The 144,179-nt window shown below is 44.5% G+C and overlaps 2 protein-coding genes across 6 annotated transcripts in view; one reads left to right on the top strand and one right to left on the bottom strand.

Annotated features, from left to right (window-relative positions):
* The window catches only part of GALK2 (galactokinase 2), a 314,350-nt gene extending 292,515 nt beyond the window's left edge, over nt 1–21,835 (bottom strand). The window contains exon 1 of the mRNA XM_077473446.1: nt 21,601–21,835. Coding sequence (XP_077329572.1) covers nt 21,601–21,650 — 50 coding nt within the window. The 5' untranslated portion in view covers nt 21,651–21,835. The remainder of the gene's footprint in view (nt 1–21,600) is intronic.
* A 17,436-nt stretch (nt 21,836–39,271) lies between these two features.
* COPS2 (COP9 signalosome subunit 2) lies at nt 39,272–110,281 on the top strand. Of its 5 annotated transcripts, none has more exons than XM_077472051.1 (14): nt 39,272–39,434; nt 59,075–59,188; nt 62,872–62,949; nt 63,075–63,212; nt 68,348–68,413; nt 74,517–74,606; nt 77,320–77,397; nt 79,388–79,562; nt 93,635–93,813; nt 93,893–93,945; nt 96,276–96,373; nt 100,712–100,794; nt 105,422–105,480; nt 109,452–110,281. In XM_077472051.1, exons 1-14 carry the CDS (start codon nt 39,381–39,383, stop codon nt 109,594–109,596), a joined length of 1,410 nt encoding a protein of 469 aa, XP_077328177.1. In that variant the 5' UTR covers nt 39,272–39,380; the 3' UTR covers nt 109,597–110,281. The 5 variants fall into 5 exon arrangements, with proteins under 5 accessions (XP_077328177.1, XP_077328176.1, XP_077328178.1 ...); XM_077472050.1 differs by having other exon boundaries at nt 39,307–39,440; XM_077472052.1 differs by having other exon boundaries at nt 39,308–39,440; nt 63,075–63,200.
* Nucleotides 110,282–144,179: the final 33,898 nt, after the last annotated feature.

Consider the following 144,179-nt stretch of genomic DNA (forward strand, 5'->3'; position numbering starts at 1 on the left):
GCGTACAGGTACGTCAATTTAACATTGCCCTCGTGCCATCGCGTGCGTGCCGCCGGTCGGGACCCCCGTGAATCCAACCGCGGATCCCGCGGACTCGATCGCCACAGGGAAAACACGCGATCGTCTCACGGGGAGGGAGAATGGGGAGATGCCAATGTAAACAGCATCTCCCCGTTCTGCCTAGCAACAAGTGACACTGATCTCTGCTCCCTGTGATTGGAGCAGAGATCAGTGTTCTGTAAATCACAGTCACGCCCCTAGGACACACTTAACCTCTACACTGCCACCTCCTGGTTAACCCCTTCACTGCCAGTGTCATTTACACAAGAATCAGTGCATTTGTATAGTACCGATTGCTGTATAAATGACAAAGGACCCAAAAATGCGTCCGCCATGTCACAGTCACAAGAAAAAAAAAAAAAAAAAAAAATCGCTGATCACCGCCATTACTAGTAAAAAATAAATATTAATAAAAATACCATAAAACGATCCCCTATTTTGTAAACGCTATAACTTTTGCGCCAACAATACGTATCGGCCTAAACTGAGGGGAAATTTAATTTTTAATAGATTTTTTGGGGATATTCATTATAGCAAAAAGTAAAAAATAATGCGTTTTTTTTTTCTAAATTGTTGCTCTTTTTGTTTATGGCGCAAGAAACCGCAGAGGTGTTCAAATACCACCAAAAGAAAGCTCTATTTGTGGGAACAAAACAAAGGACATCAATTTTGTTTGGGAGTCACGTCGCACGACCGCGCAATTCTCAGTTAAACCATCGCAGTTCCGAATCACAAAAAGTGCTCTGGTCTTAAGCCAGCAAAATGGTCCGGGGCTTAAGTGGTTAATGACCAGGCCATTTTTTGCCCAACCACAAAACTGCTTCGCTTTAACTAAAAATTGCGTGGACTTGCGACACTGTAACCAAACAAAATGGATGTCCTTTTTTCCACCAACAAATAGTGCTTTCGTTTGGTGGTATTTGATCACCTCTGCAATTTTTATTATAAACAAATGGCGACAATTTTGAAAACAATTTTTTTTTACTTTTTGCTAGAATACATGTAAAAAAATACATAAAAAACAAAAAAAACTAAAAAAATATATATATATGTGTGTCTCTATCTCACAATAGGCGGCGTATATTGATTGGTTTTCGCAAAAGGGACTTTTATTATTCTTACTAGTAATGGCAGCGACCTCCGATTTTTTGCGACATTGCAGCGCACAAATCTGACCCCAAATTACACTTTTTGGGGACCAGTGACATTATTACATTGACCAATGCTATAAAAAAATGCACTGATCAATGTACAAATTACACTGTCAGGGAAGGGGTTAACATTAGGGGCAGTCAAGGGGTTAACTGTTCCCTATGTGGGTTCTAACTGTAGGGGGATGGGCTGCCTGGGACATGACAGAGATCACTGTTCCCGATCACTGGGAACAGCAGATCTCTGAGATGTCACCTGGCAGAATGGGCATTCGCCTTGTTTACAAAGGCAGATAGATCCCCATTCTGCCTCTGTACTAGGTGATCGTGGGTTGCCAGTGGACATCGAGTCCACCCAACCCTAGGCACACTCCCGCTCATGCCTGCAACTGTGCCTGCACGAGCCCATGTACAATGACGACGATTAGCGCAGGAGACCTGACCTGCGGCAGTACAACTGTGGCTGGCGGTCATTAACTGGTTAAAGAGGAACTGCAGTCTGCTCACATAATTTGTATTAAAAACATCTTTGCTATTCTGAAGCTTCCCTCCAACCATTTTGCATATTCTTTATATATACTGTGATTCTGTACTTGCCAAATATGCTGCAGAAATCTCTCTCCACTGAGTCTGGCTGCATCCATTTTAACTGTGGGCAGCTGAAGCTGCTGCCTGTTCACTTCCTGGATTTACAAAGAGGCACACCTCCAGCTCTGCAGCTCTCATTGGCCCTTTAATCCCCCCCTCCCTTCCTGGCAAACTCCCACGAGAGAGAAAGTTGTGTATGATGTCATAAGCCTAGGCTTTTTACCAGACAAGAAACAGGAAGTGGGCTGTATACGGTATTTACTGGCAGAAAAATAAATGTTTTACTATCCAAAGTTAAAAGAACAATGGCAGAAGATTTAATAGATGGAAAGGTGAAAAAAAATGACTGAAGTTCCGCTTTAATGTACACTTGCCCGTCATTTACCGTGGCTGCAGGAAAAACGCAAAACTCAGCAAAATTGTGTTTTTGCTGCGTTTTGCATTTACCTGCGGCTGGCAATCAAAACATTTCTTATCCTGAATGTGATTCTTCCGCATTCAGGAGAGAGAGAGAGAGAGAGGTTCAACCTCACCCAACCACAGCAGCTCCTAAACTCTGCTAAAAACCTGCACTCCCTCTCCATGCAGCCTCTGCTGACTGACATAGGGGAGCCAGATTCTCGTGACCAGACCAGAGTGGGCGGTAAATATATTTACATCTTTCTTACACAGGTTAGCAGTCAGCATAGATGTTGGAAGGGAGCATGTTTAAGTCTAGTTAGGTTTAGCTTTAAAGTGATTGTAAAGCTTTGTTTTTGTTTAATAACAAACATGTTATACTTGCCTCCTCTGTGCAAGGGTTTTGCACAGAGTGGCCCTGATCCTCCTTTTCTTGAGTCCCTCCATGGCGCTCCTGGCTCCTCCTCTTCTCAAGTGTCCCCACAGAGAGCAGTTTTCCATGGGATCACTTGCGGGGACGCGCTCCACAGTCCTGCTGCTGCGTCTATTGACACAGCAGGACTTGGCCCCACCCCGACTCCCGTGTCACTGGATTTGATTGACAGCAGCAGGAGGAGCCAATGGCTCCTGCTGCTATCAGTTAATCCAATGAGGACCTGAGACAATGATTAGAGCTGCTGGGCTTGGGGGGGGGGGGGGTGCAGCACCAAAAGGTTTTCACTTTAATGCATAGAATGCATTAAGGTGAAAAACCGCAAGGGTTCACAACCCCTTTACATTCTACTATAATGAGCTGCTCTAAATGCAATGTATTGGAAAGCACAAAATGCTTGTTACGCCTCCGTGGTGGAGCCTTAGAAGGAACTGTACAGCTTTATCTAAATGTGCTGACAAAACCCTAGGCAGCAGCTGTCTGTTTTTGCAGGATCTAGCTGCTCAACAATCACTGTAAAAAGATGCAAGTTCATTTTTGGGCCAACTTGCATCTTTCCGCCAATGTAAAGGGGAGGAGGAGCATGGGAGCCATCAACCTGTCATGTGGTAAAGCATTAGTGATTGGCTGGGAAAATTCATTCCAGCAAATTGATTCTTCCCCTTAGCAGGTTCAACCATCAGGCAGTGGGGAAGACTTAAAAGGAGAGGAAAAAAAAAAAAAAAAAAAAAGAAGGTGCTATTGTGAAATGTAAGAAAAAAAAAAAAAAAAAAAAAGGACAATATTTAAACAGATAAATTCTCCAAGCTGCAACTCTTCTGAAGGATATATACAGTGCAAATAATTTCTATAATATGAGTCGTGCTATCACAATATAATTAATTGGTGAAATTCATCAGGTGAAATTCAAAATAAAGTCAACATAAATAAATAGGAGTGTTGATTGTCAACGGCATCCACCACCATAGAGGTAAACAATGGAAAAAATCCTCATGTGATATCACCACCACCAAGTGCCAAAATTGCCTGCTTACCAGCTGCTGTTGACCTCGTATTACAGGAGGTCAACCATGCTTGTGGCTAAATACCTAGCCAGGGCCTTTGCACACCTGTGGATCCTCTCGGCTGCCTATATTGATCCTCTCGATAGCGGTGTCATACAAGCATACAAAAGACGGGGCTCCACATAGCATAAAACCATAAATGATTTATTAAAACTACCAAGATCACACTTGCATCAAGTACTGTCTTAAAATGCCCATAGAAAAAAAAAAAAATGTCAAAAAAAAAAACGCCGGCTGACACATAAACGGCACCTGTTGTTCCAGGTTTCCATGGTTGCGGAAACGTCGGAAACGTTGTCCAACCTACGCGTTTCACCATAAATTGACGTCTTCTGGGGGAAGACCTGCAAACATGTGAAGACTCCATGATCCAATTGTAGAGTCAGGTCAGGCGAATGTTCAATAGCAGCTCCCAAACTTGAGTTTAGGAGCTTTTGCCATTTTCTTGTCAAAGCTCCTAAACTCAATTCCATAAGGCTACTTTCACACTGAAGCTGTATTTAGGCGTTTTAGTGCTAAAAATAGCGCCTGCAAAGTGCCTGAAAACTGCCTCTCATGCCTCCCCAGTAGGGCTGCAACTAATGATTATTGTTTCGATTAATCGGTTAATAAACTTAAGAAAGAAAAAAAAAAAAAAGGGGGTCAAATTGACATTCATTTTCAACCACACTGATGGGAAAATTTGGAAATAGAAAACTTCTTGGTCAAAGGAATTTTCAGACAGCGTATGTGGTTTTTGTTCAGAAATGAAGTGAAAATTTCAAACAAAATTCTTTCATTTAGCGAATGTACAAAGATTTTTCGTCTGAATATTCTCACCTGAAAATTGATCCGTGATGCCAGCATAAGGCTCGGTACACACCTATACAGTTTTTGCTTTTGATCTGTTTCTGCAGTGCTTTTTGCTGTACGTTTTGATTTTTGTGCACGTGATTTTACTGCAATTTGCGTTTTTTGCATTTTTTTTTGGGCAGATAAAAAAAACAAAAACAAATTGCTGCAAAAACGAATTACATTCTTTTCTGCAGCTTCTCCGTTGAAGTATATTGAACCAAAAAAGCTCCATTTTGCGTTAAAAGTCCTTGACCCTTTCCAAATATGCAGCGGCTGAAAAAAGCACAGATATGAACATGTCCCATAGGAAACCATGTAAATGAACTGTAGTGCGTTTCTGCAAAAAGCACCAATAAACATATAGATGTGAACCAGGTCTAAGACGTTTAGTAACAACATAATGGGGTTAAAAAAAAATGAGCCCTTTATAGTACAAAAAAAGCAAATAATCACTACTGGAAGGGGTTCATTTTTTTAACTGAAGAACAGTGAAAGTGTTATATTTTTTTATAGTAGTGGTTATATTTTTGTACTATAAAGGGCTCATTTTAGTTTTTTTTAACCCCATTATGTTCCCGTCTGATTAATTGATTATGAAAATAGTAATCGATTAATTTCATAATCGATTAGTTGTTTCACCCCTACTCCCCAGTGCTTCCACATTGGAGCGGTGCGCTTGTGGGACAGGGAAAAAATTCCTGCAAGCAGCATCTTTGGGGCGGTGTGGGCTAGGGGGCAAACATCGCAATAGCCTTCTTTTGTAAAAAGAATTGATGGTGTACAAGGAAGACGTGTCTGCTGTCACCAAATGAACCTCAGATTTTCCTGATAGATCTAATCTACTGATTAACTGCAAAAAGTTCTTTGTAGCTTTTAGATAAGCTTGTGTTTGCAAGAAACTATCGAGATACTGTCTGTCAGAAACCATGAACCAGACCGAGACAGAAGTACAATTAAATCACACTTGTTTATTAATAAAAAATAAAAATGTAAATAGAGTAAGCGTAGTCAAAGCATAGCCAGAGTCCAGTAACCAGATCGAGTAATCAGTCAGTCCAGAGTTCAATAACCAGATCGAGTAATCAGCCAGTCCAGAGTTCAATAACCAGATCGGGTAATCAGCCAGGCCAGAAGTCAGGGATCCAAGTGGAGCAACAGCAAGCAGGGTAAGGAGCCAGAAGGGATGTCAGCAAGCCAGTCTTTAAACAGAACCGCAGGAGATGGTTTCTTGTTATGTGACCAAGGCAGAGATGAAGTGAGCTGGACATCTTTAAGTAGGCAGGTCAGACGAGCATGATCAGGAACAGCTGGGTGACGGTGGCGAGAGATGAGAGCTGGCAATTAGCCAACAGCTGAGCAGCCAGCCCAGAGAAGGGAGGGCTAAGCCAGCCCTGACACTGTCCCACTCTTGCTGTGACTGACCCTATACTGTTCGCGATGGGATGTGCTGGAGGATTAATAGGTCTTTGTGCACCTTAGGTAAGATATAAATGGTAGGAATTCTACAAAAACTTGGCACTAGGTATTTATTTTCTCTTTCTTATTCAATACCTTTTTATCATGACCTAAAGCCACCAATCATTGAAGATCCTTCTGGTAAGATAAAGTGGGGTCTGAGCTCAATTTCATATAAAATTTTCATTGCATAGCATATTCGCAAGTTGAGTGTCATAAAAACCTAAAGCTAAAAAACTAAGCTAAACCCTGTTAGGCATCTGTGGGGCATCCTCAAATGGAAGGTGGAGGAGCGCAGGGTCTCTAACATCCACCAGCTCCACAATGTCGTCATGGAGGAGTGGAAGAGGACTCCAGCAGCAACCTGTGAAGCTCTGGTGAACTCCATGCCCAAGAGGGTTAAGGCAGTGCTGGAAAATAATTGTGGCCCAGGGTTGACAAATTTGCTTGGAATCTAGGAGCCAGCTAAAAAAGTTAGGAGCCGGGTCCATGACGGCGATCTGGACCTGTCCCTGGCCTGACATGGAGACGAGTGAGGGGAAGATTGCCCCCAGCCCCCCACCTGTCTCCAAGTCATTGCCCATAGCTCTTAGAGGGACATTTTATTTTTTTATTTTTTTCAAATGACATTTTTTTTAAATTGCATTTTAGTGTAAATATGAGATGTGAGGTCTCTCTGACCCCCCGGATCTCATATATAAGAGGACCTGTCATGCTTTTTTCTGTTACAAGGGATTTTTACATTCCTTGTAATATGAATAAATAACACACATTATTTTATTTTATTTTTTTAAAGAACAGTGAAAAAAATAAAAATAAAAGTTAAAATAAGAAAAAAAAAAATTATTTTAAACGCGCCCTGTCCCGCCAAGCTTGCGTGCAGAAGCGAACGCATATATGAAAGCGATGTTCAAACCACGCATGTGAGGTATCGCTGAGATCGGTAGAGTGAGAGCAATAATTCTAGCCTTAGACCTCCTCTGTAACTCAAAACGTGCAACCTGTAGAATTTTTTAAACGTCGCCTATGGAGATTTTTAAGGGTAAAAGTTTGTCGCCATTCCATGAGCGGGCGCAATTTTGAAGTATGTCATGTTGGGTATCGATTTACTCGATGGAACATTATCTTTCACAATATAAAACAAATTGGGCTAACTTTACTGTTGTCTTATTTTTTTGTTATTAAATACATTTTCCCCAAAAAAGTGCTCTTATAAGTCCACTGTGCAAATACGGTGTGACAGACAGTATTGCAATGACCACCATTTTATTCTCTAGGGTGTTAGAATAAAATATATATATAATGTTTAGGGGTTCTGAGTAAAGGGAAGGAGATGGAGCGTCCCCTGCCTGCCAGCCTATTAGCATTGCTGGTTGTAATTCCAACGGCCACCACAAGAGGGCGCCAGATTCCATAAGGAACCATAGGATCGTAGAAGGCCTCAAAGCCGGGGGCTCAATTACCGGCCGCCGCCGGCGCGGCCCGACGCGATCATGCCGGGGGGGTCCGCGGTGACAGGATACCCCCAGCTGTGATGCCCCAGGCGCCAGGTCGCTAATTCTAGTCGCAAATGCGACCTGGCGCCCGGGTTTTGTCGAGCCCTGTTGTGGCCACACAAAATATTGACACTTTGGGCTCAATTTGGACATTTTCACTTAGGTGTGTACTCACTTTTGTTGTCAGCGGTTTAGACATTAATGGTGTGTTGAGTTATTTTGAGTAGACAGCAAATTTACAGTTATACAAGCTGTACACTCATTACTTTATGTTGTAACAAAGTGTCATTTCTTCAGTGTTGTCACACGAAAAGATATAAAATATTTACAAAAATGTGAGGGGTGTACTCACTTTGTGAGATACTGTAACTTCAAAATTAAATAACTCTCACAATAAACTTCCTAAAATGTGGCTACCCTGGGTGTCCAATCGTGGCTCTGACGCACTCCTCGTGGTCTCCTAATCTAGCTTCAAATCTCTTGAATAAGGGGCAGGCCCCTTGTCGAGTAACACAACACACTAATATTGCAAAAAAAAAAAAAAAAAAATCACACCCCCAAACGCTCCTGGCCAAAATTTTGTACATGAGTTTCTTTGGAGCCAAGAGAGGCCCATTCAAATGAATGGTGCCACTGAAAAAACACACAAAAAAGCTAAAAATAAACATGGTATACTTACCTGCTCTGTGCAGTGATTTTGCACAAAGCAGCCCAGATCCTACTCTTCTCAGGTCCCACTTTGGTCCTCCTGGCCCCTCTCTCCTGCCCCAACAGCAAACGGCTTGCTATGGGGGGCATCTGAGCCAAGCCGCTGCTCTGTGTTTCCATTCAGACACGGAGTCGCGGCTAGGCCCTGTCCCTTCTTTCTCATTGGCTCACTGACTCATTGACAGCAGCGGGAGTCAATGGTGCATAAAATGCATGAAGATACAAAAAAATCTTGTGCCTTTACAACCACTTTAAGTAAATTCCGGACATAAGGTTTACAAAGCTGCTGCTTCCAACATGACATTCATGGGGAATTCAGGTCCCTGAACACAAGCAAGTACATTCAGAGACCTGCACCCTCTCATTGGGGAAGGAGATGGTTGGGACAACACTGTGTTCTATACCTGCAATGAGGCGGCCACACACTGAAGGCCGGCAAACTGCATGTGGCCTGCCGGCTACTTGTTGGGTACCAAAGAGTTCATCAATGGATTGCCAGCCAGTGTTGCATAAAACAGACTGAGCAAAGTTCACCTTTTTCACACGTCAGAAAGACATGGAAAAATTATGTATCTACTGGCAGGACCAACAGGTAATAAAATTATGTTATGGAGGGATTTAGAAAACAAAATTTGCTCTGTACATACTACTGACAGACTGTAGTTTTTAATTTTGTTTATAATTTAAGACTAGATTCAGCGGGAGAAGATCCTCTACTTCGCCCAGAAGTCCTCTATTGCCACTAGGGTTCAGGAATCCTGCTATAAAATTTTGACCCGCTGGTATAGGGTGCCCACCTCTCTACACCGTTTTTTCCCGCAGGTCCCCAGTCTATGTTGGCGGTGCAATGTGGGGGAGGGGACGATGCTGCACATTTTCTGGGACTGCCCCAGAATTCAACCTTACTGGGCGGAGGTGACACGCACGATCGAACACCTGACTGGCGCTGCCCTGGAGGGAGACCCCGCGGCTTGTCTATTGCACCTCTCTAAGCGATCGATAAAGAAGTACAAAGCTTCTCTTACCATTCATCTCTTGAATGCCGCCAAGGCATGCATTCCCTTGTGTTGGAGATCGGAGATTCCGCCAACTAAATCCCTGTGGTATGCCAAGGTGAATGAAATCAGAAACATGGAAGATCTTACTGCCACTCTGCGTGGGGGGGAGGAGGCCTTCCGGGAGATATTGCGACCATGGCTACAATACATCTACACGGAAGCCTACCTCCGCGAGGTTGCTATACCTGATCAGTCTCTGTAGTGTACTCCGTCCTCTGATCAGGAGGTGCCACCACTCCACTCCACTTTCCTTTGCTTTGCTTCTCTGTTTTCTCTCCCATCCCTACCTTCCTGCTTCTTCACTCCCTTTGTTCCCCTTTCCATTACCTGACTCGCCCCCCCACCCTAGGCCGGCCCATCCAGATACTTTGAATATCCTATTTTTCATAACTTATCAGGTGCGCCACACGGCTGGGCCTAGCTGGTGGTGGGTCGGTTCTCCGTGACAGGTATCAGTGAGTCTACTACAGTTTAGCCCTGGTGACTCAACTGGCGGTAGGAGATTGCTAAGATAGCGGTCGGATGGTTCCCCCCGGGGCGGTGCACCGCTAGCCGTTCTTCGTAATCATAACCACTTATGCTTATTACTGGGTGCACAGCCTCGGGTTTTGAGATTTGATGTTTGCTATCTGCTGTCTGATATTTGATGATGCTGCTGTTACGCCACACTGAATCCGATTCCTGTCTCTGTTTCTTATCTTAACTACTGTCATTTTTTGTTATGGTATGTGAAATTGTTTCATTGTGGAAAATAATAAAGGAATTACAAAAAAAAAAAAAAGACTAGATTTACACCTCATCATGTGCTTTCCTTTCACATCTTTTACCAACAATCCTGCATTTTTATATGCCGTCATTAAAGTTTATGCCAAGCCAAAACCTTTTTTCTATTGCAATCTTTTCACTTTCGTTTTCAAGAAAAGTGGAAGAACGGGAATGTTTCCCCCGCAAGAGGAACAGCAACACATGCATACATCGATTGATATTATGAAACTGGAGTCTTGACATATTCCATGCCCAGACAGGTCTCTTAGGCATCCTGGTTAGAGTGTCCTATACTGAGGTTAGCCTAGTTTCAAGGTTCTACAGTAAAGTAAATGCGGTAAGAAGTAGTCATATTTAGGCCCTGTGCATTCAGGGATAAAGGTCCAGAATCTAAAAGACCTGGTTTCTGGACCTTTGTCCCTGAATGCAGCTATTACTTGGTTCATCTCTCAGATCCATCTAGATACAGCCTGCCATAGAGTTTGATAACGGGGCTGGATGCCTCCTATTGGCACTAAAATGCTGGGAGAGACACACTGCTCTTAAACAGCCCTGTGTGCAAGGGGCTTAAAAAGTTCTCCATCTAAATGTAACCTGTACATAAAACTGTATGCTTAAAAAGTCCCACTAGATGGCGCTCCTAATTCAAACTAATATGTTGATGTGCCCAAGTCAAGAGAGAATTAAGTACTGGAACTGCAGGCGCATCGGATCATATCCTCAAAAAAAAAAAAAAAACATTATTTATACATGTTAGCAGATCACACACAGTACAGACTCCTTTAGATTTCCCAAGTGTTCAACAAGAGCCTCCCTAAACAATCCATTCATTGTATAATGTCTCCTAGATTGTAAGCTACAACGAGGAGGGCCCTCTGATTCCTCCTGTTTTGTATTGTAGCTGTACTGTCTGCCCTCATGTTGTAAAGCGCAAACTGTTGGCACTATATAAATCCTATATAGGAATAATAATGTATAATCAAACAGGTCCGATTTTATTATTTATATATATATATATATATATATATATATATATATATATATGAAAAATCGAAAAAACATTTGTTTTCCTTTAAATAAAAAAAATAGTTCCGAGTCTGATGATATTTACCAGATTCAACCTCTAATAGTATATAAGTATATCTCTTCTGTCTGTTATTCTCAGCCCACGTACACACGGTCGGAGATTTTGCCAACCAAATCCGTCGGATTTTGCCTGTCGGATTTAGTCCTACGGATTGTGTCCGAAAATGTTGCATACACACGGTCGGGCCAAGTTGGCGAAAAATCCGATCTTTCAGAACATGATGACGTAATTTCGTTACGATGGGACTACGTTCAGGCTAGTAGCCAAGAGCTTTGATGTAGGAATTTGATCTGAGCATGCGTGGCACTTGGTCCGATGAAAATGCTCTACACATGATCGGATTAGGTCCGTCCGGCCCAGTTGGTCGGGAAATATTATCAACATGTTGGAAATTTGGATCGGACGGAGATTCGGACGGAATCAGTCCGATGCATACCACACACAGTCGGATTATCTGACGACGCGGTCCGATAAGACTCATTCCGACAGATTCTCCGACCGTGTGTACAAGGGCTCAGAGTGGACCAGTATCTCACAAAAGCCGCAGGTTCGCGGCTCTGGCACTGTGAGTGGCTGAAGCCACAATGACGTCACTCCCGTGCACGAGTTCTCTTTCCTGCAAGGAGCTCTGATTTTCTGGCAGTATCCACCGGACCTTCAGAGCGCATGCACCGCTGACGTCAGTGGCTGTATGCGAGGTGAATATCTCCTAAGCCAGTACAGGTTTAGGAGATATTCATTTTACCTACAGCTTTAATGCATTCTAAGGTAAAAAAAACCTTCTTTGCTGCAGCTGCCCCCAGAGACCCCCCCCCCCTTTTCTTAGCTGAGCCCATCCGATCCAGCGTTGTGCACAAGCCCAGCAGCTACAGTCGCTGTCCCTGTCCTCATTGGACAGATTGGGGGGGGCTGGGCTAAGCTTTTTTTTGGTGGGCCTGATCGGACCCAGAGATAAGCGGGTGTAAGGCTCCGTCCACCACTTCCTGCACAAGATGTGCTTTAATCATGTTGTTTCTTGGTGTCATTTGTTGCCCTGTACACACAACCTATAGTAGAGTAAATTTTCACATTCCTGTGTCGGGCATAAGGCCTGGCACTGCACAGGTTATCTGCTCAAAAAAAAAAAAAAAAATTCTCACTTTTTTCAGCAAGGTGGATTTGATTTAAATCACTAGTAAAAATGCTTTATTTAAATCATAATTTTTTTAAGAGCAACTGTCATCTCTGTCCAGCAGCGCCTCCTCCTCTGACCCGCTGTTGACCCACCAATAGTCCCATTCGCTTTAATGGGACGGCTGGTGATGTGGCAGTGACAAAACAAGGTGAGGAACATGGGGGCAGCAGGTGAGTGGATGCCGCTAACAGGCGCTGCCATGATGGATCTGAAATGACAGGTGCTCTTTAAATGTAAGGACTTATTCTTGCTGATAGAATCTTTAATATTTGCAAACAAAATGAAGGTTTACTATTTAGAATAATAAGGTGTCAGGTTAGTAAAACAGCAATATCATACCCGATTCAATCATACAGTTTGTAGTGTACATCGATTTGCAAAACAATGGGATAAAGGAATATTCCTGAACTTTGTTTTATGTCATAATTACTGTGAAATAGTGTGAATGCATCAATGCAGTGCATGTTATCTCAGCTTGCAGAGCTTCGATTCATTGAATGAGTTTACCAAAAATGTAAATATTGCAGAATATACAGCCTCATGCTACATAACAGCTTCATTTCATGCTGAATTAATAATTTAGTTTATGTATCTTAAATAGAAAACCATCTTTAGATAGATTTTTACTCCAAAAGCATTTTATTAAATTAATTTGATAATAATAAAAAAAATCTGATTAAAAAAAAGAAAAAGATATATATATATATATAATTTAATCATTGATTTTTATCCATCCTGTTTTTCAGCATAGCTCAGCATTCCACAACAATCCAAATTTTTTGTGTCTCTTTTTCTGTGTCTACACAGTGCACAGAGATCACTTCCCGATTCCTTCCTCCTGCACATGGCTTCTGAAATCTCGGAGTTTCCATGCATTCAGGAATTACTGTAGCTCGGCTGGCCAGGCTCTGAACACTAAGGCTGGATGCACACCTATGCATTTTTACTGCTTTTTGCATTTTGCACTATGGTCCATTTAACATGGTTTCCTATGGAACACGCTCTGTAGTGCAAATCTGCAAAATGAAAAAAAGCACTATAAATGCATAGGTGTGAATCCAGCATAAAATATAACTCCGTAAGTATACCTAAAAGGCAAAACCTTTTTTTTTTTTCTTAGTTTTTTTTCTGTGTTTTAGTGGCAAGGGATTGCCGTTTTTTCCAGTATAAAACAAAAGTGAAAAAAAACGTCAAAAGTTTGAGTTGTCACCAGAATAGGAATAGAGGGCCAATCTGCCAATGGTGACACCAGTCTTGGTAAGCCTGGTGACAACCCTTCAGGGACTCACATCCTGCTTTGGCTATAGGACAGAAAGCGAGGGGAAATCTTCCAAATGGGACAAAGATGGAAAAAAAAAAAAAAACCTGACAGATTATAACCCTCCCTTACTCTATGCAAAATTCAAATAGAAAAATGCTTTTTTATCTCTACTAAGGGCCAGATGTGTATTTGATAAGTTTTCAATGTGTTCTAGTGCATTTTTCCTCTAGTTCCCCCCCCCCCCCCCCCCCCATGTCATGCATTCCGGTGCGTTTTGATGCGTTTTGCTGTCTTCTATTACAGTTCTGTGCAGAAAAAAAAAATGCAACATGTTTTTATGTTTTTTTTTTTAAACGCACAGGATCTGGCTGCACTGGTGTGAACTATTCCATCAGAAAACCTATACTCTACTATCCATGCATTTTTGATAAAGAAAAACTAAAAAAAACAAACACACTGCACTGCATCTGGTATGGACTGGCCCTTAAGTATCCTACCACCAAGTAGAAAGACATAATGGGGTTAGTTTACTAAAGGCAAATCCACTCTGCACTGCAAGTGCACTGAAAGTGCTCTTGGAAGTGCAGTCGCTGTAGATCAGAGGGGAAGATCTGAAATGAGGGGGAAGCTCTGAGGATTTTATCATCCAATCATGTACAAGTAAAAATGCTGTTTTTTTATTTTCCTTGCACGTCCCCCTCAGATTTTACAGCGACCGCAAAGTGTATTTGCATTTAGTAAATAAACGCCTTAGTGTGGTGGGAAAGGGGGGGGGGACAATAACATGTACTTTGCACAAACTGGCATCCTTGTTTAGTTTGCTTAACGCCCCTTTCACACGGGAAGGATCCGTAATGATCCGCCCCGTGATGACCCGCTTGCTCAGCGCGGATCGCTCCGGTTATCCCCGCTGAGCCGTGTTCATCTGATCCGCTCTGCAGACGGATAGAAAAATAGGATTTTCCTCCGTCTGCAGAATCGGACCATAGCGGAGACGGACAATATCGGGTGTCAGCGCACGTTCATCCGCAGACACCCGCTATCCCATAGGGATGCATGTATGTCCGTGTTTCATCTGCAAACAGACGGATGAAATACAGACATACATTCCGCATGTGTGAAAGGGGCCTAAGGCCCCTTTCACACTTGTGCAACTTGTCCTGTGACTTGGGACTGCAAAGTCACATGACAAGTCGTACCCCATGATTTCCAATGACTATCATTCATATTTGTGCGACTTCAAGTCGCACCAACTTTAACCACTTCCCGACCAGCGCACGACGATGTACGTCGACAGAATGGCACGGGCAGGCATATTGGCGTACAGGTACGTCCAATATTCAATGCCGCCCTGCCATCGGGCGCGCGCCGACGGCGGCGCGCTGGTCGGGACCCCCGTGAGTCCGGTCGCGGGACCCGCGGACTCGATCGCCGCGGGCATCCCCGCGATCGTCTCACGGAGCAGCCGAATGAAGGAAATGCTGTGTAAACAACATTTCTCCATTCTGCCTAGCAACTAGTGACGCTGATCTCTGCTCCATGTGATTGGAGCAGAGATCAGTGTTCACTAAATGAAAGCCCAACCCCCCCACAGTTAGTAACACACCCCTAGGAACACTTAACGCCTACACTGCCACCCACTGGTTAACCCTTTCACTGCCAGTGTCATTTACACAGGAATCACTGCATTTATATAGCAGTGATTACTGTATAAATGACAATGGTCCCAAAAATGTGTCAAAAATGTCCGATGGGTCCCCCACAATGTCGCAGTCACAAAAAAAAAAATTGCTGTTTGCCGCCATTACTAGTAAAAAAAAAAAAAAAAAAATTATTAATAAAAATGCTATAAAACTATCCCTATTTTGTAAACGCTATAACTTTTGCGCAAACCAATCAATAATCGCTTATTGCGATTTTTTTTTACCAAAAATATGTAGAAGAATACGTATCGGCCTAAATTGAGGGAAAAAAAATGTTTCTCGCTCTATTTTTGGTTATAGCGCAAAAAATAAAAAACCGCAGGGGTGATCAAATACCACCAAAAGAAAGCTCTATTTGTGGGGAAAAAAGGACGTCAATTTTGTTTGGGAGCCACGTCGCACAACCGCGCAATTGTCAGTTAAAGTGACACAGTGCCGAATCGCAAAAAGGGGTCTGGTCTTTGACCAGCAAATTGGTCCGGTCTGCAAGTGGTTAAAGTAGTCCCTGTACTACTTTGGTCCGACTTTGATGAGAGTTGAAATCGCATAAAAATTGTGGTAAAATCGTGGCAAAAATTGCACATTGCGAACTTTATTCAGAAAAATGCTGGCCCTTTTTGCAGGTATAACTGTGTAAAACATAAAAAATAATTGCCTTTACTGTTGAACCTCTTCCTGCCACCACCTCCAGCCTTTAAGAGCTTTTAAATTCCAGGAGGCAGGCATTCGGGTCATGTGACCGCTGTGATTGGCTGCCACAGTGGTCACATGATCAAGAATGCTCCCGATTGCAAGTATGCACCGGGATCTTTCCAGTCCCCATCGGTGACTGTGCTGGGACCGTGTAGGGCGTGCACTCTTGGCACAGAAAAGTGTTTACATAGAGCCGCATACAGTATGTGGTCTTTAATGCCGAGAGGTGGCATATACAGTACTTCACAAAAGTGAGTACACCCCTCACATTTTTGTAAATATTTTATTATATCTTTTCATGTGACAACACTGAAGAAATGACACTTTGCTACAATGTAAAGTAGTGAGGGTACAGCTTGTATAACAGTGTAAATTTGCTGTCCCCTCAAAATAACTCAACACACAGCCATTAATGTCTAAACCGCTGGAATTAAAAGTACCCCCCCAAGTGAAAATGTCCAAACTGGGCCCAATTAACCATTTTCCCTCCCCGGTGTCATGTGACTCTTTAGTGTTAGAAGGTCTCAGGTGTGAATGGGGAGCAGGTGTGTTAAATTTGGTGTCATCGCTCTCACTCTCTCCTACTGGTCACTGGAAGTTCAACATGGCACCTCATGGCAAAGAAGTCTCTGCGGATCTGAAAAAAATAATTGTTTCTCTACATAAAGCTGACCTAGGCTATAAGAAGATTGCCAAGACCCTGAAACTGAGCTGCAGCACAGTGGCCAAGACCATAAAGCAGTTTAACACGACAGGTTCCACTCAGAACAGGCCTCGCCATGATCGACCAAAAAAGTTGAGTGTACGTGCTCAGCGTCATATCCAGAGATTGTCTTTGGGAAATAAACATATGAGTGCTGCCAGCATTGCTGCAGAGGTTGAAGGGGTGGGGGGGTCAGCCTGTCAGTGCTCAGACCATACGCCGCACACTGCATCAAACTGTTCTGCATGGCTGTCATCCCAGAAGGAAGCCTCTTCTAAAGATGATGCAGAAGAAAGCCTGCAAACAGTTTGCTGAAGACAAGCAGACTAAGGACATGGATTACTGGAACCATATCCTGTGGTCTGATGAGACCAAGATAAACTTATTCGGCTCAGATGGTGTCAAGTGTGTGTGGCGGCAACCAGGTGAGGAGTACAAAGACAAGTGTGTCTTGCCTACAGCCAAGCATGGTGATGGTAGTGTCATGGTCTGGGGCTACATGAGTGCTGCCGGAACTCGGGAGCTACAGTTCATTGAGGGAACCATGAATGCCAACATGTCCTATGACATACTGAAGCAGAGCATGATCCCCTCCCTTCAGAGACTGGGCCACAGGGCAGCATTCCAACATGATAACGACCCCAAAACACACCTCCAAGACGACCACTGCCTTGCTAAAGAAGCTGAGGATAAAGGTGATGGACTGACCAAACATGAGCATCTGTGGGGCATCCCCAAATGGAAGGTGGAGGAGCGCAAGGTCTCTAACATCCACCAGCTCTGTGATGTCATCATGAAGGAGTGGAAGAGGACTCCAGTGGCAACCTGTGAACCTCTGGTGAACTCCATGCCCAAGAGGGTTAAGGCAGAGCTGGAAAATAATGGTGGCCGCATAAAATATTGGCACTTTGGGCCCAATTTGGACATTTTCACTTAGGAGTGTACTCACTTTTGTTGTCAGTGGTTTCGACATTAATGGCTGTGTGTTGAGTTATTTTGCGCAGACAGCAAATTTACACTGTTATACAAGCTGTACACTCACTACTTTACATTGCAGAAAAGTGTAATTTCTTCAGTATTGTCACATGAAACGATATAATAAAATATTTACATAAATGTGAGGGGTGTACTCACTTTTGTGAAGTACTGTATATGCCACTTCTCAGCATTAAAGACCAAATACGTTATGTGCAAACCATCGGCAGGAAGAGATAAAAATCCAGTAAAACATTGGGGGTTTATTTACTAAAGGCAAATCCATTCTGCACTACAAGTGTTCTTGGAAGTGCAGTCACTGTAATTCTGAGGGGAAGATCTAAAATCAGGGGAAGCTCTGCTGATTTTATAATCCAATCATGTACAAGCAAAAACGCAGTTTTTTTTTTCCTTGCATGTCCCCCTTGGATCTACAGTGACACTTGGAGTGCAAAGTGGATTTGCCTTCAGTAAATCAACCCTAGTGTCTAGTGTGAACGTAGACTTAAAGCTGAACTTCACCCAAAATGAAGTCTCGCTTGTCTGCGTCCCCCCTTCACTACCACATTCGGCACTTTTTGGGGTGGAAGAGGTACCTAATTTTGACAGGTACCCGCTGCCACTTCCAGCTCAGGTTACCGTGGCGATCTGAGCCCGGAAGCTTCCCCCCTTCTGTAGCCGCAGTCTTCTGGGATACATCTCAGGTCCCAGAAGACTGTGGGACCATTTACAAGGCACAGCGAAGCAGTAGGAATCTGGCTGTGAAGCTACAAGGCTTCAATTCCTATTTCCCTTACTAGAGATGCCAGCGCCTGCAGACGATGGCAATTGAAGAGGATCCCTGTCCTTAAAATTAAAAAGCAAGCAGCTTGCTATGGAGGCATTTAGCATGGGGAGGAGCCACCGGGGGGATCGCTAGAAGAGGAGGATTAGGGCAGCTCTGTGCAAAACTACCTGTACAATCAATCACTTTAACCCTTGCACTGAGGCACAACTTCACTGCAAGGGATACTTTATTTGCCTAGAGTTTGGCTCTAATAGAGTGTCAGTGAGATCTCTAAGTTTGGACTTTGTTGCAGTCCGTTTCCCCAATACAGAGACATCTCAATGGGGTCATATACCGCAAATACAATTCTGACACAAGTTCTATCCATTCCTCATTGTGTCCAAAATGTAAAAAAATAAAAATAAAAAAAAAGGAGCACTCCAGGCTACAGAGATTCATCATAATCAACCAAGCTGAAGAAGACTCTTGTGTAACATCTCCTGGAACACAGGAGCGTCTAAAACTGATCACGTGACAGGGGCCCTCCCCTACTACTAGTCACGTGACAGGGGCCCTCCCCTACTACTAGTCACGTGACAGGGGCCCTCCCCTACTACTAGTCACGTGACAGGATCATCTACAAAGGAACACAAGAGTTTTCCCAGCATACTTACCAGCTAGCCTGAGAAAAATACCCAGTCTACAATTAGCATTAAAAGTAGTTTTTTTGCGGACAAATGCACTTACCCCCTCCAACTGCATGTCTAAACTTAGCCTACATATGGACAAGGCTGCCTGCAGGCATATCACATAAAAATAACATCCAGTGCTAGTTCACACCAGACGCAGTTCTGTGTGCTTTTTTTCTGCACAAAATGCATGCACAGTGTTTTCCATGAATTCAGCTTCTGGTTAGTTTCTGCACCGGAAACGGACTGCATGGTGTGAACTAGGGATGAGCTCAGGCGTGTTCACATGCTCCATGTGCAGAGCCCGCCAGGAGGTCAGCACAGCGCTGCGCTAATCACAGGCTGTGAGACATTGATCCGATCTCTGCAGCCGCACATCGGGGCAATGTCTCACTGTCTGTGATTAGCGCAGTGCCGACTTCCTGGCGGGCTCTGCTCGTGGTCCATGTGAACACACCTGAGCTCATGCTTAGTGTGAACTAGAGCCAGTGGAATACATGGAAAACACTGTGCATGCACTTTTAGGGCCAGTTCACACCATAGAAACGTAGTCCATATGCATTCCAGGTGCTTTTCTGAAAGCGCGTTTTTGATTTGTTCCAGTGCGTTTTTGATGCAGTCCAGTGCTTCCCCCCCCCCCTCTTTTTTCTTAACCTTAAAGGGCCAGTTCACACCATAGAAACACAGTCTGGATGTGCTCCAGATGCTTTTTTTGCATGGGCGTTTTTTATGCAGTCCAGTGCATTCTCCCCCCCCCCCCCTTTTCCTTAATCTTAAATAAGAACATGGGTGTTCCAATGTGTTTAGGTGCATTCCGGTGCGATCCTGTGAGTTTTTTATGCTTTTTACAGCGTTCCAGTACAGTCCAGTGCAGGAAAAATGCAGCATGTTCTACTTTTTTTTTTTTTCTGGAACTGCAAGCCCTGGTGTGAACATATAACCTACTTTCTATGCGTTTTTGATGCAGAAAAAAAAACACACTGGACTGCATGTGGTGTGAACTGGCCCTTAGTGCAGAAAAAAGCACAGGGAACTGCATCTGGGGTGAACTGGCCCTAAGGCTGGGTTCACACCGGAGCGATGTGGGAATGCCGCGAATCCGCGGCGTTTTCCCGCATCGCATGCCTCCCGCCGGCAGTTCACACTGCCCTATGCGGACTGCTGGGAGTGTCAGTGAAATGTTAATGACACCCCCAGATCAGTTCGCATATCGCAGTGCGATCTGCAAACTCGGACAGGAATCGGATCGCATGGTGTGAACACCCATGCGATTCGATTCTGCTGCGGACCAAAAAAAAGGGTCCCAAGCGAGTTTGCGGCGGGTGCGATGCAAATTCAGCCATACTATCTGTATGGCTGAACTCGCATCGCACAGAGATCAGATGTGATTTGCACTGCAGTGCGGTGCGAATCACATCCGGTTCTCGCTGCCGCAGCGGTGTGAACCCAACCTAAGTGGAAAAAAGAATTACTACAGCCAAACACTTAACCCCTTCCACCCATCCATACATGTTCCTAAACATGAAAACATTGATTATGCAGCCACAATAAACATTACTCATGGTTACCTCTACATTGATGACCTGTAAAGATAATTTAGGGTGCCGGAATTTGTTGACATTTCAGACACATGCAGTTTTATGGCCGACGCGTTTGGTATCTACTTACTCGGCACAGCTGAGGGTTATATATTGTGTGACCCACAATTAACCGTGGTGTATTTTTTACTGAAAATCTGCACTCAATAAACCGTTGTGCAAATACCATGTGACATAAAAAATTATTTTATTCTCCAGGCTGTCCGCTTTCAGAAAATATATAATGTTTGGAGGGATTTAAGTAATCTTCAGGCCTAAAATTTATTTTTAGCTGTGCAAAAATTGCAAGATTATCCCTGGCAGAAAAAGGGTTAAAGATTTGCTAAAAATTGGAGTGGCCAGTTTTATTTGTCCCCCTCATACTAGTGATATGACAGGGACCCCTGATACTAGTCATGTGACAGGGACCCCCCATAGTATGTCAGGGTCCCCCCCATACTGGTCATGTGACAGAGACCCCTAAATACTAGTCATATGACGGGGAGCCCCCATAGTGTGTCTGGGTCCCCCCATACTGGTCGTGTGACAGGGACCCATGATATTGGTCATGTGACAAAGGTCCCCTCATACTGGTCATGTGACAGGGACCCCTCATAGTGTCAGGGACCCCCCATACTGGTCATGTGATGTGACAGGGACCCCCCATACTGGTCATGTGATGTGACAGGGACCCCCCCCCCATACTGGTCATGTGACAAAGGTCCCCTCATCCTAGTCATGTGACAGGGACCCCCCCAAACTGGTCATGTGACAGGACTCGCATATTGTCACCAGCAGAGCCATCATATCATAGAGCCCAGCCCCAGACATCCCCCCAGGACTTAGAGTCATTGAAGAACTACAAGTCCCAGGCAGACAGTGGTGTAGTGTGCTGGCCCTCCCCCATACATACAATACACATAGTGCTCTCCATAGAAGGACAATGATGATGTGGACTGACCTGTCCTGTGCGGGGACCGGGATGGAGGGGGGAGGGTCGCTGTCCGCCATGTCTGCTCGGTGCTCTCCTCTTCCGGGTACATCCGCGGATATCCTGACAGAGGAGAGACGTGGAAGGAGAGAAGTGACCGAGCAGAGCACACACCTCCTGGGCTGAGATCTCCTGATCGGTGGTGTATGTCCTATACACACACAGCACGATCTTCTATGAGCGATCAGTGAGATGAGGACCAGGAGGAGTGTCCCTGTCACCCTGTGCAAGAAATGAGCCGACTTCTATTCCTCCACAGCTGACCATACACTATGGAATCTGATCGATGGTGGTCATACACGGGGGGATTTACTAAAACTGCTGAAATCAGAATCTAGCTGTGCATGGTAGCCAATCAGCTTCTAACTTCAGCTTGTTCAATTAAGCTTTGGCAGTAAAAGATGGAAGCTGATTGGTTCCTGTGCAGAGTTGCACCTGATTTTGTATTCTCCAGCTTTAATAAATAACCCCCAGAGTGTGATAAAACTGAACGATCCATGCATGATTGGACAAAATGACTGAATTAGCATGACAAGCATTGAGCAACAGATAATGTTTTTGAATGACCCAAATTGATCGATTTTGACAACAAAAAATCGATTGTACAGAGTAGACTGATGCATTTTTCAATTGTTAATTGCTTGAAATCAATCTATATGTAAGATCAATCGTCTTCCACCATGACACGTCTGCTTGGGTGAATGGAAACCATCAGTGTCTGGTGCTCATCAATCGGCCATGACATTTCTGTCTTGCTCATTTGATGTCCAATACATCAGTTTCATCAACAACGACATCGACCCTTCCGTCTTATTATTTATTGCAGGTATTTATTTATATAGCACGGTCAATTCCCACAGCACCTTACATATACAGTACATTCAAATAAGTCCCTGCCCTCAATCTAAGGTCCCTAACTCCCATTCATACATTACACCATTAGATGTGCCTTCAACCTCTGGAAGATTTACCCCCCTTATGACCAGCCCATTTTTTGCGATACGACACTGCATTACTGTAACTGAAAATTGCGACACTGTACCCAAGTAAAAGTTTATGTTCTTTTTTCCCACAAATAGAGCTTTCTTTTGGTAGTATTTTTTCATCTCTGCAGTTTTTATTTTTTCTGCTATAAACATAGTTGCATAGTAGGTGAGGATGACAAAAGACACAAGTCCATCAAGTCCAACTTATGTGTGTGATTATATGTCAGTATTACATTGTATATCTCTGTATGTGGTCGTTCAGGTGCTTATCTAATAGTTTTTTTAAACTGTCTAAACCCCCCCCCCCCCCCCGCTGAGACCACTGCCTGTGGAAGGGAATTCCACATCTTTGCCGCTCTTACAGTAAAGAACCCTCTACGTAGTTTAAGGTTAAACCTCTTTTCTTCTCATTTTAGTGAATGGCCACGAGTCTTGTTAAACTCCCTTCTGCAAAAAAGTTTTATCCCTATTGTGGGGTCACCAGTATGGTATTTGTATATTGAAATCATATCCCCTCTCAAGCGTCTCTTCTCCAGAGAAAATAAGTTCAGTGCTCACAACCTTTCCTCATATGTAATATCCTCCAGACCCTTTATTAGCTTTGTTGCCCTTCTTTGTACTTGCTCCATTTCCAGTACATCCTTCCTGAGGACTGGTGCCCAGAACTGGACAGCATACTCCAGGTGCGGCCGGACCAGAGTCTTGTAGGGCTGGAGAATTATTGTTTTATCTCTGGAGTTGATCCCCTTTTGAATGCATGCCAATATTTGACTGGCTTTGCTTGCAGAAGCTTGGCATTGCATGCCATTGATGAGCCTATCATCTACTAGGACCCCCAGGTCCATTTCCATCCTAGATTCCCCCAGAGGTTCTCTCCCCATGTATAGATTGCATTCATATTTTTGCCACCCAAATGCATTATTTACATTTTTCTACATCATCTGCCATGTAGTTGCCCACCTCATTTATTTGTTCAGATCTTTTTGCACGTTTTCCATATCCTGCGGAGAAGCTATTGCCCTGCTTAGCTTAGTATCATCCGCAAATACAGAGATTGAACTGTTTACCCCATCCTCCAGGCCGTTTATGAACAAATTAAATAGGATTGGTCCCAGCACAGAACCCTGGGGGACCTCACTACCCACCCCTGACCATTCCAAGTATACCCCATTTATCACCACCCTCTGAACTCGTCCTTGTAGCCAGTTTTCAATCCATGTACTCACCCTATGGTCCATGCCTGTTTATGGGGAACTGTGTCAAATGCTTTTGCACAATCCAGATACACCACGTCTACGGGCCTTCCTTTATCTAGATGGCAACTCACCTCCTCATAGAAGGTTAATAGATTGGTTTGGCAAGAACGATTCTTCATGAATCCATGCTGATTACTGCTAATGATACCGTTCTCATTACTAAAATCTTGTATATAGTCCCTTATCATCCCCTCCAAGAGTTTACATACTATTGATAATTATGTTATGATATTGTAATTCCCAGGGATGTATTTTGGGCCCTTTTTTAAATATTGGTGCTACAGAGGCTTTTCTCCAATCAGCTGGTACCATTCCAGTCAGTAGACTGTCAGTAAAAATTAGGAACAATGGTCTGGCAATTATTTGACTGAGTTCCTTAACCATTTGAGACCTGCGCTATAGCCGAATGACGGCTACAGCGCGGATCTCCTTTGCCGGGACTACGTCTATTGACGTAGTCCCGTGCACGAGCGGCCTGCGCGCCCCCTGAGGGGCGCGCGCGGCGCGCTCTGTGATCGGCGAGTCTACGAGACTCGCCTGATCACCGATCCGTGCAAGGGGTCAATCCCGACCCCTTATCACATGATCAGCTGTCAGCCAATGACAGCTGATCATGTGATATAACGGAGCCGGTAATCGGCTATTATTCCTCCTCGCGCTGACAGTGTGAGGAGAAAAAAAAAGGCGATCACCGGCGGCCGCGTTCGGGACATCAGTCCCGATCACAGCCAGCCCTGCCAGTGCCCACCTGCCCCCTGCCAGTTCCCACCTGCCCCCTGCTCTGCCACATTAATAAAAAATGTGTCCCCCCTGTCAGTGCCACCCAGCAGTGCCCATAGTGCCACCCAGCAGTGCCCACAGTGCCACCCAGCAGTGCCCACAGTGCCACCCAGCAGTGCCCACAATCTGCCTCAACAAAGGTGCTGCACCCCAGTGCCACATATCCGTGCCCAGCAGTGCCGTCCATCAGTGCCCAGCAGTGCCGCCCATCAGTGCCACCTATCAGAGCCACCTATCAGTGCCACTTATCAGTGCCCATCAGTCCCATCTATCAGTGGTACCTATCAGTGCCCCTTAGTGCCACACAAACACTGTAGCTGCCGACTTTTAATAAGCAGACTTACCCGTCCAGAGTGCCCGCGATGTCGTCCGCCCACGACAGATCCGTCCATCGCATCGGGTCCAGGCGCCGCCATTCTAAGTAAGGAAAACAGGCAGTGGAGCCTTATGGCTTCACTGCCTGTTTACTACTGCACGTGAGCGAGTTGTGCTGCGCTTTGTGGATGGCAGGCTGTGTTCTAGGACACACACAGTTCCCAGAACACACCGCGCCACCTTCCCCAGAAGACAACACGAGGTGGAGAAGACTGAAGATCACCGCGGTGTAGGAAGTGGCAGATTACGACGTTCTGCATAGCAACAGGCATTTCAGGTAAGTGAAAAAAAAAAAAAAATTCTATTTATTTATTTTTTTTTACATTTTTAGGAGCAATCTTATGCTATTTCTTTTTTTAAGGTGGCCTTCCACTTTAACCACCTCAATACAGTGCAGTTACACCCCCTTCCTGACCAGACCAATTTTCATCTTTCAGCGCAATTACTCAGTCATGCAACAATGTATCCATATGAAACTTGCGTCCTTTTTTCCACACAAATAGAGCTTTCTTTTAGTGGTATTTAATCACTAGTGAGTTTTTTATTTTTTGTGCTATAAATAAAATAAAACGTAAATTTTGTGAAAAAAATGCCTTTTTTCTTTATACATTTTGGCCAAAATTTATACTGCTACATATCTTTGGTAAAAATAACCCACATTAGTATATATTATTTGGTTTTTGTGAAAGTTATAGAGTCTACAAACTATGGTGCCAATCGCTGAAAATTTATCACATCTGATCAGGCCTTCAGTACATCAGGTGAGTCTCATTTCTTGAGACACTAACAAGTCAGGAAAGTACAAATACCCCCCAAATGACCCCTTTTTACAAAGTAGACATTCCAAGGTATTAAAGTGGTGTTGCCACCAAAAAAATAAAACTACTTAAAATTCGTAAAAAAAATCCCAAAAAAATAATTGGCAAAAAAAAAATTTTTTACTCACCTCTAAATACCGGTTGCTAGGGGGTCCCTCGTAGTCTGCCTTCTTCATTGCCCGGGCTGGTGACATCACTTCCCCTCGCGCCGCACATTCACCTGGGACCTGTCATGTGTCCCAGGTGACTGTACGGCATATCACGGCGCCCTGCGCCGCTCGCGCATGCGCAGTGGGTGCCCGGCTGTGAAGCCACAGCCGGGTGCCCACAGTATGCATGACGGCGCCGCGAGCGGAGCGGGGAGCGAGGGGGGGGGCTTCGTTCCCCCGCATCGCTGGACCCTGGGGCAGGTAAGTGTCCGATTATTAAAAGCCAGCAGCTGCAGTATTTGTAGCTGCTGACTTTTAATTTTTTTTTTTTTAGGGGGTACCCCACTTTAAGTAAGTAGCATGATGAGTTTTTTTAAGTTGTCATTTTTTCCCACAATTCTTTGCAAAATGAAGATTTTTATATTATTTTTCATATTATCAGGTTATTTCTCACACACAACAAATGCATACAACAAATTACACCCCAAAATACATTCTGCTACTCTTCCCGAGTACGGTGATACCACATGTGTGAGACTTTTACACAGCCTGGCCACATACAGAGCACCAACATTGATGTAGTACTTTCAGACGTTCTACGAGCAAAAATGACGCATCTCATTTCTCAACCACCTATTACACTTTTGAAGGCCCTGGAGTACCAGGACAATGGAATTTCCCATAAACTTACCCCATTTTGGAAAGCAAACACCCCAACGTATAATCTGTGAGGCATAATGAGTCTTTTGAATGGTTAATTTTTTTCCAGAAGTTTTTGGAATATGTGGAAAAAAATTAAAACGCATTTTTTTTACACAAAATTGTCAATTTATGAGATATTTCTAACACATAGCATGTATATAGCAAAAATTACACCCCAAAACACATTCTGCTACTCCTCCCGAGTATGGCGATACCACATGTATAGGACTTTTACACAGCCGGGCCACACAGAGAGGCCGAACATTGAAGTAGTACGTTCAGGCGTTCTAGGAGCATAAATGACACATCTCATTTCATTCTTACCTATCACACTTTTGAAGGTCCTGGACCACCAGGACAGTGAAATTACCCACAAAATGACCCCATTTTGGAAAGCAAATACCCCAACGTATATTCTATGAGACATGGGCTGCAAATAGGTACTGGGGTACTCTGATGGGCTGGAGATAGGTACTCTGGTACTCTGATGGCCTGGTGACAGGTACTTGGGTACTCTGATGGCCTGGTGACAGGTACTCGGGTACTCTGTTGGCCTGGTGACAGGTACTCGGGTACTCTGATGGACTGCTGACAGGTACTCGGGTACTCTGATGGACTGCTGACAGGTACTCGGGTACTCTGATGGCCTGGTGACAGGTACTCGGGTACTCTGATGGACTGCTGACAGGTACTCGGGTACTCTGATGGACTGCTGACAGGTACTCGGGTACTCTGATGGCCTGGTGACAGGTACTCGGGTACTCTGATGGCCTGGTGACAGGTACTCTGATGGCTTGGTGACTGGTATTTGGGTACTCTGAAGGGCAGTGACAGGTACTCATATGGACTGTGACAGGTACTTGGGTACTCAGATGAACTGTGACAGGTACTCAGATGAACTGTGACAGGTACTCGGGTACTCAGATGAACTGTGACAGGTACTCGGGTACTCAGATGAACTGTGATAGGTACTCGGGTACTCAGATGAACTGTGACAGGTACTCGGGTACTCAGATGAACTGTGACAGGTACTCAAATGAACTGTGACAGGTACTCGGGTACTCAGATGAACTGTGACAGGTACTCGGGTACTCAGATGAACTGTGACAGGTACTCGGGTACTCAGATGGACTGTGACAGGTACTCGGGTACTCAGATGGACTGTGACAGGTACTCGGGTACTCAGATGGACTGGGACAGGTACTCGGGTACTCAGATGGACTGGGACAGGTACTCGGGTACTCTGATGGGCTGTGACAGGTACTCGGGTACTCTGATGGGCTGTGACAACTACTCGGGTACTCTGATGGGCTGTGACAGGTACTCGGGTACTCTGATGGGCTGTGACAGGTACTTGGGTACTTTGATGGGCTGTGACAGGTACTCGGGTACACTGTTAAACCGTGACAGGTACTCGGGTACCCTGATGGACTGTGACAGGTACTCGGGTACCCTGATGGACTGTGACAGGTACTCGGGTACTCTGATGGACTGTGACAGGTGCTCTGATGTGCCGTGACAGGTACTCGGGTACCCTGATGTGCCGTGACAGGTACTCGGGTACCCTGATGTGCCGTGACAGGTACTCGGGTACTCTGATGGGCCGTGATAAGTACTCAGGTACTCTGATGGGCCGTGACAGGTACTCGGGTACTCTGATGGGCCGTGACAGGTACTCGAGTACTCTGATGGGCCGTGACGGGTACTCGGGTACTCTGATGTGCCGTGACAGGTACTCGGGTACTCTGATGTGCCGTGACAGGTACTCGGGTACTCTGATGGGCTGTGATAAGTACTCGGGTACTCTGATGTGCCGTGACAGGTACTCGGGTACTCTGATGTGCCATGACAGGTACTCGGGTACTCTGATGTGCCGTGACAGGTACTCGGGTACTCTGATGTGCCGTGACAGGTACTCGGGTACTCAGATGGACTGGGACAGGTACTCAGGTACTCTGATTGGCTGTGACAGGTACTCAAATACTCTGATGGACTGTGACAGGTACTCAAATACTCTGATGGACTGTGACAGCCGGCCAATGGCTGTTTACCAGCGTCGGTGACGAGCAGTGTTCCCGGGGAACACGCCACCACCGACGTGCACACGCACATGCACAGTGCACAGCCGGGGTGTGACCATCTGTGATCGGCCGTGACTTCATCACGGCCGATCACGTGGTAAACAGCCATAACCAATGGCTGTTCACCCCCTTCGGTGGCGAGCGGTGTCTCCGTGACACGCCGCCACCGAAGAAACAGGGATGCGCGCGCCCGATCGCGCGCATTCCCTGTTTAAACGGGAGGCCGTCATATGACGGCCTCCCGCCACAATAGGTGCGCCGCCTGGCCGGCGGTCAGCATCTAGTTAAATAATTTCTTGGGATTTTTTTTTTACTCTCCTCCGCTGTGTCTTTCGTGTTCTATCTTAGCCGCCCTGATTGCACCCTTATATTTCTTGTTGGATTCTTTGTAAAGTTGTAATGCTGATGATGATCCCTCAGCCTTGCATTTTTTGAAGGCCTTCTCCTTTGCTCTTATATGCATTCTTACATTGGAGTTAAGCCACCCAGGACTTTTATTAGCTCTTTTGAATTTATTTCTCATTGGGATGCACCGGCTAATAATCTTATTTAATATGCTCTTAAAGTGTACCCATTTTTCCGTGTTCTTTGTTCCTAAGATTTTATCCCATTTAGTATCTTCTAGCAAGGATCATATTTCGTTTAGGGAAGTTGTCGCTTTTGAAATTCAGTGTCTTTGTATTCCTCTTATGTTTCCTATTAGTGTGATTTATACTGAAACGAACTGACCCATGATCTCTGTTTCCTAAATTGCCCCGTATTTCCACATCCGTGATCAGGTCTGTATTTTTGGTAATCAGTAGGTCTAGTAACGCTTTGTTTCTAGTTAGTGCATTTACCATCTGACCCATGAAATTGTCCTGCAAGACATTTAGGAACTGTCGAGCCTTAGATGAATACGTGGTTCCTTCCACCCAGTCTATGTCTGGATATATAAAATCCCCCATTATGATGACACTTCCCATCCTTGCTGCTAATACAAATTGTGATAGGAAGTCCCGTCTCCAACTCCTCCCTCTGGTTAGGGGGCCTATAGCATACTCCCAGTATTACTTTCCCCTTAGTTTCCTCCCTTTGTATCTCTACCCATAAGGATTCCACCTCCTCCCTAGATCCCTTAGTCGTCTCTCACATTCACTTGTACATAATTTTTGATATACAGGCACACCCCTCCCACTTTTTTACCCTCTCTATCCCTGCGATATATGGAATACCCTTGAATGGTTGCCAGCCAATCATGAGAGCTGTTGAACCAAGTCTCTGAAATTCCTAAAAAATGTAAATCCTTCTCATACAACAGTAGCTCTAGTTCTCCCATCTTGTCCACCAAACTCCTGGCATTGGTTAACATGCCACGTAGTTTAGACCAGTCACATACTATCTCCTTATTGGGTGTTCTGAGGTTGCAAATAGGACTTGTTTCTGTACTTACCTCAGGTTCAGGTGCTTTAGTCAACCTACCACTATTGCCCCCAATACTACCCTCTAGAATTTGTTCCGAGCTGACTATCTCTACCTCTGGACCCTCCCCCCGTCACTTAGTTTAAAAGCCCCTCTAACCTTTCAACCATCTTCACTCTCAGCAGATCTGAATCCTCCTAATTTAGGTGCAGTCCGTCCCTTCTATAGAGCTGGTGACCGAATGAGAAATAGGCCAAGTTCTGCAGGAACCCAAAACCCTCCTTACTACACCAGCTCCTCAGCCACTTGTTTACTTCCCTAATCTCCCTCTGCCTTTGTGATATGACTTGAGGTACCGGTAGTATTTCTGAGAATACTACCTTGGAGGTCCTTTTCCTCAATTTACCTCCTAAGTCGTTTTTTTAGGACACTCCATCTTCCTCTGACTTTGTCATTGGTGCCAACTTGCATCATGACAGCTGGGTCTTTCCCAGCCCCTCCCAGCAATCTGTCTACCAGATCCGTGATGTGCCAAACCCGGGCGCCCGGATGACGACAAACAAAAAAGACAATATTTTTTACTTTCTGCTATAAAACATATCCAATAAAAAAAAATTGTATATTTATTGATTTGTGCAAAAGTTATAGCATCTGCAAACTATGGAATATTTTTATTCTATTTTCTTTTTTTACTATTAATGGCGGTGATCAGCGACTTATAGCAGGACTACGATTTTGCAGCGGACAAATCAGACACTGACTGACACTTTTTAGGAACCTGTGACACTAATACAGTGATTAGTGCTAAAAAATATGCACTCTCACTGTACTAATGACACTGGCTGGGAAGAGGTTAACAGTAGGGGCAATTAATGGGCTAACTGTGTGCCTAGCTAGTGTTTTACTACTGTGGGGGAGGTGCTTTTACTAAGGGAGGCAAAGATTCATGTCCCTGCTTTGCAGAAACACGGGATCCATGTCTTCCCTACTGACAGAACGCCGTTCTGCCTGTGTACTAAATGTGTGTGATCACAGCGGGAGTGGGTTGCTGGCACCACTCACCCCAGACTCAAAGTGCCAGATCACATACTAGGTACATGATCTGGCACAGAGCTGCCGCAATATATGTGCCGTGAGCGGTCGTGAAGCGGTTATCGGATAATTCCAGGTATGGATGTTTTTTATGTAGTTACATGGGTGCCATTCAGAGAACGCTTTACATTTTCTTAGTGATTGCAAAGCATTCTCTGATTGGATGAGGTTTGAAAGACATCACTACCCCACCACTTTGCATTCATTCAAAAAAGTAAAGCGTTCTCTGAAGGACACCCGCACCGAGCAGCCGACCTCTTGTGTTCAGTAAGTAGGGCTCAGGCCCGGATGCAAGTGGAGATGACTGGAGTAGTAGTGTCTACCTCACAGATTTTCAGGGACATCGGCCAGGCACTCTTGCTGCTTGTGTGTGCCCTCTGTGGTGCATGCTGTGATCACCATGTCCTTTAGACAGATCACAGATAGGGGTACAGGGCCAATGAAACTGGCTCTGTACCATGTAAACCACTTGTAAACAAAAGCTGCATGGTGCAAGCATTGAACTGTTTACTCTCACAGTAATTAGCCGTCAGAGGAAACAGAGTGTTTACTACAGCGTTTGACTGTGTAGTAAACACTCAGTATGTAAACATAAAACATCACAGTCACCAGAGCAGTGCAGTACTACAATAGTGACATTGTACTGCTGTGGCTAGTGACCATGTACAATGGCTGGCTGCTCTGATGACACTGTGCAGGAGATTTACAAAAATGGGTGCCCTCAGAATCTGGTGCAGCTGTGCCTAGTATCCAATCAACAACATGTCTAGGTTTTATTGTCAAAGCTTAATTGAACAAACTAAAGCCAGAATCTGATTGGTTACTATGCACAGCTGCACCAGATTCTGAGTGCTCCACTTTTAGTAAGGCTACTTTCACATTGTGGCGGTGCCAGCGTTAGCGGTAAATCGCTGCTCGTTTTAGCGGCACTTTACCGCTGTAAGTCCCTTTTCACAGTGGGTCGTTTTGCAGGCGCTATTGTGCTAAAAATAGCGCCTGAAAACTGACCTGAAACAGCCACTGCTGTGTCTCAAATGTGAAAGCCCTCGGGCTTTCACACTGGAGCCGTGCACTTGGAGGACGGGAAAAAAACTCCTGCAAGCAGCATCTTTGGAGCGGTGTATACACTGCTCCTGCCCATTGAAATCAATGGGGCAGCACAGCTATACCGCTGGCGGCAGTTTTAACCCTTTTTCGGCCACTAGCGCCGCTAAAATGACGGTAAGGCGGTGCTAAAAATAGCGCAGTTTTACCACCAACGCCGCTCCCGCCCCAGTGTGAAAGGGGCCTTATAGCAGTGCTTTGGTGCTACTTTTCGGGCAGTAGCAGGACGCTTTTAACCCCCAAGAAGGGGCTCTGCTTCCGAAGTACTTTTTAAGCATATAGGAAGCGGTGCCCATTCATTCCAATGGGCAGGTGCTGTGTGGAAGCAGCGTATACACCACTCCCAAACCGCCCCAAAGATACTGCTTGCAGTACTTTTTTTCCCATCCTGCAAGCGCACCACCCCAGTGTGAAAGCACTCAAGCTTTCATACTGGGGCTACTTGAGAGGCAGTCTTCAGGCGCTTTACAGGCACTATTTTTAGCGCTAAAATGCCTGAAAACTGCCTAAGTGTGAAAGGGGTCTAAATCTACCCCTTTGTGCCAGGGCAGCCAGCCATTGTCTCTGTTCAGTAGCCATAGCAGCAAAATGTCACCAGACAAGTGCAGCCAGTGACAGTGTTCTTGGTCACTACCACACCAGTGCAGTGTTGCCTGTGCCTTGACACCTGAACTCAATCTGGTTTGTTTATTGTCCATGTTGCTGCCTTAAACCAGGACCGGTCCTTTGCCTATTTGCTGACCATGTCTCTTCCTGCTGCCTGAACTGACTCATCTGCATTCTGCACATTCCACTGACTACATTCCTGGGAGAAGTTCCTGGGAGACACCAGTCCCAACCATCCCCTGTGGACAAGTGCACTCCTGCAACCACATGAACTCTGTGTTCACCCTTTGTTCAGACTCCTGGCAAATTAACATGGCATTCCTGGGAGCAGCCATGTACTATTGGGCTAGACTTGCTTGGCTTATAGGAATAGGGAATTCTATAGGTGATGCTAAAATAAAGTATATTACCTGACCACTCGTACAGAGGTGACTGTTATAGTACAGTTTTTGAGACAATTTGTTGATTTTTGTGGTACACAATGTCCAGCACATAATCAGCACAGACATTGAAAAAAAGTCTTCTACATATTCTGGAGGAGGAACAGAACCTGATTTGGGTTGTAATTATAAGTATGTCCATGCTGTGTGTGAAATATATCTTATTAACTTTACAACTTTGTGTAAAGAAAAATCATTTTCATTTTCTTTTCACTTTTTCCCCAAAAACTTGTGGCAAAAAATGAAGACATAAAAATACCTACCATGCCTCTTAAAAATGTAATGCGGTGTTTAATGTCAAAAATGTGGTCATCTTGTGGGTGGAGGAGTAGCAGAATTTTTTTGGGGGTGTCATTTGTGGTATACACATGCCACGTGAGAGAAATAACCTATTACAATGACAATTTTGTGGAAAAAAAATAAAAAAAAATAAAAAAATCTTAATTTTGCAAAGAATTGTGGGAAAAGATTACAACATCAAAAAGCTCACCATGCCTCTTACTAAATACCTTGGAATGTCTACTTTCCAAAAAGGGGTCATTTGGGGGGTATTTGTACTTTCCTGACTTGTTCGGGTCGCAAGAAGTGAGATAGTCCACCAGTACATCAGATGTGATCAATTTTGTGCGATTCGCACCACAGCTTGTAGACTCTCTAACTTTCTCAAAGACCAGATAATATCCACTAATTTGGGTTATTTTTACCAAAGACATGTAGCAGTATAAATAGTGGCCAAAATATATGATGAAAAATTAATAATTTGCATAATTTTGTCACAGAAACAAAGAAATATTCATTTTTTTTCTAAATTTTCGGTCTTTTTTCATTTATAGCGCAAAAAATAAAAACCCCAGAGGTGATCAAATACCACCAAAATAAAGCTCTATTTGTGGGAAAAAAAGGACAAAAAATTCATTTGGGTACAGTGTTGCATGACAGAGTAATTGTCATTCAAAGTGTGAGAGCACAGAAAGCTGAAAATTGGTCTGGGCAGGAATGGTGTTTAAGTGCCCAGTAAGCAAGTGGTTAAAAATACTTTTGGGTGTTTGCTTTCCAAAATGTGGTCATTTTGTTGATGTTTCTACTGTCCTGGTAGTCCAGGACCTATAAAAGGTCATAGATAGGTAGTTCGAAAATGAGATGTGTAATTTATGCCTCTTGCGAGCCTGAAGGTGCTCCTTGGATTTTGGGACCCCCAATGCATTCAGGCCATGTAAAAGCCTCACATATGTGGTATCGCCATACTTAGGAGGAATAGCAAAATGTGTTGTGCAATGTAGTCCTAAATATGCCCATTCTGTGTGTTAGAAATATCATATTAATTTACTAATTTGTGTGGAAAAAAATCATTTTCTTTCCGCATTTTCCAAAAACTTATGGCAGAAAAATGAAATCTTCAAAAGACTCACCGTGCCTTTTAAAAATATCATGGGGTGCGTTTACTCTACAAAATGTGGTAATTTTGTGGGTGTTTGTATTGTATTGTATTAGCACTCCATGGGCTCCAAACATGTAATAGGTAGTCAGAAAATTACATGCGTAATTTATGCCTCTTGAAAGCTTGAAGGTGCTCTTTGGCTTTGGGGCCCCATTATATGGCTAAGCTACAAAAACATCTCACACATGTGGTATCCCCATACTGCTAAATCTATTTTAGGGTATTATTCTAAGAACGCCCATACTGTGTGTGAAAAATATATTAATTAACAACCATATGTGGAAAAAAAAATACAATGTAATCTTTTTACTTAATTTTCCAAAAACTTGTGCAAAAAAAAATAATCCTCAAAAGACTCACCATGCCTCTAATTAAATATGTTGGGTCTACTGTGCAAAATGGGGTCATCTTCTGGGTGTTTTTTTCTGTCCTGGTACTTCAGAGCCCCAAGAAATGTGATTGGATGTCAGGAAATTAGATGCATTATTTATGACCCTTAAAAACCCAAAGGTGCTGCTTGGATTTTAGGCCCCTTTATCTGTCTGGGCAGTAAAAAAATATACATGTGGTATCTCCATATTCAACTGGAGTAGCAGAATGTGTAGTAGCATTGTAAGTCGGGCTGGGCACCCACTGCGCCTACGCGAGCGGCACCGCGTGCAGTGAGTGACCACGCAATCATCTGGGACCTGTCACGGGTCCCAGATGATTGACAGGAGGGGGCAGAGCTGAGCCCTTCCTGCGCCGAGGGGAAGTGATGTCACCAGCCCAGGCACTGAAGGAGGCAGACTACGAGGGACCCCCTAGCAACAGCCATTTAGAGTTTTTTCCAAATATTTATTTTTTATTTTATTAGGAATATTAATGATTTTTTTTGTGTGTGTGTGTGCAACCCCACTTTAAAAAGACAGCTCTGTGAAATAAAATTGTATCCACTTTCTTCATTTTCCAAAAAACTGACCACAGGGTTTGCTTGCTTAGCACTGTCACCATTCATATATTGTCAAATACAAGGTGTTCTATGAATGGTGGCAATGCTGAGTGAACGATTCCCTGTGGTCACTATACATTTAGAAGACAAAGTTGCTCAAGCATGGCCTGGAAGATCTCTGCTATAACCGTAGTAGTGCCAACTACTACAGAGATTCCAGCTTCCCTTGCAGCCCCTCAGGTACAAGGTGTATATATATATATATATACACACACACACATACATACATACATTGTGCCCAGCTGGATCAACACAAAATATAAAACTAACTATAAAATTTAAAAAATACAAATACAATAATACAAAAACAAATTATAATAATAAGAACATAAGTAACTCCACTTTTTTGAGAAAAGAAATTCCCCTCAGGGTGATCTATGTACATTGCATGGATTTTACCAAATTTTGTTGCAGATTCCTACCTTTTGTTATGCTGAAGAAATAGCTGTTATTTGCCTGTGTCCATGTTCAAAGTGAATCTAATGGGAGTGATTTTATAATTATTAATCAGCTACTGCACTTGTAGGATTCTAATAAGGAAAGTGTCAGGGTCTGCATTCCTTTACATGTGATATCCCTTTGGGAGTATCTCACCAAAGATTACATTTTTGTTGCAGGGGATGCCCAAAATCAGTCTTGTATCTTAGTATCTTAGTGTAGACTTCTGGGAAAATCAGAAAGCTGATTAGGAATTACATATCGCCTCCAGGTTGCCATATTGCACTTTACATAAAATTACAAAGCTGCAGATTGAAAAATGAAAGGTAATTTTTTTACATAACATTACATTACAAAATTACTTGCAATTGTACTGCATTTTCTTTATTTTTATTATTATTATTTTCCCCACAAAAGTGGCGTTACCCTCTAAATAAAGAAAAATAAAATATTTAATAAAAGTAGTAAATTAAAAGGAAAATAACCAAAATGATAAAATTTGTAAAATATAAATAATAAATAACAGTACTAAAAATAAATAAAAAATAGTAAAATAATCAATTAAAAAAATCAGAAATATCAGTAAAATAAAAAGAACAATAGTAAAATAATAAAATGAAAGGTAATATTTTAATAAGATTCAATTACAATATAACTTGTGTAGCAATTCTACTGTATGTGCTTTAGTATTATTATTTTTTATTTGGAATTTCTTTCCCACGAAAGTAGAGTCACCCTTTAAATAAAGAAAAAACTAAATAATAAATAAAAATTGTTAATTAAAAGTAAAATAACAGAAATGATAAATAAAAACAGCAAAATCCAAATAAATAACAGTACTAAAATAATAACAATAATAAATAAATACAAATAGTAAAATACAAATAAAAGAATTAAAATACAAAAATTTGTGAAAATAAAAATAACAGTAGTGAAAATAATAATAAAAAAAAATCAATAACAAGAAAGTAAAATTAAAATAATAATACAAATAAGAAATAACAGTAATAAAAATAATATATAAAAATAGTAATATTAACCGCTTCGCGCCCACCCTATAGCTGAAAGACAGCTACAGAGCGGACGCTAACTGCCGGGAGGCCGTCCCTGGACATCCTCCTGTTTACTTTCCCTCTGCACGGCGCTGTAGGCGCGCATCGGGGGAAGTTCTGTGCTGGCCGTGTCCCTTGGACACAGCCAGTCACAGATCGCTGTAAACAGCCAATCACAGCGGCCGTTTACAGCGTGATCGGCATGTCCAATGAGAGATGATCTCATATGTAAACATATGAGATCATCTCTCAGCGCCACTCTCCCTCCTCACACAGACAGCGTGAGAGAGATAAACGGCTGCAGCGGCCGTAAGTAAAAAAAAATTAAAAAGTGCCATCCGCCCCAGTGCCATCCTCCCTCAGTGCCATCCTCCCTCAGTGCCATCCTCCCCCAGTGCCATCCGCCCCAGTGCCATCCACCCCAGTGCCATCCTCACCAGTGCCACCTGCCCCCAGTGCCACCTGTTAGTGCTATCTGTCCCCTGTGCCACCTGTTGTCAGTGCCATTTGTCCCCAGTGCCATCTGTCATCAGTGCCACGTATAAGTGCCATCGGTCATCAGTGCCACGTGTCATCAGTGCACATAGTGCCATCTGTCATCAGTGCCACATATTAGTGCCATCTGTTATCAGTGCCACGTATCAGTGCCATTTGTCATCAGTGCCACCTGTCAGTGTCACGTGCCATCTGTTGTCAGTGTCACGTGTCATCAATGCCACCTATCAGTGCCATCTGTCATCAGTGTCACGCGTCATCGGTGCCACATATTAGTGCCATCTGTCATCAGTGCCACGTGTAATAGGTAGTCAACAAGTTAGATGTGTAATTTATGCTCCTAGAACACGTGATGGCGCTCCCTGCATGTTGGGCCTCTCTATGTGGCCAGGCTGTGAAAAAGTCCCACACATGTGGTATTGTAATACTCAGGAGAAGTAGCAGAATTTTTTGGGGGTGTCATTTGTCACAATGCCAATTTTGCGGAAAAAAAAAAATCTTAATTTTGCAAAGAATTGTAGGAAAAAATGACAACATCAAAAAGCTCACCATTCCTCTTACTAAATACCTTGGAATGTCCACTTTCCAAAAAGGGGTCATTTGGGGGGTATTTGTACTTTCCTGACTTGTTCGGGTCACAAGAAGCGAGATAGTCCACCAGTACATCAGATGTGATCAATTTTGTGCGAATTGCACCACAGCTTGTAGACTCTCTAACTTTCACAAAGACCAAATAATATCCACTAATTTGGGTTATTTTTACCAAAGATATGTAGCAGTATAAATTGTGGCCAAAATTTATGAAGAGAAATTAATAATTTGCAAAATTTTGTCACAGAAACAAAGAAATATGCGTTTTTTTTTTAAATGTCGGTCTTTTTTCATTTATAGTGCAAAAAATAAAAACCCCAGAGGTGATCAAATACCACCAAAAGAAAGCTCTATTTGTGGGAAAAAAGGACAAAAAAATTGTTTGGGTACAGTGTTACATGACTGAGTAATTGTCATTCAAAGTGTGAGAGCACCGAAAGCTGAAAATTGGTCTGGGCAGGAAGGGTGTTTAAGTGCCCAGTAAGCAAGTGGTTAATAAAATAAAATAAGAAAAATAGTAAATGAAAAATACAATAATACAAATAATGAATCAAAATAAAATGCAATATGAATGCTTCCCGGAGTTCAGTTTTAAAAGCAAAGGAAGGAATATTTGAGCATGTACACCATCCTCATGTTTTTCTCATGACAGGTTTATTTATAACTGTACAGCTTGCTAGTAAATTACACAAACATTTCATCTAATAACAATGATGGCCAGCACACAGCACTCCCACAGTTGCCCTGGGACTACACCTCCCAGAATGCCCTACTCCTCTTTGGTTGCTAGGTGTTGACACACATCATTCTTGCCAGAGTACTTCCGCCATCCTGTGGTGCTTTGGCGATTGTCTTCCCCCCGCAACATCCAGACAGACATCCGTTCCGGGGGAGGAATTAATGCGTCCGGCGCAAAGGATCCTGGGAGTCCACAGGCTCTAGTTCTCTGGCCAAGATGTCTGACATGGAGGATGACTTCATGTGCGACGATGAGGAAGATTATGACCTGGTAGGGGTAGGATGCGGGCTGTGTTGGGGGTTTTTGTTGGGCGGGGGGTGGATTTGCTGTGTACGTAGTTGTAGGGGAGGAAGGGGGACAGTGTTGGCGGGACACTGACCTGTCTCCTTCCTCCGGTTGGTTCCTCTCACACTGGTGATGACAGGAGAGACGGCGGGAGGCTGCCGCTGTCCGATCCCCTCCCCCCGGGGGGCAGCGCAGAGGGAGGAGGGAGCCCCCCTGATCTGCCCCCGAGGCCTTCCTGTCAGGAGAGCCAGCCCGGAGTTTGTTTACTTTGTGTGAGCTGTGCCCCTCCTCCACATGTCATACACTGGGCAGACCCCCTCTCCTCTCCCCCAGGAATGATGTGTATTGTACTCTGCTCCAGCCAGGTACCCTACAAGTATGGATGTCCCACACCTGTGGGATCTCTATGGAACCTGACAGTCAATGTAGTAGTTGGTGCTACTACAGTGATTACCACGATCTTCCCCTCTGCACACTGACCACAGGGGGCGCACTCTCACCACCATTCAGAGAACACCTTGTATGTTCTCTATGTATGCAAGGTGTTTTCTGATTGGATGAGGTGGAAAGGAAGGGGCGGTGTCATCACAATCTCCCTTTCATTCTTTTAATTGGGCCTTTATGCCTGGGCTGGGAGTGGGCTGGACATCCGGATCACATGACTGCTGTGATTGGCTTTTGTATGAACTGGAGCCCGTCCCACCAGTGCCCACTTACTGTGCTACTTCTCTTCGGGGAGGGAATCCCGGGGCGACCCCCCCCCCCCCCCCTGCAGGGAGGGAATCCCGGGGCGACCCCCCCCCCCCCCCTGCAGGGAGGGAATCCCGGGGCGACCTCCCCCCCCCCTGCAGGGAGGGAATCCTGGGGCGACCTCCCCCCCCCCCCCTGCAGGGAGGGAATCCTGGGGCGACCTCCCCCCCCCCCCCCTGCAGGGAGGGAATCCTGGGGCGACCTCCCCCCCCCCCCCTGCAGGGAGGGAATCCCGGGGCGACCTCCCCCCCCCCCCCCCTGCAGGGAGGGAATCCTGGGGCGACCCCCCCCCCCCTGCAGGGAGGGAATCCTGGGGCGACCCCCCCCCCCCTGCAGGGAGGGAATCCTGGGGCGACCCCCCCCCCCCCTGCAGGGAGGGAATCCTGGGGCGACCTCCCCCCCCCCCCTGCAGGGAGGGAATCCCGGGGCGACCTCCCCCCCCCTGCAGGGAGGGAATCCCGGGGCGACCTCCCCCCCCCTGCAGGGAGGGAATCCCGGGGCGACCTCCCCCCCCCCCCTGCAGGGAGGGAATCCCGGGGCGACCTCCCCCCCCCCCCCTGCAGGGAGGGAATCCCGGGGCGACCTCCCCCCCCCCCCCTGCAGGGAGGGAATCCCGGGGCGACCTCCCCCCCCCCCCCCTGCAGGGAGGGAATCCCGGGGCGACCTCCCCCCCCCCCCCCTGCAGGGAGGGAATCCCGGGGCGACACCCCCCCCTCTCTACAGGGAGGGAATCCCGGGGCGACACCCCCCCCTCTCTACAGGGAGGGAATCCCGGGGCGACACCCCCCCTCTCTACAGGGAGGGAATCCCGGGCCGCCACCCCCCCCTCTCTACAGGGAGGGAATCCCGGGCCGCCACCCCCCCCTCTCTACAGGGAGGGAATCCCGGGCCGCCACCCCCCCCTCTCTACAGGGAGGGAATCCCGGGCCGCCACCCCCCCCCCCCTCTCTACAGGGAGGGAATCCCGGGCCGCCACCCCCCCCCTCTCTACAGGGAGGGAATCCCGGGCCGCCACCCCCCCCCCTCTCTACAGGGAGGGAATCCCGGGCCGCCACCCCCCCCCCCTCTCTACAGGGAGGGAATCCCGGGCCGCCACCCCCCCTCTCTACAGGGAGGGAATCCCGGGCCGCCACCCCCCCCCCTTCTCTACAGGGAGGGAATCCCGGGCCGCCACCCCCCCCCTCTCTACAGGGAGGGAATCCCGGGCCGCCACCCCCCCCCTCTCTACAGGGAGGGAATCCCGGGCCGCCACCCCCCCCTCTCTACAGGGAGGGAATCCCGGGCCGCCACCCCCCCTCTCTACAGGGAGGGAATCCCGGGCCGCCACCCCCCCCTCTCTACAGGGAGGGAATCCCGGGCCGCCACCCCCCCTCTCTACAGGGAGGGAATCCCGGGCCGCCACCCCCCCTCTCTACAGGGAGGGAATCCCGGGCCGCCACCCCCCCTTCTCTACAGGGAGGGAATCTAGGGCCGCCACCCCCCCTTCTCTACAGGGAGGGAATCTAGGGCCGCCACCCCCCCTTCTCTACAGGGAGGGAATCCTGGGCCGCCACCCCCCCCCTTCTCTACAGGGAGGGAATCCTGGGCCGCCACCCCCCCCTTCTCTACAGGGAGGGAATCCTGGGCCGCCACCCCCCCCTTCTCTACAGGGAGGGAATCCTGGGCCGCCACCCCCCCCTGCAGGGAGGGAATCCCGGGCCGCCACCCCCCCCCTGCAGGGAGGGAATCCCGGGCCGCCACCCCCCCCCCTGCAGGGAGGGAATCCCGGGCCGCCACCCCCCCCCTGCAGGGAGGGAATCCCGGGTGACACCCCCCCCCCCCCCTGCAGGGAAGCAATCCCCGGACGAACCCCTCTAAAGGGACAGGTGCTGTAATCTCTCTCCGCTCTATACAAAATAAAAAAATTGAAGTTTTGCCTTTAGTTACATTTATATTAACCTAGGTGGATGCACAGATCCAATGTATCTGTCCCCCACTGGCTCTGCAGTGAGAACTGAACGATCAAACACCACTGATCGCTCATTACTCCCCTCCACTCTGAGCAGAGAGCTGCAACTGTCAGTCCAAGTCTGTCTTCTGTCCCCTCCAGTGCTCACTGGAGAGCTGGGGTGGGAACGGTTGGCTCAGGCTCTTGGCGGCATGCTGAGAGGTTGAGCCAGCTGCCAGTCCAGGCTTCTGGGTGGATCTCGACCTTTCCCCCGCTTGGAGTGGCTCTGTGATGTCAGCCAACAGAAGGCTTTAGTCCACTCTCCGCTGAAAAGGGATCACAGGAGTGCAGAAAGAACTGCGCTCCCGTGATCTATAAGAGAAATACAGCCAAAATAGCTTTGGCCATACTTCTTCTTTAAACCCAAAAGTAAGCATGTATTCTATTACAGCTTATCAATAATTGGATGTAATGGCTGCATTTGTTTTCTTGCCTTCCTGGCCAGGAAGGGAGAACAAGCTGTCCTGCGGTTGTAGCAGTTGTTGTGCTTGGTTGACACTTGTGTAACCTGCAGTCTTGTGGGTAGGCAGCCGATTCATTTCAATGAGCTGCATCTGCACAGGGAAAGAAGCTGCAGACTTTAAAAAAAAAAAATTCTCTTGATTTGTTTTTTTCAAATGGCACCACCATGTTGTGTAAGGAGCTGTGTATCTGCACACCATTCAGGGTGCCCATGCTGATCCGTGTCCACAGTCAGATGGGCTTACAATAGGCACTTGAGCATCAGAACTGGACCACAGAACAATGGAAGAAGGTGGCCTGGTCTGATAAATCACGTTTTCTTTTACATCATGTGGATGGCCTGGTGGGTGTGCGTCCCTTACCTGGGTACATTATGGGAAGAAGGCCAGCTGGTGGGGGGCAGTGTGATGCTTTGGGCAATCCTCTGCTGGGGAACCTTGGGTACCACCTAGCAGAACATTGCTGCTGACTAAGTACACCCCTTCATGGAAAAAGTATTCTTGGATGGCAGAGGTCTCTTTCAGCAGGATAATGAGCCTGCAACACTGCAGACATGGTTTTGAGGAATACAAATACAAGTTTGCGGTGTTGACTTGGCCTCTAAATTCTCCAGATCTCACTGCAGTTGAGCATCTGTGGAAAGTGCTGGAAAAAAAAAATCCCATCCATGGAGGCCTCACCTTGTAAGTTAGAGGATCTGCTACTGACAGCTTGGTACCAGATACCACAGCATACCTTCAGAGGTCTAGTGGAGTCAATGCCTCAGGGGGTCAGGGCTGTTTAGGCAGCAAATGGGAGACCTATTCGATATTGCCGGGAGTATGGCTTGAATGCCGCACTCCCACAGCTTTGCTCGGTAAATTCTGGTTTCTTGCTGCTGTGTATCTGATCCCTTAGGAGTTACATAGTTATTCTGTATAAATGGGCAGAGAAGGTGGTTTATAGCTCCTCCATGCATTCCATGGCGGGATGTATGACAACTGATGCTGGAACTCCTTCCTTGCTGTTTGTGGTGATGCAGAAAAGGAGAGAGGAAGGTGAAAGCGTAGGCTTCAGGAAGAGCACTCCTACGTTCCTCCATGGAGCTTTGTGTGCACCTATCACACACAGGGTGGATTATTAAAGGCAGACTGTGCACTTTGCAAGTGCAGTTGCTCCAGAGCTTGGTAAATGAGGGGATGCTCTGCCGAATTGCTCCAGAGCTTGGTAAATGAGGGGATGCTCTGCCAAATTCCTTCATCCAATCACATGCCCCTCTTTATCGTTTATTCACTTGGGTTGGTCGGGAGTAGCGGGGATCCTTTCCTCTTTATATTTACTAGCCCTCTGGATTGGTATTGGGATAAGCCTGTACCCCATGTTCAGGGACACAGGGATATGCTTTCACCTCTATTTTGAGCGGCGCCATAAGCAATCAAACATGTTAACTTTCCTGAGCCCACCCCTTTCATTAACCACTTCCTACCCAAGGTACATACCTGTACGTCCTTGGGTTTCACTGGTTATACCGGGATGATGCCTGTACCTACATTAAGGATGAGCTCCGGTGTGTTCGCACACCCTACATGCAGAGCCCGCCAGGAAGTCGGCTCTGCGCTAATCACAAGCAATGTGACATTGTCCCGATGCGCGGCTGCCGAGATCAGGAAATTTCTCACTGCCTGTGATTAGCGCAGCACAGTGCCGACTTCCCACGCCAGAGCTCATCCTTAAACTACAGGCATCATTCTGGCATCATTCTTTTCAGCTGGTGATTGTCTTTCAGGCAGAAGTGATCTGAGTGGCTAATTAGCCACTTGATCACTTCTGCGGGTGGCAGAAGGGGGTCCAAGCCCTCTCCGGGGCTCTCCGGACCCATCGCAAAGGCCATGAGTGATGGGCTGGCAGAGATGGTTGCCCTGCACAGAGAGAGGAAATTGCCTTGTTTTCCTCTCTCTGTAACCCTGGAAACAGGGAGCGGTGAGTAGTTTGTCACTTCCGGTTCCGCCCCTTTGTTTACCTGGCCGTCAGCAGCTTGGGGGCAGAGGAGATATTTGGGGTCTAATAGACCTCAAATCTCTCTATAAAGAGGACCTGTCATGGCCCATGCTGTCACAAGGGATGTTGTTCATCTCTTGTAATGGCAATAAAGTTAGTGTAAAAAATAAATAATGATAAAAAAAATAATTTAAGGCACCCCCTTTGCTTATGCACAAATGCGAACATATACATTACTCCCACACGCACATGTAAACAGTGATTGCACCACACATGAGGTATTGTCACGGACGTCAGATCGAGAGCAATAATTCTATCACCAGACCTCTTGTGTCACCTCTTGTGTCACTTTACACAGGTAACATGTAAAGGTTTTTAAAGCGTCCCCTATGGAGAGTTTTAAGCACCATAGTTTTCCGCCATTCCACGCAATTTTAAAGCGTGACATGTTGGCCATCTATTTACTTGGTGTAACATCTTTTTTCACATTATACAAAAATATTGGGCTAACTTTAATGTGTTTTTTTTTTTTTTTAATTAATGAAAGTGTTTTTTTCCCCCAAAAAAGTGTGTTAGATAAACTGCTGCGCAAATGCCATGTGACATAAAAAAAAATGTAAAAAAAAATTTTTTTTTTTAAAGCGCCCCGTCGCCCCATGCTCGCACGCAAAGGCAAACGCACACTTTGGCCCTGCACACGCGCAAACACACGAATGCCCCACACATATGAGGTATCACCATGAACATGAACTAGCACCAGACCTCCAGTGTAAATATAGAGTGATAACCTTTAAAGGCTTTTTAAATGTTGCCTATGGAGAGTAAAATATGTTGTTTGTTGTCGTTGCGCAGGTTTGGGCAAGTTTAAAGCGTGACATGTTTGTTATCCAAGTACAGCCGTGGCCAAAAGTTTTGAGAGTGACACCAATATTATTAATATTAATTTTCACAAAGTCTGCTGCTTCAGTGTTTTAGATCTTTTGTCAGATGTTACTGTAATAAAGTATAATTACAAGCATTTCATGGGTGTCAAAGGCTTTTCTTGACAATTGCATGAAGTTTATGGAAAGAATCAATATTTGCAGTGTTGACCCTTCTTTTTCAAGACCTCTGCAATTCACCCTGACATGCTGTAAATCAACTTCTAGGCCACATCCTGACTGAGAGCAGCCTATTCTTGCGTCATCAATGTTTGCCGTTGGTCAGAATTTGTGGGTGTTATTTGTTCACCTTGAGAATTGACCACAAGTTCTCAATGGGATTAAGTTCTGGGGAGTTTCCTGGCCATGGACCCAAAATATCCATGTTTTGTTCCCCAAGCCACTTAGTTATCACTTTTGTCTTATAGCGTGGTGCTCCATCATGAGGGGAAAGGCATTATTCCTCACCAAGCTGTTCTTGGATGGTTGGGAGAAGTCGCTCTCAGAGGATGTTTTTGTACCATTCTTTATTCATAGCTATGTTCAAAATTGTGAGTGAAGCCCGCTCCCTTGGCTGAGAAGTAATCCCACACATTGTCTCCGGATACTTTACTGTTGGCACAAGACTGATGGTAGCGCTCACCTTTTCTTCTCTGGACAAGGTTTTTTTCTGAATGGCCCAAACAATCGGAAAGCAGATTCATCGGAAAAAATTACTTGTCCTCAGTCCAATCCCTGTACCTTTTTGAAGAACATCAGTCTGTCTCTGATGGTTTTCCTGGAGAGAAGTGGCTTCTTTGCTTCCCTACCAGGCTATCCTCCAAAAGTCTTCTCCTCACTGTGCGTGCCGATATTCCCACACCTGCCTGCTGCCATTCCTGAGCAAGCTCTGCACTGGTGGTGCCCCAATCCCACAGCTGAATTAACCGTAGGACACAGTCCTGGCGCTTGCTGGACTTTCTGGGGTGCCCTGAAGCCTTCTTCACAATTGCAGTGGAAATTGTTTTTATTTTTATTTTATTTTTAATATATGGGATTAGGTTCACTTTCATGGCAAAGAGGGACTTTGCAATTAATTGCAATTCATCTGATCACTCTTGATAACATTCTGGAGTATATGCAAATTGCTCATAAACACGGAGGCAGCAGACTTTGTGAAAATTTTATATTTCTGCCATTCTCAAAACTTTTGGCAGCGGCTGTAGTATGGATATTCCCATCGCACGCTTTCCTGGATAAGGCTTTAGGAGAAGCGGGTGCTGCAGAAGTTGGAAACATCACAGATCAAATGCACATAATGGCCAGCAAACCACGGATCGTCAGTTACGTTGTTTGGATGTAATTGAAGATCCATGGTGTGCTGGCGAATATGTGCATTTCATGTTGGGTATCTATCTACTCTGCACAGGGTGGATTTGACTTAAATCACTAGTAAAAAGCCTTGATTTAAATCATAATTTTTAAAGAGCCTCCTCCTCTGACCCGCTGTTGACTCACCGACAGTCCCATTCACTTTATGGGACATTTGGTGATGCGGCAGTGACACAACAAGGTGAGAGACGTGGCAGCAGCAGGTGAGTGGATGCCGCTAACAGGCTCTGCCATGCTGGATCTGAAATGACAGGTGCTCTTTAAATGTAAGGACTCCTCATGCTTGCTGGTAGTTAGAATCTTAAATATTTGCGAACAAAATGAAGATTTCCTGTTTAGAATAATAAGCGGTCAGGTTAGTAAATATTCCCAGACTGGATCTCTTTTACGGCCTGCTGAAATTTTGCTCCTCAAGGGATAAAGATCACCAGGTTTATAAGCTGCTTAGAAGGTTTCACTTTAATTTTTACTGCTTGCCCTTGCTCCTCACACTTGGAGCCTGGTACAGATGAATTCTCTTCAAACAATCATACAGTTTGCGTTGTACATAGATTTGCAAAACAATTGGATAAAGGAATATTCCTGACCTTTGTTTTATCTCATGGTTACTGTGAAATTGTGTGAATGCATGGGATGATGGTGTGAAGTTTACTGAGGAGAAACAGGAAGTGAGAAATTCAGACAAAGAAAAAAAAAAAACATTTAGCCCTTGTACACACGGTCGGAGATTCCGACAACCAAATACGTCGGATTTTGTCCGACGGTTTTTGTTCAAAACTGTTGCATACACACGGTCGGACAAAGTTGTCGGAAAATCCGACGTGATGACGTTATTTCGTTACGATAGGACTACGTTCAGGCTAGTAGCCAATGGCTTTGGTGTAGGAATTTGATCTGAGCATGCGTGGCACTTTGTCCGATCGGAATTCTCTACACATGATCGGAGTATGTCCGATCGGAGCATTTTGTCAGAAAATATTTCCGGTAAGTTGGAAAAGTTGGTCCGACGGATATTCCGACGGAAACAGTCCGATGCATACCACACACAGTCGGAATATCCGACAAAACGCTCCGATTGGACACATTCCGACGGAATCTCCGACCGTGTGTACAAGGGCTTAGAAGGGAAATCGAAGGAAAAGGTAAGTGAACCAACAATGCACTAGCTTAAAGGAACCTATTTAGAAAATAAAAAAACAAAGCTTTACAACCCCTTTTAAAGTGGTTGTAAACCCTTACAACCAACTTTGACCTACAGGTAAGCCTAGATTAAGGTTTACCTGTAGGTCCAAGAAATATCTCATAAACCTATACGGTTTAGGAGATATTTGCCTGAAGACAGCCACCGCTGTCTACGGCGCATGCGCCGTAGACATCGGTGCGCACTGGGGCAGGCCGCAGATCGCGCCGATATGCCGCGAGCGTCGGCACGCGCGGGAGTGACATCATCGCTGCTCCGGCGAATCACAGCGCCGGAGCCACGAGACCCGGAAGTCGCTCCAGGATCCATGGCAGCGGCAAGGAGGAAGACGGAGGACCGCTTGGGGGCTTCGTTCTCAGGTAAGTTATTCATAATGAGCTAGTATGCTATGCATACTAGCTCATTATGTCTTTGTCTTGCAGGTTTTTTTTTTTTCAGGATTTTTTAAAAAGGGTTTACAACCACTTTAATGTATCTTAAATAAAAAAACTATCTTTAGATATCTTTCATAAAAAATTTACTTTTTTTTTCATAGATTTTTTTTTAATCCACTCTGATTTCAGCATAACATCATCTTTTATATTTTACCAAACAATTTGGCATTATATTTTGTTTTTGTGCAATAAAGTGTATTTTTTCTCAAAAATTGCATTTTAAAACCTTCTGAGCAAATACCGCCGCGTAACATAACAAATTGCAACACCCAACAATTTATTCTCTAGGGCCTCTGTTAAAAAAAAAAAAAAAAAAAAAAATTATATATATGTATATATAAAATATATATAGTGTGTGTGTGTGTGTGTGTGTGTGTAATTTTCCAGCAAAAAAAAAAAAATACAGATTTATACACAGAAAAGCCTGGTCTATATAGCTCCTTCCAAGGGCCAGCTCACCACTTGCATCATGTCTGAGGACTCTTGAGATAAAGAAGAACTGAAGAAGGGTTCTGTGATGTTTTCAGGAAGCGCCCGGCCAGTCCCCCCCCCAGCAGCCATGATCTGCCTGCATTGCATAGTGAAGCACAGAGATCCAGTGGTGATATCACTGGATCTAAAATAAGCTATGTAATTAAAACAGGAATGTTTTATTTGAAAATGTCATAAGAATGTGGATGAGGGGGGAGAAAGGAACCAGATAAAGGCAAAAATATAGATTTAACTTCAGCTTGCATGAATCGTGTAATATGCCTTGGTAACATCGTTGGTGGTGCAGTGCATTCCTCGTGATGAGGACACTTACTGGCACATGTGAACAGTCAGCCATGTGTCTTTTATTTTTAGATGGTATGATTGATGCCCCAAACCTGACACACACCAGGCAGATAAATCCTCAGGATCTTATCCCATTGCCCAGACACCCTCGCTTCTCTTCTTCTCCTCTCTTCCCAAGACAATCGCTGCTCCTCTCTCATCTGCCCGGACCATTTTCTGTCTTTTTACATGAAACTGAATTATGATTGAACTTTAGCAAAGCTGCAAAATTTCCTGTATAGTATTAAACTCAGGAAGGCTGCTATAAACCTACCAATTAATGCAGTTTTCTGTTCTCCTGTGCTGACTGGGTGGATGCTGTATCTGTCCCCCGCCGCCTCTCCACTGAGAACGGAGTCACTGAATACCACCGATGGCTTGGTTCTCTTCTCCTCCCGGAGCAGAGAGCTGCTGCCTGTCAATTAGCAGCTCTCCTGCTCTGCTCCTCCATGCTCATTGGAGCACAGAGCTGTGGAGAGGTGGGAAGCGGCCATCTCAGCAGCTCGCTGAGCGACCGAGACAGCCGTCAGTCCAGGCAGTTGGTGGATTCAGACTTCCGAAGTCAGGATGACGCGGTGACTGGACTGATCCTGAAAACATCAGCGGAGAGCGGACTTCAGACCGCTCTCTGCTGAAAACGGGTCACAGGAGTAAAAACCAAATTGCACTCCTGTGACCCAGAGAAGTACAGCCTAACCAGCTCAGGCTGGACTTATCTTTTTAAGATAAAAAGCCTTCTGTGTGCAGCAGCGCCCCTAACACTTACATGAGGTCCCTCTCGTTCCCTCTCTGTCCAGCAATGTCCATGAGATTCTCAGCCATCCGAGATTATCCCTCCTGGTTGCCTGAGACACAGCAATGGCACCATTGGCTCCCGCTACTGTCACTCAGCTAGCCAATCAGGAGAGAGAGGGCGCGGCTCCGTGCCTGAATGGACACAGGGAGCTGTCACTTGGCTCGTGTGCCCCATAGCAAGGCGCTTGCTGTGGGGGCACGCAAAAGGAGGGAGGGTCCAGGAGAGCAGAAGAGGGATACAAGGGGCCTAAGTATGACATGTTTGTTATTTTTATAGGGAAAAAATTAGACTTTACAATCACTTTAAGACTTAATGTCGAGTGGCATTGGCCCATCTCAGTAAGAAACCGGCCAGCATTCAGCCCATGTGCACTGCAGCCATCCGTTCGGCTGACTTCTGTCGAAGGGGCATAACCGAAAAAGGTCTGCCGATCAGGTCCCGATCAGCGCTCTCAGCCAATGGCTGAGAGCGCTGACCAGAGTGTTTTGGTGGGCGGGACCTTCCCACTGTCAGAGCACAATAGCACAGCAGAGGCTCCTGAGCTGTCAGTGTGTACGAGGCTTAAAGGAGTTGTAAAGTCTTGTGGCTTTTCACCTTAACCACTTTCAGACCGGACCATTTTGCTGGTAAATGACCAGAGGTCTTTTTACACTTTGGCACTGCGCTGCTTTAACTGGTAATTGCGCGGTCATGCAATGTTGTACCCAAACAAAATTTGCGTCCTTTTCTTCCCACAAATAGAGCTTTCTTTTGATGGTATTTGATTGCCTCTGCGATTTTTATTTTTTGCGATATAAACGTAAAAAGACCGCAAATTTTGAAAAAAAATGATATTTTCTACTTTTTGTTATTAGAAAAATCCAATAAACTCAATTTTAGTCATACATTTAGGCCAAAATGTATTCAGCCACATGTCTTTGGTAAAAAAAAAGTCAATAATTGTATATTTATTGGTTTGCGCAAAAGTTGTCACATCTACAAACTAAGGTACGTTTTCTGGAATTTACGCAGCTTTTAGTTTACGACTGCCTATCTCATTTCTTGAGGTGCTAAAATGGCAGGGCAGTACAAAACCCCCCCAAATGACCCCATTTTGGAAAGTAGACCCCCTAAGGAAATTGATAAGAGGCATGTTGAGCCCATTGAATATTTTATTTTTTTGCCTCAAGCGATTGAATAATGACAAAAAAAAAATTTTTTTTTTTTTTTTACACAAAGTTGTCACTAAATGATATATTGCTCACACATGCTATGGGCGTATGTGAAATGACACCCCAAAATAAATTCTGCTGCTTCTCCTGAGTACGGGGATACCACATATGTGGGACTTTTTGGGAGCCTAGCCGCGTACGGGGCCCCGAAAACCAAGCACCGCCTTCAGGCTTTCTAAGGGCGTAAATTTTTGAGTTCACTTCTCACTACCTATTACAGTTTTGAAGGCCATAAAATGCCAAGATGGCACAAAACCCCCACAAATGACCCCATTTTAGAAAGTAGACACCCCAAGCTATTTGCTGAGAGGCATGTTGAGTTCATGGAATATTTTATATTTTGCCACAAGTTGCGGGAAAATTACAAACTTTTTTTTTTTTTTTTTTTTTTTCACAAAGTTGTCACTAAATGATATATTGCTCACACATGCCATGGGCATATGTGAAATGACACCCCAAAATAAATTCTGCTGCTTCTCCTGAGTACGGGGATACCACATATGTGGGACTTTTTGGGAGCCTAGCCGCGTACGGGGCCCCGAAAACCAAGCACCGCCTTCAGGCTTTCTAAGGGCGTAAATATTTGACTTCACTCCTCACTACCTATTACAGTTTTGAAGGCCATAAAATGCCAAGATGGCACAAAACCCCCACAAATGACCCCATTTTAGAAAGTAGACACCCCAAGCTATTTGCTGAGAGGCATGTTGAGTCCATGGAATATTTTATATTTTGCCACAAGTTGCGGGAAAATTACAAACTTTTTTTTTTTTTTTTTTTTTTTCACAAAGTTGTCACTAAATGATATATTGCTCACGCATGCCATGGGCATATGTGAAATGACACCCCAAAATAAATTCTGCTGCTTCTCCTGAGTACGGGGATACCACATATGTGGGACTTTTTGGGAGCCTAGCCGCGTACGGGGCCCCGAAAACCAAGCACCGCCTTCAGGCTTTCTAAGGGCGTTACAGTTTTGAAGGCCATAAAATGCCAAGATGGCACAAACCCCCCCCAAATGACCCCATTTTGGAAAGTAGACACCCCTAAATTTAGGGGTACACTAGTGAGACTAGGTAATAAATGGCGGGTGCCCTGAAACTATAAAAAAATAACTAACCAACCAGCGTCACCTGTAACAGTTATATGGTGATCACTGGTGAAAGGGTTAACTAGGGGGCAATCAGGGGGCTTTATGCGGTAGTATATGGGGGTCCCTGGCGCTATAAAAAGCTGCGGCGAACCTAAATACCTACTTGCCTAACTAGCGTCACCTGTGACACTAATACAGCGATCAGAAAAACGATCGCTTATTAGGCTGGGTTCACACTGGAGCGATGCGGGAACGCCACGAATGCGCGGCGGGTTCCCGCATCGCATGCCTCCCGGCGGCAGTTCACACTGCCCTATGCGAACTGCTGGGAGTGTCAGTGAAATGTTACTGACACCCCCAGATCAGTTCGCATATCGCAGTGCGATCTGCAAACTCGGATCGCATGGTGTGAACACCCATGCGATCCGATTCTGCTGCGGGCCAAAAAAAGGGTCCCGTGCGAATTTGCGGCGGGTGCGGCGGGTGTGGCGGGTGCGGCGAATGGCTGAACTCGAATCGCACAGAGATCGGATGTGATTTGCACTGCAGTGCGAATCACATCCGTTCTCAAACCGCTGCAATCTGAACCCAGCCTTAGTGACACTGGCGACGGGGGGTGATCACGGGGTTAAACCTTTATTGGGGGGGTTAGGGGGGTACCTTAGAACTAAAGGGGGCTAACCCTAACTGCCCTAACAGTTATTAGTCACAAATGACACCCGCCGGGTGATCAGGGGGTTAAACCTTTATTAGGTAATAAATGGCGGGTGCCCTGAAACTATAAAAAAATAACTAACCAACCAGCGTCACCTGTAACAGTTATATGGTGATCACTGGTGAAAGGGTTAACTAGGGGGCAATCAGGGGGCTTTATGCGGTAGTATATGGGGGTCCCTGGCGCTATAAAAAGCTGCGGCGAACCTAAATACCTACCTGCCTAACTAGCGTCACCTGGGACACTAATACGGCGATCAGAAAAATGATCGCTTATTAGGCTGGGTTCACACTGGAGCGATGCGGAAACGCCGCGAATCCGCGGCGGGTTCCCGCATCGCATGCCTCCCGGCGGCAGTTCACACTGCCCTATGCGAACTGCTGGGAGTGTCAGTGAAATGTTACTGACACCCCCAGATCAGTTCGCATATCGCAGTGCGATCTGCAAACTCGGATCGCATGGTGTGAACACCCATGCGATCCGATTCTGCTGCGGGCCAAAAAAAGGGTCCCGTGCGAATTTGCGGCGGGTGCGGCGGGTGTGGCGGGTGCGGCGGGTGCGGCGAATGGCTGAACTCGAATCGCACAGAGATCGGATGTGATTTGCACTGCAGTGCGGTGCGAATCACATTCGTTCTCATAAACCGCTGCAATGTGAACCCAGCCTTAGTGACACTGGCGACGGGGGGTGATCACGGGGTTAAACCTTTATTGGGGGGGTTAGGGGGGTACATTAGAACTAAAGGGGGCTAACTCTAACTGCCCTAACAGTTATTACAGTCACAAATGACACCAATGCAAAAAAAAAAAAAAAAAAAAAAAAAATGACATTGGTGTCACTGTGACTGGGGGGCAGGGGTAATTGGGGGGGTGATCGGGGGGTAAAGGGGGGGTGTGAGTGTGCCTGGCATGTTCTACTGTGTGTGGGATGTGTTGGTGCAACTCACTGATCCGCTCTCCTCCGTGTCGGAACGAAAAATACCGACACGGAGGAGAGAATACATCACTTCCTCTCCTGTGTTTACATTACAGGAGAGGAAGTGATGTCACCGGGGATTTCTATTCGTCGGGAGCGATCGCGAGGGGGTGGCCATGAATGAATGGCCGTCCCCTCGTCCGGGATCGCTCCCGAACGAAAACCGACCGCCGCAGGCACCGGGCGGGGGCCCGATCGGGCCCCCGACCCGCGGGAGGCAAATCACGTACATGTACGTGCTTATGCCTGCCCGTGCCATTCTGCCGACGTACATCGGCGTTAGGCGGTCGGCAAGTGGTTAATGCATTCTTAAAGAGGAAGTAAACCCTGATGAGTTTACTTCCTCTTTTTTTCCCTGCAAAGGTAAAGCATAATGGACTACTCTGCATCGCATAGTAGCTCATTATGTGTCACTTACCTGACACAGGAGCCAGCGAAGTCGCCGCTGATCCCTGTAGTCCGCCGCATCCATGTTGCTGGTGGCGTCTCGCAGCTCCGACGAATCACAGCGGCGAAGCCGCGATGACGTCACTCCCGCGCATGCGCACGGGAGTCGACAAATTAGGCAAATCCATTCATGGATTTGCCGCATTTAGTGCGCCTGCGCGCCGCTGTCTACGGCGCATGCGCCGTAGACAGCGGTGCCCATTTTCGGGCAAATATCTCCTAAACCATATAGGTTTAGGAGATATTGCTTGGACCTACAGGTAAGCCTTAATCTAGGCTTACCTGTAGGTCCAAGTTGTTTGGAAGGGTTTACTTCCTCTTTAAAGCCCCATACACACTATCAGATTTTCTGCTGATTTTTTTTTTTTTTCCATCAGATTTACCAAAACTATATAATATGAGGTCAAACCTTAGGGGTTTCAATGTGTATGAAATCAGGCAGGCCCTTGTACTATATGGTTTTAGTAAATCTGAAGGAAAAAATCGGCAGACAATCTTATAGTGTGTATGGGGCTTTACAATGACTTTAAAGCTGTGAAGGGCAGGCACGGCCCACTCAGATTCCTGCAACAGTAAATGCAAGTCTGAAAAGGAGACAGTCTGCAGTCTCCAATAAAGTTTCTTGTTGATGGTACCAGTGGTGTTCGGCCCTCCTCTTTAACTGGCATAGAATTGTATCTCTCTCATAATAATTATAAGCAGCCAATGGCTGCACTGCTATCAATCTATCCAATCAAAACCCAAGAGCTGGAGCTACTGAGCTCGTCTCCGTCACTGGAAAGATCAGGTTCAGGTAAGTAAAAGGGGGGCGCTCTGGGTGGGGGCGGCTGCATCTTAGGAGGTTTTTCACCTTAATGGATAGAATGCAAACCTCGAGTGTTTACAACCCCTTTTAAGGTCCAATATTTTTAAAAAAGAAAGGAGGGGACAGCAGCTGTTTCCCACATTTCATAAAACAGTTCTGTACACATACAATACACACACTCTCTGCCTTGAAAATGTATTCGTACCCCTTGACATTTTCCACATTTTTTCACAGACGCTCTCCATCCAATCTGACCGCTTGAGATATTTTGCTAAGAAGAATGGGCAAAAATGTCCCTCTCTAGATGTGCAAAGCTGGTAGAGACATCCCCAAAAAGACTTGTGTAGATTTGCAGCTGTAATTGCAGTGAAAGGTGGTTTTACAAAGTATCAACTCGGGGGGCTGAATACAAATTCATGCCACACTTTTCACATATTTATTTGTAAAAAATGTTGAAAACCATTTATCGTTTTCCTTCCACTTCACAATTACGTGCTTGTCGATTACATAAAATCCCAATAAAATACATTTACGTTTTTGGTTGTAACATGACAAAATATGGAAAATATCAAGGGCTATGAATACTTTTTCAAGGCGCTGTATATGCCTCTCTGTATAATGCTCAGACCTTGATTTATGCTATAGAAATATACCATTCGTGTTGATGTATTTGTTTGACATATATCTGGTTCTGGTCACACATGTTCATTTAAAACAATGTATATTTACTAACAAATGTCCATGAGTTTTTGAATTGTTATTTATTTATATTGATTGTATCTGTCTTTCTGTAGCTACATATGCTTCATAGCTCCTGAAGAAGCTGAAAAGCGAAACATGTCGCGCAACAAGCATTACGATTGATATAGTAGCTATTCTGTGTGTATTGTATATGTATATAACTTTTTTATGTGGGCAACAGCTGCTTTCCCCTTGTTTTTTTTTTTTTTTTTTAATTGGACCTTAATAAGGATCTTTTTATAAAATATTGTGTATTTGGGGAACCATAAAAATCCCTTCTCCTCCTATTTGTTTTAAAAATTCTATTTTTGGCATGAAGGTGCCTATGACTTTAGGTGACAAATCCATAGTATAATTATAAGCAGATGTTTAGAGCTCCCCACCCTCCTTACATCTCAGTGCACCCCCCCCCCCCCTTATCTTGTGCTGCTACTGGGAAGAAGCTGGGGATTGAGCTGGGAGGCAGAAAGTGCAGGGTCTGGAGGAGGGCTGGATTCAGCTGTGGAGGTGAAGATGAGGGATTGCTGCAGCTGCACAGCAGGGCATGGGATCTGTAGGAGGAGTACTGTCCTCTCTGCTGCCGACTGCTCAGATAAGGGAGGGGGTCAGAGACGAGCCTTTCTGCAGCTGCATTGAAAGAGGTAGGATCCGGCGGAGGAGTTCTGTCATCCTCTCTGCTGACGACTGCTGAGACAAGGTGGAGGCGGAGACCAGGGGAGTGCCTCAGCTGCTGGAGCGTTGCGAGGACCACATGAAATGGCTCGGACAGTCGGATTTGACCCGTGAACTAAGGGCAAAACTTTTTTTTTCTCTTGTTTTGGATAGAGAAACCTGTTGGGGAGATTTGCCCTGTTTACTGTTGTTATTATTGAAAGTCAAAAAAAGCCCAAATTTTGGGTTGTCCCCAGAAGAGTAAAAGAGGGAAGATCTTCCAAAGGAGACCTCATTTTTGGTGACAACCAGGGATTCCCTCACTTTGGATTTCCCCTCACTTCCTGTTTTCAATAGGAAAATAAATGATAATTGAAACATTATAAATTAAAGTTGCACTGAAATATTCATGGATATAGATAAGCTTCAACAATTAACTTTTCTTATTATTTTTTTTCCATTAAATCTATTATTGGGTGTTATATCTGCATAAATATATATCTTGATCCTGCCAGAAATCCTGTGAACTGATGACTTCCTGTGTTCTCTGCCTGTGCTGCACTCTTAGTTACATTATTTGCTAGCTGTGTGCATTTCAGAACCCCCACCCCCCCCCCCCCCCCCAAGTCATGGTGCCAACCACTGGCCCGTGACATCCTGCTCTGGGATAGTGGGTTGGCAAGCCCAGGTGGCGGGTTCCTGACCCGCCATCCCAGAGCATCAGTCTTCTGAATGGTGCTGGCAACAGGGGAAGCATGGCTGTGGAGGCAGAACCATATAAGTCAATGCTTCCTGTATAGTGCCAGCTCCTATCACAGTAGGAGTGATACCAATTGCACTCCACCTGGGGCAGCAACAGCCAGCAATACCTGTAGTATTCCTGAATGGAAGAATATTATCAAAGGTCAGTTTATATTATAAACTCGCAGTGTATATATGGGCATATCTCTTCTGCAGTGGTCTGGGCTTCTTTTAAACAGATCTGCAGGTGCACCTGCGTGTTTCCTGCACTGAGCCATAGACTTCTGTTATTGTCTGCGGGTTTGGTGTGCTTTCAGAAAGTGCAGCTAACTCGCAGGTTTGAAAGCGGCCTTAGGCCCCTTTCACACAATTGGTCCGATCAGATCCATCTGTCCGTTTTCAGTCCCTTTTTTTCACCTCCTTTGGAGCCTCCCCCCCCCCCCTTAAACCACTGCATGTGGAAGGGAATTCCACATCCTAACAGCTCTTACAGTAAAGAACCCTCTACGCAGTTTAAGGTTAAACCTCTTTTCTTCTAATTTTAGTGAAATGGCTGCGTGTCTTATTAAATTGCTTTACGTGCCTCCGTCATCCTCGGCTCTCCCCATTACACCCCCCCCCCCCCCCGCCTGTCAGCTAGTCTGTGCCACTATTCTACCAACCCCTTCCCTTCCTGCCGTTATCATAACTGTACTACAAACAGCCTATCCCCTCTGTTAGCTATCATCATCTATCCCAGTGTCTGTACTGCAAAAAAAAAATGGAAGATTATACCTTATATCAGAGCATCTCGCGAGGCTCACGTGACCCTTGGTTCTCTCTTCTCTCCTCCTCCCCAGAGGAGAGACCCAAGGAGTCAAGTGAGCCTCGGGAGATGCTCTGATATAAGGTATAATCTGCTTTTTTTGCAGGAGCAGCAGCAGAAGAAATGCTGGGATAGATAATGATAGGTAACAGAGGGGTGGGCTGTTTGTAGTACAGTGGCTTGACAACCACTTTAAGGAAAAGGTTTGAGTGCAGTTGTTCTTTAATAACAATGTTTATAATGTTAAAAGGGAAGTATGGACAAAGCTTGGCCATACTTCTTTTGTGGGTTACAGGAGTGTACTTACTTTTTCTCTCCTGTAATCCAAAGTCAGCTGACAGGGGACTATTTGCTGCTATCAGTTAACGTGGCAAAGCCACTCCAGGCTCTGGAAGGATCCCAACAATATTGTCAGATTCCACCCAGCAGCCTGGATGACAGCTGGCTCTGCCTCGCAGCACACAGCTGGAAGTCAAAGCCAGTTTTACCCGCCCCTTTTGCAGCCCAGTGCTCCAGTGAGCACCGGAGGAGCAGAGAGCAGTGAATGAATCACTGCCCTCCCCTCTGAGGAGTGGTCATGTGATCTCAGCCTTAGAGCTGATGTGGGACTCCTTTTAAGTCATGTACATTATACATTGTAGATATTCTGCATAGTGCTCTAACTTTTCACATAATGTATATCCATGTTTGTTTTAAATGTTCAACATTTGTCCTTTTCTGTACATAGGAATACTCAGAAGATAGTAACTCTGAACCCAACGTTGATCTGGAAAACCAGTACTACAACTCCAAAGCATTGAAGGAAGATGACCCCAAGGCAGCTCTCAGCAGTTTCCAGAAGGTAGGAGATGTCGTCTTCTCTTAATTACTGAATATTAGCAAATTGTTTTTGAGAGATTGATAAAAAATATTTTCCTTTCTATAACTCTGTAAGACTTCATTCACGTGTGCTACAAGGGGGGTGGTAAAACCCAGGTCTTTTGAGCTGTAGTCTTACACTTCGCCTGGGCATGCAGCCGTTCAGGGCTGTATGTATGCAGCGTCCTTGAAGTGGATGTAAACCCTCACATTATACCCAGTGAAGTGAACATCCTCAGATTATACACAGAGCTGAAACAAATCTCCCCACATACGTTTTACTTGTATATCTGCTGTCTTCAGCTTTCTACACTCTTTGGAATGTGCAGCTCGTGTTATAAATCTTGTTGCCTCATTCAGCAGTGGGTGCAGAGTCTGGGCATACACTGTGTGAAAGCTGATTGGTGGAAAGGCACACCAGACCCCCCCCCCCCCCACGCGCGCGCACACACACACAGGCAGAGCAATGAAGAAACATGCAGAGCTGTGCTGTGAATAGACCAGCTCTCTGCTTATCTACCTCTAAGCTCCCTCCCAGCACAAATTTTCAGCTACTGTTATTGGATGTGTCTGGAGAACTTGTCAGCACTTAGTTTTAGAGAGAGATAAGTAACACTACAGATATATGTGCTTCGGTCAAATTACATCAATGGGGTTTACAACCACTTTAATAAGATAAATATAATCCGTGCGCTAATATAAAAACTAAATATCACACATATCCACACTATTCCTGTGTGATGATTCTGTGTATATCCGGATAATAAATAGATAAATATTAATATCCGTGTAAATAAATTAATATAAATTCAAATAAATTAATTATAAATTGATAAATTCCGTGTATATAGATTAAATAAATTCCATTTGTATACCTTTTTTATATAATCATCTGCACCAGATATGCATAATAAAAAATTCAAAGATATAATAAATTGCACCTCTCATTAACTATAACTTCGATCAAGGGACTCCCAGATATTAAAGACCACAAAAATCAAGATAAATATGTCGGTGTTTAACACTCCATCCCATATAAATTGTCTAGGCTGGGAAAGCTATCAATACTGTCCCGCTATTCCGCGTGTGCTGCTTCAATCTTGATCCATAATCCTTTGACTCTCATTCACCATAAGAAAGGTAAAACAGAAAATAGTATAAAATATTATAATAAAATAATAATAAAAAAAAAATGTGTGTGTGTGTGTGTGTGTGTGTGTGTATATATGTATGTATGTGTATGAAATCGGCTATGTATGCATATAACTCCTACACTCACATAAACAAATTTTATAATTCATTTATTTTAATTTATATAAATTTATTTACACGGATATTAATATTTATTATCTGGATGTACACAGAATCGGCACACAGGAATAGTGGGGATGTGTGTGATATTTAGTTTTTATATTGGCGCACTGATTATATTTATCTTATTGCAATTTATATAGGTGAGAGATCACTGGCATTGGTGCAGCTTTTATTTTATTTTATTGGATTCACATTATTTTTAGGAGTTTTTTTTTCACCGCACCAGCGCTTGAGTATTTTTAGTACAACCAATTTAATACTGTTCTTCGTGGCTGCAGCAAAAATGAAACAGCATGTCACATCCAGTGAGCATTATGGCCACTGTATGTGACCAATGCGGGTCTATGGGGCCACAGCATGGCTGCATGAAATGCACACCATTGGGGCACAGTAGGGTGACATTTACAGGGTTAAACTGGGCGCCTCCTCAACGACTGTCAAATGCCCCTTCTCTTTTTTTTATTTTTATTTTTTTTAAACTTTCTTTTAATTAAAAGGAAAAGTAGAAAAGAGAAGCACATACAATGGCAGAGTACAGCAGGACTAAACAGCCAAAAAAGTAAAGTTCTATACGCACAAAGGCAATAGATATGATACAACAGATCCAAGAGATGTCCAAAATAAAATGATCAAGGTCATTCCAGGACAAAATAAGGATACGTGGATTGCTCTTTAGAGGGCACTGCAACATGTAAAAGAAGTTTCCCCTCACTTCCTACATTGGAAATTTTGAGGGGGGGAGAAGAGCATATCTTCCCCTTTTGTTAGGTATTCATTATTGTAGGGCGCATGGTGTTTGTGGCACTGGTATAACGGAGGGGAGAGAAAACTATTTATATTGGTTAATTTTAAGTTATTTATATAAATAATATTAATTGATGTGTAGACTGCGCAGGGTAACAGAGAGATATATAACCATTCTTTATCCTTTTTAAGTTATTTTGCCAAGGTGGGGGGTGAATACTTTTGCAAGGCACTGTATGTGAAGGGCAAATGCTTGCAGTCAAAGGAATGTGTTCTTAAACACACAATGTATAATTGGTGTGAATAGGCTGTTAATAACAAACGGTGGATGTGATGTTTGCTGAACACATCTATCCTAGCCACTGATTACTATCGTTTAACAGTGTGAACCTGACAAAGAATGGTGCTTTATCTTCTAAATCCATCTGTCTGGGTTTTGGTCTATATGCTCTGCAGGATGAGCAAGCACTCTGTGGCTTCCTGATGTATAATGCAGTCTATTAGAGGGTAAAGCCTAGTACACTTGATCAGAAAATTGTAGCCAAAAATACTGCTTTTGAAAGTGATCGCACGATAATCTGATGGTACACAGCTTTCAAGAGCTGATCAGGACAGCTTGTGCGAAATGTATCCAATGGGACCAGCAGATAAATTGTTCTCATATAATTGTACGATTTTCGATTAATCAGTACGGTTTTCGTCTGAAAATGCAATACAATACATTACATCGCTTACAAATTTTTATTCTGTCGTACAATAATTTTTGTAACTTTAGTAATCTCTTCATTTTCGATATGGAGACTGGCATTAAAAAAAAAAAAACGGGCAATCGTTCATCCGATATTCTGATTGTGTGTGCCAGGCTTAACCCATACGCCAACTTAGTAGACCAAAGCAGGCCATAAATGGATCATAAATTTGCGGATTCAACCTGCTAGACGGAAGTCAATGGTTGACTTTTTTTTGAACAGGAATATTGGAAAATTTGGAATTCGATCAGTGGCTGCAACTAATTGACAGCAGCTCTGATCAGTGTATACTGACAGCAGAGGGAGTCCTCACTGTCAGAATACAGCAGGGGAGGATTTCTTCATCCTCCTCACTTGTATGGATTGGGGAATCCTATTCATTCCTCCATCTAATCGGAAAAAAACTATCTATGGGCAGCTTTAGTCCCCTAGGGGGATGACAGGTCTTTCTCTGCTTCCTGTGCAGAGCAGAGATGGACCCAGTCCTGTCCTCCTCTATGGGGAGATTGGGTGAAAATGGACCGCTTGTCCGCTTTCACCCGATCATATCTGATCCCATCTCCCAGACGGATGGTGGTTCTATTTTCCATCCGTCTGGGGGATTGGATGGAAAATAGGACCACCATCTATTTGGATTTTGCAGACAGGATCAGATCGGATAGTGATCGGATAGCGGACATGTCACTGTTCACATCCGCCACTCCATAGGGGTGAATGGAGAGTTTGATCAGGTTCGCCCGTGTGAAAGGGCCCTTAGAAAACAAAATGTCCTTTATGTATGGTTTTCTCCATCATTCCATAGCTTGCTTTAGAGTTGATGTTGCGTTAAACTTTGTCCTTCTTTTATCTCTGTTTTTAGGTTTTAGAACTGGAAGGTGAAAAGGGAGAATGGGGATTCAAAGCATTGAAACAGATGATCAAAATAAATTTCAAACTGGTAATACATTTTTTAGCACATCCATTGTATTTTTTGATGGAAAAACCCCAGTTTTGTGACAGGTACATGTGTACTTTAGTGGAAGAACTGTACACTTTTATTATGTGTGTGTGTTTTTTTTACAGGGTAATTATCCTGAAATGATGAACAGATATAAACAGTTGTTAACCTACATCCGCAGTGCTGTCACCCGGAATTACTCTGAGAAATCTATCAACTCGATTCTCGATTACATCTCCACATCGAAGCAGGTCTGGATACCAGTGAGAGAATTTTGCAGTAACAGTCTTTGGCTAAAAGGATTCTCATAGTGGGATTTTTAGATTAAAGCTGCACTCCAGGCAAACGGCTAAATACACGGTTTAAGTAAACTTATGAAAGGGCTTAGCTAAATGGTTTGTAATTCTGTCTCTCCCAACCTTCTGTCAATCCCAAGATTTAAAGCGGTAGTAAACCGCCTAGCTTTTCTTCTTCTTTTTTTTTTTTTTTTTTTTTTTTCTTCTTCTTCTTCTTTTTTTAAACCTGCAAGGTAAAGTTTTTTTAATGTGCTAGAGTGCATCACATACTAGGACATTATGCTAAACTTGCCTTAAAACAAAGTCCTCCAGCATCGCATTGCCACCGCTGATAGGTCATCCATCTTCATCCGGTCTTCCTTCTGGGTTTGCGTCCTTCGACTGCCTGATTGGCCACGACATGTACCTATAGGTAAACCTTCTTATTATAGGCTTACCTATAGGGTAAATATCAACTATGGGAGTTTACTCCCACTTTAAATGGCCCTGCCAAAATGTACAGCCAAGTTGGTGAGCTGACTTTTCTCTATTGCTGTTTAGCATTACTGCTAGGTCCCTTTCTTGTTCCTAGCCTGTGATTGGACAGTGAATGAGCAGTAACAGACTATAGTAGTAATCTCTCTGCTCACAACATTCCTTTTCAGTGCATGTTGATGCAGCACACTAGATTGGCCCTATGTGTTGCTCCTTCCTCTCCTGATCTGACTGTATGAGAGCCTGAGATCAAGTCAAATTCAAATACTTAAATCGTTAACTAGTTAAAGCATTTGTTACCTAAAATTTTTTTTTAAATGGAACCTGTTCCTTTTAAAGCATGTTATACAGCACAGTGCTTGTGCTGTGTAATTTGGCCCCCCTTTATCGCCTGAAATACCTGGCTGATCCTGCCTGGCTATGCCCTCCCCGCTGTAAACTGACCACGGTTTATCACGGCAGCCTAGACAACATGGTGTTTAAGTGCCTCCATCATCTGCAGCCCTTCTGTGCTTCTCTCCCTCCTCCCCTCCCTGCCTGTCTGCTAGTGACAGTGCCAGCCCCCCCCCCACCTTTACTGTTGCTGGAATAACATCTACATCTTTATACTATCCACACTGTCTCCTAATGTCTGCTATACCTGATTTCAGAGCGCCGCTTGGCACTTTATTGACCGGCTGACTCTCTCCTCCTCTCCTCTCAACTGACGTCAGCGGGGAACCTCGGTTTCACCCGCTGCAGCTGTCAAATGGGTAGAGGAGAGAGTCAGCCGGTCACGTGAGCAGTGCTCTGAAATGAGGTGTATACTGCATTTTTTTTTTTATATATAAATCACACAGTTTGGGTAGCTTAACAACCACTTGGCTCCAGAATGTTTGTTTTACCCCCCTTCATGACCGAACTATTTTTTGCTATTCTGTGCTGTGCTTTTAACTGGTAATTGTGCTGTCATGCAACGCTGTCCCCAAGCAAAATGTATGTCCTTTTTTCTTCACACAAATGGAGCTTTCTTTTGGTGGTATTTTGATTACCCCTGGGTTTTTTAATTTTTGTGATTTATAAATGGAAAAAAAAGACTGAATTTTGGAGAGAAAAAAAGATCTTTACTAATTTTTGTTATAAAAAAAAATGTGCATTTAAACTTAATTTTTTTTCCAGAAATTTAGGCCAAAATGTATTCTGCTGCATGTCTTTTGGTAACAAATTTCCCAATAAGCATATGTTAATTGGTACGTGTGAAAGTTTTATAGCGTCTACAAACTATAGTGTAGATATACTGGAATTTATGCACCTTTTACTTTCTGGCTGTCCATCACATTTCTTGAGGTGATAAAATGCAGGGCAGTACAACCCCAAATTACCCCTTTTTGGAAAGTAGAGACACCAAGGAAGTTGCTGAGAGACCTATTGAGCCCATGGAAGATTTTATCTTTTGTCAAAAGTTTTCACTTAAATGATATATTGCTCAAACATGTGTTATGTATATGTCGAATAACACCCCAAAATACATTCAGCTTCTTCTCCTGAGTACGGGGATACCACTTGTGTGAGACTTTTTGGGAGTCTAGCCACGTATGGGTGCTGAAAACGAATCACCGCCTTCAGAATTCCGTGTGTAGTAACGACGGAAGCAGTCCTTGAGGTAGAGCCCAGGTTGGCCAGGACGGGAGGGACAGAAAAAGTGGATGTCTCTTTTTATTCCATGTCTGTCTGCTACAGACACATCTTTTTTTTTTTTTTTGGGGTGACTTTTGGTTCAGAATACCAGAGAGGACATCCAGAAAATGCCTCTCATTCAGCCGGTTCACTTCGTCTGGGAAATTGGGCCACAGGACCTTCTGGATACAAAAGGGCAGTGATCTTTTCCTAAAATTTTAGGAAGGATTCACTCCTTCCTGACGCTTTGTAAAATACAAAAGCATAAAAAATAAATATACAGACACTTTTTTTGTACTAGCATCTGGCTTTATGGAAAACTAAGTACAGTGCCATCATCTGGTCGTTGAAGTTTTCCACGCCCATGTTAGGCTTGTAACTGTGGACTTCTGAACAACACCAGACTCCGTGTTGATGTGGACTGTCCTATCTGCGTGAATGGAAGACCGGGCGAAAACATCACGTTTGTCCTTCAACTTCATTGAAAGCAAATAATATTTTCTCAAGCAGGCTTTCGCCCCCTTTCTCATTCGGGTATTTACCAGCCATTGGGGGAACCTCTGGTGATTAGGTCACGCGGTGCAATGTGAGCCCATTCCAAGATCAGAAGGATGTCTATAAAGTGGCACACTTGTATAAAAGTTGTCAATGTACAAGAGGTACCCTTTACGGAACATCGAGACACCGAGTCCCAAACTATTTTGCTAATGCTCCCTGTGTAGTTTGGGCATCGGGGGGCTCCACGTGACTATCTCTTCCCTCCATAAATCCAAAAATTACATATATAGCCTGTTTCCCTTTCACAGAGCTTAAGAATTTTGACCCCAGATCGGTCATGCTTGCTGGGGTGCAAGATGACCAGAAAAACGAATGAGGGACTCGTCTACTCAGATGTGTTGTTGGGGCACATACACGTCTGCAAATTTCTGGTTAAAGTGGTTAATGAGGGGTTGAATTTTGTGTAGCCGATCATATTCAGGGTCACCCTGAGGGCGACAGTGTATTGTCGTTGAAATGCAGAAATCACTTTTAAATTCTCATATCTACCCCTGGCTATGGCAGCAGGGAACATGGGCATATGATGAATTGGGTCTGTGGACCAATATGACCGCTACTCATTCTTTTTAGTTAGGCCCACAAAAGTCTTAAATTCGAAAACGGAGATACATTTCCATGCAAATTGTCTGGCAAGGAACTAATTTGGGTTATCGGTGATAAATTTTGTCCACAATTGATTTGATACAGATCTTCCATTAAAAAAAATAAAGGGAGTTATTTTGTGCAATGAAGGGGGGGGAAGTATGGGTGTTGCTGTTGCGTGTTGTCAGGGAATGCCTGAACGATTAATTTGAGTTCATTTTAGCCAGTACAGAATCTTTTGCAGTAACACAACTGCTCAATGTGAATACGGACTGGGCTTCTGACAATAAGTTCATATTTATTCAATGTCATATATATAAAATGCAATTGCAATATGTAATCTCTCCCTGTTGACAAAATAACCACTTATCAGACAATAGTCTGCGTCTTGCGGAGTTTAAGGATTATTCCCCTGCAGATTGAATAAGTGATGAACTACGCAAAATGGTACGCCACTAGGCCTAAAAATTTTAAATATGTCATTATTAATTTAAATGGTTATGTTCTTGTGGGCGGGAATGCTTAGTTTACAGCTGTTTACCCAGGAGGTGTTATCTTATTCCTGATTGGTGAATGTACTTAATCATCAATCTGTATTTGCTTATGCATTACTTCCTTTGGCCACTGTTTGTCACTCTCGGATAAAGCATGACTATTCTAAATGAAACTTATAAAATTATCTGTTCTAGGATTGATTCATTTCCCACTTTAACAAGTGTGACCATGTGATATTATCTAAAATATATAGAATGTTTTAGATGATCTGGTAATTGTCAATATATGAGCATTACCTTTCTGGTGTAGTGATATTTTAAATATAACACCTTAACTTTAAAGAGGATTAGGTATATAACCATCAATATTAGTTGTACTCATGGAAGAAAGAAAATCACTTTTAATAATAATTTGCATACTTAAAGTGGTTGTAAACTCACCTTCAGGGCAAAGACATAATGAGCTAGTATGCATAGCATACTAACTCATTATGTAATACTCACCTGAGATCGAAGCCCCCGCTGCAGTGCCTGTACACTGCAACGGCAGGCAACATTTCTCCCCGGAGTTACTTCTGGGTATCACAGCCCTGGCGCTGTGATTGGCTGGAACCGCGATGATGTCACCAGTAACGGCACACTCACTGAAAGCAAACGGCACGTATGTGCCATTGCTTCAGTGCGCATGTGCCGATCATGTCGGCACATGCAGATACAGGGGATAACTCTTAAACCGTGCAGGTTTAGGAGATATCCGGGGTAGCTACAGGTAAGCCTTGTTATAAGCTTACCTGTAGCAAAAAGTGTATTGTAAGGGTTTACAACCACTTTAACTACTTATTATACACTTACGTTATTTCTAATAATAATGAATCAACACCCTAAGTATATAATGGGATTATCAATAAACAAGCATATGATAATATTGTCACTGAACCTGTATTAGATAATATTATAGGTCATAATCCATGTCTTTTCATATACTATTCTGTGTACGGAAACAGTGAGGTACGTTTTTGAGGTTCCTTTTGGTATATTTTCATCAACACAAAATAAACTGCAATGTTGTCAATAGTTCAATTTTAGCAAATGATGAACTGTAGAGGTTGCACACATATATAAACATACTAGTATTCATAATTGAGTTCTGTGTAACAATATGCATTGTAAAGTGTCCACATATAGAGTTAGCAGTTGTATTAATTTCCTTGATGTCTTGACTTTTTTTTTTTTTTTTTTTTTTTTTTTTTTTAATTATTCTTTTCTCATCACATTGGAGGATAGATAAAAACTTTTTTTTTTTTTTTTTCTGCTGTCCTTTATTTGGTGAAATTATAGATACTGGCGTTGTCTGAACTGTCCAAGAATATTGACTTTTCTTCACCTGGGCAAATAGGCATCTGTGTGAGTTCTTAAGTCTCGTAAACATAGATCAGGTGTTTTATTTCCTTTCTGTTTTGATGCTCTGTGTATCTTGCCTTCGGATGTTGGCCTGTATTTACTAGGTCCAAGGATTATCAAACAGATCCTATTTGGAGACAATAATGCCTGGTACATACTACAAGGTTTTTTTTTTGTTAGTTTTTTTTTTTCTGGTTGAACGGAAAAAAAAAACTGACAACTCCCGGTCCGAGCCACTGCACTAACTATCCAAAGTTAGTACATCGATCTCCCCCCGCTGAACTATTGTGTTCTGAAAGGACGTCAGTAATATTTCAGCTTATCCAAAAATTAGACCAGTTAGGATTAAATCCAGAAGTTCTATGTCCATATTTTTAGTTAACCAATGCCTAAATCTGTGAGCTACCAATCAGGATTTGCAAAGACATCAGGAAGATCTACAGGCCTGTGTTCTTATTCTTGGTGGCTGCGGGACACTACTTGTACTAGCAATCACACCAGCTTAGACTGCACTTATTGGACTTGCCACGTCACCAAGTGATACTGCAGTGCTGGTGTGTAAAGGACCAGGATGTACTATGTCTTTGGTGCTCGGCAGTTTAGCGTGACACTAGTACTAGAACTCTGCTGCATAGGAAAATCATCATGTGATTGTAGCACCTCAGCAACCTGGGAAAGGGGTCCAGTATGCCTGACCTTAGCAGTGACCTCTACTCCATCAGAGCCATCTGTCAGGTTGCCACTTCTCTCCACAGGTTCATATTCTGATCCTGATTCTCTCAGTGAGGACCCACCTCGCTCTCATCTGACGTGCTCATAGTCCTGTAGGCCTCATTAAGCCCCATACACACTATCAGTTTTTCTGCTGAGTTTTTCCTTCAGATTTACCAAAACCACGTAATGCAAGGGCCTGCCTGGTTGCATACACATTGAAACTCCTAAGGTTTGCCCTCATATTATATGGTTTTGGTAAATCTGAAGGAAAAACTCAGCAGAAAAACTGATAGTGTGTATGGGACTTTAGTGTGCCTTTTGTTGGACATTTTGGCCACTAAATTTACATGTACCTAGTGGGACTAACAGGAAAAAGAGCCCCTGGCTGTCAGGGACTGCTTGAACTGCTACAAAAATATTTACCTGCTAGTGTTAGCAGAGATCAGGCCTGAACTTGCTAACGCTGCAGTTTTATATGTATCAGAAGTAACAATCAGGGGGTTAAATGTCCCTAACTTTATGATTGTGTGTCAGCGTAGTGCTTTTACTCACAAAAAGAGCTCCACGAGAGAAGATGACATAATTTCCTGTGCCTGTGTTTTGTAAATGCAGGCATATGTTCTATGATTCACCAGAACCAATGATCAGGTCCAGCCCACCTGGAAACTGATCGGTGCTGGATTGAATCAGCTCTGTCAGCAATGTGAGCACACATGCCCCCGGCTGGGTAAAACACAGGGAGTGCAGATTGTGTGTGTGTGTGTGTGTGTGTGTGTGTATATATATATATATATATATATATATATATATATATATATATATATATATATATATACATTACACACGCACACATATCTCTAATCTGGCACAGAGCTGCTGCCCTGTATCATTAAAATTGCTATAGGGTTGTCAGCAAGTGGTTAATCTGGTTGAAAAGTCCATCCATTTCAACCAACAGAGGAACACACACACACGCACACACACACCCACCCCCCCTCTTAATTGGTTACACCTTCCAATACCTACAGTTGGTCCAGAGGAAGGCAAGTAGTGTTTCGAGCTTAAGTATTTAGAGCTGATGTCCAGGTTTCCTTTCACTTTAAATAGGGCCAGAACAAATAATTTCCTTCACTAACATGTGTGCACTGTATAAATTATATAGCCTCCGCTACATACAGTATAAAGCCCTGTGTTCCAGTTGTGAAGAGTGACCTTCCTATCACACACCTGGGACAAAATAGCTTTGGGCTGAGTGGTACTTGGCCATTCATAGGTATGGTCAAGTCAGAGATTGTGATGTTATCAGCCTGCCTTGCCTAATTTTTGAGCATTACCCAACAGCTGACACAGCTTAAATAGGCTGATGGGTGAAGAGGGTGATCACATGCTTTCCTGTGTCCCTTTTCAACAAATTGCTTTTGCTCTTTTTTTTTTTTTTCAACCCTAGACTACAGAAATGACAGTTGGAAGATGATTTGTTTCTTTAGGCAGCAAGGCTTTTTTTTATTCTTGTTTTCTGCAAAGCTCCCTGACGGCAAAATTTTATCCATATGGATAAGCAGGGGCAACCTATTATATAAATTACCCCCCCCCCCCCAACATCTACAGTGCTGTGAAAAAATGATTTGCCCCCCTTCCTATGTTTGTTTGTTTTTTTTTTTTTTTTTTTTTTTTTACTTTACTTTTCTTTTCTTCTGCATATTTGTCATACTTGAATGATTCAGATTGTCAAATGAAGTTTAATATTACATAAAGATAACCTGAGAAAAATACAGTATGCAGTTTTTAAATGACGATTTCATTTATTAAGGGAACAAAGCTGTCCAAAACTACCTGGCCCTGTGTGAAAAAAGTGAGTAAACCTGATATTTGTTTGTGCCACCTTTTGGCAGCAACAACTGCCATCAAGCTTGAAATGACTACACTAACTCAAGGGGTCAAGGCACCCACAGCCCAAATTGGAAAATTTATAAAGAACTGGAAAGGGGGATTTTAATGGTGCCACAGGTATAGACCAAGGATATATTTTTCAATAAAATATTTTGTCAATGGTAAAAAGTGAACAAGATTATCTCTCAAGAATATCAAGCAGCTCCTGTTGAGAGCAGGGGGACTCTATCTAGGTCTGTTCGATGGGCTGTTCATCTTTCTGTGAGCATCACTGTCTGAAAGTATATGTCCCCTCCAGTTTTGGAAGTCAAATGCTTCAATCTTCTTTTTTCCTTACTACATACCTGTGATATTATGCTACATTTTCCTTTTTGGGCACCTTTTTAGTTATTGATTTAAGGAATTATCTCGATAATTTTACGGTGCTCATCCTGCGTTTCTCATTGCTGGATTTTGATTTCTCCCCTATCTGCTGTTCTCATTTTAACAACCGGACTCTAACAAATCTACTTATACATATGATGGCCAATATATGCTTTACGACTCTTGAAGAAGAACTATAGCGAAACATGTAGAGCCCAAAATGCATTAATACAGCTACTCAAGCTTTCTACGCACATTATTGTTCCATATTATGTTGTGATAAATTTTATATGTATTCCTATATTCTTGAGAGATAATCTTGTTCACTTTTTTTTTTTTTTTTTTTATATTTTGATATTAATAAAATATTTTATTGAAAAATATATACCGTATATACTCGAGTATAGGCCGACCCGAATATAAGCCGAGGCCCCCAATTTACCCCCAAAAAAACTGGCAAACTTATTGACTCGTGTATAAGCCGAGGGTGAGACATGCCTGTCCATCCCTGTGTGTGTGTCCGTCCATCCCTGTGTGTCCGTCCATCCCTGTGTGTCCGTCCATCCCTGTGTGTCCGTCCATCCCTGTGTGTCCGTCCATCCCTGTGTGTCCGTCCATCCCTGTGTGTCCGTCCATCCATCCCTGTGTGTGTGTGTGTCCATCCATCCATCCATCCCTGTGTGTGTGTGTCTCCATCCATCCATCCATCCATCCCTGTGTGTGTGTGTCTCCATCCATCCATCCATCCATCCCTGTGTGTGTGTGTCTCCATCCATCCATCCATCCCTGTGTGTGTCTCCATCCATGTGTGTGTGTGTGTGTGTGTGTGTGTGTGTGTGTGTGTGTGTGTGTCCAGCCTACCTTTGTCCCGAGCCTCCGTCCCGTGCCTTGCCTCCTTGCCTCCGTCCCGTGCCTTGCCTCCTTGCATCCGTCCCGTGTCGTGCCTTGCCTTGCCTTGCCCCCGTCCCGTCCCGTGCCGTGCCGTCCCGTGCCCTCTTCGTCGGCGGCCATTGTAAAGTTCAAAAGCTGCGCCGCCGCCTTCGCCTGTGATAGGCGGAACACTGAATTTCCCAGCAGCCTGTGTTCCGCCTATCACAGACGTCGTATCATCCTCGTCCGTAGTACGAGGATGATACGATGTCCGTGATAGGCGGAACACAGGCTGCTGGGAAATTCAGTGTTCCGCCTATCACAGGCGAAGGCGGAGCCGGAGGCGCGGCTTTTGAATAGAATGGCCGCTGTCTGTCTGCTCGACACGCTGATCGAGCGGGCAGACAGCGATGACTCGAGTATAAGCCGAGGGGGGCACTTTCAGCCTCAAAAAAGAGGCTGAAAATCTCGGCTTATACTCGAGTATATACGGTACTTTGTCTATACCTGTAGTATCATTAAAATACTCCTTTCCAGTTCTTTGTAAACTGCAATCAAGTCTTTGCAATAACTGGCAATGAGTTTTTCACATTGCTGTGGAGGAATTTTGGCCTACTCTTGGCAGAATTGTTTGTATTCAACCACATTGGAGGGTTTTAGAACATGAATGGCCTTTTAAAGTCATGCCACAGCATCTCAATCAAAATTCCAGACTATGACTAGGCCACTCCAAATCCTTAATTTGTTTTTTTAGAGAATCAGAGGTGGACTTGCTGGTGTGTTTCAGATCATTGTTCTGTTGTATAACCGAAGTGCGGTTGAGCTTGAGGTCACAAATTGACGGCCTGGCATGCTCCTTCAGGATTTTATTGTAGAGTGCAGAATGCATGGTTTCATTAATTATGGCAAGTCACCCATGTCCTAAAGCTGCAAAGCAGCCACAGACCATTACACTACCACCTTCATGTGTGACTGTACTTTGTATGAAATTCTGTGTTAGTTTTACACCAGATGTAACGAGGCGCACACCTGCCAAAAAATTCAACTTTTGTCTCATCAATCCAGTGAATATAAAAGTCTTTGGGCAAATCAAGGTGTTTTTTGGCAAATGTGAGACGAGCCTATGTTTTCTTTTTGGTCAGCAGTGGCTTTCGCCTTGGAACTCATGGATGCCATTTTTGCCCAGTCTTTTTCTAATTGTTGAATCCTGAACACAGACCATAATTGAGGCGAGTGAGGCTTTGAGTTCTTTAGATGTTGTTCAGGTTCCTTTTATGACGTCCTAGATGAGTCGAATTTGTGCTTTTAGAGAAATTTTGGTAGGCTGGCCACTCCTGGGAAGGTTCAACACTGTACGAATTTTTTTCAGTTTGTGGATAATGGCTCTCACTGTGGTTTGCTGGAGTCCCAAAGCCTTGGTAACCCTTTCCAGACTGATACATATCAATTACTTTGTTTTTCATTGATGTGTTGCTTTTTTTAATTTTTTTTATAGATCTTATCGTGTACTTCACTTTGTCAGACAGCTTCTATTTATGTGATTTCTTGATTCAACAGGTTTGACCTTGGTGTGGCAAGTGAAATTTAACTCGACTTTCCAGGCAAAATGTGGTTAATCACAGTTCATTCATGATTTACCTTTTCACATAGGGCCAGGCAGGTTCGGACATCCTTTTTCCATTTAATAAATTAAATCATTTAAAAACTGCATTTTGTATTAACTCTGGTTATCTTTGTGCGATATTTAAAATTTGTTTGATCTAAATCATTTAAGTGTGACAAATATGCAAAAAATAAATAAAATAAAAATCAGGGAAGGGGCAAATATTTTTTCACAGCACTGTATTATCTTAGAAAGAATCGGACTTCAAAGTGTCAGTAAAGTTACAACACTTACCTCCTCTCCAATGATCCAACCTCAGTACAGGCATTTTCTCCCCGGCTTCTACAAGATGCTGGTCTTTGGCCATCTTGATTGGCCGACCCAGGATGATGTCAGTCATCCCACCACACAGGAACTATACCAGCAATGTAAACCGAGCTGCATAAGTTGCTGCTCAGTTTACTTGGCACAGAAGACTGTGCGCAGGCAGGTAGGTTTATTTTATTGCAGAAGTCACATTGCATGTCTCTTTTGCAATAAATAGCCCGCCTGTTTGTTTGCAGGTTTTGTAAGGTAAATATATGAGAAATAAACTTATTTGTTTAGAAACGGCTCTCTTTACAAGTAACCTAAAGATCTGTTCCTTTTTTTTTTTAATATTGCCAGATGGACCTTCTGCAAGAGTTCTATGAAACAACACTTGAAGCCCTCAAGGATGCAAAGAATGATCGGTTATGGTTTAAAACAAACACAAAGGTAAATTGTGCATTTGTTATAGCGTTTTTAAATAAAGTACAGCATGGCCTTCTTAAAGACAAACCTTCCCATAATATTATTATATGTGCATTTAATATATTTTAGGCACGTCGTTAACCTGAAAAAGCCCCCCTTGTGTAGAACTAAAAAAAAACCCAGACACTATTGCTAGGCACCAACTTCTTATGCCGCGTACACACGATCAAACAATCCGGTGGAAAAGTCCGGCAAACTCAAGTCCGCCGGACAATCCGCCCGTGTGTAGACTCCGGCGGACTTTTTTTTACCCAAAAGTCCGGCGGACTAAGAACGTATTTTTGCACTCCAATATGTCCGCCGGACTAGCTTTTCAGCGGACAGTACGGCCGTGTGTGTGCTAGTCCACCGTACTTTTGAAATGAGCAGACTTTTCCACCTGGTATGGACTTAAAGGGAAATCCCTACGCCGAAAAATCAGCGTGGGGGTTCCCCCCCTAGGTCCACATCAGACCCTTATCCCAGCATGCTACCCGGCCAGCCAGGAAAGGGGGTGGGGATGAGCGAGCGCCCCCCCCCTCCTGAGCCGTACCAGGCCGCGTGCCCTCAACATGGGGGGTGCCTTAGGGAGGGGGAGGCCCCCCCCCCCCCACCCCAAAGCACCTTGTCCCCATGTTCATGAGGACAAGGGCCTCTTCCCGACAACCCTGGCCGTTGGTTTTCGGGAAGAGGCCCTTGAGCATCCCAGAGGATGCTGGGACTATGACATCATAATGGGCATGGACATCATCCGGTGATGTCCCTATATAAGTCGCCGCGTCCCTGTCATTGTGAGCGGAGACAGCGACGCGGCAACATCTGAAGAGAAGAACTAGCTTGTAAAAGAGCTAGAAGAAGGTAAGGTGGCCTGGCAAGAAGAACGGAAGAGGGGGACAAGACCCCCGAAGTCGAAAGAAGAGGGCGGCGGCGAATAAGAAAGCCGGGCTCCTCCGCTAGTGAAAGAGCTAGCAAAAGAGCAGAAGATAGCGGAGGAGTACTTTTTTTTTTTTTTTACAGGTGAATGGGTAGGGGTACATTGTACCCCATACTTGTTCACATAGGGTGGGGGGCCGGTATCCGGGGGCCCCCTTATTAAAGGGGGCTCCCGGATTCCGATAAGCCCCCGCCCGCAGACCCCGACAACCAATGGCCCAGGGTTGTCAGGAAGAGGCCCTTGTCCTCATCAACATGGGGACAAGGCCCCCCCCCCCCCCATGTTGAGGGCACGCGCTCACAGTCCAGTGGGAAGTCCGCCAGATTAAGTCCGCCAGATAGTTGGCTACATGTGTACGCGGCATTAGATGAAATGTCAGCAGTCCCAAAACAAAGTGACACTATATATAGTATTCAATTTATTCCTACCACCAGCTGCTACAGAAAAGGTTATGTAGGGGTGGAGAAGGGGGGCCAGCATTGACAGTAAATAGATGGTCCCAGAAGAGATAAGGGCTATTATGTGAAAGGAGGGAAGGGGCTATACTAGGTAAATGAACGATCAAATTTGCTAGCAAGTTTAAAGAGGAGCTCCCGGCTCCCCCTCCCAAAAATTTAAAGTTAGAAGCTACAAATACTGTAGCTGCTGACTTTTAATATTAGAGCACTTACCTGTCCAGGCATCCAGCAGTGTCCACACCCGAGCCGATTTTTCAATTGGCTATCAGGTGCTGGTGCCACCATCCTTGCGGCTTCACAGTCGGTTTCCTACTGCGCACGTGTGAAACTCGCTGTGCTTTGTGATTGAGATGCAGCCTTCTGGGACCTGTGAACTTCCGGGGTCAAAATCAGGTACCCCCCCCCCCCAAAGGTGTCACTCTGTTGCTGGCTGATCATTTGTTGAGTATTCTGACCACTTGTCAATACCACATCCTTTACGTTTCTGTACATATTTGTTTTGGGCATGCTGTATGACTGCAGTTCAATATGCCTGTAAGGCTTAATACTTAAAACAAAGTTTAACCACTTCCCGCTGGCTACTGCACATATGTGGCCAGGCAGGACTATTATTGTTCTTTTGGTGCTCAAATCATGCCCTAAGGCAGTGCATGTGACCCTGCTGTGATTGGGTATCGTACAGTGTGATCACGGTAACCAGTCACAGCGAGCATGTGAACAGTAGTAAACCATGGTCAATCACATTGGTCATGTACCATGTGATAGCTGTGGCCAATCACCGCAATCACAATGGCATCTTGAATGGATGCCAGTTATACTGTCCCTGGTCACCATAAAAACTTGTTCAAATATGTCATGCTCTCTGAAGAGCCATCCATGTTCGGATCGCTTTTTAGAGCGCATTTGCCAGGCAGTGAGGAGTCATTGTATCTCCTCCTCACCGCCTCTTTTAGTCCCTTGGACTCTGCACATGCTTCCCCATTCAAATAGGTCACAGTCAATGTAGTGCAATGCTAGCCGATCAGAGGCTATCGCAATGATCAGGTGACCGGAATTGGGCTTCCTGGCTTCCAATTGGTAGTACGGGACCCAGTGTGTGTGTGTGTGTGTGTGTGTGTGTGTGTGTGTGTGTGTGTATATGTGTATGTATATATATATAAATCACACATACAAAGACGTGTACGCATAGCATATATGCGGCCCCACAGAACAAGGCCCACTTAAGTGAGGCCGCATATGTGTACATGTGGCAGGAAGGGGTTAAAGTTTAGAAAATAAAATAACACCAGTGGATTCTTTTTTCCAGCTCGGGAAGTTGTATTTAGAAAGAGAAGAATATGGAAAATTACAGAAAATTTTACGCCAGCTACACCAATCTTGTCAGGTAACGTCTCTGTCTTTATTATAGTTCTCAGTATTTGTCTGCCTTAGTAAATCTGTGGTAACTTTGGGAAGAAATCATTAAAGTAGAATTCCGTGATACAACTAACCAGTCTTAAAAATGGCCCCTCCCCCCTTCTAAAACCTATGCTGACTAATCTGTAAGAAGGCTGATGTGTATATACTTCCCTATTTTCAGCCCACTCTGGTCTGGTCCCATGATCCCCTGTGTCAGCTGCAGGGAAGAGGAGAGAGGGCTTGACCACAGCTGGGAAAGCCTGGTCAGAGGGAAGCTGATTGGAGGGAAGGGATACTCCCCCTTCACACAGTAACAGAGGATTACCCCAATATCAACTTGCGCGATTATAACTTATTCAAAACACGGCGGCAAGGCTGATAACAGGGAAAAAAAACCTGGGAATCCATCTCTCCTTTGCTGAGGAGCCTATATTGGTTAACCGTAAAGAATCAGATCACATTCAAGACCCTCTGCCTCACCCATAAATGCGTGCATAAAGACGCTCCTCAATACCTAATTGAGAAAATAAATCATTGCACACCAAACCGCTGTCTACGATCATCTAACAAAAATCTCCTCCTCGTTCCCAAAGCACGGTACAAATCCAAGGGGGATCGGAGATTCGCTGTCCAAGGAAGTTTTTTATAATTTTCCCAAAACTAGAGCTTCTGCTGTGTTTTTTTTTTTTTTTTGCTAAAAGAAAACGAGAAAAGACTGAAAATTTCGAAAAATAAAACTTTTTTTCTTTCTGTCAGAAAATTTTGAAAATAAGTAATTTTTCCTTTACTGATGGGCACTGATGAGGCTGTACTGATGGGCACTGATAGGTTTCATGGATAGGCAACATGATCAGTGCCCTGATTACCTATACATGTCTCCCCTGTGAGGAGATGCCGCTGATTGGCTGTCAGTGTGAGGTGAAGAGAGCTGATAAATGGCATCTCCTTGTTTTACATGTGATCAGCTGTCAGCTGATCACATGGGTAAAGGGACGTGGTCTTTACCGAGATGGGGGTTGCGCCGTGTCCCAGAGAGACTGGATGACGTCATATGGCGTTGGCCCAGAATGAGAGCCGCCCCACTTTGTCGTTTTTACTATACAGCGGGTGGGAGCCAGTTAAACTACATTACAATGTGAAATTCAGACATCACAAAGTTCATAAAAGGGTAAGGTCAATAAAGCGATCAACTAAAATAAAATTGGCTTAAATCCCTTTTTTTTTTTTTTTTTTACTTTATGGCTTGTTCACACTGTGTGCGATGACCTGCATTTTTCCACACTGGATAAACAGGGGTCGCTACTAGGGGACATAAAAAAAATCAATTGGTTTTATGTGCCCTGTTCACACTGCAACACTGGTTTTGATCTGTGGTGCAGTGCAGAAAAATGCAACATGTCTGGATGGTGGTGCATGCCACTGCACATAGCAATGCATTGCACTAATGTGTGAGTACATATGGAGTGAGAAAGTTGAAAAAAGTAAAAAAGCAGTGATATGCACTGAAATGTATATCACACCGCTCCCTACCGGTTCTGACACTGACATCAGCCCCCACAGCAAAATGCTTTTATTGTGCAAGCTAGTGTAAACCTAACCTTAGTGTTACTAAAACCCCAACAGTAAAATCAATCTGTATATGCAGTAAAGCATGCTTGTTATACTCACCTGTGAGGGGTTAATCCTGCAGATTGTGTAAAAAGGCTGTTTGATCCTGTCTTCTCTGATCCTCCCCTTCTTCCACAGACCCCAATCCATCTCCTGATAGTACAGAGCTGTAGGAGGCACTCTGCACATGCTCAGTTTGGTGTGTATTGCTAGAGAGGTTTTTTTTTCTTGGAAGAGTGCATGTGATCGGCACAGACTTTTGAAAAGACTTTAATCCTGTAGCTGTAGTATTTGGAGGATGAAATGCTTATCTGCAATGTATTTGGATTTATTTTTCCATCATTAAGACAAGTGTTACATGTGTTTAGACCGATGATGGAGAGGATGATCTCAAGAAAGGAACTCAACTCCTGGAAATTTATGCTTTGGAAATTCAAATGTATACAGCACAGAAAAACAATAAGAAATTGAAAGCACTATATGAACAGTCCTTGCACATCAAGTCTGCAATCCCACATCCTCTTATTATGGGAGTCATCAGAGGTGAGAATCTTGCATTACTCTTTATTTTACAGATCTGGTGTTATGTGAATGGGGAAAAAAAAGATGTCTAATTATCCAGTATTGGTCTGTTTGACACAAGATTGTACCGTGGAAGGTTAAGCTTGCATTATACTTAGTGATATTAAAGGTTAATTTCTCTTTCGTTCATTTACAGACACAGCTTCTTTAATTCTTGACCTTAGGGGTTATCGCACCACTTCAGGAAAGGACTAGGCAGAACATGTAACACATGTAATAACAGCAAGACTGCACAGCACTGCCCAGGACGCCTGAGGGGACCATTGGTCCTTGGATTTTTTTCATTTTGTCTACAATTTTTGATCCAGTGATCTACTATCAACAGCCGGCTGGGTGACAGGCTGGATAATCTAGATCCCTGGTAGTCTCCCCAGCCTGGCCATCGAGCGTGAGCAGACTCCAGCTATTCGCTGCGTCAGCCACAACATGCCCCTTCTGCTCCAGGGCTGGCTGGTGAGCTATATGCTCCAGGGCACACATTTGACCGAGCTACTGCTGTCCGTATCACGGTGTGCCTTGGACAGCAGCCACCCTGTACTGCTTGGGTGATGAGTCTGCGCTGGAATGCATCCAGCAATCCCAACTGGAAGGGTAAGTATGGCTCTCCCTGCCTCGGCAGGATAGAGCAGCTGGGCATTCCATGGGAGGTCGACTAGGGGGTCTCTCACTCTCCCTTTCCTCTCTCCCTATCCCTCATTCCCTCCTCCCCCTGCTGGGACCGCTGTGTGACTGGGCATGAGGTGCGGTGTATGTACCTAGGCCGGGTGTGGTCCGGGGGGGGGGGGGGGGGGGTCGTCTCCGAGCTTTGGCAGGGCTGCGGTGGCTGTTGGGGTCCGTTTTTGTTTTTCTGTCCCTTTTTACTGTGCTGTGAGGTGCCTGAGTAAATTTACCTCAGGAAAGGCCGCCGCCATTTTCCTGTAGTCTTATGCAGTGTATGGCTGTTAGCCATTTTCTAGAAGGTTCGGCGGCCATTTTCTTGGTGATTTTTGTACTAAGGACGGCCGGTGGCCATTTTTTTGTAGCCTCAGCATGTTTTTACCTTTAGTGCTGAGTCTGTGTACCTCAGAACAGCGTGGTTTTCACTCTGAGCACTTTGTGACTGAAACTGCGCAGAGCGGTCAGCGGCAGTACAGCACAGCACTTGGGCAGGGTGGTGGGTCCTGCGGAGGGGCCCCTCAGTCTGTGAGCAGCTAGGAGGGTGAGATTTGTGTACCTTGCCTTAAGCCCCTAAGTGGTGGCAGGCGAGTGAGGGTCAGCATTGCGTCAGAAGCTGGCGCTTCTTTCCCAGACATCCCTGCTATTGCAACCGGCTCACCTGCTAAAAATGTGGGGCCTATGGACGCTTTGTCGGCAGTCCTGGAGACCTTTGTTGCCAGAGTGGGAGAGGCGTGTGAACCCCCCCCTTCTGGGGAGAGCTCTGATTCAGACTCGGGTCCCGCGGTGACTGGCAGCCCCTGTTCTGATGTGTCAGAGGATGTGCACCAGGACCGTTCGGACAGTGAGGATGATTCTGTGTCCGGGTTAGCGCAGGAGAAAGCACTATAGGAGCACTTATCACTGCTGTGCGGGATACCCTGAAAATACAGGATGCAGCAGGAACCTCTGCTGAGGTGGCGGTCCCTTTTGGGTCCTGCAAACCGGCCTGCACGCCTAAGGTGTTTCCGTATTTGACTTATTTTGGTAAGTTCATCTACAAGGAATGGGGAAGTACGCAGCAGGCCTTCTCAGTCCCAAGAAGAATGGCGGTGCGTTACCCATTTTGAGGAGAGCCTCCTGAAAAAATGGATGTCTCCTCTGGTCGTTGACCCCCCCCCACCCCCGGTATCCAGGTTCAATAAAGTAACCACAATTCTGGTAGAAGGAACTCCTGCCTTCAAGGAGGGCCATGCTTATGGTAGTGGGGTCAGCGTTACGACCTGTGCTGGCCACGGCCTTGGTGTCCCAGACGCTTACTGAATGGGCAAAGCTGTTGCCCCGTGAATTGGAGAAGCAACAGTCTCCCCCGGTCTGTAGAGCTGGCAGACCAGTTGGTGCATGGCCTTAAGTATGTCTGTGATGCGGACCTGGATACGGTCCCCCTGCTCTCTAGAGCATCAGTATCAGCAGTGGTGCTACGGCGCCTGATTTGGCTGAAATGCTGGTCTGCGGACCAGGCATCTAAAAAGGGGAAAGAGGCTTTTTGGAGCTTCGCTGGATGACATTATTAAAAATGTTAGCGGTGGGAAGAGCACATTGCTGCCACAGTCCAGGAAGGGTAAACTGCTTTTTTCACCTGCCCGGGTCGACAGGTAAGCATCCCCAGTCCAACAAGGAGCCTGCTGAAGGACAAAAGTGCCCCCTGGTTTCCCAAGCTAAACAAGTCTGCAAGCAAAAATGTTACCGCATGAAGGTTTGCCCCGCCCAACTCTCGGGTGGAGGGTCGCCTTTGGGAGTTTGCAGCCCGGTGGACTTCTCTACTGTCCAACCAGTGGGTTTGGGAACTGGTTTCATCAGCATACAAGATAGTTTTCTTTCTTGTCCACCAAACTGATTTTTTTCCCTCCAACCTACCTCTACTTCCAGCTCCTCGGGAAGCCCTGTTCGGGGCAGTATGGGACCTGCTACTGCGTGGGGTGATAATACCTGTACCGACACTGGAAAGGTTTCAGAGATTCTACTCCAATCTGTTTGTAGTCCCCAAAAAGAAAGGGGTACATCCAATCCTGGACTTGAAGGCCCTTAACAGCTTTGAGAAAGTGCAAAGGTTCAGGATGGAATCAGTTCACTCCGTGGTCACTGCACTCCATCTGGGGGACTTCCCGGCGTCCCTAGATATCCATGACGTGTATTTACATGTACCCATATGCCTCAGGCATCAGAGGTTTCTGCGATTTGAAGTCGGGGAAAAAAGCACTATCAGTTTGTGACTCTCCCTTTTTGGGCTGGTGTCAGCACCCCAAGTCTTTACCAAAGTGTTAGCTCCAATTCTGGCGCTGTTAAGGCAACGTGGGATCGCAATCGTGGGTTACCTAGACGACCTTCTGAGAGCAGCTTCCAGCTCAGAATTAAGGGAGGATGTAGCGATCTCCATACAGACTGTCTAGGAGTTTGGTTGGGTGCTGAATCTAAAGAGGTCGGTGTTAGTGCCGACTCCATGCCTGGAGTACCTGGGCTTGCTGTTGGACTCCTCAGAAGCGAGAGTTTTTCTTCCCTCAGACAAGCTGCAGAGACTCTTCAAGCTGCAGTGAAGTTGTTGATGAACCGCAGGTGGTCGTCGCTGCGCTTCTGCATGCGCATTCTGGGCCTCATGGTAGCCACTTTCGAGGCAGGTACCGTACGCCCAATTTCACACTCAAGTTTTGCAGAAGGAGATTTTGTCAAAATGGAACAAATCTCCATTATCCCTGGATTGTCAAATTCGGGTGAGCTAGTTAGGGATTCCCTTCTCTGGTGGCGGAGGTCTCCGGCCCTTCGGTCCGGGAGATCGTTCCTTCCTCTCAATTGGACGGTGATCACAACGGACGCCAGCCTGATCAGTTGGGGGGGAGTGCTGGATGTACAGTCGGCCCCGGGCCTTTGGTCGTGGGAAGAATGCCAACTAGCGATCAATGTGCTCGAGGCTTCGGGCGATCAGACTTTGCCTCTCCTCATAGTCAATGAGGCTACAAGGGCGTCCGATCAGGATCCAGTCAGAGATTTTATATATATATATATATATATATATATATATATATATATATCTCTATCTCCCGGCCGTTTAAAAACTGGCAGACGGACTACCTAAGTCGTCAGATGCTGGACCCAGGGGAATAATCGTTGTATCCGGAAGTATTCAGGCTCCTTTGCCTAAGGTGGGGCACACCAGATGTGGACCTCTCGGCCCAATCAGAAGGTGCAGAGGTTTGTGTCCAGGACAAGAGACTCCTGGGCAGGCGCGTTGGTGGCTCCATAGGGGCATTATCGGCTGATCAAGCTTCTACCACATCTGCTGTGCACAGTGGAGGCCAAGGGGATTCCAGTAATTCTGATTGCCCCAGGTTGGCCTCGGTGTCCTTGGTACGACGGATGTTCCTTGGCGGCTACCACTGTGAGAGGACCTTCTAGCGCAAGGTCTGATACTTCATCCTGCTTTACTGTTGCTGGTTTTAACGGCATGGCTGTTGAAAACCAGGTTCTAAAGGACCGAGGTCTGTCAGACTCTGTAATTTCCACTATGCTGAGGGCATGGAAGTCTTCCCGGAAGATTTACCATCGTACATAGAAGGCTTGCATCTCCATGTGTGAGGAGATGGGGTGGCGTATGTGCACTTATTCAGTTTCCAGGATCCTGCTGTTTTTGCAGCGAGAAATGGATCAGAAACTTGCCTTAAGCACAATCAAGGGACAGATATCAGCCTTGGTTGTCTTTTTTCCAATGCCCCTTGGTGACTCGCTCATTGGTGAGTACCTTTTTGCAAGGGGTCTGACAGGTAGTCCCTCCGGTTCGACCACCGCTACCTCCGTGGGATCTGAATCTGGTGCTGGCGTTTCAGAAACCGCCGTTTGAGAAGATTAGGGATATTCCCTTGTTAACACTCTCTCAGAAAGTAGTTTTTCTAGTGGCTATTACATCTGCCAGGAGGGTTTCTGAGTTGGCGGCCTTGTCATGCAAGTCTTCTCCCTACCTGGTCATCCACAAGGATAAGGTGGTGCTACGTCCACAGCCTTCTTTCCTTCCAAAGGTGATTTTGGCATTCCATCTAAATGAGGGCATTGTGTTACTTTCCTTATGTCCTAAGGCAACACACCCAAAAGAGGTTGCCTTACATTCCCTGGACGTGGTCCAGGCTTTACGGGTGTATCTGTTATGGCTCCCTTCCCGAAGTCAGACTCTGTCTCGGTGGCTGGTCCAAAAAAAGGTCTGGCGGTCTTGCCGTCCACCATTTCTCGTGAATCAGACCGATCGTGGTTCAGGCCTATGCCTTAAAGGGGCGGGTGCCCCCTTTTCCTGTTATGGCTCATTCCACCAGAGCAATTGGGACCTCCTGGGCTTTCCGACATCAAGCGTCTGTCTTCCAGGTGTGTAAGGTGGCGCCTTGGTCGTCCGTTCACACTTTCATTAAATTCTACAAAGTTGATGTAAACACATCTTCGGATGTTTGCTTTGGCCGCAAGGTTTTGCAGGCGGCTGTGTAAGGTTGCAATTGCACTTTCTTTAAGTTACTAGTTTGTTGTAACCGCATTTTTTGATGCACAAGTTGGCCTCTGGTTTTGATGGCGGCTGTTTGAGATGACGACTCCTCTGTTGAGGCGTTCCCTTTGTTGTGGGTGAAGTTATGTTTCCACCCCTCCCTTTTTTTGACACTACTTGGGGACGTCCCTAAGGTCAAGAATTTAAAGGAGTTGTATCCATCAATGAACGAAAGAGAAAATGGGATTTTTGTACTCACTGTAAAATCCCTTTCTCTGAAGTTCATTGACCGACACAGCTCTCCTATTTATTTTTGTACTGCTTTTTGACGAACTGAGCTGCAGGAAGCAGGGTGACGGGTTATAGCCAGAGGGACCGCCCCCTGGATGGAGCTGTGCAGTCTTGCTGTTTTTACATGTTACTTGTTCTGCCTAGTCCTCTCCTGAAGTGGCGTGATAACCCCAAAGGTCAAGAATTAAAGGAGCTGTGTCCGTCAATGAACTTCAGAGAAAATAATTTTACGGTGAGTATAAAAATCCCATGTGCTCCCATGGCAAGCCGCTTGATATGGAGGCTCTCATGCGTACTCGCTCCGGAGCCCCCCCTCTGTGTATTTATAAGACGCTCAGAATGCGGCTTGGCCCCACCTACACTCCCTGCTTACTGGACATTGGCTACTGCTGCTGTCATTTAGCCAATCAGAAGGTAAAGACTTGGTAGAGCAGCCATTCTCATGCACATTACTGGATCACGATGGGGCTAGGGTAAGTATTGGGGGGGGGGGGGGGGCTGCATACTGAATGTGTGTTTTTTATTTTTGTTTTTTTGTTTTTTTTACTGTCATGTATAGAATGCATGAAGGTAAAAACCTTCAACCTTTAGAACCACCTTAACCACTTCCCGACCGCCGCACGACGATGTACGTCGACAGAATGGCACGGGCAGGCATAAGGGCGTACATGTACGTCCCTGCGTTCCCGCGGGTCGGGGGCCCGATCGGGCCCCCGCCCGGTGCCTGCGGCAGTCGGTATTCGTTCGAGAGCGATCCCGGACGAGGGGGCGGCCATTCATTCATGGCCACCCCCTCGCGATCGCTCCCGACGAATAGAAATCGTTTGTGACATCACTTCCTCTCCTGTAATGTAAACACAGGAGAGGAAGTGATGTAATCTCTCCTCCGTGTCGGTATTTTTCTTTCCGACACCGAGGAGAGAGGATCGGTGAGTTGCACCAACACATCACTACACAGTAGAACATGCCAGGCACACTCACACCCCCCCGATCACCCCCCCAATTACCCCTGCCCCCCAGTCACAGTGACACCAATGTCTTTTTTTTTTTTTTTGCATTGGTGTCATTTGTGACTGTAATAACTGTTAGGGCAGTTAGGGTTAGCCCCCTTTAGTTCTAATGTACCCCCCTAACCCCCCCAATAAAGGTTTAACCCCGTGATCACCCCCCGTCGCCAGTGTCACTAAGGCTGGGTTCACATTGCAGCGGTTTATGAGAACGAATGTGATTCGCACTGCAGTGCAAATCACATCCGATCTCTGTGCGATTCGAGTTCAGCCATACAGATAGTATGGCTGAATTCGCATCGCACCCGCCGCAAATTCGCACGGGACCCTTTTTTTGGCCCGCAGCAGAATCGGATCGCATGGGTGTTCACACCATGCGATCCGAGTTTGCAGATCGCACTGCGATATGCGAACTGATCTGGGGGTGTCATTAACATTTCACTGACACTCCCAGCAGTTCGCATAGGGCAGTGTGAACTGCCGCCGGGAGGCATGCGATGCGGGAACCCGCCGCGCATTCGTGGCGTTCCCGCATCGCTCCAGTGTGAACCCAGCCTAATAAGCGATCATTTTTCTGATCGCTGTATTAGTGTCACAGGTGACGCTAGTTAGGCAGGTAGGTATTTAGGTTCGCCGCAGCTTTTTATAGCGCCAGGGACCCCCATATACTACTGCATAAAGCCCCCTGATTGCCCCCTAGTTAACCCTTTCACCAGTGATCACCATATAACTGTTACAGGTGACGCTGGTTGGTTAGTTATTTTTTTATAGTTTCAGGGCACCCGCCATTTATTACCTAATAAAGGTTTAACCCCCTGATCACCCGGCGGGTGTCATTTGTGACTGTAATAACTGTTAGGGCAGTTAGGGTTAGCCCCCTTTAGTTCTAAGGTACCCCCCTAACCCCCCCAATAAAGGTTTAACCCCGTGATCACCCCCCGTCGCCAGTGTCACTAAGGCTGGGTTCACATTGCAGCGGTTTATGAGAACGGATGTGATTCGCACCGCACTGCAGTGCAAATCACATCCGATCTCTGTGCGATTCGAGTTCAGCCATACAGATAGTATGGCTGAATTCGCGTTGCACCCGCCGCAAACTCGCACGGGACCCTTTTTTTGGTCCGCAGCAGAATCGGATCGCATGGGTGTTCACACCATGCGATCCAAGTTTGCAGATTGCACTGCGATATGCGAACTGATCTGGGGGTGTCATTAACATTTCACTGACACTCCCAGCAGTTCGCATAGGGCAGTGTGAACTGCCGCCGGGAGGCATGCGATGCGGGAACCCGCCGCGGATTCGTGGCGTTCCCGCATCGCTCCAGTGTGAACCCAGCCTAATAAGCGATCGTTTTTCTGATCGCTGTATTAGTGTCACAGGTGACGCTAGTTAGGCAGGTAGGTATTTAGGTTCGCCGCAGCTTTTTATAGCGCCAGGGACCCCCATATACTACCGCATAAAGCCCCTGATTGCCCCCTAGTTAACCCTTTCACCAGTGATCACCATATAACTGTTACAGGTGACGCTGGTTGGTTAGTTATTTTTTTATAGTTTCAGGGCACCCGCCATTTATTACCTAGTCTCACTAGTGTACCCCTAAATTTAGCGGTGTCTACTTTCCAAAATGGGGTCATTTGGGGGGGGGGGGGGGGTTTGTGCCATCTTGGCATTTTATGGCCTTCAAAACTGTAACGCCCTTAGAAAGCCTGAAGGTGGTGCTTGGTTTTCGGGGCCCCGTACGCGGCTAGGCTCCCAAAAAGTCCCACATATGTGGAATCCCTGTACTCAGGAGAAGCAGCAGAATTTATTTTGGGGTGTCATTTCACATATGCCCATGGCATGCGTGAGCAATATATCATTTAGTGACAACTTTGTGTAAAAAAAAATATATATATTTTTTTTTTTGTCATTATTCAATCGCTTGAGGCAAAAAAAATAAAATATTCAATGGGCTCAACATGCCACTTATCAATTTCCTTAGGGGGTCTACTTTCCAAAATGGGGTCATTTGGGGGGGTTTTGTACTGCCCTGCCATTTTAGCACCTCAAGAAATGAGATAGGCAGTCGTAAACTAAAAGCTGCGTAAATTCCAGAAAACGTACCTTAGTTTGTAGATGTGACAACTTTTGCGCAAACCAATAAATATACAATTATTGACTTTTTTTTTACCAAAGACATGTGGCTGAATACATTTTGGCCTAAATGTATGACTAAAATTGAGTTTATTGGATTTTTCTAATAACAAAAAGTAGAAAATATCATTTTTTTTTCAAAATTTGCAGTCTTTTTACGTTTATATCGCAAAAAATAAAAATCGCAGAGGCAATCAAATACCATCAAAAGAAAGCTCTATTTGTGGGAAGAAAAGGACGCAAATTTTGTTTGGGTACAACATTGCATGACCGCGCAATTACCAGTTAAAGCAGCGCAGTGCCAAATTGTAAAAAGACCTCTGGTCATTGACCAGCAAAATGGTCTGGTCTGAAAGTGGTTAATGCATTTTGTTTATGGGATGGTTCTGTTTTATAAATACTTTTCTGTCAAATCTTCATGTACTTTTTATGTTTTGGTAAAGTAACTAGATATTGTACAAAATGTACCTCTTCAACATGCTATTGGGTTATTTAGCGTGTGTTGTTTTTTTTTTTTTTGTTTTTCATCCATGTAAAACTGTAACATTCTCTACATACATACTGTACCTACCTGTGAAGAGTTTTTATCCTGCCCTGCACAGTTCCTATACTCTGCATTTATGCTGCAAATCCAATTTAAATAATCTTTATTGACCAGACAAATACTTTTAAAGATGAATTCCAGGCATGGAATTTTTTTTACATGGTTACATTGGCCATTTTTCAGAGAATATGAATAACACAAACTTTTCTTTCACTCATGGTTAGTGTTTGGCTGAAGCCATTTATTATCAATCAACTGTGTTTACTCATAATGGCAACAGAGACTACGTAAATGACCCTGATCAAAAGTTTACATACCCCAGTTCTTAATACCGTGTATTGCCCCCTTTAACATCAATTGACACCTTGAAGTCTTTTGTGGCATTTGTGGATGAGGCTCTTTATCTTTTCAGATGGTAAAGATGTCCATTCCTCTTGGCAAAAAGCCTCCAGTTCCTGTAAAATCTTGGTCTCTCTTGCATGAACTGCACGTTTGAGATCTCCTCAAAGTGGCTCAATGATATTGAGGTCAGGAGACTGAGATGGCCACTTCAGAACCTTCACTTAATTCTGCTGTAGCCAATGACAGGTCGACTTGGCCTTGTGTTTTGGATCGTTGGAATGTTCAAGTATGTCCCTTGCACAGCTTCCTGGCTGATGAATGCAAATGTTACTCCAGTTTTTTTTGATAACGTACTGCATTCATCTTGCCATCAATTTTGACCAAATTTCCTGTGCCTTTTGTAGCTCACACATCCCCAAAACATCAGCCATCCACCTTTGTACCTTTCATCATAAGCCTTGTTGACTCCTCCAAATGTAACGTTTATGGTAGTGGCCAGAAAGCTCAATTTTGGTCTTATCACTCCAAATGACTTTGTGCCAGAAGGTTGAAAGCGGGATACTTTGTGGCATTTGCTTGGTAATGGCTTTCTTCTGGTGAGTCGACCAGCAGCCCATCTTTCTTCAAGTGCCTCCTTATTATGCATCTTAAAACAGCCACACCACATGTTTTCAGAGAGTCCTGCATTTCACCTGACGTTATTTGTGGGTTTTTCTTTGCAACTTCGAACAATTTTCCTGGCAGATGTGGCTGAAATTTTAGTTGGTCTACCTGACCGTGGTTTAGTTTCAACAGAACCCCTCATTTTCCACTTCTTGATTAGCGTTTGAACACTGCTAATTGGCATTCTCAATTCATTGGATATCTTTTTATATCCCTTTCCTGTTTTATACAGTTCAACTACCTTTTCCCATAGATCCTTTGACAATACTTTTGCTTTCCTCATGACTTGGAATCCAGAAACGTCAGTGCAGCACTGGATGAAAGATGCAAGGGTCTGTCAGGAGTCCAGAAACTCAATGACCTTTTATACACACACACACACACACACACACACTGCCAGGGTATGTAAACTTATGAGCACAATTGTATATATACCATACCTGGTCGTTGCTCCTGGAAGCTCAAAACCTCTGAAGTACAATGCTACTCCTGTCATCTCCACTACTTCTGGGTTCTGTGTTGAACAGCCAGCCTGAGGCTGGGTTGACAGCGCAGCATGGAGCAGCAGGAGTCCGATGCGTCCCCGTTCAGTTTCAGGTTCGATTTTCAGTCTGAATTTTTGGCTGAATTCAGACCTGAAAGGGACCCAAAGATGCACAGTACACCTGTGCAATTCGCACCAGAGCCGCTTCGGGATGTGTGAACCGGCTCCATAGAGAGCCGGTCGCAATCTCCTGACATGCAAATTGGATGTGGAGAAATCTGCATCCAATCCGCACTAGTGTGAACCCAGCCTGATGCTTTCTAAATAGAATACTTTCACTTTCAAAGCATTTTTTTGATTGGACAAGGTGGAGAGACAGGGAGGGGATGTCATGCTCTGCACCTCGTCCAATCAGAGAAGGCTTGCATGCATTCAGACCAGGAAGCAAGTGGATATCACTGAATAGCATGAGGGAAAACTTGCATCTTCAAAGAAGGTTATCAGTGATAGTCGGTCAGTGAATTTCTCCCATAACAAATCTACTTTGAAGCAGACCAAGCATTTGATATTTCTTCAAATTTAGTGCACATATTTTACTTGGCTTAGACCATTCACAGTGTCCCCTGTGCTTGCTTAATTTAAGCACAGGAGAAATTGATTTGGAAGAATGTGTTTTTTTTTTTTTTTTTTTTAATTGTTTTTTTCATTGATATGCAAAATATATTTCTCTTATATTCACTGACCGACACAGCTCCTCTCTTAGCCATTGGGTTGTTATGCCCACCTTTAGGAGAATACTAGGCATTACTTGTTATGTAACACTCAGAACTTTCCAGTTCCGGCCAGGGGGGCAGTCCCTTGGTAACAACCCTCCAGCCTGCCATGCAGTCCTCCGTTTTATTTTGCCTAGGGAAGGAGAAGGACCTAGGAACCCTGCGGGCCCATCGGTCCGTGTTTTTTTTTTTTTTTTTTTTTTCCTGGAGAAGCTTGACTTTTTGCACAAGATGATTCATCCTGTGATCTGCTATCAACAACTGGCTGGGTGACAGGCTAGATACCCTTATCCTTGTAGTCTCCCCAGTCCAGCCATCGAGCGTGTGCAGGTCTCAGCTGCGCGCTAGGCCGGCCACGACAAAACCTCAGCTCCAGAGGTGGTCGGTGATCTTTTATCCTCCGGGGCACACATATGACCGTGCTACTGATGTCTGCGTCACAGTGTGCCGGGCCAGCAGCCACCCTGTACTGATCAGTAAGTGGGTCTGTAATGGAATGTCTTCCAGCTCTGTAGGACTGGTAAGTACAGCTCTCCCTGCCTCGTGGGGCTGGGCATTCCCTGGGAGGTCAATTCGGGGGTCCTTCACTTCCCCCTCTTCTGTCCCTGTCCCTCCTGCCCCAGGGGGGATGCTGCTGAGTGGTGTGTGTGTGTGTGTGTGTGTGTGTGTGTGTGTGTCTGTCTGTGCAGGGGCTCTCGGGGGGCGGGGGGGGAATGGGGTGGCGCTGTCTGGCTGAGTCCTGGGTCCTGTTTTTCATGCCCCTGGAAGGTGTCTGTGAGGCTGTGCTGGTGTCCTGTACTCGCTGCCATTGTTTCTCCCTGTCCCTCATGGTTCTTGCATTCGGCGGCCATCTTAGGTGTATTGTCCCTATACAGGACGCCGGCGGCCATTTTCTTGAAGCCTGAACACGTTTTTCAGTTTTCTCTAGTGGCAGCATGTGCTCTGATGGCCATTTTCCCTGTGGTTTATGTCCTTTGCTGGACGCTGGGCGGCCATTTTCTTGGAGCCTGGGCACACTTCAGAGCGGTTTCAGTGCCATTAGCAGCTGTTTCTGCCGACACAGCACTGTCTCCTCTGCACCTGGGAGCCAACAGGGACTATAGGCACTACCTGTTGGATAGCGCAGAACCCCTTGGGGTGGTGGATCTTGCGGGAAAGAACCCCTCAGCCAGCAGCAGTAAGGAGGGTGGGACTGTCACTGTGCGCACAATAACCTTTTCTGTGTTGTAAAAAGCTAATGATGTATCATGTGCAACAGCACATTGTCTATGACGTAAATGTCATGTTTTCTATGTATCTTCTACCTACTGATGGAAGTGACTCAGCTTTTTATTGTGGTATAAGGCTATTCTGGGAAAATGCATTGCCTACACGTATTGTATATCACATTTTCCAACTTAACAGTCAATGAATAACACCTGCTGTGTTGTATTACTGAACTTTGCTTTGCAAATTAATTTGCATTCCATCATTGCCCTATATTTGTTTCAAATAGATTGCAGATATACCTCATGTTTTTATGCGCAAATCAGTCTTATTATTGAAGTTGATTTTGGGTATCAGGTATATTCTCCTAATAGTATTAGAGAAAGGTCTAACAGAGAAATTTGCATGACCTCCTTCTAAAAAAAAGTGTATGCCTGCTTGCCTTCGGCTTCAAGACCCTTATCTCCCTCATTAACCTCTTAGTGCCGGTGCCTCCAGGCCCTTTAAGAGGTTTATGCCGCCAGAAGGCAGAGCGGGGCTTAAGATCACATGACCGCTGTGAATGGCTGTCACGGTGGTCACGTGATCCGAAAATTCTTGCGATCGGGAGCTTTTGGTTAGGCGCCGGTAACTGTGCCAGGAGTGCGCTCTCTGCACAGGTACATTATTGCCAGCAATTTGCGCAAATATGTGGCCTCTCTGCTCTAAGGACCAGGCGCCAAAATGCTGGATATTTGCATGCGGTTGACACCAAGCGGTTAAGCCCCGAAGGTGGGGCAAAACATGTTGGAGTTGTGGTCTGCATATATCGAGCTGAGACTGCTTTTATCGGCTAACCACTCGGGCCAGGTGAGGTGTGCGGTGGCTGGGCTATCTCTTCTCATTTTTAATAATAAGACTGTCGTATATTATAAAATATAAACACGCAAAATAAGGTTTTGAGAATGGTTAACATGAAAAATAGTGAGGAGGGTAATTCCCAGTTGATACACAGTGATGGGACACAACAAAAAATACGTTAAGCAGATATAGACAAAGTAAAAATATATAACGTGAATTTAATTGGACAAGGCTGGGACAGACACTTGAATGGGTATACTCTGTGGATCTTCACATGGTTTATGGTTTTTAACCATTATGTAGCTACCTACTTGGGAATGTGTATGTTAATAGACTGCTCGTGTCCTAACTAGGTATCCAAGAACTCCTATTTCACCCCATTTCATGCAAACCGTGACATTCATCACATTTCTGTGGAGCCTACCCATTTTTTCAGACCAGTAACTGGTCAATGAAGTCATCAAGTTGGTAATCACTATTGATCCTGCATTTCACAGACCAAAATTAACTACTATCTCTGTAGTGAAGAAAACATGGCAGTAATAACCACTTATTTCATGTTTTTTTTATTTATTTATTTTAATTTTTTTACTATTTCAGAATGTGGAGGAAAGATGCACTTAAGAGAAGGAGAGTTTGAAAAAGCTCACACAGATTTCTTCGAAGCATTTAAAAACTATGATGAATCTGGGAGCCCGAGGAGAACAACGTGTTTGAAATACCTGGTCCTAGCTAACATGCTCATGAAGTCTGGAATAAACCCATTCGACTCTCAGGAGGTATGGATGCCTCTCTAGATTTTGTAGATTTACTGACGTTATCTGTTGGGTTTTCTTAAAATATTATTTTACCTTCTAGGCTAAACCTTACAAAAACGATCCAGAAATTCTAGCAATGACAAATTTAGTAAGGTAAGTCATAATCAAATCTGTTCTTTTGATTATATAGTACTGGGAAAAGCCACTGTTCATAACATTTCACACATCAAGGTTTAAAGCAGATTCTTTTTTCAGATAAATACTTGGTATCTGTAATGATGTAAAAGTGTCATGAAATGCTATTTATCTATCAATCTGTCAGCTTAAGAAGATGATTCCTTCTTAAGAGCCCGTTTTAAAGTAAGGCGATGTTGGATTGCTTTTCAAAAACTTTCTGACATGCTGCTTGGAGGCAAAATTTTGCTTCCTGAATGCAGCGCTGTGTTTTACACACAGCTGTGACACAGTCCTAGTCACTTGAATGGGTTGTGTTTTGTTCATGGTACTTTCTGGCAAACGCAATATGTTGTATACATTTCACTGCCCCACAATATGTACTTGGGTGGCTGCCAGCTATGTTACCTCAATTTGACGTGACTTGTGGAGTGGTAAAACAGTAACTTGACAGCCTGTTGTTACTACCCCTCATCCACAGGTGAAGAAAGCCTAAAGTAGGACATTTGTTTGACCTATAGTAATTTAGTCATATTCTTTCTTCTTGAAGAAGAATTCCAGGCATGGGGTATATTTTTACAAAGTTACATTGGTCTAGCTTGAACCAGTGTGACTGCATATATACCATACCTTTTGCTGATAAAGTAGACACCGCTAAAATCGGTGATCTCCACTTGTTTCCGGGTCCCATGCAGAGCCGGATACTTTAATACAGGAGGTCAGCTTCTTAATTTGACACCATTCAGAGAATGTTTTGCATTTTCTGAATTAAAGTGGAAGTAAGCCTTCATCGATTTGTACCTATAGGTAAACATATAGGTCTTACTGTAGATATCTCCGTGCAACCTTTTTAGGCGATATTTTACTGTATATGCAGCCGATGACATCTTTGGCGCATGTGCTCTGAAGGAGCGGCCACCCGTGCCGTTTCTTCAAAGCCCTGTGCCGTGACTAGCGGCTCCCACGTGCATGGATCCGGAAATAAGATGGGACATGCGGCCTTCAGCCATGACAATGAGGGCTTCGTCTGCAAATAAGTTTCACATAATGTGCTAGTATGTGATGCATACTAGCACATTATGCCTTTACTTTGCAGGTCAGGGAAAAAAGGGCAGTTCTTTACTTCCTCTTTAGTACAAAGCATTCTGTGATTGGACAAGGTGGAGAGGTGATGATATCCGTACTCCACCATGTCCAATCAGGGAATGCTTTCCTGTGAACTGAGATGCTTGTTGAGAGGTGCTGTTTAGTGTCGTTTTTTTCATCCCCTTGTTACATTTGAATAAGATAACGGGGAAATATCAGGCTCTGTGAATCCTTTATTCTAGTCTGTATGGGTACCTGAGACAGATGTCAGAACAGCAAAGAAGAAGAAAAGTAGTACATGTTCTATACTTTCTTCATTCACTGCATTGTCATTGTCCCAGGGACTTGTGTGTACTATGAAGGTTAATTAAAGAGGAGCTCCATTCATTTTTGTATACCCCTTTCACACTGGGGAGGTGCAGGCGTCAGCGGTGAAGCACCACTCGTTTTGGCAGCGATTTTACCGCTGTTATACCGGCGCTTCTTTGGCTGCTAGCGGGACGTTTCTACCCCCGCTAGTGGCCGAAGAAAGGGTTTAATAGGGCCCGTGTTGTGGCGCTGCCGAAGCGCTTTGCAGATGCTTTGACAGAGCTGCCCATTCATTTCAATGAGCAGGGTGTTTTAGGAGCGGTGTATACAGCGCCCCAAAAGATGCTGCTTGTAGGACTTTTTTTCAGTCCTGCAAGTGCACCGCCCCAGTGTGAAAGCACTCAGGCTTTCACACTGGGGTGGCTTGAGAGGCTCTTTACAGGCACTGTTTTTAGAACTATAATGCCTGCAAAGCGCCCCAGTATGAAAAGGGTCTTAAAGTCAGCAGCTAAAAAAACTGAAATAAACACACTCGCCTGTCCCACGAGCCAGCAATGTGCCCACCCGAGGTGTTCTTTACTTGATCTTCTGTCCTCGGTGCTGGCATCCCAACTGTGGACACCTGGCTGTAACAGCTTGCAGCTTCACAGCCGGGTGCCCACTGCACATTGTGAATGGCCCCACAGTCTTCTGGGACCTGTAACATGTCCTGGAAGACGCTGGGGAAGGAGGGGATGAGGATAACTTCCTGTCAAAACCAGGTACCCGCTGCCCCCCCCTTAGGCCTTAAAGTGGAACTTCCCCTTTTGAGTAGAGCTCCATTTTAAGTCAGTCATAAAATTATTCTGAAGAACTTTTCCTAATGTAATCCGATAATTTATTCTTTAACAAATCTGTCTGTTCTTTTAATAAAGTGCCTATCAGAATAATGACATCACTGAGTTTGAGAAGATTCTGAAAACAAATCACAGCAACATCATGGATGATCCCTTCATAAGGGAACACATTGAAGGTACCTAAACCTTACAGTGCAATGAAGTGTGTGTTTTGTAACTGTGAATCTGTATGTTGTGTTGTTGTAAATTATAAGTATGCCCAATAGAGGGAGATCTGGTCTATATCTTTTGTGCAGTAAAAAAACGAAAGGATTGCTGCTTTCTTTCCTGCAGTTTTTTTCCTCGTAACTGCTGAATGCCAAGCTATTATAAACCCAACTCCACTTTAAACAATTTACAAATAAATTGGTGCCCCATCCAACTTAAAAACAAGTAAACCGTTCATGATTGCAATACTCGCTTCTTCTCCAGCACTGTCTCCCACAAATTCATCTGCCTATGTTCTTCTTGGTTGAGTGCTGCCCAGCATTATTCAACTCCCTTCCTGTAAATTTGTTGTGGGTCTCCAGAGGATTTGCGCTGATATGATGTGAATAACGGCCCTGACATGAAGTCAGCACTACTTTCTGCGTAACTTTGGACCACACAATGCTAGAGAAATGAGCCGTGCACATCATATGACCAGCCTGAAGACCTCTAGAAAAGATGTGTGTGTATATAAAAGAAAAATGCATACTGGGGAGAAATTCCAGGGGTTAAGAGAGCTCTGGAGGTGGAAGAGGAGAGCTGAGTGTTACAGTAAACATGTATATTGACCATTCATGAACAGTTGACGCTAACCCTACTATATATGCACATATCGGCCTCTACATGTTGGGGGAGGGGGAAATTGAACCACTACCAAGAGCTTGCATAAGGCTGATCAGTCTCTCCCCATGTGATGTAGCTGGGTGTCTGAGTTGCCAGTTAGACAATTATTACCAGTGCTGTCACTGTGCACCAAATTATCCCCTATAACTTAAACAGTATTTTCTATGCTCCAGGTAGCCAAGTGGAGTGTGAGGGAAGATGAGCATGTGTTGGTAGTGGGTCCAACTTTAAAGTTAACCTCTTGTTTTGCCATGCATGGGCAAGGCCTTACATGTTCACTTTAAAAGCGAGGTATGGCCAAAGATATTTTGGCCATACTTTTCTCCTGTTGGTCAAAGAAGTGCATTTGCTTGTGATCTCCTGTGACCCAGAATCAGCAGACAGCGAGCTAAAGCCTGCTGTCAGCTCATGTCACAGTGCCGGTCCAAGCTTTGGATGGATTATGACCATATTGTTGGGATCTACTCAGCTGCCAGATTGAAAGTTGACTCCGGCTCTTCGTGCATGACGGAGAGCCTAAGCTCCCCCCTCCAGCCCAAGACTCCAGTGAGCGCTAGAAGGTCAAAGCAGAGAGCGGTGACTGACAGTCACTGTTTTCTGCTCCGACCAGACTGAGAACTGAGCAACCAGCGGTCATGTGATTACTCAGTTCTCAGTCTTAGAGCTGGTGGGGGACAACTGCAGCATTACATGGCTGCTACAGCATAGAGGTGAGTATGTATCTTTTCTTTTAAGTAACCCTAAACTGCTCCTGGGGCGCGCAGCACTCAGATAAGTATTTTAAGGGGGGGGGGGCAGGGGGTAGCTTCACAAAAAAGTTTTTTTACTTTAATGAAGAGATTGTATTAAAGGAGTTGTAGAGTAAGAAGGTTTTTTTTTTATCTTAATGCAGTCTATCCATCTACCTCCTATTCACATTCCATTCAGTTCCTCCATACCTGCCCTCCCATTACCCCCCTCTCAAGCCATTCAGTCCCCTTCCCTTCCATCTCCTCCTGCTTAATTACAGTACCACTCTCAACCATCCTACTTTCCTAATTACACATCTTTCACCTTTAATCACCCATTTCTCTTATTGCAATATATCACTTCTTATCTTTGTTACGCTTGTTCTCTTTCCCTTTGACATGGATATCATTTATCCCTATCCTCTCTTCAGCCCTTCTTGTCATCCACCCTCTGTACATTCTAGGGGGGATACCCCTTTACCCTCCACCAGGGTTTCCAGATCTCTTCATATTTCTTTATGCAACCTTGCCTGACATACAGATTTTCCTTCCAAATTGTCTAATTCATGCCTCGCTCCCATTTTGTACAAGATGGATGTTAGACCGATTGCTACCTTTTGTGCTATCAACTTCCTTGCCTGAAATAGACACTTAAGGATTGCAATCTGGGTACATCTGGGGTTTTCCTCCTCCTCTACAAGACCCAGAACACAGAGCTTAACATCTAGGTTTGGTGGTCCTCCGAATACCCGACTTATAACTCCAGCTATCTCTCTCCAATACCGGAATAACTTCTGACACCTCCAAAACATGTGGATTAAATCGCCTTCCCTTTCCCCACACCTTGGAGAACTTGCGTCCAATCTCTGGTCGAACAAAAAAATCCCTTGAGGGGTATAATAAGCTCTATAAAGCAAAAACAGGTGTGAAATCCTTTGGGAGGGGGAAAGTAAGACCAGGGGGCTCAATTTGAGAACTCTACTCCACTGTTCTTCCTTTATAGTTCCTACGTCTTTTTCCCCACCTCCTCCTACCTGGTGGGGCCCCAATTCCCTGCAGGCTCCCCTTGTATGTGTGGATATAAGCTCGAAATAAGGCATTTTAGGGTTGTTGCATTAATTACCTTCTGGAGCAAAGCAATCATGCTCTATTCCGATTCTCCGTCCCTAAACTGCTCTCCCAGAGCATGCCTAACCTGTAGGTATCTTAAAAAAAATAAATAAAATTATTCGGTATTGTGTATTGTTCCCTCAGCTCCTGAAAATATTCCATGTGTCATCTTTATAAAGCTGGCTAATAGACTTTATTCCACAATTTTCCCATTCCTTAATTGTCCCCTCTTCTGGATTTCTATTCTCCCATAGGGGGATATACTCTGTGAATCCCCTATACCCCAGCAATGTCTTCACTGTATCCAAATACTCTTACCAGTAAGCTTAGTGTGGCAAGCCCAGAAGGGAAAGAGCCCCACCTCTCCATGGTTTCCACCATTGATCCATGCAGGGTGTTTTGTAGCAACATTTCCCTCCCTACATGTCCCCCTTCCGACCCATTACACTGTCCCATATGCTGTAACTGTGCCATAAGGAAGTAACTCTGAGGGTGTGGAAGTGCAACCCCTCCTTCCTGTCTTTGTAATCGTAGGGGTGCGTAAGCGCATTCTTGACGGACCACCTTTCCAGATTAATTCTCTAAAGATAACGCCTAACATTTGGAACCACTTTTTGTATACCCACGCTAGCGAGTTGTGTAATGTATACAAAAGCTGTGGCATCCATAGCATTTTAATAAAGTTACATCGTCCTGCTACTGATAATGGGAGACGTTTCCATATTTTGCTTTTCCCCCTGAAATTTTTCCAGAAGTGGGACGATATTATTTGTAATATACTGTTTGGGGTCTTTTGTAATGTTAATTCCCAAATATTTCATTTTGTCCACTGTTTGAATCTGAGCAACCTCCCCAGGCAAGGGATCCTCCAGGGAGTCTACTGGTAACAATGCAGATTTTCCCCAGTTTATGGCATGTCTGGAAATTTGGCCAACATTTTGTGATTATTTCCACTGCCCTCAACAGGGAAGTCTGTGCGTCACCCAGAAATAGTAGGTCATCCGCATATAATGCCACCTTTTCTTCCACTACTCCCCTACTAAATCCTCTTACCTCTGCGGAGGACCCGAGTGCCCCTGCCAGAGGTTCGATTGGGAGGGCAAAGAGCAGGGGGTACATAGGGCAACCCCTGTCTTGTCCCCCTCAGCAATCGAAATTTGTCAGAGTATTCACTGTTCACTCTCACTTTTGCTTCTGGCACTTTTTGTATAGCAATTTTAGCCAGTTAATAAAGCCCAGACCAAATTGGATCTCGACCAGGACCCTCCACAGATTTCGCCATTCAAGGCTGTTAAAGGCCTTGGTGGCATCCAAAAACAAAATAGCCCTCGATCCATCCCCATCTGCCGGGATCTGTAGATTCAAGTACACACATCTTATATTTATACTAGTAGATCTTCCTGGGATAAATCCCAACTGAGCGGGATGGACAAGTTTCTGGATGACCCTGTTTACCCTAGCCTCTAAAAGCCTTCACCAGGATTTTTAATTCTGTATTCAATAAGCAAATGAGGATGTATTAAGTGGATCCTTTGCCTTCCTTTTGTATCACAACTATGGTAGATTCCATCATATTCTACCTGGTTTTACTGTGTCTGTTGTAATTAATGGTATAACCCTATGGTATCTGTAATTATTTGAATCATGAATGTATTTTTGCATATTGCTAAATGTACCTCTTTACTGAATAATGGTTTCCACAGATTCCATTATCTTTCATCATAAGAATTTTTCTGCCTCTTTGTTTATGAAGCTTTACTTTGGTGTTCTTACTCAATGCATAATTTTTTTGTTGTTGTTTTGCAGAGCTTTTAAGGAACATCAGAACACAAGTGCTTATAAAATTAATTAAGCCTTACACCAGAATACATATTCCTTTTATTTCGAAAGTAAGTGCTTAGCTTTATTACACTGATTTTTGTTTTAGAGATGTTCAGGTGTGCAGGTGGTATTACATTGGCTTGAAAATCTCAGCATTATGTACCCCTTTTATTATTTATTTTATTCTCTTCCTTTTGGTCAGCATGTTTGAGTTGGAATAAATGAAATAGAATGATTGATGTGGCTTAGCTACAGATTTGTATGATTTATTATTGAAGTAGCAAGACCATTTTAAAGAGTAGTATGGATCAATTCAGTAAATATTTTTAAATGTGAATCTGTGCTGTTCCCACTCCCCCATCATCCATTCAATCTCCACCCAGCTCCTAAAGTAAAAAGGAAAACCTGATACCTAGGCGTGGGGAACATGTGATTTTCTTCCACTAAACATCATCATTGAAAAGTGAGGACAGGGAGAGTTTGATTAGTCCTGTGCAAGTTCTGGCCAGAATGGCTTAGGCAGGTCATACATAGAGCAAATTTCTTTCCTGCAACCACGGACAGTGTTGACAGGGGAATCTCTCCCGCTGAGCCATTGTATTCTAGCAGCTGCTAGCGATAATCGTATGTAAAATTCCACTGACTGGCTGTACCAAGTTTATCGATCAACTTGGGTCAATTCTGCCTGCCCATACATGGTTCGAATCTCGGCCGATTCCTGCTTAACTGGACGTGTTTCAAAACATCTATGGCCGGCCTTAGAGTTTAGACAGGGCTTCTTGTCCTTTCTGCTGCAAGTGAATAGAAGAGCAGGATAAGGGGCAAACAATAGATGGGTAAACATAAGTAGCTTGGTGGGCAAGCATTTACATTAAGACTGGGTTCGCATCTCCAACGACTGCAGCTCACAGCAGGGGTCCGTTGCGTCCCTGTTCTCAGTTTCAGGGAGGAATCGGCTGAATTTTTGCCCTGAAATGGAGCCAAAGACACACAGCACTCCTGTGCAAGCCGCTTTGCAGCCGCAACGGAGATATGTGAACTAGCTCCATAGAGAGCCGGACACAATCTCCTGTAATGCGAATTGGATGCGGAAAATCCTCATCCAATTTGCATAGGTGTGAAACCAGCTTTACCCATCATGCTTTATGGTTGGTGTGTTTAAAAAGAAAAAAAAAACTTGCAGTTTTAAAAACTTAAAGGATAGGTATCGATTGACTTGTGTACAACCAACCTGTCGGGTTTTTTGCTCATTGTATTCTAATGGCACGGAAGGCTCCCCACTGTCAGAATGCAACCCCAATTCCAAACAATTTGGGATGCTATGTGAAATCTGCATGAATGCAAAGATTTGAAAATCTCATAAACCCATATTTTTTCACAATGGAAAATAGAAAACATTAAGTGTTTAAACTGAGATCATGTACAATTTTAAGAAAAAATAAGTGGGGGTTTTGAGAACAAAGTTGTTCAAAAGGATTAACTGTCTAAAGAAAAGGAGGGTTTAAAGTGGATCGTTTTTAATCTATTGGTAGAGACCAGAGATAGCAGTAACTTGTTTTTTCCGTAAGGTGTAAAAAAATCAATTCCTGTCGGGAGAGGAAGTCCTTTTTTAAATTAGGGCCACTTTGGTTACATAGGTTCTTCAAACCCTGGAAAAAAAGGCTGGGCTTTATACTGTAGTTGTTATGGGGAAAATTTATAGGGAGATGGACCTCCCAGTATATTTAATATTGTTCCAGCTATAGGATATGTTTGTCTATCTTTTCTGCTAGCAATTTTTACTTATATATACGTTTTTAGTGTCTTTTTAAGTGTAGAGACATATATCGACTAATCAAAATTCAACATTTACTGGTCTGACAATAGCAAAATGGCTTCAGATTGGTCCTTCCAATTCAAACTCATTATTGAATAAGGTTTATTATTTGTAACCGTTACATTGTCAAACACAGCATATTCCTCTTAACCACTGATATGCACAACAGCAACTGTCAGACTTCAGGTCACTTTTAGGACTCGCCTGTCACCACCTATTACTGTCACAAGGAATGTTTACATTCCTTGTGACAGCAATAAAAGTGATCAGATTTTTTTTTTCTCCAAACTTTCTAAAGAAAGGGCCAGTTTATTGTCCTTCAGACTATAGGAGGGCTGGACTGTGGCCAGTGGGGAGTAGAAAATGCCTGGGGCTTGGCAGTCAGTAAAGGTCAAACAAAATGACAGTACTTGTGGTAAATAGGAGGTGTCAGGGGTGTTATTCCTTCCACTGACACCAATGATAGGGGCATTATTCCTTCAATATCATTGTTGTCAGTGAGAGGAATAGTGCCCCATCATTTGTGTCAGTGGAAGGACTGGTGCCTCATCGTTGGTATCAGTGGGAGGATATATGCCCCATTGTTGGCTGTCAGTAGAGGGGAAAAGGCCCCCACCGTTGGTGTCAATTCGAAAGAGTGGTGCCTCATCGTTGGTTTCAGTAAAAGGAATAATGCCCCATAGCCACGACAGGAATAGTGCCCCAAGGGCAAGATAAAGGTAGGCAAAGGGCCACATTCAGCCCCTAGGCCCCAGTTTAGAGACCACTCATCCAAGGGATGTCTGTAGCTGCCGCAGAGTACCAGTAGACATGCCATTGTCTGCTGTTTAGGCCAGAGAACAAGTATTGTGTCTTTGGCAACATTTAGGTTTGGTTTACACAGAAGTTTGTTTTGCATTCGGCATAAGTTTGTGAAGCATTTTTTTTAGGGATATAAAATACTACTTACATTTTAAAGGTTAAGTTAGCGGTTTGAAAAAAAATAAAATTATATATGCAAATCCTTTTGTAGGTAAAAAAAAAAAAGTTTTTTTTTTTTTTTTCCGAAGGAGCCTGCAGAGCATCGCACCCACGATCAGCGGATGATGGGTGCAATGTCTGGCTCCTGCAAACTCTAAGGATAGCTGTCTGCCTATACCTCTGATATGGTAAAGCAGGCAGTTACTTGAAAGCAGGAAGTTCAATGAACTAAGAGGACACTCACCAGCGTCAAAGGGATAGTTCCGTAGTTACTTTTTAGTTGGCTTGGGATAGTCTTTTCGTGTTTCTACATGCAAGTTTATTATTTCAAGTAGATATCCCATTTCAATGATGCATCAGCTATATATAGCTATCTTACCCTAGCCTCAGCCTTTCCTCTGTTTATCTGCTTATTCCATTGTAAAGAATGCCAACAGTTATGCCGTTAAGAGGAAATAAACAATACCTGTTAATATATTTGACAGCTTCCTTGTACTGTATTTAGGAATGCAATTGCTATGCGTCATTCTGCTTAGTGTTACTTATTAAACCATCAAATAAAAGAATGACAAGGTGTCTACATTCTGCATTAAGTAAGATATGGGTTTCATTATTTCATCTGAGATATGAGGCTTTGTTGTTCACTTTTCCTTTATGCAGTCATGTGCTTGACATTTATATCTTATCTAGGTGTTTTCTCCGGTAGTGCATGGTCACTGGTGGGTGTGTCTCAGACGGGCTGCTCAATCATAGCTTACAAAATGTTAAGTCTCCTAAATAAATAACCAGTGACATCAAAGTCACTTGATTCCTGTGCTCTCGACCTTTCAGACTAGATTACCAGCTAGTTAAAAAGAAGTATGGCCAAAGCTTTTTGGGTTATAGTTCTCCTGTGGCTCACAGAGGACACTTACTAAAGCCCACTGTCAGCTGACATCACGGAGCCGCTCCATGCTCTGGAAGGGTCCTGGCCATAATGTAGTGATCTGCCCAAATGCTTGTGGCAACCACTTCTGCCCCTGCCCAGCCTGGCCCTCCAGTGGAGAGGCAGAGCAGAGAGCAGGGACTGAGTCCCTTCTCTTTACTCAGAGCAGACCCGAGAACGGAGTGATCAGCGGTTATGTGAACGCTCAGTTCTGAGGCTTGGATCTGGCTGGAGGACAGCTGCATTATCAGACCAGTTTTACAGCAGGGAGGTGAGTACAGATTTTTTTTTTTTTTTTTTAATACACCCCAAACGCCTCCTCTAAATATGCGTGGTCATGATCTGTGCTGCAAGTCCTCTCATCTTGTGTTTTTTTTTTTTTTTTCTCAGAAGTGGCTCTGAACCCTTAAGGTTTTTCACCTTAATGCATTAAGGTGAAAAAACTTTTGGTTGCAGCTCCCCCCAGCCCCCTCCTTTTTCTTACCTGAGCCCGATCTGATCTAGGGATGTGCATGAGCTCAGTGGCTCCAGTCTATCTCATCATTGGACAGATTGATACCATTGGCTCCTGCTGCTATCACTCAAATCCTGTGACTGGTTAGCAGGGGGAGCCTGCACAGGTGTCCCCAGGGTAAGCGGCTTTCCCTGGGTGCACCCAGTGAAGAGGAGGGCCCTGGAGCACTGGCTGGGACCCCAGAAGAAGAGGATTGAGGCTGCTCCATGCAAAAGTTTTGCACCAAGCAGGTAAGTATAGTTATGTTTGTTTTTAATCCAAGGTTTACAAGCACTTTAAGATAAATCAAGTGATTAACATGCAAAGCTACGAGGATATGTCAGTAAAATATTTTCACTCTTTTTTAGTCCAAAGTTCACTCTATTTTTTTTTTTTTTTTTTTACTTCTGTATTACAGGAACTGTCTATAAATAGTTTCTCATAAAAATGAACCTGTTGAAATGATCTAAGTAATGTCTCTGACTTTTTCCTGTTTTCTAGGAGCTTAACATAGATGTAGCAGATGTTGAGAGTCTGCTTGTTCAGTGCATACTGGATAAGTAAGTATTTTTTCAGTACACAATAGATTAAATTTATTATTCCTCTGTAATTGTCATTGGTGTCTCAGCCTGATATGACTATCAATGACTTCTGATACCTGCCATGTATTGATCCAGGTGTTTACTAGCACAGTCTGTGGCATTACAAACCACGTCTAGGTACACATGGGCACTAAATAAGTATTTTACTTTAACAAAAAATAGTACTCCGTTTCACTGCATGGAAATGTTTCTGGTTGTTTTCGCTTATCTAGAATCAAAACTGTTACTGCTAATCCGGTGGGTTTTCTACCAACCCAAGTCAAACAAAATGAAAGAAAATTCCCCACTCAACCCTCCAACCAACCTGCAAACAACCAAATTACATTACACATTATACACGCGTAAGCTGCAGAGCCACTTCACGGCACCCCAGTAATACCTGCAGTCCTAACTGTGTACATTTTTTGAGAGCCTTTACAGTAGAAGCACATGCATAATAATGGATAGCTAAAAGGTAGGTAAGACTGGAATGAGCCCTCCCCTCCTTAAAGGCACAGAGGTGCACTGGCACCCAGCACTTTGTACCAACCCAAACCTGGCAGCTTTTTTTTATTATTATTATTATGCAGGATTTATATAGCGCCAACAGTTTGCGCAGCGCTTTACAACATCGGGGAAGATGGTACAAATACAATACAGGAGGAATCAGAGGGCCCTGCTCGTTAGAACTTACAATCTAGAAGGGAGGGTCAAGTGGAACAAAGGGGAGTAGCTGTGGGGGATGATCACATGGACAAAATGAAAATGCAGTTGTTAGGTGTGGGTAGGATAGGCTTCTCTGAAGAGGAGGGTTTTCAGGGATAGTCTAAAAGCTAATAGAGTAGGAGATAAGTGAACAGATTGGGGTAAGGCGTTCCATAGGCTTGGAGAGGCTCTGGAAAAGTCTTGGAGGAGAGCGAGGGAGGAGGTGATGAGAGAGCTAGAGAGCAGGAGGTCTTGAAAGGCATGAAGAGAATGATTAGGTTGGTATTTTAAGACTAGGTCAGTGATGTAGCTGGGGGCAGAGTTGTAGATGGCTTTGTAGGTAGTCGTTAATATTTTGAATTTTGAATTTGTTGGGTGAGTGGAAGCCAGTGGAGGGATTGACAGAGAGGAGTAGCAGACACAGAGCAATTAGTAAGGTGGGTGAGTCTGGCAGCAGCATTCATGATGGATTGAAGGAGTGATAGAGTATGTAGGGGTAAGCCAATGAGGAGGGGGTTGCAGTAATTAAGGCGAGAGATGGCTAGGGAGTGAATTAAAGGGGTTGTAAAGGTAATTTTTTTAAATAACAAACATATTATACTTACCTCCACTGTGCAGCTCATTTTGCACAGAGTGGCCCTGAACCTGGTCTTCTGGGGTCCCTCGGCGGCTGTCTCGGCTCCTGCCCGCAAGAACGAAGCACCTTCATGCGAGCCCTCTTGCATTGGTGGTTAGTTCTTGCGGGCGCGCTCCCGTGATACAGCCAGCAGCTATAGCCGCTCACTGTATCACTTGGCCCTGCCCTCCAGCCCGCCGGATCATTGATGTGATTGACAGCAGCACGAGCCAATGGCTGCGCTGCTTTCAATCCATCTACTTTAGCCAATCAATGGCCAGGCAGAGCGGCGAAGAGGAGATCGGGGGAAAGGACAGCAGGTGAACAGGCTCAGGTAAGTAAGCTGGGGGGGGGGGGGCGCAGTATCGTCGGATGTTTTTTCACCTTAATGCATAGGATTTATTAAGGTGAAAAAACACAAACCTTTACAACCTCTTTAAGAACTTTGTGGTGTCATTGACATCTGAAAAGAAGCTCTGTGTAAAGAAAGTGGCACAAAGGTTTCATTCACACAGGTGCATAGAGACCTGTACTTGCGTGCAGAGGGTCACATTTATTCACCTGGGGAACAACAGAAGTTCCTTGCAGCCATTGTGTCAAAATCGATAACTGCCTGCGAGATGCAGCTACTGTAGGAATCATCCCACCCATTCCAGTGTTTACATCTGTACAGGAGAGATGCACAGCTCTGGAGGCAGATTATATGCCTCCAGAGTTGTGCATTTGTCCCTATACAGATGTAAACCTTGGCATGTGCAGGAAGACTCCTACAGCTACTGAGTCTCTCCAGCTATCATTGATTTTCACAGGCTGGGTGTAAGGAACAGCGGTCAGTCCTGTGTTAATAAACACAAACCTCTGCACAGGAGTATGGGTCTATGCACCTGTGCAAATGAGACCTAAATTGAAAAAGTTTTAAACCCGTTTAAATCATTGTCCCAATTTTTTTTTCTTACATTTAGAGGAACGAAAAATTAAATCTGGGTACTTTAAAGTGATATTAAAGGCATTTAAAAAAAACAAATAACAAACATGTCATACCTACCTTCTCTGTGCAAAGGTATTGCACAGAGAAGCATTTGTCCTCTTCTCGGGTCCTCTACTGGCGCTCCTGGACCCTCTCTCCTGCCGAGTGCTTGATCTGGGGGCACCAAAGCAGGCATGCTCCTGAGCCACTGCTGTGTGTCCATTCACACACAGAGCTGTGTCTTAGCCCCGCCCCTCTCTCTTCTCATTGGCTGTGATTAACAGCAGCGGGAGCCAATGGCAAGAGAGAGTCTTCGGAGATCAGAGGCTCTCATGCATATCGCTGGATTGCGATGGGGCTCTGGTAAGTATTGGGAGGGACTGCTGCACTTTGAACCTTTTTAGAACCACTTTAACGCCTGATCTTTCCTTTCTACTTATTCTTTAGTCAAAACGGATTCTCTGTTAAATATAACAAAGATTATGAAATATGTCTCTTTTTATTCTTATAATAAACACCTAATAGGAATAAACTACTACTAGGCCTGTAAAGCAGGAAGCTCTTGCAGATAACCTCACATAACTTCATATGCTCCTAGGAGCCCCAAACCCAAGGAATCTCACTTATGCAAACACCTGTAGACGCCTGCTTTCCAATTCCTATAAGAGGTTCAGTAGATATGTAAAGAATTGTCACCACTCCCAAGCCTGTATAGAAATACCTTGCTTCTGGGCCTCTGGGAGCTTAATCGTGTTACACAAACTCAAGCAAAAGGTTTCACATTGGAGTTTAATTTAAAGAGAAGTGAATTAAACATTAATGTGAACATCGACAAATGTCATTACATAATGCATAAATGTTTTTTCAAGTATCTTCAAGTGAATAATTTGGTCCATGTGACATATGAACACTTATTTGCTACAGATTTCCAATTGGGTTACCCCCAGACTTAACTATGCACACTTTCAGTAATGCTTTATGCATTCTTTTCGACAGTCTTGTATAATAATAATAAGAATGCACAGTTGTAGAATGGAACGGGGTAGTACATGACTAATGCTAGGAGGAAAAGATGTTGATGCACAAGATTACCAAGTTGCCCATTAGTCCGCAAAGGATCTTTGTAACCTGTATCCAATGTGGTAACTGAGGTCTTTGTTGCAGTCAAGGTGCCATAGGCATACACTATATTACCCAAAACATTGGGACACCTGCCTTTACACACACACATGAACTTTAATGGCATCCCAGCCTTAGTCCGTTGGGTTCGCTATTGAGTTAGCCCACCCTTTGCAGCTATAACAGCTTCAACTCTTCTGGGAAGGCTGTCCACAAGGTTTAGGGAAAAACAGTTACATTCAAGGAAAGCTGTGAATGATGAATGTTGCATTTGCTTGTACTCTCAATTGAATTGTCAAACCATTAAACCATCACACATACAGCACCATGGCAACTGCAGACCTAGGTGGCAACTTCCTTGGCTGTAATAGAAGGGTTTAGTTCTGCTTTAGTTGTACTTGGCTGTAATAGAAGGGTTTAGTTCTGCTTTAGTTGTACTTGGCTGTAATAGAAGGGTTTAGTTCTGCTTTAGTTGTCCATTATGGTTTGAGATTTAGATGCCTGATTTCTTTAAAATTAATGTCATCCATTTTTGTTTTCAAGCACTATCCATGGGCGAATTGATCAAGTAAACCAACTCCTGGAACTGGACCACCAGAAGAGAGGAGGAGCACGATACACTGCTTTAGATAAATGGACCAACCAACTGAATTCTCTCAACCAGGCTGTTGTCAGCAAGCTTGCTTAACAAAGAAGAAGTTGTTACTCAGTAGATAAAAAAAGTACTTAAAGGCAACAGTGCAGTCATATAACCCTTAAAAAGAACTGTGGAATGGCAAAGATATACTGTTGGTTGCTGTGTGCCCTGAAAAAAAAAAAGGAATTTTTGACCGAAGCGCTTTCTGATCAGCTGGTATGTGTTTCACTGCTGCATTTGTCCCAAGAGAATAAAGAAAAACAGCTTTAACCTCCAGAAGATAACCAAAATGTTACGGGAACTATGCTGTATTGTTGTCATCTTGTCCTGTAAAACGCAACACCTTAGTAAAGTTTGCCACAGGCAAATCAAGACCAGAGAGAAGATTTTGTCACGATTTTAAATATACACTGACACATTACTGTTGGTTCAATTTAAACATTTTACCTACAGAAAAAGAAAAATGTCTCACAAAATACCTGCAATAACTTGAATGCGTATCCTTCCCAACACTTCCTTGTATAAACTGATCTGTTTGCTGCATTTTGCTAATCTGTCTCATATATATATATATATATATATATATATATATATATATATATATATATATATATATATATATAGTGAAATTTGACCTGCAGTATAGTACTACATATTTAGAGGGCACCCTATAATTACAGTGGCATAATGTCACTTAGGTTTCAAGCAGCAAAATAAACAGCTCAGCTCAGAATTACATCTTTCTGTGTGTTTCTTGCATTGTTCAGTAAAGCCAGCAAGGCGCTCAAAGGTCACATAACAGGTTTTCTTTACAGTTACTTGGCACTCTCCACTTCCTAATGGTTTGTTTTTAGTCGTGCTGATGGTACAAAACAAGTATCGATTTGGTATGTCACAATGTGTATTGTACTGACAATGAGTTGACCATGCCAGCAAGTGAATCTATTTCCTTCTGTTCCTAAATATGTTACCGTTAATAATAATTAATTGTAATATTCGTCAGAGCGAATGCGGAGAAAGAAGTTGGCACAGGTACCCTGGCTATCAGAGTTCTGCTCCTCTGATATGTGACATGATTGCAAAGTGAAATTTATTGTGGTGGAATGTATTTCCTTTTAAAGGGAAAGTCTATCTGAACACAGTAACTGATTTAGATGGTTGTCCGTGCACATTTAATCACCTTCTTTAGGCCCCCTTCACACAATGCTGCTCCATTGTGGTAAGTTACTGCACTCAAACCACTATGCAGTATTTTCATGTGTTAACGTGTGTTGTATTAAAGCCTAACTCCATGTTTTAGTGAACTTTAAATAGTCCATTTGGACCAAGCTGGTCCAAATTAACTATACCTTCACTAACATGCAGCAGCTGTCAGTTCTCCATGAATTGTATACAGCCTCAGCTACATACGGTAAACAGCTCTGTGTTCTGTCAGCGGGCCTGCCCCACTTCCAGAACAAAATCTGCTCAGCCATTCACATGAAGCTTTGTATTTTATGAATGAATACAAGGCTTCCCGGGATTGGCAGGGAGTGAGATTGTGACATCATCTGCCCACCTTTCTGTCTCAGGCAATCGGAGGAAGCCATGTATTTTATTCATAAAATACAAAGCTTCATATGAATGGCTGAGCAGCGCTTGGCCCAACTCAAGTTCCAAAAGTGGGACAGGAAGTCCCCATCCCACTGTTGGAACACAGTGCTGTCGGCTACATACAGTTCATAGAGAGCTGACAGCCCTGCATTTGTTAGTGAAGGAAATTGTTTGTTTTTGCCATCTTGGTCCAAACAAGCTATTCAAAGTTCATTAAAAAATAGTGTTTTTCTTTAAGGCAGCCTATTTGTTTAAAATGAACTGCCAAAACAAATCGATCAAAAAAAAAAACTGGACCTTCACCTTTTTATTTTGCGTTTTATGAGGAGCAAGGTTGTTTATTTAGTTGTTTTTCTGGAGTTCTGTTTTAAAGTGACTAGGATCTGGCCTTAAAAGTGCCTAATTACAGTGACAGTGGCTCCTGAAGGCTGTATCTTGGGGAACCATCAACTCCGTGACTGCTGCAGTTCAGCACGAAGCCCCAAAGTTGAAGTCTCTATCTCAGAGCCCTGTAAACACATTGCGGTTGATTTGCTAAAACTTAGACGTGCAAAATCTGGTGCACCAATTCGCTTCTATGTTTTTTTTGGGTTTTTTTTTTTGTCAAAACTTGATTGAACAAGCTGAAGTTAGAATCTGATTGGATTCCATGCACAGCTGTACCAGATTTTGCACTCTACAGTTTTAGTGAATCAACCCCAGTGCATCCTTTGTAGTTTCTGCAAATGCAGAGTCCTGCTTCCCCCTGGCATCAGTAGATCTATTGCTAGCGTATTACAGCCACTAACCATCAAATTCTAACTGCACTATAACACATGTTCACAGCACCCAAGAACCAAAGGGAAAATTCATCTCAGTTCTCATATGTGAAACTCTTCACATTGGTGTACAGTGCATTGATTATTTTTTTTTTTTTTAATTCCACTTTTTTTTTATGCAGGTTTTGAACAATGCACATTACCTTGTACATGTATTAAAGAGGAAGTAAACCCTAATGGGTTTACTTCCTCTTTGATTCCCTGCAAAGGTAAAGCATAATGGACTACTATGCATTGCATAGTAGTCCATTATGTGTCACTTACCTGACACAGGAGCCAGCGAAGTCTCTGCTGTCCCCTTGTGTACGCAGCCTCCATCTTCTTGGTGCGTCTCGCTGCTCCGGCGCTGTCATTCGATGGAGCCGCGCTGATGTCACTCCCGCGCATGCGCACGGGAGCCGCCACTTGCGGCATATCGCTGCTGACAGCGGCGCGCTCAGAGCGGTGCCTGTCTTTTGGCAAATATCTCCTAAACCGTATAGGTTTAGGAGATATTTCTTGGACCTACAGGTAAGCCTTTAATCTAGGCTTACCTGTAGGTCAAAGTGGTTTGTACAACCACTTTAAAGGTAGTACATTGTAAAACACACTAAAAATGCAATATTCAGTTCAGTCAGTTCACTTTGAGTCGCATATCCATGATTTCACCTGTTCACACGTGAAAAAAAATTAAGGATGTAAAAAGCATGAATTCACTGATCTTGCATTGCATTTATTTGAACAAACTGTATTAAAGAACACCTGTGCTTTTAACAAATTGCATAGGAGTTTTCTAATGTGAAAGACTGAAAAGGCCCTAAAAAGTGATCTACTGATGCAATGGAGGGAAAGTTTGGCTGTGATGGTAAAAAAAAAAAATGTAAAAAAAAAAAGTAATAAAGGCAAAAAATCCCATTAAGATTCACCTCCCAGGTCCCAACAAATGTTGGGCACTCTTGATGACATTTTTTACTGTGTGAGCATCAAAGACTTGCAGAAGTGAAGTGTAATGTCATACAGATCTGGTAATGTCCTAATTTTTGTCCACACAAACCCAACTAGATCTCGTCTTAGTGTACCTTTTGCACAAATCTTTTATTTCTCTTAGGTTCATTGACGGACACAGCATCTTCATCTTGACCTTAGGGTGTTATCGCCCCTTTAGGAGAGGACTAGACAGAAATTGTTAAAAACAGCAACACTTGCACAATACCACCCAGGCAGTCCTACTGGCTGTAACCCCTCACACTGCATCCAGCAGCTCAGTTTTTTTTTTTTTTTTTTTGCCTAGTGTAGGAGAAGGACCTGATTCCCGGTGGGACCGTTGGTCCTGGGAATTTTTTTTATCTTTTCTGCATTTTTGATTCCTGTGATCTACAATCAACAGCTGGGCTGGGTGGCAGGCTGGATAATCTAGATCCTGGTAGTCTCCCCAGCCTGGCCATCGAGCGTGAGCAGGCCCTAGCTATGCGCTGAGTTGGCCACGATATGCCCCCCGTCTGACCCATGGGCAGCCGGCAAGCTATATGCTCCGGGGCACACATATGACCGGGCTAATGCTGTCTATGTCACATTGTGCGGTGGCCGACAGCCACCCCGTACTGCTTGGGTGATGGGTCTGTCTGCAGTCCCTGCAGGAGGGGTATGGTTCCACCTGTCTCAGCAGGATGGAGCAGCTGGGCATTCCCTGGGAGGTCGACTAGGGTGTCTCTTACTCTCCCTTTCTTCTCTCCCTGTCCCTTCCCTTCTCCCCATGCTATGGGCCGCGGTTTGACTGGGCACATGTGGGTGTGGTGCACGTACCTGGCCGGAGGGGGAGCTCTGGGTCCTGGAAGGGGGCTGCGCTGGATTTTGGGGGTCTGCTCGTCCTCTTCCCTGTTTCTGGGCCACAGTGTGTGTTTGTGCTGCGTGACAGGTGAGTGTGAGTCAGCATGGCGTCAGAAGCTGGCGCTTCTTCCCCAGACATCCCTGTTATTGCAACTGGTTCCCCTGCACCTGCGGTGCCTATGGACGCTCTGTCTGCGGTCCTGGAGGCTTTGTGGGTGCCAGAGGGGTAAAAAAAAGGCCCCCACTGTCTTCCGGGAAAGCACTGGCAGATTTGACCTTCCAGGGAGAGAGGCTATTTGGAGCCTAGCTGGATGACATTATTAAGAATGTTACTGGGGGTAAGAGTACATTGCTCCCACATTCCAGAAAAGGTAAGGAGACACGCCATAGGCAAGGGTCCTCCTTTTCCACTCAGAAACTGATTTTTCGTCCGCCCGTGTCAGCAGGTAAGTGTTCCCAGTCCGACAAGGTGTCTGCTGAGGGACAAAAGCGTCCCTGGTTTCGCAAGCCTGCGAGCAAATCTGTTACTGCATGAAGGCTTGCCCCCGCCTGACTCTCGTGTGGGGGGTCGCCTTCGGGAGTTTGTAGCCCGGTGGACCTCCCTACTTTCCAACCAGTGGGTCTGCGAACTGGTTTCATCAGGATACAAGATAGTGTTTTTTTTTTTTTTTTTTTTTTCTTGTCCACCAAACAGATTTTTTCCATCCAACCTTCATCTTCTCCCTGCTCGTCGGGAAGCCTTGTTCGGGGCAGTACAGGACCTGCTGTTGCGTGGGGTGATAGTACCTGTACCGACTCCGGAAAGGTTTCAGGGATTCTACTCCAATCTGTTTGTAGTCCCAAAGAAGGAAGGGTCCGTCCAGTCCTGGACCTCAAGGCCCTCAACAGCTTTGTGCAGATACAAAGGTTCAGGGTGGAATTAGTTCACTCAGTGGTCACTACACTCCATCAGGATTTTTCTGGCATCCCTGAACTTCAAGGACGCATACTTGCATGTCCCCATATGCATCAGACATCAGAGGTTTTTTCAATTTACGGTCAGGGATGAGCACTACCAATTTGTAGCTCTCCCTTTTGGCCTGGCGTCGGCACCGAGGGTCTTCACGAAGGTGCTAGCCCCAATTTTGGCTTTGCTAAGGCTGCGAGGGATCGCAATCGTGGGTTACTTGGACTACCACCTCCTGAGAGCAGCTTCTGCCTCAGAATTAATTGAGTATGTGGCAATCGCTATGCAAGCTCTTCAGGAGTTAGGTTTGGTTCTGAACCTACAGAAGTCGGTGTTGGTGCCAACTCAATGCCTGGAGTACCTGGGCCTGCTTCTGGACTCCTCAGAGGTGAGAGTCTTTCTCCCTTTGGACAAGCTGCAGACTCTTCAAGCTGCAGTGAAGTTGTTGGTGTCCCGCAGGTGGTCTTTGCTGCGTTTTTACATGCGAGTCCTGGGTCTCGTGGTAGCCACTTTCGAGGCGGTACCGTAGGCTGAATTCCACACTCGAGTCTTGCAAAAGGAGATCCTGTCCAAATGGGACAAATCTCCGTTGTCCCTGGATTGTCAAATTCGGGTGAGCCAGCTAGTCAGGGATTCCCTGCTCTGGTGGCTGAGGTCGCCAACCCTTTGGTCCAGGAAGTCGTTCCTTCCTCTTGGACGGTGATCACAACTGACTCCAGCCTAACAGGGTGGGGGGGCCAATGTGCAAGAACTTCAGGCGGTGCCTCTCCACATGGTCACAGAGGCTGCAGGGGCGTCTGGTCAGGATCCAGTCAGACAACTCCACGGCGGGGGCATATGTCATCCAGCAAGGAGGAACAAGGAGCTTGGCTGCAGCACTGGAGGTTGCTCACATCCTGCGGTGGGCATAGTGGCGTGTGCCGGCTCTGACGGCTGTGTACATTCCGGGCGTATAAATCTGGCAAGCGTACTACCTAAGTCGTCAGATGCTGGACCAAGGGAAATGGTCGCTACATCCAGATATATTTTGGCTCCTTTGCCTAAGGTGGGGCATGCCATATTTGGATTTCCTAGCTTCTCGACGCAATCGGAAGGTACAGAGGTTTGTGGCCAGGTCAAAGGATCCCTGGGCGGACGCCTTAGACACGTTGGGGGCTCCATGGGTGCATTATCGGTTGATTTATGCTTTTCCCCCCACTTCGTAGAGTGGAGGCCGAGGGGATTCCGGTAATTCTGATTGCCCCAGATTGGCCTTAGCGTCCGTGGTACACTGGCATAGTACGAATGGTGGCAAATGTTCCTTGGCGACTGCCGATGCGAGAGGACCTTCTGTCGCAAGGTCTAATACTTCATCCTGCTTTACCGTCACTGGCTTTAATGGCATGGCTGTTAAAAGGCAGGTACTAAGGGACCAAGGTCTGTTGGATTCGGTAATGTCCACTATGCTGGGGGCACGGAAGTCATCTTCTTGGAAGATTTATCATCGTATGTGGAAGGCCTACATCTCTATGTGTGAGGAGATGGTGTGGCATCCGGGCACATACTCGATTTCCAGGATCCTGCTGTTTTTGCAGCGAGGAGTGGATCAGAAACTTGCCTTAAGTACCATAAAGGGGCAGATATCAGCTTTGGCTGTCCTTTTTTTTTTTTTTTTTTTTTTTTTTTTCTAGCGACCCTTGGAGACTCATTCATTGGTGAGTATGTTTGTTCAGGGGGTTCGACACGTGGCCCCTCTGGTTCGACCACCGCTGCCTCTGTGGGATTTGAATCTGGTGCTCTCGGTGCTGCAGAAGCAGCCGTTTTGAAAATATTAGGGAGATCTCCTTATTGACGCTCTCTCAGAAAGTAGGAGCGTTTCTGAGTTGGCGGCCTTGTCTTGCAAGTCTCCCTACTTGATCCTCCACAAGGATAAAGCGGTGTTTCGTCCACAGCCTTAGTTTCTGCCAAACATTGTTTCGGCCTTTCATCTAAATGAGGGCATTGTGATTCTGTCCTTATGGCCTCGGCCGTCACACCCCAAAGAGGTGGCTTTGCATTCCTTGGACATGGTCCGGGCTATGCGGGTGTATCTGTCTGCTACGGCTCCTTTTCGGAGGTCGGACTTGCTGTTTGTATCGGTGGCTGGTCGGAAGAAGGTACTGGTGGTCTCATCGGCTACCATTTCTCAGTGGATCAGACAGATTGTGGTTCGGGCTTATGCCATAAGGGGGCGGGTGCCTCCCTTTCATGTCACAGCACATTCCACCAGGGCAATTGGTGCCTCTTGGGCTTTACTACATCAAGCGTCTGTTTCCCAGGTGTGTAAGGCAGCGACCTGGTCGTTCTTTCACACTTTCACTAAGTTTTACAAGGTTGACGTGAGCGCATCTTTGGATGCTTGCTTTGGCCGCAAGGTTTTGCAGGCGCCTGTTTAAGGTTGCAACTCCTCCATTGAGGAGCTCTAGTTGTTATGGGTGGAGTTATTTTCATGCTGTTCCCACCCCTCGTTTCTTTGACACTGCTTGGGGACGTCCCTAAGGTCAAGATGAAGATGCTGTGTCCGTCAATGAATGAAAGAGTAAATAGGATTTTTGTACTCGCCCTAAAATACTTTTCTCTGAAGTTTGACGGACACACCACCCACCCCTCCTATTTATGTTTGTACTGCTTTTGAGGAACTGAGCTGCTGGATGCAGTGTGAGGGGTTATAGCCAGTAGGACCGCCCCCTGAGCGGTACTGTGCAAGTGTTTCTGGTTTTTAACACTTTCTGCCTAGTCATCTCCTAAAGGGGCAATATAACCCTAAAGTCAAGATGAAGATGCTGTGTCCGTCAATGAACTTCAGAGAAAAGGATTGTAGGGAGAGTACAAAAATCTTATTTTTCCTTTCCTGGGTACATTGCAATAAAATAAAAACATTTATTATTATTGTCAAATTTACAAATCTAAGCTTTTATGCATCTTGACATGTGAGGGGGCCACCCCTAAAGCCCCTATTTTGGCCAGCACTGGCCTAAGGTAACAACAGAGTTGTGGTGTATTAGTCTTTAGATCAGGGGTATCCAAACTTAGTAAACAAAGGGACAGTTTATTGTCCTTCAGATTTTAAGGGGCCCAAACATTGGTGCGAGTTGTAGAAATGATGCACCATTGTTGGGTGTCAGAGGAATAGTTCCCCATCATTGATGTCGGTGGGAGGAATAGTACCCCATCATTGGTGTCGGTGGGAGCAATAGTACCCCATCATTGGTGTTGATGAGAGGAATAGTACCCCCATCATTGGGGTACTATTCCTCCCACCGACACCAATGATTGGTGTCGGTGGGAGGAATAGTACCCCCATCATTGGTGTCGGTGGGAGGAATAGTACCCCAATGATGGGGGTACTATTCCTCTCACCAACACCAATGATGGGGTACTATTGCTCCCACCGACACCAATGATGGGGTACTATTCCTCCCACCGACACCAATCATGGGGTACTATTCCCCTCACCGACACAAATGAAGGGGTACTATTCCTCTCAGAGACACCAATGATAGGGTACTATTCCTCTCAGAGACACCAATGATGGGGTACTATTCCTGCCACCAACAGCAATGATGGGGTACTATTCCTGCCACCGACACCAAGGATGGGGTAATATTCCTGCCACCGACACCACTGATGGGGTACTATTCCTCCCACCGACACCATCAGTGGTGTCGGTGGCAGGAATATTACCCCATCCTTGGTGTCGGTGGCAGGAATAGTACCCCATCATTGGTGTCTCTGAGAGGAATAGTACCCTATCATTGGTGTCTCTGAGAGGAATAGTACCCCTTCATTTGTGTCGGTGAGGGGAATAGTACCCCATGATTGGTGTCGGTGAGGGGAATAGTACCCCATGATTGGTGTCGGTGAGAGGAACAGTGCCCCATGATTGGTGTCGGTGGGAGGAACAGTACCCCCATCATTGGTGTCGGTGGCAGGAATATTACCCCATCCTTGGTGTCGGTGGGAGGAATAGTACCCCTTCATTGGTGTCGGTGAGGGGAATGGTACCCCATGATTGGTGTCGGTGAGAGGAATAGAACCCCATGATTGGTGTCTGTGAGAGGAATAGTACCCCATCATTGGTGTCGGTGAGACGAATAGTACCAATGCCCCATCATTGGTGTCGGTGGGAGGAACAGTGCCCCATCATTGGTGTCGGTGGGAGGAACAGTGCCCCATCATTGGTGTCTGTGGGAGGAACAGTGCCCCATCATTGGTGTCGGTGGGAGGAACAGTGCCCCATCATTGGTGTCGGTGGGAGGAACAGTGCCCCATCATTGGTGTCGGTGAGAGGAACAGTGCCCCATCATTGGTGTCGGTGGGAGGAACAGTGCCCCATCATTGGTGTCGGTGGGAGTAGTAGTGCCCCAAGGGCCGGATAAAGGTGTGCAAAGGGCCGCGGTTTGGGGACCAGAGATTATTGTGGCCCTGTGAAGGTCCTTCGGCACTAAACTTGGGCTGTATACAAAACCTAAACTTTTTTCCAAGTTCAGATTAAAGAGGAAGTAAACCCTGATGAGTTTACTTCCTCTTTCATTCCCTGCAAAGGCAAAGCATAATGAACTACTATGCATCGCATAGTAGTCCATTATGTGTCACTTACCTGACACAGGAGCCAGCGAAGTCACCGCTGTCCCCTGTAGTCCGGCGCATCCATCTTTTCGGTGGGGTCTCCCAGCTCCGCCGCTGTCATTCAGCAAACCCGCGATGACGTCACTCCCACGAATGCGCACGGGAGCCGACATGCGCGGCAGCTCCGTCTTTGAAAATGCCGCGCTCAGTGCGCCTGCGCACTGCTGTCTACGGCGCATGCCTGTATTCGGGCAAATATCTCCTAAACCGTGTAGGTTTAGGAGATATTTCTTGGACCTACAGGTAAGCCTTAATCTAGGCTTACCTGTAGGTCAAAGTGTGTTGTAAGGGTTTACAACCACTTTAAGCCATGCAAGCTATTAATTACCAGTGTACAGCCCATCGAGGTTTGACATTTAAATGATTATCTGCAGAATGCCACTTTATATCTGTTGTAAGTTTACATATGGTATTCAGATGATGGTTTTAATTGAAATAAATTTATTGGTGGAGTTCAAACAAATATGAAAGTTTAATGATTAGAAATGTGTGCTTTTGTATTTTTATTTGTTTAGGTATCGCTAATAAAACGAATCAACCATTTATTTAAAGCTTCATTCACACATGCAGCCCGGTGGTTGAGGTTTGGTTCTACCGTCCCTTGACTTTCCACTTGAACACTGGCATGCAGCTGCTCACCTCTGTAAAAATGCTGCAATGCTCTTCACAGCTACTGCAAAAATTAAAGCACATATTGCTTTTGGCAGGTGTCGCAGCTGCTGAACATGACTAATGCAATGCTATGGGGCTGCAGTACAACAGCCCCGCAACCTTAATAAATTGTGTGCCCTTTTGCTTCTGTATACAAACTTCCCTTATGCATTAATTACCTCTTGATTGCTGCCACCAATGCTAAGGAAGGATGATTGTCACAATCTGCAGGCTCAGGCAGCATTGCTACCACCGAGTGCAAGCTCCCCAACTTCTACTCAGTAAGGTGCATCTACTCTCAGCTTACTGACTAATCCTCCTATCTCTGAATGGGTCAGGGTGGGTCTGTTCCGCCGCAGTGTCACATAACCTCTGATGTCACTTCAGCCTTTTCAACAGTTCTCTTATTATCAGGTCTTGTAGTACAGTGTAAATTTTCATTGTTACTGTCATGAAATATCTGGAACACTCCAAGATCTCAAAAGTTAACCTGACCTGTAATCCAATTGGCACCTGATAATATTACTAGTGAGATGCTTGCGCATTAGTTTGCTTGCAAATGCCTGTCCTTGTCTTGCAATAAGTTTATTTGAGCTTTGTGGAGTACATTGCTTCCGAATTAAGGCTGCATACAAGTCCCCAATTCTTCTGCCAGTAGGAGTTTTGTACCATCTGTGTCCTTTAACTGTCAAATGGGAGAATCTCTATTGGTCTCTGACAGTTGTATACCAAGGAAGAGAGGCTTAATCTCAGTTTTGGGGGGAATCGTAGTCCTGTAAGTAGTCTGGGACTAGTATATTTATTTATTACAGGTACTTATATAGCGCTGTCAATTTACACAGAAGGTCACTCGCTCACATTAATATATACACATACTAGGACCAGTTTAGAAAGGAGCCAATTAACCTATCAGCATGTCTTTTGAAATGTGGGAGGAAACTGGAGTACGCAGAGGAAACCAACACATGCAAACTCCAAGAAGGTAGGGCTGTAGTTGGGATTCAAACCGGTGACCCCAGTGCTGCCAGGCAGAAGTACTAACCATTTAGCCAAGATCATAATTAAATTATTGGTGCCAATACTCTTCTATTAGTTAATCATCTTTTTAATCACTCACATTCACTTAGTAAAATGGTGGCAGCCCTACATATTATAATAATCAGGGCTTTTTTTCACCAGGAGCGTGGAGGAACGCAGTTCCAGCACTGAATGTATGTAATAGTGTGGGGTGTGCTGGAGGGTCTATTGATTGATGTTGGCTGCTGGGAGATTTATTGTCACTGGTGGGGATCTGATTTTGTGTGAGGGTCTATTGTTGCTGATGAGTAATCTACTGTCACTGGGGGAGTCTTATGTTACTGGAAGGGATCTCCTGTTGAGGGAGAGGTCTATTTTTACTGGCTGCTGGAGGATCTGTTGTTGCTGCTGAAGGGGGGGGGGGGGGGGTCTAATGTTGCTTGGGTGGATATTTTGTTACTGGCTGTGATATTTTGTTGTGGGTAGTTCACAGTTGCTGCAGGGATTCTATTGTTGTTGGGGTGGAGTCCATTGTTGCTGGGGAGTCCATTGTTGTGTGGGGACCTATTGCTGGGATTCTATTGTTGCTGGCTGCAGGGGATCTATTTTACTGCTTTTCTTTTTATCAACCTGTTCCATACAAATGATTTAGCACCACAAAAAGATACTTGGTTCTGTATTCTCTAAAAGGGGCAGTACTGGTAGGTGGGTACGGGGTGGAATCAAGGGACGGTGGTCAGAGGTGGGTAGGGGGCAGAGACAAGGGGGTGACCCAGACAGGGGGAGTTCCTGCACCTATTTTTAGAGAAAAAAAAGCCCTGATAATAATGTATATCATTTAAATAGTGAGTTTCTTCTTTTTTTCCCCTAGTTCAGGCCTTGTTCACACATAATTCTGTTTGTAAACTCTAATCTGAAAAGCAATGTGTATAGCAAACATTTGCAATGCTTTTATTAAGCTTTTTCATCCAGGAAAGATTGAAGGCTGCGATTATTCATCCTTCTTTGTTTTCTGGCTGTAAAGCTGTTTTGGCTTCAGTGCCAAGTCACTGACCTAAAACAAATCTAGAGATTCTGATGTTTTTTTTTTTTTAAACCTTTGCAACCGTGTTTCCCAAAGTCAGGGCACCCTTTAAAGTTATGCACAATCCCAATAAACCCCTATTCCAAAATATATAAAAACTAAAATAATAGTCTTACATAACACAGCAACATTCATAAACGTAGGATACCCAGCACTAAGCTGATTTATTCTTGCAAAGCAAATACACTTTTACGCGCTTAGTACCGGCTAGTATTCCAGCGCGTTTCTTCCTCAGCTAAGGTGACACCATTGTTTTTTTTAAATCAACCAGGTTTATTTCGATTCACAGTGCATACATGTTACAGATTACAGTTACAAAAATGCTACAGATCATACAGCTCCTCAGATAACAATTGTATAACCATCTCAAATCGTCAATGTCACATCACGTTTTATGCATGAAATAACTAAAGCCAAAAGGTACCTTGTGTCAGTGGTTTGGGCTACTTCACTACCCAGAGGCCGGAGGATCTACTTGTCATTTACATTACTATGTATTGTGCATAGACCGGCTATGAACAAGTGCTAGACTCCTGCAGCCACCTGTCCCAAATTTTGTAGTATTTCTCAGGACAACCCCTATTGGTGTATATACATTTTTTGTAGGGGAGGGTGTTGTTTATTTCTGCTTTCCATTCTGCAATGCTCGGGGGACAAGTCCTCATCCATTTCCGAGCTATTGTCTTTCGTGCTGTGAATAACGTCTCGTGTAGAAATGTCTTCATGTACCTGTCGGTCGAGTCTGGCAAGAGTCCTAAAAGGCACATTTTTGGGTCCAGCGTGGCTGGAGAGCCCATTTCGTCTTGGAGGAATCTTACAATCTGTGTCCATAGTCCCTGTACTTTGGGGCATGACCACAGTAAGTGAATGAATGTTCCTGTCTCCCTTCCGCACATTTGGCACAAGGAGGACTGGGAGCCTCTGTACCTGGCAACCCTGAGGGGGGTAAGGTACGCTTGATGGAGTATGTAAATTTGAGTCAGCCTGTCCGACAGTTTTGGGGAAACTGTCTTACAGAATTCCAGAGCTTCCTCCCATTCCCCGTCCTCGATAGGTCCCACCGCCCTTTCCCAGCGAGGTTTAAGTCCATAAGCTATTTTAGTTGCTACTGGGGTGGAAAGCAGATTGTAGAAGGCTGAAATTAGTTTTTGAGGATCAGTGTTTTTGATGATTGCCATAGCGACATTTGATGTGGGCTTAGGGGGGGACAACGGGAATTGAGTGCGGATTGCATGTTTGACTTGCAGATATCTAAAAAACATATGATTGGGAAGATTGTACTCCACTTGGAGTGTGTGGAAGGTTTTTAGAGTCCCATTGGTAAGTAAATGTTGGAGATGTAGATTGCTGGTCCACCTATGGAATCTTCTATCAGGAATTTGCAAGAATTCAGGTAGGACCTTGTTGTGCCATAACGGGGTGAAGTCGTTATATTGGGGAATCTCTAGTTTAGCGGAGGCAATGTCCCATATGCGTTTGTATTGACGCAGCAGGGCCAGTTCACCAGTCCTCAAATCAGTATTTCCGGTGTTTATTGTTATCGCATAAATAGGGTCTTTAGTGCATCTGGCCCACTTGGGGCACATCAGCTGGAGGAACCGCTCCCTGTCTGTCTTGTCAATGTGGTATAGTTGTGATAATTGGGACGAAATATAGTATAGGTTGAAATCTGGTAGTGCCATACCTCCCAGGTCAGGTGGGTTTTTTAGCGTCTGCCATGCCAGTTTGTGTCTGTTAGGACCCCATACGAAAGATTTGAGGAGAGCTTCTAGAGTCTTGAAGTATTTCAAAGGTAAGTATGTCGGGGAGTGCCACATCACATATAATACTTTGGGGAGTAGAACCATTTTAATTAAGTTTATTCTGCCCCACACCCCCAGTGGCAAACGAGCCCAGGTCCTCAGCTTAGTTTTTACATAGGACGTGAGGGGTTCAATATTGAGACGTACAAAGTCTGTCGACATTCTGGATACATGGATCCCAAGATATTTGATGGTACTAACTCTCTGAAGTGGCAGACTGGCCTGTGACTCGGTTGGTGGGAAACTGTCTATTGGTAATATTTGCGATTTCTCCCAGTTAATTTTTAAACCAGAGAAGGTCCCAAATTGTTCGATTGTATGCAGTGCCACCCGCAAGGAGGAACCCGGATCTGCTAGGTATAAAAGGGTGTCATCCGCGTACATACTAATTTTTTCAATCAGATTACCTGAGCATAGTCCCTTGATTTCTGGATTATTCCGGATGGATATGGCTAGCGGCTCAGCAGCCAGGGCGTATAACAACGGCGAGAGAGGGCAGCCCTGCCTTGTGCCCCTGGTGAGGTCAAACTGCTCGGAGGGCCAAGGTGACACCATTGTTGAAGGAAAAAGGGGAGGGGCAAACATGTTGACTGTGCAGGCGCTCAATGTCCCCCGTTTCAATAGATGATGTTATCAGTTGTTAGGATGCCAGTGGTTACCCGCATAGTGACCAACGTTGTAATGCTGCACTATAAATACCCGTGGCTTTCTATAACATACCAGGCTTGAAATGGAAAAAACAAATTATCCAAATGCCTATTTTACTTACTTGAAGCCACGGTCACATGACAATCCATCTCTCTTCTCATTACTTCCAGGGTCCTTCATGTGCCCACATCACCGCTTACATAATGTGGACAGTTTGCTATTGGTCAAGGAGAAGCAGCATCTCGGTCTTCATAGGCTCCAGTGGCAGAAGACATCATGGGGGTGGTGAGGAGGGAAAAAGATAAAGAGCAGGAAAAATGCCTGGTCCACAGGGCAGGAAATAAATAAAGGTGGGGTCACCAACCTAACAACGTAGATTTTTTTTTCCCAACTGTGTGCTACGTTTTGTATGCCTGAAGCTCTGTTTTAAATGAACCCGTGCTTTCTCCTATACAGGAAAACGCAACAGATTCTCATCAACAGCAGCATATACTTACCATGCTTTTTTCACTCTTCCTCTCCATTCAGCTGCAGGAGGAGAAGAAAACAGCCCTTGTATAAGATCAAGTCACACTTCATTTCAGAGCTTACACAGTGCTGGGCAAAGCACATGTTCTTAGAGGCTTGTTTACAGTTCCATTGGTCTTCTGATTAGCAATGGGTTGCTTTTCACAGAGCAGTACAGGAATAGCTTATAGGATATATTGCTGCCTCTTAAATGCCTGTTTTTTGGGGGGGTTTTTCAGCTAAACAGGAATATTGTGCCACAGCCATGAGCCTAACAGTTGTGGCCTGGCTCACTCACGGTCAACAGCGTTACTGCCCACCAAATGTGACGGGGTATAATTTTTGATGTAGCCACACTATGGGGGTTAAATACGAAAGGCAAATCCACTTTGCACTGCAAGTGCACTTGGAAGTGCAGTCGCTCTAAATATAAAGGGGTATATCTGAATTGAGGGGAAGCTCTGCTGATTTTATCATCCAATCATGCATGTCCCCCTCGGATCTACAGCGACTTTACTGCCAAGTGCACTTGCAGTGCAAAGTGGATTTTCCTTTAGTAAATAACCCCCTATGTGTGCAACTTAAATTGGTCACCTTGTTATTTTAAGGGGGGGGGGGATAGGTATACCACAGCTCAACCACCTATTTTTACTGTCCCCTAACCACAAGAGTGAACAAGCCCTAAGACCTCTTTCACACTGGAGGAGTTTTTAGTGCTAAAAATAGCGCCTGAAAAAATCCTCATCTGCAATCCCAGTGTCAAAGCTTGAGGGCTTTCACACTGGGGCGCTGCGCTGGCAGGATGTTGAAAAAAGTCCTGCAAGCAGCTTCTTTGAGTCACTTTAGGAGTGGTGTATACACCCCTGCCCATTGGAATCAATGGGCAGCGGCCACAAAGCGTCTCAGCAGTGGCACTTTGCTCCACTTTTAACCCTTTATTCGGCCGCTAGCGGGGTTTAAAAGCACAGCAAAAACGACGGTTAAGCGCTGATAAAACTAGCGGCGCTTTACCGCCAACACCGGGGTGCTAGCAGTGCAAAAGGGCTTGTGGCTTTTAGGAAATACTGCTTAACCTACTAGGTCTTGCCTAAATAGTTGTAGAACTCGATGACTCCTGATGCTGATGTTGTGAAAATATTAAATAAAATAGGAAGGTACTGTACCATAAATTCAAAGTGTAATTTCATATGAGGAAGCCATTATCCTTTTCATTTAGTAATGCTATGTAGCAGAGCAGAGCTTTACAAGAATCCTTCTTTAGAAGGTAAAGGGATTATAGGCAATCCTCTTTAAACGTGAAACATTGATTCTCTGCGTCATCTGCCGTGAGCAGCTTTAAGTCACTTATAGTCTTCTTTATGAAAACTGATGATGCCTAGAAGGTGTAGTGGCAGTGGGGTCCTATTCATGGCTACATTGCTGAAAAGTCATCACTGTATACTGTAAAAATGGAAATTCATACCCTTTTGTCTTCAAATGACCATAAACACTATGAAACCAATACTACATACTTCTTCAAATTGAAATTTGCTTTGTGATGTATCAACTATTATCTAGACCAGCCATTCTCAACCAAGGTTCGGTAGAACCTAGGGTTGGTAGGGGGTTCCTTGAGATGTGGCTGATTGACCTCACTTTTGATGGAGCCTGCATAGTTCCAGAGCCAGTTGCATGAGCAGTAGTGTATTTAGGTTTTGTGCTGCCCTAGGCCTGTCTAAACCCGTGTACCCCCTAATTTAAATATGACCCACCCCTTCCTGTCAAGGCCACACCCTTGCTGTTAAAGACCTGCCGTGAAGTTTTCGAGTGCGGAAACTAGTTCTGAGGGCCTGGGGGGGGGGGGGGGGGGGGACAATGGATTCCCTTAATTTGCATAGATTTCCTCTCACTTCCTGTTTGGCTATGGGGCAGGAAGGGAAAAGAAATCTCTGCAATGGGACAGGGATGGCAAAAAAATAAACTGACAGGGGCTATAACCCTCCCTTACTCTATCCAAAATAAAAAAAAAGAAGTGTTGCCTATAGTTATACTTTAAGCACAAATTTTTGATAATTTTATGGAGAGGACGAAGAAGATATAACCATACCAATGGTGCAGCAGAAAACATATAGCACAGTGAGGAAGATTTGTGGTCCAGGATGATAGGACAGTCAAAATTAGAAGCAGTGCCCCCCCCCCCCCCCACAGTTGCGGAATGCCAGCCACCTGCATGCCGGAAGCAGTGCGGCTGCTTTATGGGGGCGCTAGACTAATTTGCCTCTCAGCCCAGTCCCCCGCATAAGACTGGCGCTACACTAACAGTGTAGTGCAAGTCGGCGGGGACTCTTTTCGTGCAGCCCTAGGCCTGGGCCTTGTTGGCCTAGGCCAGGATACAGCGTTGGGCATGACATCAGGGTTGTTTTTATCAGTCTGTAAGGTGTCATTCCAACCAGCAATGTAGCATTTTCCCACTGCCCCCTGATAATTTACAGGGGTTTCCTGAGATCTGAAAATTATTTCAAGGGTTCCTCCTGGGTAAAAAGGTTGCTCTAAACCAGGCATCACTAAATGACAGACCATGGTCTGGATCTGAACAGATTGACAGTCCCATCCGGGCTGCCGCTGCCCCACTACTTAGGAGCCAGGTCTTTCTTTCTGTCCTGGCCATCATGTACATCCCTCTCCTGCTTCTTTCCCCAGAGCCACCATGCTATCATCCTCACAGCAGGGCAGACAACAGGAGAGGTTGCAGGTCTTGAGGTAGTGCAGGAGCTGCAGGTGGGTAATTGGTTGCTAGGACACTGGGTGGTCTTAGCAATCACGGCTTGTTAACAACAAAAGCTGGACAGAACCTGCCCTCTGTCCAGACCTGCCCTGTGTAAGGTAGGACTGAAATGCTGCTGGAAAGGGGAAGGGGCTGGGGTGAGGACACTGAAGGGGAGCTAAAGGGGGTGCGCACATTGACATGAAGGAGAAACTCTGATATATGGGGGGGGGGGGGGGGGACTGTGATATGAAGGTGGGATTTGATGCAAAGGGGGTTACTGAGAACACTGTTAGAAGGGCACTGTGAAGAAAATGATCTGAGTCATCGGACAAACATACGATTCTGACCTACGTAGTAAGAAAATCTTACTGACCGCACCTCTATGAATTTTAATTCAGTACCCCTGCTCCAGACAGACACATGTATGTGCGCATATGCATATGTTTATGTCCCTTGAAAAAAATATGCTGCAATTTAATGGTGGGGCACAAGAGATAACTCTATTTCCATCTTTCCGTCTGTGAAATTGTCTGTGCAATTCAAGATGTCATTTCTGTTTCTGAACGAATTACTATTTCTTCATTTGATTTTGAACATCACATTATTTTGCATGCCAGATATTTCTTTTAAACTGATGTTACAATTTTTTTTGCTCCAAAGCATTATCCGACTTTCTTTACCTGCTCATAGCACAAGCATTGCGGCGATCAGTACAGCAAATATGGTAGCTTATGTCAGTAGCTTCTCCTAATATTTCTCCATAGCTACAATAAACTTTCTAACCAGTTGCAATTAGCACCTATTATACTTGTACATTTCCAAACTATGGGGCCGAGTTACAAAAAAATAATGAAACCAAAAAGTAGAAAAAAATATGGAGTGTGAAGATCCCTTTTTTGTTTTTCTGTCTTAGTGCTGAGCTTTGTGCAGTCATCCCCCATATTAGTGAATGGACACGAATCGGCTGTACAGACTTGCATGACATGTGTACAGGGATAGGTGCACAGAGCCAGATGTAGAGCTTGTGCATCCAGAGGCATGCACCACCCATACCTGCATGTTTATTCACAAATATGGGCTGCCTGAACACAACTCAGTGTTAGGGCACAAAAATAAACAAAGGGCTCTTCTTTCTGTACAGGGCTGAGAACCCATGTGAATGAGCCCTAAAAAGTTGCATGTAAGAAAACTATTGCTTTTTGCTATACAACCTTCAGTTAAAAAGCCCACTCACAGAAAACATCTGAAAACTCATGCATATCATGTATACATGGACATGTGTCTTTTCAGTGGTTTACATTGTTTTTATGTGTGTTGCAGTGCCTTTTCCTGCCTGAATTGTGCAAACCTAGCAATGAGTGATAGTCATTTCCATGTAATAAGCTGCCATTAAGGCATCATTCACACCAGCGAAGTGCGTTAAAATGCATCAAAAAAGTTAAAAACGTGCATGCAGAAAAGGATCTGGAGGATATTTTTGTGGTGTAAACGAACACTAAATTTAATTTTTTATAGCACACACAAGCGCAGTACAACAGGTGTCAACAGGAACTGTTTGTTGAAAGCAATGTATTTTCTCATGCCTTTATTTTGATTTTTGCTTTAATGAATAACATAACAGTTCACAGTTGAGGTGTGAGAAAGCCCTAAATATGTATTAAAAGGGGTTGTAAAGCCTTGCAGTTTTTCACCTCAATGCATTCTATGCATTTTGTAGTGCGCCAGATCCCCCCTTTTACTTACCTGAGCCCAATCATTCCTGCGCAGGGGACGAGCACACCCACTCCAGCCGGTGTCTCAGGTCCTGATTGGATAGATTGATAGAAGCACAGCCATTGGCTCCCGCTGCTGTCAATCAAATCCAATGACGCGGGAGCCAGGGGCGGAGCCGAGTCCTGCTCTCTGTGTCAAGGGACGCAAACCCAACTGCACAGAGGTGGTAATAATATAGTTCTGTAAGTGGAGATGTTAAAATATCACAAAAATTAGAATATGGAGCAAGGGCGGACTGGGCCGTCAGTTTCTGGCAGAAAAAAGGCCATGCTGCCTTTTTTACAGGGCATCAGAATACCTCAAGGGGGGCAATTACCTTTCTGCCCCCAGGCCGCTCTAATGCCCTGTAAAAAAGGCTGCACCACTTCTGCCAGAAGCGATCACGTAGGAAACTGTCAGGAGGAGAGCGGGCCGGATTGGATCACACAGAGCTGGGATCTCCCGCTGTGACACAGCTTGGATATGAAATGCCAGCCACTGTCAAACAAAGTCCTGACTCCTGCCTCCTGGACCGGCTCCTATGATAGACAGCACACTGATTGAATTCTGGTCCAGGAGGCAGGACTTTGACAGTGGCTGGTGCTTCATCCCTAAGCCATGGTACAGCGTTAGATCCCCCGCTCTGTGTAATCCAGCCAGCAATCCTCACAGTTCCTCCCTGTGATCATTGACTGCATTGATGGGCACTGATAGGCTACATTGATGGGCACTGATCGCTGCACTGATGAGGCTGCACTGATAGGCTGAATTGATGGGCACTCATAAGACTGCACTGATTGCCACTGATGAGGTGTCACTGATAAGCTGCACTGATGGGCACTGATATGCTGCACTGATGGGCACTGATATGCTGCACTGATGGGCACTAATAGGCTGCACTCATGGCCACTGATGAGGCTGCACTCATGGCCACTGATAAGGCTGCACTGATGAGGCTGTACTAATGGACACTGATAAGGCAGCACTGATATGCTGCACTCATGGGCACTGCACTGACGGCCACTGATGAAGCTGCACTGATGACCACTGATAAGGCGGCACTGATGGCCAATGATGAGGTGGCTATGATGGGCACTGATATTTCTCACTGGTGGGGCTGCATTGATATGCTTCACTGATGGGCACTAATGAGGCTGCATTGATGGGCATTGATGAGGCTGCACTGATGGGTAATGATATGCTATGTTAATATTGTTAAAGTTGTTGTTGTTAATATTTATTTTTGTAGCTTAATTCTGCATAAAACATTAGCAGTGTTATTTTATGAGATAATTTATGAGGGCGTGTTTAGGAGTGGAATTAGGGGCAGGGCAGGGCAGGGTAGGGGTTGGGTGGGGAAATTGGTGGCGAATAACTCCTAAGGCCTGGCTAGTAGCTCAGGACTTAACATTTTGAGCTCTGCTGTAGAATAAAATAACTGAATGTTTAACTCACAGTATTTTAACATTAGGTAATGAGTAGAACAAAAGAACAATCATTATCTACATTGCTATAGTTTGAAGATATCTGTGAATGGATTACTTTTATGGAATATCTTTTGTATTATGCATATTTCTTTTTTTCTGTAAAGGTACATGTTTTATCTGTTATTAGCTATTAGAAGAACAAAAAGAAAAGAAAAAAAGCAAAGACTGCTCAGGCATCCACATTATTTTATTGATTGATTAATATTCAGTGTTATCGTAAATAACCTTCAAGATATCATTCAACTTTAGAGTTTGAGAAAGAGGAACATTTTAGATAAACAAGAGCCTGAGGTATGCATACAAATAGAAATAGAAAAATATGCAGCGCTACCCCACTTTCTCAAAAAACTCAACATAAAAAACAATAACCCTAATAAAAGGAATGTGCAAATCGGTAAAATAAAAATTAATACGATGCAATCAATAAAATACAAAAATGCAATAAATAGAAAATTCCTATATTACAAAATTAAGGTGCAATGTAGTCCATAATAACCACACAGATAATCAGTGCAGTGCAATATCCATGTAAGCAGCAGTGATCAAAAAAGTGCTAAACGTGCAAATAGTTCATAAACACACACACGGTCAGTGCAGTATAAATTCCAGGATGCTGTGATCTTATGATAAATCCATGCAGTGACATACGAAATAAAGTTGTTCCAAAAAACGGCTCCAAAAAGCTGTGACAGTCCACCAATAGTTCAGTGCTAGACTTGTGCACCACCTATTTCCCCCAGCCTCTCACCTCCAATAAAGACCATTAATGGCCAAATCCAGCGTAATCTGTGTGTCCCACTGGCTACTTTCTCCTCTCCTCGTAATGTCAGCCCATCAATGTATTAAGTCCACCAGCCATGCACCGGATAATAAAGAAACAAGAGGGGGACTCCCATGTGTAGAACGTAATATACAACACTTTATTAAAACAATATCCACACTTACAGTTAGGTAGAAACAATTGCGAGATGGTAAACACAGGAACTTCCGGGCTCGGCCGCGGCCGGAAGTGGCGATCGTGACACCTGGCTCCCCCCTGACGCGTTGCGTCACAGACACGTGACTTTTTGAAAGGGTCCTTTGCATACAGCATCCTGGCAAAAAAATAGGCATGGTTAGTGTAGAAAAAACTAGAATAGTTTTAGAAAAAATACTAGAAAATAATAGAATCTGAGTCTACTTGTACACCACACATGTATGCCACAATACTGGTACTCACAAAATACTCCTTAATTACAGTGGACAAATGATCATTTTACAGACACACATATGCCTCAGCACAAAGGATAATTATTTTTAAAATTGAATCTCTTTTATTACACATGCCTTTTCTCTGCACAGAATATAGGTAGGCAGCTAAAACTTTGTCCGAACCTTCCCCAAGGAAGAACTTCATTAAAAGAGCTGGGACTACATAGCAACCAATAACTGTTAGGACAATAAACACCATGGTCGGGAGTATGTAATGTACAGCACAGAGTGCAGTGTTCAGTAATATATATATATATATATATATATATCAATCACGCGGTATATACAACACAGCATTCAGTAGTATGCAATGTACAATATACAGTATCTTATAGAAGGCGTGGATCAAGTGTTGAACACACAGTATAAGATACAGAGTGCAAAGGTCAGGAGTATGTAATTATTCCCACCTGCTGGTCAGTAATCAGCAAATATATCATAGCATCAGCAGTCAAACTGGGAACTGATCAAAAGTGCGGTATAGACAGAAAGCATAGAAAGTTATCAGTTCACTCGATCTCTGAAAGAAACTATAATTGTAGTGTAAAACATATCAATATAATGGAGGGTCAGGAGAGCCATTTATGCCACAAAGCAAGGTAAAAGTTAGGTGGCAACCTAGTCTAGAAGAACCTTTCAATCTGATTATCATCCTAAAATATCTGCTGTTTTGGTGATCATTGTTGAGACAACCCAAATGCAAAATAGCTTTCCTGTGCTGTTTTTCCATTGCCCATTAAATAAAAATGCATAGACAGTTATATAAAGGGGTTAATTAAAAAAGATTTTATTATAGGAGTCTGAGATGGGATTCTAATGCCGCATACACACAACCGGACTTTCTGTCAGACTAAACTCCGACGGTCTTTCTGACGGAGTTCCGCTGAAACGGACATGCCTACACACAATCACTCCAAAGTCAGACCCTTTAGAACGCGGTGCCGTACAGCACGTACGATGGGTCTAGAAAAAGGAAGTTCAAGACCCAGTACGCCACCCTTTGTGCTCTTTCTGCTGATCGGGTGTTTATCTCGTATTAGTAGAAGTTTGGTTAGAGAAGATTCGCGCTTTTCAGACTCCAGCTTATTCCGATCATTTTACTGTGGTTCAGTTTGTGCTTGTGGGGTTTGTATCTGGTTTTCAGTGCATGTTGGTCAGTTCGTACCTGTATATCAGGGTGTTCTGGACCGCTTGTTCCTGTTCTTCAGCTCACTCTTAACAGGCTTTGCTGTTCTTCAGTGCGTTTGTTTAAATTTGTTCTGACCAGCTGGTGCGTGGACGTACTCGCTCTCTGGTTCGTGCTGTGTGGGGGCTTGGTGTTAATACTTTGACCTGAGCCCAGGCCATGAACAGGGCGAGGAGGAGTTCATGGACCAAGAATTGGTTACTCCAGCATGACCAATTCTCGCACATGCCTTTGCTTCGTGGATTCCAGGAGAATAATCCTGAGGATTTCAAGAATTATCTCCGGATGACGGACCCCATTTTTCATCGTCTGTTGGCTTTGCTGACCCCTTATATCAGCAGGCAGGATACCTGCTTGCGGCAAGCCATCACTCCGGAGCAGAGGCTAGTCGCCACGTTGCAGTATTTGGCCACTGGGAGAAGTCTGCAGGACCTCAAGTTCTCGACAGGCATCTCCCCCAGGCTCTGGGGATCATTATCCCAGAGACCTGTTCTGCCATCAGGTCCTGCAGAAGGACTATATTAACCACTTGAGATCCGCACTATAGTCAATTGACGGCTACAGCGCGGATCTCCTTTTCCGGGACTACGTCTATTGACGTCGCGGCGTGTACGCGGCGCGCTCTGTGATCGGCGAGTCCATGAGACTCGCCTGATCACCGATCCGTGCAAGGGGTCGATCCCGACCCCTTATCACGTGATCAGCTGTCAGCCAATGACAGCTGATCATGTGATATAACGGAGCCGGTAATCGTGATCGGGGCATCAGTCCCGATCACGGCCAGCCCTGCTAGCGACCACCTGCCCCCTGCCAGTGCCCACCTGCCCCCTGCAGTGCCCCACTTATTAAAAGTAAGTGCCCCCCCTCAGTGCCACCCAGCAGTGCCCATAGTACCACCCAGCAGTGCCCACAGTGCCACCCAGCAGTGCCACCCACAGTGCCACCCAGCAGTGCCCACAATCTGCCTCAAAGGTGCTGCACCCCAGTGCCGCCCATCAGTGCCCAGCAGTGCCGCCCATCAGTGCCCAGCAGTGCCACCTATCAGAGCCACCTATCAGTGCCCATCAGTCCCATCTATCAGTGGTACCTATCAGTGCCCATCCGTGCCACCCATCCGTGCCATCTTATCTGTGCCCATCTTTGCCCATCAGTGCCGCCTTATCTGTGCCCATCGGTGCCGCCCTATCTGTGCCTATTAGTGCCGCCTTAACTATGCCTATCAGTGCCCACCAGTGCAGCCTATCAGTGCCCACCAGTGCAGCCTATCAGTGCCGCCTAATCAGCGCACTTCAATGAAGGAGAAAAATGACCCGTTTGCAAAATTTTATAACAAACTATTAAAACATGATTTTTTTATTTATTTTTTTGCATCTTTTTTTGTTTGTTTAGCAAAAAATAAAACTCTGAGCTGTAACTAAATACCACCAAAAGAAAGCTCTATTTGTGGGATAAAAATTATAAAAATTTAATTTGGGTACAGTGTTGTATGCCCGCGCAATTGTCATTCAAAGTGCATCAGCGCTGAAAGCTGAAAATTGGTCTGGGACTGAGGGGGGTTTAAGTGCCCAGTAAGCAAGTGGTTAAGGTAAGTTTTATCCGTTAACATTACATTATATGTATTTAATGTTTGTTAATGTATTGTATTTATTTCATCATTCCCCAATTACCATGATTGGAATAATACATGCATATTTGCCTTCACTAACCTTCCCAGCATACTATCCTGGGCCCATATACACCTATAGCCTAGTCCCTTTAACAATGTATATTATCAGCTCCATTGTACTGCTTTCCCCAAAACACCCCCTAAAATGTGTCCAAATGTAATGTGTGTCCTTAAATTAATTTCTAACCCTCCCTCACCCCCTAAAATGTGTCCGAATGTAATGTGGGTCCTTAAATTAATTTCTAATGAATTAAGGACTCCCCTTCCTCTTTTTTGCAGATGAAGCCTTCGGTCTGGGCGATCACCTGATGAGGCCGTTCCCCCAAAGGATCCTCACCCTGGAGAGGAATGCTTTTAACTACCAGCTGGCCAGAGCGAGAAGAGTTGTTAATACCTTCGGGAATGGCCAGCCGGTTCCACCTGTTTCTGACAGAAATCCATATGGCAGACTACAAAATAAACCACATTGTCCATTGCTGTTGAATCCTACATAATTTTTTAAGGACACATTTTCAGAATTATCTATCCTCAGTTGGGCCTCAGGCCGGACTTTTTCCTGAATCTTCCCTGACAGGCCTGGATACTGGCCTTACTGGCTTGGTACCCCAAAGCGCCTGTCAAGTTCGGGAGAGATATGTCAATTATTTTATGGGTAGGGCGGCCATTGCAATGCCAGAAAATGTTTAAAATGTATATAAAAAATATTTTTTCTGAGAAAATCTAGAGTTTGATTTATTGCTTGATTTTCATTTTGTCTGTCTCCTAGGTCCTCCTAGTGCACTTGTAGGGCCAAGCTATTTTTTTTGTTATTTTTTTCATCATTATATATATATATATATATATATATATATATATATATATATTGTTTTGTTTTTATATTTATTTATTTTTAGAAACATGCATGTTTTAAAATATAACATACACAACTCTGGAACTTACAAGGTTCAACATATAAAAACTCAAGGCAATATCAGACATTATAGTGTCAAAAATGTCTTGATATTGCCTTCATCAGGTGGGGTGGAAAAGCCATATTTTAAAGATTTTTTGGGAGTTCAAATGGGTAATGTCAACATGTGATATCTCCCATTATGGGGGATCAATGGATGTGTTTTGGGGTGCAATCCCTTCCTCTCATCTGCTAGCGTTATGAGGAAGGGGTTGCACCCACACAAAAAGTACATTGAGATCCCCTAATGGCAGATAGCACATGTTGACACATCGTGTGCATCTTCAGAATTTGGCATGGAAAATTTTAAGAATTTTAAAATCAAGAATGTGGTCATCTCTAAAGGAAATAAAGAACATGATTGATTTAGTTTTAGGGAAAAAGGATTATATTGTCCCCAAAACATTAATCATGTACTTAATTTCTTGCTGCATAATGTTAAGGCGATTTCACATCGCATTGATCTCCCCATTCCAGGCCATCATTTTTGTAATGAGGGTTTGGGCACTGGCCCTACTGAAACCTTCCACCGGTTCCTCTTCCACAACCAGAACATCACCTAAAATGGTTGAAAAAACATGTATTTAGAAATATGCAGGCATACATAGATTACCTGAAGCTGGGGTGTCAGACACTCCCCTGGTAGGGTGCCCATGTTGCTCACTTCCTCCACCCCTCCTTTCTCCACATCCTCAGGGGGGCTGGGGCTTAATTCCCATTCACGCTGGCGAGGTCGGGGGTCCCTGGGATCCTGTTGTCTGAATCTTTTCTCCCCTATGAGAATGAAACAAAAGTTATACTTAGCACACAGATATTTGAGTCCAGAGATAGGAATATGAAACATTGCTTAGAAGTGGTGTACAATTGTCTGTTTGGGAAGAGATCCAAGTTGAAGAAATTATTCAAATTCCCTTTTAAACAAACTGCAATACTTACCTTTTTTGGCCAAGTTTCACAGATAGAGACACCCCAAGTATCCCCTGGAGTACCCCAAAAAAATGTTGGTGTTGGTGCTGATGCTGGTGTCCCACACTGGTGCTCCTGAGTCCAGATGTGTAAACAGCTGCTGAGTGTCCTCTCCTTAACCACTTGCCGACCAGCGCACGCCGATGTACGTCGACAGAATGGCACGGGCAGGCAAATGGGCGTACATTTACGTCCCTTTAAATTTTGCCGCCCTGCCATCGGCTGCGCACCGCCGGCGGCGCGCTCCCGCGCTGGTCGGGACCCCCGTGAGTCCCGTCGCGGGACCCGCGGACTCGATCGCCGCGGGCATACCCGCGATCGTCTCACGGAGCGGCCGAATGAAGAAATGCCGTTGTAAACAGCATTTCTCCATTCTGCCTAGCAACTAGTGACGCTGATCTCTGCTCCATGTGATTGGAGCAGAGATCAGTGTTCACTAAATGAAAGCCCAACCCCCCCACAGTTAGTAACACACCCCTAGGAACGCTTAACCCCTACACTGCCACCCACTGGTTAACCCCTTCACTGCCAGTGTCATTTACACAGGAATCACTGCATTTATATAGCAGTGATTACTGTATAAATGACTGGGCCCAAAAATGTGTCAAAAATGTCCGATGGGTCCCCCACAATGTCGCAGTCACAATAAAAAATCGCTGATTGTCGCCATTACTAGTAAAAAAAATAATAAAAAATTATTAATAAAAATGCTATAAAACTATCCCTATTTTGTAAACGCTATAACTTTTGCGCAAACCAATCAATAATCGCTTATTGCGATTTTTTTAACCAAAAATATGTAGAAGAATACGTATAGGCCTAAACTGAGGGAAAAAAATGTTTTTTTATATATTTTTGGGGGATATTTATTATAACAAAAAGTAAAAAATAATCTATTTTTGTTTATAGCGCAAAAAATAAAAACCGCAGGGGTGATCAAATACCACCAAAAGAAAGCTCTATTTGTGGGAAAAAAAGGACGTCAATTTTGTTTGGGAGACACGTCGCACGACCGCGCAATTGTCAGTTAAAGCGACGCAGTGCCGAATCGCAAAAAGGGGTCTTGTCTTTGACCAGCAAAATGGTCCGGTCTGAAAGTGGTTAAAGTGGTAGTAAACCCTTCTATCGTTTTCAGTCAAGGAAGCTGCCATCTTGGCCTCTAATGATTCTTCAACTGCTATATTTCTGCACCTGTGATCAGTTATGAAACCAGCCATTGGATGGTTTGAAAGTTTGGTTTAGAGCACAACCAATGTGAAAGTTAGCATTTCCGGCATGCCGGGAATGTAAGTGTTTTTTGAAACTGGGTTTACTCCCGCTTTAAATTCCACTGAATCAAGTTTGCAATTCATTCTAGTTTCCAAGACATCTACACAACAATATCATAAACTTCTTTTAATACGACAAATTAGCATGACCAAAATGTAGGTATAACCCTGTACCATTATGATGTTTCCTACAAATGATGTTTTCTACAAACAATGTTTTCTACGAATGACTGGCCAAGAACATGAATGTAGCCATTTCAAACTGTACAATAGTAAATAAAAGCACATGGAGCAGCATACAAGTTAATTAGAATAATAGGAATTGCTGGGTGCTGTGGCGTGCATCTCTAATCCCAGCTACTTGTGAGGCTGAGGCTGTTGGATTGCTTGAGTCCAGGAGCTCTGGTCTACCCTGTGTTATGTTGATCGGGTGTCCGTGCTAAGACTGGTATCAATATGGTGGCTCCAGGGGAGCCTGGGATCACCAGGTTGTCCTAAGGAGGGGTGAACCGGCCCAGGTTGAAAACAGAGCAAGAGGATCCAGAAAGTCGACAGTGGAAAAGAAGTAAATCCACCGCTGCAGGCTGATCAACCGGAAAACTGATTGCTCTTCCTCCAAACAGATAGGGGTCCCAGGTGCAGGCTAATTGCACTAGTCAAATGTAAAAGAACAGAAGAACTCTGGATAGCCGCACTCCGGATCAGATAAAGTGAATTGTGCCTTTATTGTTTCTACTAAAAAACCTTCACATCATACAAGTTACAACAGCAAAGGGAAAAAGAATATAGAACAAAAAATGCTGTTATAATGATGTAATGTTTCACGCTAAAGTTAGTGCTTACTCATAGCTAATCATTGTTCTAAACAAAAAACATATATATATTAAATGAGTGTCATCATGTGATAGTGTAATTAGAGTATAAGTGGTTGTAACCGCCGGTAACTCATTAACCTGCAGTCTCCACACATGTGAACCTCACACTCAATTAATAGATAATAAAAAGTGACGTTACAAATAGAAAAAAAAAACAAGGAAAGCGGTGTGAGAGAACGAGTGAAGTATGTGTGTGAGGAAGAAAAAATATAAAGAGGAATAAAAATGAATTGAAAAATAAAACGAGATGAGTGATGGAAGCAAAAAATAAATGTGTGAAAAAAATAATAAATGTGTGTGTGGGATAGTGTGTATAATATCATGTATATGAAACAAAAGAAACAAAAACAATATTTAACCACTTTAATACAGGACATTTTCACCCCCTTCCTGCCTAGGCCAGGTTTTCAGCGCTGTCACATTTTGAGTGACAATTGCGCGGTTGTGGAACGTTGTACCCAAATGAAATTTGATCATTTTTTTCCCCACTAGAGCTTTCTTTAGTGGTATTTGATCACCTCCTGCAGTTTTTTTTTTTTTGTTTCATATACGTGATATTATACACACTATCCCACACACACATTTATTATTTTTTAGAACAACGATTAGCTATGAGTAAGCGCTAACTTTAGCATGAAATGCGTCAGCATTTTTTGTTCTATATTCTTTTTCCCTTTGCCGTTGTGACTTGTATGATGTGAAGGTTTTTTTGTGGAAACAACAAAGGCACAATTCACTTTATCTGATCCTGAGTGCGGCTATCCAGAGTTCTTCTGTTCTTTTACATTTGAAAACAGAGCAGGTCAAAGCTCTGCTCTACCAATCAACATCCGCCTGGAAGAAAATCACCTGGCTTTTAGGAAAAAACTCAAGACCTTCCTCTTCTAGCTGATGAGCAAAGCTCGCCACAGCGCTTAGAGGCGATTCAGTTTGCATTGTGCGCTATACAAGTATTTCATTCATTCATTCATTCAGGAACACACGGCAAGTACTTTTTTGAAGCTCCTTCTTGATGTTGCGATACTGATCTGGCTCCCTCAGTTTTATGTTGGACCATCACTTCCTCAACTGCTCTTTTGACCGGCGTACCCAAAACTTCTGCTCCAGGGTGCTGACCACAGTTCACATGATGTTGTCCTTTCTTCTATTCGGATGTGTGTATGGACCATGTTTGCCATCTTAATCCTCCCGCCTTAAAATCCCCACCATCTCTATCATTTCCTCAAAGGCCATGTTGGTGGCCTTCAATCTCCTCCTGGATCCGGATGTTTGTGGCTCTGGGCCTTCCTCCACGCTACTTCCACAATGTGTCTCTGTCATTTTTATCAAGACACTCCTACTGCGCACTGAAGAGAGAAGGGGCGGGAAATAATCATCAAAAAGAATGTCAGGGGCAGGCAACGCAGGTGGAGTTTGACACATGCGCAGTGTATATAAAACTAACACGCATCTGTCTTACATTCGATTAGTGTCAGGCGAAAGGCAGTGACGAGCGTCATAAACAAAGGTAACATTTGAACTAGGCCCAGATTGAGGCCTATATTGAGCTATGATAATAATGAGAGTTTAGACTGACGTTGTTTTTGTCATATCAAGCTAACACATGTCGTACGTCTGATGTGTGTGTGTTTGTGTGTGTGCCCTATATTGGGATAAGATAATAATGAGAGTTTGGACTGACATTATTGTTTTTGTCTTGTGTATTGTCTTATAGAAAAAATTATTCAGTTTAAAGAACACGATTTTTTGTGTAGGGAGATGAGGAATCTGTGGGAGGTCAAACACAGTTTGTATTATAATAAGCAAGCAAGGAAGGCAACACGGGAGACACTTCTGGAATTTGTCAAGACTCGGGTCCCCGAAGCAAAGATTACGTTTTTGGAAAATAAAATTGGGATCTTGAGGAACATGTATAGGCGGGAGCACAAGAAGATTCTGGCTTCCCTCAGATCAGGAGCAGCAGCAAATAATGTTTATGTCCCCAGGCTGTGGAACTTCCACAAACTGTGGTTTCTGGACGACCAGACTGAAGCAAGGGAATCTCTTTGGACTCTTCCCTGCAGCCTTCCCTCCACCCCAGCAGAGGCTTCCCAGGAACAACCGGGCCCTTCCATACTTGAAGAAGTGGATGCGCCCAGCTGGAGCCAGGTATATTCGTTTTTAGAAATATTTATTGTCCTAATATTAATGATGTTAACTAAGATGTTATAATTGCTTACAAATCAATGATTTTATACCAAAAATTATGTATACATATCACTAGACAGTAGTGGCCAAAAATGTTGGTCACCAGCTTGAAAAATGCTGGGGTCAGAATGATAACCTTTTCTATTTATTAACATTCAATTTGCAAGTCATGAGCTGAAAATTGTGGATTGGGATTGATGAAACAAAAACTACAACTATATCCCTTTTTTATACACAGGATGAGCTCAGGCAGGAGGAGGGTCTGGAAAGCGTCAGCCAGGAGGAGGCCGTTCCCAGTAGCAGGCAGGAGGAGGCTGTGCCCAGTGGCAGCCAGGAGGTGGCTAGGGTCAGTAGGAGCCTCACACAATCCCAGGTGCCTCCCCTCCACCTTACCACCAAAAGGCCCAAGAAGGGGACAATGAATGAATGAATGACAGAGGAGGCATCATTTGCCCTCATTAGGGAAGCCAGCCAGTTCCTAAAGAGCCCACCCTATGCTGAAAAGGCCTATGGCTGCTATCTGGCCACCAGGTTGGTGGAATTGGAGAAGGGCCAATGCCTCCTCTGTGAGGGAATTTTTGCTGAGGCCCTTCAGAAGGGCTTGAGGGGCCAGCTCACTGAAAAAAAGCCCCTACTCCTCCTCCGCCTCCTGCCACAAGTCTACCACCAGAGGCACAGCCTCCAAGGAAGGCTGCAGGGAAGTGTGGAGGGAAGGCTGCAGCAAATAGAAGAAAGTGATGGCCTGGGTTCAGTTTGGTCTGACAGAAAATGCAGGCTGTTGTAGTACCACAGCCTGGGGACATATACAGTATGTCATCTGCTGCTTGTCCTGATCTCTGGGATTCCTGGACCAGATTTTGCTCCCTATTATATGGATTCCTCAAGATCCCAATTTTGTTTTCCACTGACTTGATGTGTGCCCTGGGGACCAGCACACAGACGAATGGTTTTCCTGATAGAAATTGATTCAGTCGGACAGATTTGAACATATTCTATTTCTTTTTCAAATAACAATTTATTAAGTTTTCGTGGTCGCAGAACAAAAGTAGTAGTGCAGGCATACAGCAATAGTAACATGGCTTCCAAAACACAGGAGGCCCAACATGAGTGTGCAGTGCAGAAAAGTACAGTACCGGGAAATACAGCGGGATCAGACCAACCGGCCCAGGATGCATAGCAGGACGGAAGACACCAAAAGTCAGTTATCCGTGCTGGGGTCCGAAAGGCCACCCGGGGTCTGCTGCGTAACTTACATGCCAAACTTAAAACAAAATAAGGACCATCAGTAATGCAAACGAGAAGAGTGGAGGAGAAAAGAGGAGAGAGAAGGAAGGAAAGAGGGAGAACATATTCTATTTCTACAGAAAACATGCAACAATTGCATTAGGGGACGCCACCTTGCACTTTATCAATGGCAGAATAAAAAATATAGTCCAAAAAGTCCAAAAAAATGAATTAAAAGGCATAATGTTGCCAACTTTATTAATATACAAAAAATAGAAAAAATGCATATATTATACACATATACTCAACAAACATAAGTTATACGTTTTTGAAGAAAAAAGTCCGCTGGAGCACACACATGATCGTAATATCAGACGAAATGATTCTGTCGGACCTTTTCTGCCAGGAAAGTCCGGTCCTGTGTATGCGGCATAAGAGTTGCCTAAGCTCTAGAAGATACAATTCGCTCATACATCCATCAGTGAATTCTGACCTCCCTTTTTCTACAGCCTTGTATTATGAAAATTACTAAATATAGTTCAGTAGCTTGCTCTTTACACTGAATTGATGGTCCAGGCACTGCAGAAGAGCACACTTACACACACACACACACACACACACACACACACACACACACACGCATAGGTTGAACTGGATGGACCTGTGACTTTTTTTCAACCTTATATATGTAACTATGGTACTTACCTCTCCCCCATACACTGCATCCAGCACCATTGTGACATCACAGCCGAAACTATGCTCCTATACTATCGGGCAGGAGATCACTGTATAGATAAGATTTATTGTCATTGTAAAAACAAATCAAAGTGAAATTACATTTCTACTCCACATATTATTCATGATAATCAAGAAAAAGATTTTTCAAAAAAAAAATAAATATATATATAAAAAAAAGAGAAAACTAAAGCAGCGCCCCATCCAAATAATAACCAATGAAAGAGTCCGTGCAAAATTAGCCTCCAGAGGAAAAAAGATGAATTGCAGAAAAAAAGAAGTAGTGACACCAATCTTCCCAAAAATCAAATGTGTGTTCAGGTCAGCACCCAAATGTAAGCTAGCTTGCTTACCAAAAAGCCGTGACTGCTGATAACAGTCTCACCCAGCACAGGGAACGCCACAGCTCTCATATGACACAACCGCCTGTTATTATACTTCGCTCCTGCTCTTATTTTATTATATTATCTGAATTGATATACTGCACCATGGGAGTTTTTATTTTTTTATCTTTGAGCAACAATAGAGCATCAGCGGCTGTTCCAGATACCTATAGGTTTTGGGGAGACTGTTAATTCCCTGTGCTGGGTGAGACTGTTATCAGAAGTCACGGCTGCGCGAGCCAAGCCCTGACCCGGAAGTGCTGTGGTGTCCTAGAACACAGAAGCGCTCCAGACGCCATGAAAAAATGTAACACTATAATCAGGGTAAAAAGGCAAATAACTAACAAGGGGAAAGGCTTGTGGAGAGACCACACAAAGAGACCACAGACCTTGCCAGCCGTACTTGGCAGACGTCCATCCTAGGCATACAAAGGCAGCCT

Source organism: Lithobates pipiens, unplaced genomic scaffold (genome assembly GCF_037356315.1).
Source record: "Lithobates pipiens isolate NorthernLeopardFrog02 unplaced genomic scaffold, aLitPip1_a1.2 Scaffold_8, whole genome shotgun sequence".
NCBI classification, from domain to species: Eukaryota; Metazoa; Chordata; class Amphibia; order Anura; family Ranidae; genus Lithobates; species Lithobates pipiens.

Excerpts from the sequence above, each read along its gene's own strand:
- COPS2 (XM_077472050.1), top strand. The coding sequence starts at position 39,381 with ATGTCTGACATGGAGGATGACTTCATGTGCGACGATGAGGAAGATTAT. Across the intron at positions 93,946-96,275 it reads GCAATGACAAATTTAGTAAG|TGCCTATCAGAATAATGACA; the intron begins GTAAGTCATAAT and ends CTTTTAATAAAG. Across the intron at positions 96,374-100,711 it reads CATAAGGGAACACATTGAAG|AGCTTTTAAGGAACATCAGA; the intron begins GTACCTAAACCT and ends GTTGTTTTGCAG.